Raw genomic sequence first — 144,179 nt, 5'->3', positions numbered from 1 at the left:
TGGAAAAAGTGGGGAAGAGAAGACACATGTATGTAACAATAGTTTGAAAAACTACATTCTGCTTTATATGGAGATAGTTTCAAAATAATCCAATTTAAATTATTGCAGCCAGAAATCCTAACTAGCTAAACTTTTAATGTTGCATCTTAACTTGTAAACTTTACGAAGACTTCAGGTCTCTGTGCTGGGGAGAATAACTATGGCATTACCTTTCTGAAGGGCTGTTACTCTGTATCCTGATACGAATCCTTTGCAGTTCAGTGCTGCAGCCAGAGGAGTCGGTGGTTGTTGTGGGCAGGTTTATCAGCGATGGTGTCAGGCAGTAACTGTTCGTATTGCAATCCCATTGATTTTTAGATCATGGGTGTGGAATAGTCTCTGCATAGCCCTGTTTGGAGCAGACTGATAAGGCTCCTTGTTTCCTAGCAACCACACAGTCTGCCATATCCAGAAACCTGCCCCTCTGCAGCTGGAGTGAAAATTCTGAGTGTCTCAAATTTGTACCTTTAAACAAGGTAAGTCTTTCTCCTCTGAGACGCTGAATATAAAAGCCTTTGTGTTCAGTTAAAATTAACATTTAATCAGAAGTTTGTTTTGGATGCAGACAGAGAATCTCTCTCTCTCTATCTTCTTTGTCCTTAATATAGTGTTCCATTCTCTCTCTTTTTATTTAGACATTTCTCATTCCTGGGCATGGCAATGTCATATATCCTTCTCCTAACTAGACTCATAGCTGAAGTTACAAGCAAATCCACTGAAAGTTTGGTATGTATTATGTGTCATAGCTCTGCATGAAATTTCATTCTGCTATGAATGAAATGGAGTTAAAATTGCCTGTTGATATGCTAAATTATCTTAGGAAGGAAGTGGGGGTTTCCCCCCTTAAAATGCTGTTTATAGAAGATTTTCTGATCACAAGAAAAGCAGCACATCCAGAACTTGCCTGTAAAAATTAATATCAGCTTTTCCTTCCTCCAAGCAGCGTTTGCTGCCAATGAGCAATATGGTAGGTTGGCGGAGCAAATCGTGCCCAACAGGAATGAAGATCTAGCCCCCAAAATTGCAGTATTGATTGCATGCTCTGTCTAGACAATTTGGCAACTTGTGAGGGTGAACTTGTTCTGAAGACTGCCTGTCAAAGCTTTGACTCCCCCCCCCCTCCCCCCGACACAAACCCACTGGCTAGAAGACATGCAGCTGGTCACACTCTGAAAAACATAGATAATCATGATTTTGAAAGCTTTTAATCTTTCTAGCTGCTTGGCAGTACAATAGCTACAAAAGTAGTCCAAAATATGGAAACCTAAAATCAACTTTAAAAAGCTGCCCAAGGTTACAGGAAACTGCTGCTGCCTATTACACAGTGAATGGGCAGAAATTTATAACCTGTCTCCAGGACGGTTTGACCTACAAGCCTTTGTATGTACCAAGCTGCCTATTTTCTCATTGACTGTGAGTCTTTCTGGTTCTTTAGTGTTCCCTGACTTCCCCTCCCACACTCGACTAACTGGGTGAAGTCTGCCGCAGTCATTACAAGTTTGATTATCTCAATCAGGTCAGGGATGAATGATACACTCTTCCTGATATCCTTGAACCTCATCACTTGCTTGATTAATTGATGACTGCCTGTAATAACAAATACTGTGCTGGGTTGGTTTAGACTGACTTTGACCCTTTAGCCATATGCTTGGATACTAGCCTGATGTTGTGTTACTTTCCACCAAGCTCAGTGAATCTGTGAGTTTTGAGACTTGAACACCTTGTTATTTTTGAGAAAAAAAATCAGATTTAATAAAACCGCAAACTTCCTGGCTCCCACCTCTGTGCTCAGTCCACTAGCCCATATTGTTTCAGAACATTTTTTTTTAGCTCCATGAGGAAGAGGTTGTGTAGCTTAAATGACACTCTCATGCATTGCAACATGGATATCCAGAGACAGAATGGCTTTTCTGTAAGGGAGGAGTTATGATAGTAGTATCTGTTTTGCAAAACCACACATTTTTATTTTTAAAATTTGGCATCTGGTGTTTGGCTTGTTTACATGAATATGAAGTGCTCTAATGAGTGCTTTCACTTTATAGTACTGACATCCTAACAGTGAGAGAGGTTTTTTTTTTTTATAACTGAGTTCTACTGTCGCTGCATATAAACGTCAAAAAGAGAGCAGTTTTATTCAGGGCGCTGTTTCACAGGAGATTGGTTTTTGCCATGATTCTGACATGCATTATATTTTTCACCTACAATATTAATACAAATCTCCCTTTTCTAAAGGTGCTCTATGAAATTAGGAAACTCCAATGCAAATGTGAAGTTTAATCAAAAATCAGCCTGATCCTCACTTTGGAGTATGGGGGAGGAATGAGGACCCTCAGATCTGTGCACAGAGGAGACCTAGCTTAGCTGTCTCTGCAGCAGTCCCCCCTAGAGCCCACAGAGCACTCTCTGCTAGTCTAAGATCTGTGCAGGTGAAAGCAGTGAGGACTAAGTGAGACAAGGTAGACATGCATCATCCCGCACATTTACTATGGAGTCCCCTTTCTGGTGGGGATTCTCTTTCGTAGAGGGGTTTCTGGGACAGCTATGTCCCTGGGGAGTCCCTGGGGCTACCAGGAGTTAGAGCTGCTGTGAAGCACAGACCCTCACCATGGATGATCCTGGCCTCCTGTCCCCCTGGAATCTGCAGCTTTTTGAGTGGTCCTATGGCCTGTTCTGTAAGGGCCAAAGAGAATGATTAGGGAAAATGGCAACCATGCTGAGATCTCCTCCTCCAGGGTTTTACCTCAGGAGAGAGTGATCCAGCCCATGGAGATGAACTGTACACTGTTCTAGAAAAGTTGGCAAGTGCTTTTACAAAGTGGTTCTATGAGGTCCCATCCAAAATCAACACTGACATGTACCTTCTTTTACATTTGTTCGCAAAGCCCTAATTTGGGCAGTTGCTGACTGGTCAAAATGATCTCATTGATGTAATCCAACCTGTTCTGTATCCTCTGCTGCTGATTATTAAAAATTGACAATGAAGTGTTCATTGATACAGTTTCAGCTGCCCCTGTAATTTGTTCCTTTTTCATTAGTATGTACTGGGTAAGATTGAGCTGTGTTTTTAATAAAGCCAAGAGCTGTGGGAAATGTGCTGTAATGTTTTCTTTTTAGGTTTCACAGCCAGAATGCTGTATGGATGTATTGGATGCTAACAGCACCTGCCCAGTCACTAACCAGTGCAGTCCAGGTAGTGTCTTTGTCCAAGAGAAATTCCCAGAGCATTTTTCTGTAGCCAGTGGCAAAACACAGAAGCTAATTAATTAGGGAAGGAAAGAAAAGTTACCGTACACATGCATCTTGAGGAATGTTCTCTGTATGAACACATGTAACTCTCATCAATTCTCATGGAAACTGTATGCTCACATGGGGAGGATAGTAGCCTGGCATTGCTGAACTTTTTCTTCAGTTTTCACATACCATAAAGTGGTATGATGCAAAGTGTACTATAAATTAATATTTACAAGCACATGTGATACAAAAATACAGTAATATACAGCTAAGGGGGTGGGAAGAAAGACTTAAGCCATGGCTAATATGATGCAAATGTACTATCTCTTATTACCAGGAAATGATGTGGGTTCCCTTTTGTGCCACTTAAAGCAGACTTTCAGAGAAATATTAGTTGATTTTCCACCTCCTTTTATCATTCTCCAACAATGCCAGGAGAAAAGATGATCTAATGTTTGTAAAAATCCACCTTTGTTTAAGGTGAAGTGGAAAGCTTTAAAAAATAACCAAACTCTTCTAGACTCAAGATCGGTAAGACAACATATATGCTTCAATATTACTGATTCTTTGTAGAACTAAAGAATTGAAAATCACGTTTTTTCTTTCTTATGACTAAAACCATGGGTTCCGTCTTTTCCTCATATTAAATATTAAAAGGTATCTTAAGGTTCATTATTTTTCTAAGCTAAATGCTTTGCTGCTCAGTTACTTAAACATTACATGATTACTATGCATCCGAAGAAGTGGGTTGTAGCCCACGAAAGCTTATGCTCTAATAAATTTGTTAGTCTCTAAGGTGCCACAAGTACTCCTGTTATTTTTGCGGATACAGACTAACACGGCTGCTACTCTGAAACCTATGATTACTATATTCATTTCTGTTCTTAAATGATCTGAGATGTGGCACAAGCTGTTGTCCATAAATCTTATAGATTCACATCTTCTTGCATCATGCTATAAATGTTAAACTACTGAAATCTTGGTGTCAGATAAAATACTTTGTTGCTTTCTTCTTATTTACTATAGAAAGGCTTTGCCCTTACAGTGGGTGTGTTTGTGTTTAGATTAAATGTCAGGTGTAATTTATTACTAAGGGCATCAAATGTGCAGCTTCCCTCGGAGGAAAACCTACCAGCAGAGCTGTTTTCCAATCAGTGCTTTACTAATAGTGTGCTTTATGGAATAATTGATTCCAGTTTGGCTAAAGGCTGTGGAGGACTGGATTTTAGCCTACATAGTGAGTTTTTGCTTGGCACGCGGCTCGCCAGGGTAAGCACCCTGGCGGGCCGGGACGTTTATTTACCTGCTGACGCGGCAGGTTCGGCCGATCGCGGCCCCCACTGGCCGCGGTTCGCCGTCCCGGGCCAATGGGGGTGGCGGGAAGCCGCGGCCAGCACATCCCTTGCCCGCGCCGCTTCTCGCCGCCCCCATTGGCCCGGGACGGCGAACCGCGGCGAGTGGGGGCCGCGATCGGCCGAACCTGCCGCGTCAGCAGGTAAATAAACTGGCCCGGCCCGCCAGGGTGCTTACCCTGGCGAGCCGCGTGCCAAACGTTGCCAACCCCTGATCTAGACTGTAACACGATTTAGCAGGAATATCCTTCTAATCATCCGGCTCCTGGGTCATAAGACACAGAATGAAGCCACTACTGCTTTATTCTATTAAATAAAGTTAGTGCTGAAGACGTGCCTTAACTTTTTTTCCTGTCTTATCAAAGATAGAAACTTGTGCCTTTAAACATAAATTGAGAGACACATGATATCACTGAAGACACAAATTTAATCAGTTTTCAGCCCTCATTGGTAGGATGGCTGATATAAAAGACCCCACTTACCTGTCATGGAATAGTTTAAACAGGATTGAGTCCTTGTAAACTGATGCAAACTATACAATACCAAAGAAGTTTGGGCAATAGAAAAATACTGTATTATAGGCCAACTTCATATTGTTCGTTACTAGCCCTCGAGTGACTGACAGGGTTGAGTCCAATATATCCTGATGCAGGAGCTCCTTTACTGGTTCTTAGCATCTTTATGCCTCTCTCTCTACCTTAGCTTGTGATATAATACACAGACGTGGACTTAAATCTTGTTTTAGCCGGATGGGGACCCGGAGAGGGCAGGAAAAATATAAGCAGGGAGGTTCCTTCTTTTCTGGGAGTTTTTAAGGGATGGCATGGAGGGATTGGAAAATTTTCCTGTTTTTCATAATTTAAAAAACTAAATGGTGAATGGAGCTACATGAAAATAACCTCCTAGCATGTGCTTGCTTGTAACTGATTTCTCCTTAATGTCCTTTATATGTAGGATAACACCTTGTTTCCTTGTTGCAGCAGGCACATTAGAAATTAAAGCTTTTTTTGGTGTAGTATGGTAGTAAGTAAGAGACATTTTATGCAGGAAGCCTGTGTTCTCAGATGCTTGATTCTGGAGACTAGAAGGATGTTCCTGACATTTCTCATGCCATTTCCAGCTCAGTGTACATTTTGTTCTTGTGCAGGTTGTTACAGAGAGTGGAATGAGGATGGGAGTAGCAGTTGCATTAAATGCAAGAATGAAACCACTTCTGTTGCGTCAACTTACAATCTGACCGATTGTAGAAATAGTAAGTCATCTGCCATCCCCGGTCCAGTTTTTTTTTGTTTTGTTTTTTTGCACTGGGGCCTCTTTATACACATTCAGTTCAACCAAGACTGTCCCGTAAAAGATTCTGAGGATTTCCATTCCTAGTTTTCTTCTCTGAAATTTCCATCATTCTCAGAGGCCCTACTGTACCTTTGGGTGACAAACCCTTCAAAACCCGTCAGAACTTTCCTGAAATCAACCAGCAGAGACTGCTGTAGAGCAGTGTGAGGCACAGCATCCCGTAATCGATGATCTTTTGTCTCCTAATCTTCTTTAGACACCTTTTTTTACACATTAGAACAGGGGTAGGTAACCTATGGCACGTGTGCCAAAGATGGCATGCAAGCTGATTTTCAGTGGCACTCATACTGCCCGGGTCCTGGCCACCGGTCCAGGGGGGTTCTGCATTTTAATTTAATTTTAAATGAAGCTTCTTGAACATTTTAAAAACCTTATTTACTTTAAATACAACAATAGTTTATATATTATAGATTTATAGAAAGAGCCCTTCTAAAAACGTTAAAATGTATTACTGGCACGCGAAACCTTAAATTAGAGTGACTAAATGAAGACTTGGCACACCACTTCTGAAAGGTTGCCGACCCCTGTATTAGAATATCTGATCTTTACAATCAAATGCAATATCCAACCCATATCTTTCTGTGGCTTTTAAGAACTCTCAGTATCCGTAACATGCAGAACTCAAACAAATACCAAAATGTGTTGTTGTTTTTTAAGAACAAACAAACTTGCATCAGACAAATAATTAACATTGAATTTCTTGAATGATTTAATCACTATTTTCAGAAACAGGCATTTACCATAGGCACATACTAAGGATTCCTTCAGACCTCAAATAGCTCTTTTATTCAGGAAGCTGGACTGCACTATCCCATATGTAAGAGGCCTCATTTCTCATTTTTGTTCTCCTCTGAGTAGGGTGACCAGACAGCAAAGTGAAAAATCAGGATGGGGGTGGGGGGTAATAGGAGCCTATATAAGAAAAAGACCCAAAATCGGGACCGTCCCTATAAAATCAGGACATCTGGTCACCCTACCTCTGAGCAGTCCCTTTCATTTAATTAATAAATTGTTTAGCAAAACTAGCGGAAGAGCTTGAGAGGCTTCCTGTAAGGGCAATGCAGTAATGAACACTTTTGCCAGAAGAGGGTGATCATGCGCCTCTTCTTTATTTCTCCCGGGAAGTGGTAGAGGTGCTGTTATCTCATGAGAGAAACCAGGCATCAGATATGATATGATGGCTTATGTCACTCAAAACCTTTTCTAAAGCGGCACTGAATTTAATGCTTCATAAAAATGCATTTTTCCCCATATAGCTGGTACCAGAGGAATGAATTTTCAAATGAATATAAGTACCGTAACCCCCTTTCTACAGAATATAGGTAAGTAAATGGAATTGTCTTGTATTGGGGGGTAGCCACTCTAGAGCTTTTCCTGTTGTCATCTGCACACGCTTGACAACATAGCATTTGATACAATCTCGGTGAGATGTTTTCTCCCATATTTTTAAGTGTAGCAGCCATTTTAGAGTTGTTAATTATTCCAGACTGTAGGAGTTTTTATGATTTTTTTTAAAAAGCCAAATTTTGAGATAAACTTCTTCTGCAGGATGGTGTTTGGTCATGATGCATTTTGCTCAGAGAGAAACAGTTATGCCAGTTACTTGCCAGCTGATTTTTAAATGGTGCTGCAGCAAGTGTTGTGGGATTTTTTTGGTATGCCAGTTGCCAATTCTAATTAGACCTGATGCCTGATGACTTTGACTGGCTCTTCTAGGGCTTGAAACTTTTTGTTTCTGGAGCTGGTTGTAAACTATACCAGTTACTTCAACTTGACTCCTTACATGTATTGTTTCACTTGTACTGCAAGCAAATATAAATTGAAAATAATTAGATTGCTGAAGTATGGCCCACTACTGGAGGTAAGATCCCAGACAAGGTGATTCAGTGATCTGCTCTAGAATAACTACTTAATGTGAATGCTCATGAAGTGAGAGCGTAAATGGTATAGTCATTAACAAGATTCATATATAGTTGGGTGCTATACAAGCTCCTTCCAGACAGCTCTGCCAGTGCACGTAAATCTTGACCTGCAGCACCTCTTGCTATTGTATTCCTGTACTTCTCTGGCAGAGCCCACCGGAGATGCCCTGTTGTGTTATTTTATGATCTGCACAGAAGGGGAGTGGGGGCTCTTGGATGTGAGTGAGCCTCATGATTTCTGGTTTCTCAATCAAGTTCTAATTCATTTATGAGTATAAAACAAGTGCTGCTTATTTCCTTTTATACTACGTGTGATGTAATAGAGGTAAATCGCCTTTGCATCTGGCCCTGTGAAACTTGTACCCAAATGGTAAAGAAGAAGAGCTATCCTGCCCAGGGAAACTGAGGACTAATATATAGCTTTTTAAAAAAAAGGAATTGCAAGATCTAGGGAATAGCTTTGGGAACTTAAGACAATCTATGTAGTGTTATACTAAAAATCTCACTATGCCAAGTGTTTAAAATCTCATTAAACATCTTAGGTCCCTGACCTTGAATGAAGCAAATTAAAAACAGAATGAAGCCAGAATTTGTACTGAAGTAAAATCTTTGTATTCCATTTACAGTAAATACCAGAGATGTGGTGTATCTGCTGTTTCTGTGTCCGGAACACAAGAATTTCAGCATTCCTCTGCTTCGTAAAATAAATCTATGCCACCTCATGTGATCATGACCTTAAACAAAATAAGTTAAGCAAATTGAGCAAATGTTCTGGAGAAATTTTTTTGCTAGTGTCTAACTTCCCTTTGAGGTATTACAGATTGGCCATTTTGAAGGCAGAATACCAGATTTAATGACCAATGGCCTGACACAATCCTGTATTGGGCAATTTAAATTTACCTTAAGTATTCTTATTATTTTGGTTACTAATCCACTTTTGTTCAATGCCTGGCAACCGCGGGTTTGAAAAGGATAAAGAAGGAAACACTTGGGACAAAAATCTGTGGATATCTTCAGGAAAACATAATTAAAATAGTGTAGGTAGAGGCTAAAACACAGGAAAATTAGTATTGGAGGATGTTTCCTAATAATTTTGATGAGGTTTTCTGTTTGATATTTTGATACACAAAAGAAATGTTCTTCTCTCATCTAAATGTAAGCAAGTTTACTCTGTATTCTCTATAGCAGTGATGGGAGAATAAATCCCTTTGCCCCTTGTATCTTAGTGGTTTCTAGTAAATAACCGGCTATTTCCTCTGATTTCACAGGGGGCCCAGAAGTGGCAGCCTCTCTCATTTTAGGGACATTCTTCATCAGTTTATTCCTGATACTGTCTGTGGCTTCATTCTTCTACCTCAAACGTGCCAATAAACTTCCAAATATGTTCTACAGAAGAAATAAAGGTAAAGTGTTTCTTAGTCATTCTCCGTTTCATCATTTATTTACAGTTTAGCTGGGAATTTGAGAGAAGGCCAAAACCTTTTCCATATGTTTTAGAGTTCCATGTTCTACATTATTTTTAATGTACATATTGTAATCTGTTCTGTGCACTTCTGTACTGGAACCAGTGCAGTCCTACATATGTGTAAATGAACTGGAAAAAGAGGTAAACAGTGAGGTGGCAACATTTGCAGATGATACAAAATTACTCAAAATGGTTAAGTCCAAAGCAGATTGCGAACAGTTACAAAGGGATCTCACAAAACTGGGTGACTGGGCTACAAAAATGGCAGATGCAATTCATTGTTGATAAATGCAAAGTAATGCACATTGGAAAACATAATCTCAACTATACATACAAAATAATGGTGTCTAAATTAGGTATTACCACTGAAGAAAGAGATCTTGAAGTCATTGTGGATAGTTCTCTGAAAACATCCACTCAATGTGCAGTGGCCATCAAAAAAGCTAACAATGATAGGAACCATTAGGAAAGGGATAGATAAGACCATAAATATCATCATATCACTCTATAAATCCATGGTATGCCCACACACTGAGCACTGCATGCAGTTCTGGTTGACCCTTCTCAAAAAAGATATATTAGAAATGGAAAAAGTACAGAGAAGGGCAACAAAAATGATTAAGGTATGGATTCTAGATAGACTTATGTGTCATGTGTGGGAGGAGCCGGTGGTCGTGGTACATGTAGGTACCAATGACATAGGGAAGGATAGGAGAGAGGTCCTGGAGGCCAAATTTAGCCTGCCAGGTAAGGGATTGAAGTCCAGGACCTCTATGGCAGCATTCTCTGAAATGCTTCCAGTTCCACGCGCAGGGTGAGTTAGACAGGCAGAACTGAAGGGTCTCAATGCGTGGATGAGATGATCGTGTAGGGAGGAGGGGTTACGATTTATTAGGAACTGGGGAAACTTTTGGGAAAGTGGGAGCCTATATAGGAAGGATGGGCTCCACCTAACCCAAAATGGAACCAGATTGCTGGCACTTAAAATTAAAAAGACCGCAGAGCAGTTTTTAAACTAAGGGCTGGGGGAAAGCCGACAGGTGCAGAGGAGCATGTGGTTCGAACAGACACATCCCTTAGGGGGAGGATCTATGAATGGAGATTCTCTATGTCCTAGTAAGGAGGAGAGGGTGGAAAATGATAAAATAAAGGTAGGATCTGATGAGAAACAGTCAAATGAAAAGAAAGGCCCATTCAATTACATCATGTAATGGCAGACAGCTAAAAAGTGACAGGCTTTTTAAGTGCTTATATACAAATGCTAGAAGTCTAAATAATAAGATGGATGAACTAGAGCGCCTCATATTAAATGATACTGATATAAAAGGCATCACAGAAACTTGGTGGAATGAGGATAATCAATGGGACACAATAATACTTTCCAATACTAATATTGGAAAGACAGAACAGGTCGTGCTGGTCAGGGAGAGGCACTATATGTGAAAGAAAGCATAGAATCAAATAATTTTAAAATATTAAATTAACCAAACTGTACCATAGAATCTCTGTGGATAGTAATTCCATGCTCTAATAATAAGACTATCACAGTAGGGATATATTACCGACCACCTGACCAGGATGGTGATAATGACTACGAAATGCTCAGGGAGAGTAGAGAGGCTATTAAAATAAAAAACTCAATAATAATGAGGGATTTCAACTTTCCCCCATATTGATTGGGTACATGTCACCTCAGGACGAGATGCAGAGATAAAGTTTCTTGACACCTTAAATGACTGCTTCTTGGAGCAGCTAGTTCTGGAACCCACAAGAGGAGAGGCAATTCTTGATTTAGTCCTAAGTGGAGCACAGGATCTGGTTCAAGAGGTGAATATAGCTGGACCTCTTGGTAACAGTGACCATAAATTTAATTATATTAACATCCCTGTGGTGGGGAAAACACCACAGCAGCGCAATACTGTAGCATTTAATTTCAGAGTGTGGGAGTACACAAAATTGAAGAAGTTAGAAATTAAAAGGTACAGTGCAAAAAGTGAAATCCCTGCAAGCTGCACAGTCAACCTGTGGAATTCCTTGCCAGAGGATGTTGTGAAGGCCAAGACTATAACAGCGTTCAAAAAAGAACTAGATAAGTTCATGTAGGATAGGTCCATCAATGGCTATTAGCCAGGATGGACAGGGATGGTGTCCCTAGCCTCTGTTTGCCAGAAGCTGGGAATGGGTGACAGGGGATGGATCACTTAATGCTTACCTGTTCTGTTCATTCCCTTTGGGGCACCTGGTATTGGCTACAGTCGGAAGACAGGATTCTGGGCTACATGGACCTTTGGTCTGACCCAATATGGCCATTCTTATGTTCTTATGAACAGCTTCCATATGAGGAGAGATTAAAAAGACAAGGACTGCTCAGCCTGGAAAAGGAATGACGAAGGGAGGATATGATAGAGGTCTATAAAATCATGAATGGTGTGGAAAAAGTGACTTGGGAAGTGTTATTTACCCCTTCACATAACACAAGAACCGGGGTCACCCAATGAAATTAATAGGCAGCAGGTTTAAAACAAACAAAAGGAAGTACATCTTCACACAACGCACAGTCAACCTGTGAAACTTGTTGCCAGGGGATGTTGTGAAGGCCAAAACCACAAATAGATTAAAAAAATAATTAGGTAAGTTCATCAGGAGGATAGGTCCATCAATGGTTATTAGCCAAGATGGTCAGGGATGCAACTCCTCTGGGTGTCCCTAGGCCTCTGACTGCCAGATGCTGGGAGTGGATAACGGGATGGATCACTTGATGATTGCCCTATTCTGTTAATTTCATTTGAATCATCTGACATTGTCCCCTGTCAGAAGACAGGATACTGGGCTAGAAAGGTTTTGGAATCTCCGTCATTGGAGGTTTTTAAGAGCAGGTTAGACAATCACCTGTCAGGGAAGGTCAAGATAATACTTAGTCCTGCCTTGAATGCAGGGGACTGGACTAGAAGACCTCTCAAGGTCCCTTCCAGTCCTATGATTTTATGGACCATTGTTGTGACCCAGTATGGTCATTCTTATGTTCTTATACATGGAGTAAACACTTCCTCTGCACTCTATGTATATTTTTTGTGGCAATACAGAACTTATCTATTTTCAGTTTAGTTTTTGCATGGATGCTTCTTGTGCAGCATCAGTGACTAACACCAGTTGAATTATTTTATGGTTTCAAAGGGTCCAACAATCCAGCCCTTCGCATTAGATGGTACTAAATGGTCTATATCTAGGGTACACACTAATGCTATGTGGACAGGCAGCATTTTTAGAGAATTTGACAATAATACTTTTCATCCAAGGCACTCCAAGCACTTTGGAAAGTTTTATTAAGCCCCACAACACTGTTGTTTTATACCAGCTTTACAGATAGGGAAACTGATGCACAGAAGGACAAGGGATTTACCCAAGATGCGGCAGCAGCAGCAGAATTAGGAAGAGAACCAAAGATTCCTGGTTATTCCTCTGCTCTAACCACTACACTTGCCTCTGTGTTTCACGTGGGATTATTTGGGAGCCCCAGAAACAGAGGAATGACACATTTTATGACAGGAATTCTTTCATTTTATTGCGAGCTCTCCCCTGCCCACCATTGGTTTCTGCTTTTGTAGAACAATATTGGAAAGAAATGTAAATCTGAAATGCAGCTGTGTAGCTATAATCTAATGAGCTGAATTCATCCCTGTGGTAACTCATGAAAGCCAGTAGAATTATAGCAGGTATAAATTTTGCCCAATATGTAATTTTTATGGAGTCAGCTGGATTTTTCACTCTCTCTCTTCAGTTGCAGAATCTGTGTAAAACAATTCTGTGTACATTATTGCACTCTAACCTTTCCTGGTCAGGGAGCAAGTGTGTAAATATAATGTAGCTCAACTTCTGCACAGTAAATTTTGAAATAATATAGAAATGTATCTGTATTTCTCTACTTGTCCCGACCCCTTCTCTGTCAACCCCACATGTAATAGCTGCCATTTAAGAGGTTCTAACAGTTTAACAATGAGCTACTCTTAGTCAGATCCATCCACTGATCAGCTGGGTACCCCCTCACCTCCATTTAGCTTCTAACAGAGCCAATTCAAAACAAGACAGTCTCAACAGAAATCAGTAAATAAGAGCAATACACAAGCAAGGAGGAACGTGAGATCAAAGTGACACGTAACCTTAATTGCGTAGCACAGTTCCAGTGAATTTGGTCGCACTTAATATAAAGTGTACAATAATAGACACCTAGATGCTAAGCTATTTTGTGCTAAAGAAACTGTTAGTATCATGAAAACTGACAAATTGAAACCTGTTTTTACAAGTTTCTTTCAATAGGTTTAGGTACCACAGGTCTCCCTTTGGGTGTTTATAAGTGGGTCAAGAGCTATCATGCTGTGACATCTAATCTGGCAGGTCACCAAACTTGTGCTGTTTAACAACATCTAGACTAGAATTTCCACTTTTTGTGCTGCTAGTTCCCTTTTGTGCTAACATGTCACAATGTTGAAACCGAGGTTTTTATCTGAGGGAGAAGAGTTAAGAGCCTACTGGAGGGAATCTCTTAGGATTTCTGCCAGGCTGAATTTCATTTTGCCTGGCTATTTGCTTTGTTGTCAGTAAAGGTTGGTATCTCCCAGTTTCTTCTGCTGCTTCTGACTACTATATCCTTCTATCTCCACACCATTTGCTGCCTTCACGCACTGACTGCTAGCTTCTACTGCTTTCCTTCCATGGCAGCTCCTTCAAAGCAAAGTGATGCTCCGGTGGCCTCCTCAGGGAGCAAAATAAGAACTGATTTAACCCTGTAAAAATAACTGTTTCCTGGAGAGCTTGAGAATCCTGTCCCCTTAATGCACAAAAGCATCTTCTGGGCAACGTGCTCTGATTTCCAAATACTCTTGGACTGATGTCTCCTCCAAAGCATTGGAGGGAGAATTCTCCCTCGAGTGTTGGTTGGGATATTGGGCCTATCAGATTGTTCATTGTGAAGAATTTCTACAATACATAAGCAATTGAAGCAAACAGTTCCAACCTTTTAGAACAATAACGGCCTGTCTCTTTCCCCTTTAGCATCAGTTCTGCAGCCCAGTGAAACAGTAAGTAAAATCATTCCTTCTAAGGGACATAAACACATCTTTCAAATAGTGTTAATTATTTATAGGGATACTGTCAGGTCACATTTTTGGCCCAAACTAGAATTTTGTAGAAATGAAACTGTTACAAAACCTAAACTAAAAAGAACTGTCCCTGAATTACTTTTAAAAATTCTAATCAGAACCATTTAAAACAGATATTCCCCTGCAGTTTTTATAGCCCAAACTTTGCAGCATTGTATTGGCATACAAGAAATTGGCAGCAGAATTGACTAAAAAAATTAAGCGAGTCTCACAAGTTTGTTGTCCATCCTGAGAAAAATGCAAAAGTAAACACAGCATTAATAATGAGAAAATAGATTTTTTAGAATTTATATTAGATTTGATTCTTTTAAGGAGTTGGTAGCACAAGTGAGGGCATTTTGCTTATTAAAAATAATTGTAACCTTAGTGTCCACTTCTAATTTCTGTAATATTAGAAAATGCAAAGATCTTTTATATTTGACTTGATCCTTATTCTGTTCTGCAGGCATCAATGATACCTCCACCTACTTCTTCAGGTAAGGATCTGTTCCATGTTTGAGGGATCCTTAAACTTTCCTGTGAATATTTTCACCTCTTAACAACTTGCTCTGGTAGCTTTTTTGTTTCTTTCTCCTTGTTAGCTTGTAGTTAAGAAATACAAAACTACCTAGCAATATCCCCCAAAATCTGAATCTCATTGTGGAAGTGCCAGGAATACCCAGTAAGTACAGATATATGTATATATATAAACAAACTCCAAAATTCAAACTACAAAGTCTGTTCAGGGGACAGAAGTGTGACAATGTCTGTAATATTAGCATTTGTTAATCGGGTGTCATTTCAGTAATTAACATGGACAACTACATTATCTAGTAGAAATGCTGCTTCCTTAATGGTATCTTTGGCAGCTAGGCGATAGATGACTTAGAAAGAGATGGATGAGTGTTCAGGTTTTCAGAGGTGTTCAAAAAATGAATTATTCAAAGTGGGACATGTTTTGAGGGCTGGAACATCTTGAGGATTCGTGGGTGGCTCGTTTTCAGGCTCACTGGATTGAATGTCACACCTCTTGAAGCAAATGACACTTACATGGTATTTGGAACATGAAAATTGTGCAGGAGTTGGCAGAGTTGTTTTAATAAGCATGAAAAGTTCAGGCAGTAACCTGTTCTCTGGATTGGTGCTCATCTAACCGGTCCTTTTTCGTTCTTTCTTTTTAAATGCACCTTCTTTCAAGTAGTGCTGAGTGTATGATTAAATAATCCATTCTAGGGATGCCTTTATTTATTCTTAAGAAACCTCTACTGAGAATTGCAGGAAAAAAGCAGACACAGAGGCCACCAAAAAAAGCATCAGTACGCTAACAAATATTATTCTCAAAGCTGTAGCTGTCTGTGATGCTGATGTGCAAACAAGAAAGCTTAATGAAACAGAATCATATTGGCTACTTCTCCATTCAGAACATGGGAGAAGGTGAAATCAATCACTCTTTGTCAAATAAAAAAGTAAGCAAGTTTCAAGTATTTCTGAAAACAATGCACAGTTAAAAGCAAATTCAGTGATACGTAACATTGCAAATATTACAAAATGGTATTTGCTTATTTCACACGTAGGTATCAAAGAAACTTGTACTGCCTAATAGGGTATATCCAATTATTTAATCAGGACACTACTGAAAACTAGTCTATGCTTTACAGTAGAACCTCAGAATTACGCACATCTCAGGAATGGAGGTTGTTCGTAACTCTGAACAGTTCGTAACTCTGAACAAAATGTTATGGTTGTTCTTTCAAAAGTTTACAACTGAACATTGACTTAATACAGCTTTGAAACTTTACTATGCAAAAAAAAAATGCTGCTTTTAACCATGTTCATTTAAATGAAACAAGCACAGAAACGGTTTCCTTAACTTGTCAATTTTTTTAAACTTTCCTTTATTTTTTTTTTAGTTGTTTATGTTTAGCAGTACTGTACTGTATTTGCTCTTTTTTTGTTTTTTGTTGTTGTCTGCTGCTGCCTGATTGTGTACTTCTGGTTCCAAATGAGGTGTGTGGTTGACTGGTCAGTTTGTAACTCTGGTGTTTGTAACTCTGCAATTCTACTGTATATGCCTGATCTGTGTACTCTGAAGACAATGACAAAACTCCTATTGACTTTAAAGGAAGACCAATCAAGCCTTCCAGGAACTGGATAAAATGTTGTTGGGGGAGGAGGATGTTAAACAAGCCAATTTTTTTTAAACAAGCCAAACTGTTTACTTTCATTGTGTGGGTGTATGCGGATTATTTTTAAATCTAAGATGCAAGAATTAAGATTTAAATCTTTATTACCACAATCTTAATTTTAGGCCTTCCTGCAGGCAGCATGTTGACTCTAAGGCTACGGCTACACTACGAGGCTTTTAGCGACAAGGCTGTGTTGCTACAACCATGCCGCTAAAAGGCTCGTAGCGTAGCTGCTGCCAACAAAAAGCTCTCCAGAGCTCTTCTGCTGACAAAAAAACTTCCACCGCCCCACAAGCGGCAGCAGCGTTGTTGGCAGGAGAGCGCTGTTCACACCAGCGCTTTTCGTCGGTAAAACTTTTGTCGTTTGGGGGTGTGTGTATGGTTTTTTTTTTTAACACCCCTGAACAACAAAAGTTTTGCCAATGAAGTGCCAGTGTAGACAAAGCCCTTGTCTGAATTTGTTTTGGGCTTCAGGGAGATATAATCTGATAGAGCCAGGAACTCCTGAATTCTAATCTTGGCTCTGACCCTGAGACCCTGAGTGGGGGCAAGTGTCTTAGCCTCTCTGCCTTGGTTTTTTATAGCCATAAAACATGAATAATATGTGGCTTATCTTTGTAAGGCTGAAAATGGAAATAATAATGGAAACACTGGTATCCAGTGAGCACCCAATTCAATAAGTAACTAAAGTGCTTCCTTCAGAAGAGGTGTATTAGTGGGCTTTCTTAATATTTAGTCGTCGGTCAAATTTTCTTCTCTATATTCTAGAACAACAATAGCCACTTTTGGATCATTGGCTGACTTGTTTAATTATGAATTAATTATGAAGCCGTGACTAGATAGCAGTTGCTAACTGTGTGTCTGTACCCACCCTTTCAGTTCGAAAGCCACGCTACGTCAGACGAGAGCGATCGTTAGTGATGTCTGCATCCTCCGCTATGATCCCTTCTGCAGAAACCAGGGTCAGCAATGTTTAGCCTTCAAAACTTACCTGAGGACTTAGTAAATATGCACAGTGTTGGGGAAACTTTCTGTAGCCACTGGAATGCCAGGAAAATGTCAGGAGCCGCTAACCGAAAAACAAGCCGAGCCACTGTGTCAAATGGGTTTGTGCCAAACATGGACAGAGGAGTTGAACTAATGCAAACATGATGACTATAGGATATATCCAGTTCTATGAACTGCTTTGATGGGCTTGAAAAGCCCTTTTCCAGCTCTGTGGTTTCATTTGTCTCCTAACAGAAGCTATGTTAAAATCTGCAAAGAATCTGCCTTTTTTGGAACACTTTCAGCTTTGGCAAGATCCTTTTTCCTTCATTGTGGTCAGCTGTCTGGCTGTGGAGGAGAAGCCCTCAGTGCAGCATGCCAACACGGAGTTTTGGAGGTGGGCTTGTTTAAAGGACACGTTTGTAAATGTTAACTCTAAGTGCCATGGCTTTAATGCTGCAGGAAAATACAAATGTATTTTACATGAAGTATCTCAATGCAAAAATTGATGCCTTCAGAAGCATCTTCTTCAGCTTCTTAGTCATAGAGGACCATGGTTTTTAACTGTAGGTTTAGACCCACCTGTCTCCAGATATTGTCATCCTAAGTGCTGCTGAAGACTGTGGTCAGTATGGGTCTGATCCAAAGCCCATGAAGTTGATGGAAGTTTCTCCAGTGAATTTCATGGACTTTTAGATCAGGCCCTACGTGAGGATCCATTTGCTGTGGCTTTGTGGTTGATAAGCTGCTATTTCTGCCCCACTGAGACACCCAGCCTTCCCTCATTCCAGCGTTTCATGAGGTTGGCTGTTGCGGTCTAAAGGAAAGCACACTCTCTAAGCTAGGTTGAGCCACCCTGAGCACTTACACACATTGATTTCAACTGGAGTTGTCATGGGAATTCTCACCAACACAAGTAAGGGTTTCCCCAATCTAATCCTCCATGCACATAAGGCCTACAGATCAGCACCTTAGCCTTTGAGTTCCCCCACACACCACCTGCCTTTGTTTAAACCTCACTACCACAATGGATTCTTTAGAGGAAATGACTCATGGTGGATTTTTGTCACCAGCCAGTGGTAGCCATCATGATTTCAAGAACACAACAATTGATTCTTATCTTTAAAAATGCTAAAGTAGCTGTCTCTGGCCAATGTGACGCCACTGTGGAGAGTGTAAACCTCATGATTCAGATATCCTCTCTGCCTCCCGCCAGAGGCTTGTTCAAAGCTATAGAGTAAGGTTTGGGATGGGGGCAGGGAGGAGCTACTAGTCTTTTTTATTGGATATCTATTTTATGCACATTTTAATGCAGTGTAAACTGTTTGCATTTCTTTCCTGAGAATGGAAGAATGGAGAATTTTGCAGCTTTCCTCCAGTGAGGTCAAAGACAGTGGGGCTAAAGAGGAAACTATGAAGGAGCAGGGCCTGCTAGCCACACACATTGAATCACTATATGTAAAACTTTGACGCCCCTGTTTGATTAAATCCAACCTAGTTTTAATTGCTGTTTTTTCTGTCTGCTAAAACTTAACAGCCACAGTAAGTCAGGCCGTTTGAGAGGGGAAGCTTCCATTCTTGAGTACTGTATGTGTATAGTTTGTCTATTCCCAAACCAGGAGGTAGCAGTTTTGCCAGAGTTACTTTTTATGTCTGTTCTCTATGTATCAATAGGATTTACCTCTGATACAAATGACATTTTGAGGTGGTAGGAAGACATAGGGGCTATGAACTGACAAAGTGTCGGAAACAACTTAACTTTATAGGAGAAAGAAGTAACTATGCAATGATACAATGCAAAGATATTACATCTTTAATGGGAGGGAGTTTCTGCTTATGAATCTGTCAATGAAACTGCATCCGTGCATGGCATAGCTGCTCATCAATTCTTTCCATACATAAATCATTGATGGGTCATTCTCTCCATTGCTGTGTGGGGACTGTCACTGGCCCATGTCACTGCTGCATGTCTGTATCTGTCTGTCCCTCAAGTGCATCACTGTAACAGTTTAGTGCCAAGTATCGGATGCTTCGTCCCCCTCCCCCCACCCCCAAGACAGAGTTCAGGTTTCTCAGTGCTAACGTCGCTTTCTGTCAAACTTTTCAAACACAGCGAACTTTATTCCCATGGGCTTTGTAGTTTGTTCAGATCACATTAATGCTGTCTGACCCAACTGGATCCCTCGACAGAACCTACTTAGGGTTTTTTTTGCACTGTCACGTTAAATGCATACTGTGGAGTTGTTGTTTTCTCCCCCATACAGCTAGCTTTATTGAACACTTGATGACTGAGTCTTGAGCTATAAATGGTTAATTCAAGGACAAAGGATTGATATTTAATGTACCGGGGTATTTTTAAATTGTGCCAAAATAAACACCTTTCAGCTTTTTTTAACTATTGTTGAGGTCATGAATGTATTTCCTTTCTAAGCACAGGAAGAAAGGGGCAAACTTAGCACAAGAAACTAATCACTGATCCATCTCACTTGGCGTGTTGCCTCTTCCAGAGCTCAGGTTTCAGGAGAAAGTAAAAATGTCCATAATTCTCCTGTCCAATTATGCAATATGATAGCAGGGCAATCAGAGGGGAGGGGAGCAGAATTCCTTGATGATTGCAGAGAATCTGTTGCCTCTGGAAGCACTTAAACGTGTCCCCTTTAACTTGTTTACCATTATAAATGCTCATTTACAAGGATCTAAAGCAAGGAATATATCACCCTTTATGCCTGAATTCAGAGGTGATGGGCCAAATTTTCTACTGGCAATAACTCCACTGAAGTCAGTGGAGTTATGGTAGATGAGAATTTGGTCTGAAGTAAATGGTTGTTTAAATTTCACATCACTAAGTTGACATAAGACTATGTGGATCTTGTACTAAAGAGACAGAAGAGGGTAGCGTGAAGAAATCTAACACAATGAGGCTGTAAGGTAAAGTAGACCCTTCTGCACACGAAAGTGGTGTAGTGTAACACTTGTAAATCTGAACAGTAAGTTCTCTTTAGCTATAATCAAACTCTTACAGACCTCTAATCCCTTCATAGTAAAGCGTTTCTTTCTGAAAGGAGTTTGCTGCAGTAGATAGGATGTTCTTTATTGTAAACAGAAAGCTGTGTTTTGTGTTCTTCAAATTTACTTCGTAAAATATTCAGGGTAATAGTGAGAGCTGAGCACAATCCGACAGCTGAACTACAGATGGTTAAATAAATACAAAGGTATTTGCCCTTCCAGAAAGCCAGCAAAACTAAGAGTTGAGCAGTGATCCTATACATGGGAAATATGCTATTTTCAGCAAAGTATGTGTAGGAGCAAGGACAAGCCAAAAGCTTTTGTACCTACTATATAGGCACTGGGAAAATCCCCAAATAGTGTTGTCAGAGCAAGGATAAGAGTGCAATGTATGAAAAGATACAGGCAATGCAAATGATCCCCTGGGAGAGGAAGCTTGAAAAATGTTTTGTCAGTTAACTGGACTCTGAGCCAAAGCACATGCCAAAACAGAACAACCTTCCTGAAGATGAAGTGGTCAGTGCCCGAGCTGCTAGCCACTTGATTGAATTCAAGAGATGGAACAGGAAGTGAACTGAGGAGAGTAGGCGCTAGGTAAGTGAACAGTTTGAGGCAGCGTATAGTGCCTACCTGAGAGGGGCTGTCTCTTTTCTAAGATATTCAGGCTATCAGCTGAAGGTGAGTGCACACTGTATTGAGGAGAGTACGATGGACAATCACTTTTTGGACAATAAATATAAAACATTGGATTACTAAAATCTGATACCCAATTATATACTCTTTCTAAAATGCTGGTGCTGGCATCCTGCTGCTTTAGACTGGGTAACTGATGCAGAAATGACATTGCCCTCAGCTAGACAAGTACAGCAGCAGTTCTTCACTGTATGGCTAGTGTCTGTACATTTTTCTGGACAGCTAACTGTATGGTTAGGACTCCTCCCCTTCTTGGCCCTGCCATAAATGACTTGGATTGGAGCCCAAAGTGAGGCTGGACCTAGATTATGGGAAACTACCTGTCCTGAGATTGCCTCTTGAGCCTTTCTTGCACTCATTCCTTCCAGGGAAAGTTTCCCCAGGGAGTATCTCTTGGAAATGTACACAGCGTCTTAAGGGAATTCTACAACTTCCTTATGATAAACTCAGGGACAGGAGGAAGTCATCACGAAAAAGAAATCAATAGAGTGCGAGAGAAGTGGTGTGGGTGTGCGGAGGGAGATAAGACAGTGTTTCTTTGTAGGCAAATGGCTTAGCTAAGGCTTATCTCTTGCCCATTCATTCTTCTACGCAGCTACAAGGAATGGGGTGAGGAGACACCAAGCCAATGCAGAATGGCCCAAACCCCTCCATCCCATTTAAGACCCAGGTAAGAGCTGTGCCGGGAGTTTTAACCAGCCGAGTGACCATGTGAGAGCAGGGCCGGCGCAACCCATTAGGCGACCTAGGCGGTCGCCTAGGGCACTACAATTTGGGGGGTGGCGACCGCGGCGGTATTTCAGCAGCGGGACCTTCCGCCGCCTCTGTGGGGGGTGGCATTTTGGGGCGGGACCTTCCGCTGCCTAGGGCGGCAGAAAAGCTGGCGGCGCTCCTGTGTGACAGTGCCATCTAATGCGAACCCCCAGACAGGTACACCTTTTGTGCTGCAACAAAACCGTCTCCGCAATGATACAATGTCCATTGGCTTCAGTAGGAGTCATACCTGCTTAAACCAGAGGACGATTTAGTCCTGTCTTAGCACTGCCGTGGGTAGAAGTGTATTTTAAGGAACATGCCTAGAGGCTCAATTTTGGGTTGAATTTTGCTTGCATTCCTCTTGCCACAAGACACGGTGAGGTCTATTAGCATGTATAAAAGCTACTTTGCATCTTTGTCATTTATTTTTAATGCTCCCTGGGGAAGAAGAAATGAAATGGTGTAAATCTGTACCTTGCCATATTTTTTATTGGTAACTGATTGGATGCAACAGCATTCAGATAAATCCCAGTCTCTGAAAAACCCTGAATTACCGAAATGCAATTGTGTATCTTTACCCAAAGCATGTAGAGAAAACTGTTTTAAACAATAGTTTTCAATATGATATAATGCAACTCTCAAAGTTATTTGCTACAAAGGATTAGGATTTCATCATCACCCTGGCTTTATTTTTTGGTAATAGAACTAATGTAGGAGGGTTTAGGCTGTAGACCTGTCAGTTTCATTGTATAATGAGCAATGTTTATAAATAGAGCATTGGCTTTATTGCAACTTCTCTTCCCTATACCATCATACTCATCAAATTAAAATGTTCCCCTCTGTTTCACAACCTTAGTCCGTGTAAGACTGTAATCCTTTGGATTTACTTCCTAAAGGGCTATAGCTGATCCAGAACACTGCAGTACAATCTGTCAGCTCTTCAAATTCCTATGACCTCATAGCTTGCGATCCTGGTGACATCAGTGTCGATAAAGTTTTCATTTCAATCACTTCCTCTCTAAAATATACCACTACTGCACTGTCCTTTCATGGCCATGGCCCTGTTTCTAAAGTTAATGCTACTTTCCACCACAATCAATCGCACCCCCAGCCATCATGTACATTGTTTCTTGGGCATCAGAGCACTACATACCTCAGAAATAGACTGGAGAGGACAGGAGGTGGAACCTTTTTTTGTAGAACAGGCATTCCCAGCCTTATGATGTGAAATGCAAACCCTCTACTGGGGGGAACTGTTGATTCCAACCAGTTGTATTTTCCTAAGCACTTTGTGAGCCATTTAAATGATACACAAACTATTTTAATCAGTGCCTTAAAGTGATACAAAAATGTGTCTAGTAGTGGCTATGCCAGTACCACCAAAGTTTGCGGATAAGTGTACAAAGAAAGGAATTCTTGTTTGATGGGCGTTTTACATGTTATATAATAAGCTACCAGCATGTAAAGTATTAGGAAATGAGCTGTAATTAGTAAAGCCCAGGTCACTAGTTGGCTGAAGGCAGCTAATGAGAATCAGAGCCTTGCTTAGCATCGGCGGCTGATTCAAGTCCAGCCCAAATCATTAATGACCACAAATTGTTGCCATGCCATGACTTTGGCCTGTGCGAAATGAGTTTGAGTCAGTTCCCCAATGAGTAAGTGGCCATGTCACAAACCACTATCAGAACCGGTACTAACTGGCCGGGTTGGCAGTCTTGACAGAGGCCCAAGAATGAATGAGCACACAGAGAGAACTTTCCTCCGATCGCTAAAGGTCAGAGTTGAGAAACTGGCAGAGCAACTTCTGCTCTGCCTGATACTGAGTAGATCAATTCAGGGACTGACTTTCTTTCATGTTGGTGTAAATCAGGAATAACAGAATGGAAACCAGTGAAGCTACCCCAGTGTAATAATGGGAGAGGAGGTTCTGGCCCACAGGTTCCAGAGTTGTCAATGCAGCCCCTTTCATAACCACTAAAGTTGCAAGGACACTTTAAAACAAATCCACAATCCATTATTATATCAACTTGTGCCTTTAGGTTTGTACATTTTGGGGGGTAGGAGGTCTATTTGTTCAGCACTTTTTTATGCCTTGTAAAGCTCCAATGCTTTATAAATAAAGTGCCCCAAACCAGTATAGCAACTGTGTGTGTGCATGGTTTTGTTTTGTTTTCAAGTAAGCCAGGGTCCATTTGCAGCGAGAGCATACTGAAACCTGAAACATAACTCATAGTCAGGTGACCAGCACGGCACAAGAAGGCACGGGTGTGGATTGCCAATAGCATCGCTGGCTGATGAGATAATGCATCTAAACCCATAGTAACCTATGTACTATGTGTATTCATCAGAAGCTGCATGCAATCCAAAGACTTTACATACTAGTTTTGTAACCAATTATTTTTGCATCTGTGCTCTGACCTGAGAGCTGATGTAATATTAAAAATGCTGTATCAGATGAAAATTATACAAGGGCAACATAATTTAATGACTCAACACCATAAAAGATACGGTTTGGTTATTTGTCATTTCTTGGAATTCCCATCCTTGCTTCGCTGACCTCCACGGTGCTGAAAATGATAAACAGGGACAGGGAAGGCAAACGCAAGTTAATAATGAACGGAAAGTAATACAGACTCTGAAGCTTTTACAAAACATTGGTAAGATCAACCCTAGAGTTTTAAATAATGAGTTCTCGCTAGCCAGATTGTCTTCTGGCACACAGGAAATCCAAAATGAAACTCAAGCTGACTTGTACAATGGAGTTTACTTGGGGTGTGTCCATTGGCCAAAAAAAAAAAAAAATCTCAAGGAAAAGTACCCAATGGCATTCAGGTCCAACATCCCAGCTAGATACCGGTATATTCTCCCCACTAGCAGGGCTGTTGTTCGGGTATCGCACCCCTTCTCCATTCTGAGCAGCGATTAGGCTCAGGATGAAGTATCTTGTGTGTTTTCTGTAGTTCCATTCCCAATATTTGGGGGAAAGAGGGAGAAAGTATCATAGAGGAAGGGAAGAGGAGGTGCTGAGAGGGAGAAGAGAAGAAAAAAGGACAGAAGAGAGAGGGACACTAAAGGACAAAGAGAAAAGAGATGATTTCTTCACCTATTTCCCCCCCCCCTTCTCTCTCTTTGTCTTTTTATTTTCATGGCCAAAAGAAGAGAAAAGCTAGTGCACTCTTCCTCCCCATCCATTTTGATGTGAGACATGTTGGTGAGCATGTGGTTACTAATAAATAATTGATGGCACTGTAGGATGAATTTTAGCTTACTCCAAGGAGTCAGGGAGGGACTCAATGGCAGATCATTTGTAAAGAAGCCGATGGATTGTTCCTCACCTACAGGGGGGTAGGTGGAAGGGCTGCATGTGAAAGAACTGAAACTCTGGAAGAGAGGCAGGAAGCAAACAATGTGAGCCAACTATACCGGACATTTAAGCTAGACCTCAGTCCTCCACACAGCTCAAATTCCATCTTTGTCTCCTTTATTTACTCAAACTCTGTCCAGCACACAGACAACTAGTGGTTGAATAATATACTGCAGGTAAGCCTCTAATGCAGCTCTCTCTACTAAACCCTACCCCAGCCTAAATCCTCCCAGTTCTTCCTTATTGATCTAGTGTCCAGGAAAGTTTCCTAGTTGTGATACTTCCAGCAAGAACAGGGCTAGCCCATAAAGGACTCTAAGCATCCAGGAAGGTTGCCCCATTCATTTTATTGCCTGTTATTCCACTATCATCTGTAATACTCAGTCTCAGTTGCTTCCTCTTGCCTGTCTTGAAGGAAGGTCACGTGCTTGACAATAGTGTTTATTTCTTGGGGGCCGGTAAGAGCTTGTTTTGACACACTCCACTATCGCCTTCCCCCTTCCTTTTCTGATACACCTTGTAGTTTGCATAAGTATCTTATCTGGCTGAACGGTCATAATAAAGCGTTATGTGAAGTCAAGTTCAAAGTGTCTACTATGTCATCCTGTATACTATTCCATTTTAAGGTGTGACAGACCCAGACCAGTGGGGTACAGGAGTCTGGTAGAGGGCAAATATACTGGTCACTGGATGAGTAGTTTTCTGTTCCCTGAGTGACCAGAGCAAGGGCTGCACTAGAGTAATCAGGAACCTGCTAGAAGCAGTTAAGGCAGGCTAATCAGGGCACCTGGGTTTTAAAAGGAGCTCACTTCAGTTTGTGGTGTGAGTGTGAGGAGCTGGGAGCAAGAGGCGCAAGGAGCTGAGAGTGAGAGGGTGTGCCGCTGGAGGAGCACTGAGGAGCACAAGCGTTATCAGACACCAGGAGGAAGGTCCTGTGGTGAGACTAAGGAAGGTGTTTGGAGGAGGCCATGGGGAAGTAGCCCAAGGAGTTGTAGCTGTCATGCAGCTGTTACAGGAGGGACTATAGACAGCTGCAGTCCACAGGGCCCCGGTCTGGAACCCGGAGTAGAGGGCGGGCCCGGGTTCCCCCCAAACCTCCCAATTGACCTGGGCTGTGGGTTCTTCCAGAGGGGAAGGTCTCTGGGCTGTTCCCCAACCCACATGGTGAATCTCTGAGGCAAGAAAATCCGCCAATAAGCGCAGGACCCACCAAGATAGAGGAGGAACTTAGTCACAAAGGATACCAGTAAAGAGCCGATTGATGTCAGAAATGCCAATAAACTTCGCTTGGGCTGTATGGATTTCTTCCTTGTAACCGGTTTATAAGTGGCAGCAAACTGTTTTTATCATGTAAACAGACGTCATCAGCATCCCTCCTCCCCACTTTACAGGCCTGAAGTGTGAAGTTATTATATAACAAACACCAGCGAAGAAACACTAGCTGATATGCACCAGGGAACAGGTGGAAGGTCTGTTTCAGTGTTTATGGGGAGCTATTGTAAGCAATATTTGCGCTATCCAGCCCGTGATGCACATTCCTGATGACTTCTAAATAAGCTGCATTTGGTTCTGCATGTGGATGTACTGGCTGTATTTACATTTGATTTTGGTCTGGGCACAAATCCTTGTCCAGGAACGCACTTAAATGCTCTCCTGAATTGGGGCTTATAATGCTTTGGGCCAGATCCTCTGCCTAGCTCCACTGACTTCACAGAGAATTCTCTGTGATTCTACACATTTCCAGAGCCATCCATCCTGCTCTCAAAATCTCTTATGTGGCAGGCATCTCAGTGGGGCAAATTTCCTCCTTCTCCTCAAGCAGAATCACACTCCAGCTGCTGCTTTCAGAGATGAGCGGCAGGATTTGCCTTTCTCTGTGATGGAGCTAGGAGTGTACAATTGTTTGTAAAAGCAATCCCCAAAGAGACTGAATTACTACTGTGGCTGTCTGACAAGTTCAATTTGAAGTGTGGTTACAGCCGTGACGCAGTTCTCTATTTATTCTCTCCCTGTGATTCCAGATCAAATTAGCCTAGTTTACAAGTCAGAAGATGAGATTTCAACTTGTTTATTATCCCACACCCTGGTTCGGTCTGGCCACCCAGCTACGGCTGAGGGCACCCTGGTAACAAAGACTCTGCAATTGCCGTTTAGCTGACAATTTGAACGCAGCAGCCCAGAATCGCTGTCCCACCATGATACTGGCCCTGCTGAGCCTACAGACCAGATAACAGCTTGGTTTTGTCAGCCAAACGAAATGACACAAACACCCTGGGGCAGATTTGTTGAGCAAGGAGCTGTCATTTATCTCTAGCTGCATGTGGATGATGTCTGGTTAACAAAGAGCCTTACAAAATAAAATAAAAAAAAGCCACCAGTCATGGAACGACTGAAATTCCAGATGGGAGACTTTTGGGGACCTAAAACCCACTGTCCCCACACGACACTGTTCCAGACACAAATCTCTTGGGTGCTTTATCCAGAGTTACAAAGACACAGCTTCCATTTGAAATCAGACCACTCCTGTTTTACTGTAGCGCCCATTGACCCAAAGGAGCTCCCATTGCTGAACCAGAGTAGCAGCTGTGTTAGTCTGTATCCGCAAAAAGAACAGGAGTACTTGTGGCACCTTAGAGACTAACCAATTTATTTGAGCATAAGCTTTCGTGGGCTAAAACCCACGATAAATTTGTTAGTCTCGAAGGTGCCACAAGTCCTCCTCGTTCTTACAGCTGAACCAGCGTACCCAAGCGCAAGTGAGCTGCAGTCTAATCTGCCTGGCAGGTTGAGCCTGTGTTATCTGCGTTCAGTTAGTTCTCGCCATTGCTGGCGATGGGGGGTTTGGTTGATGAGAAGTTTCATGACTGCTGTGAGTAGGAAGCAGAAGGCCGCGTGATTCGGAGAGAAGGGGGACAGCTTGTAATTGTGGCAGTGAGAATGGCTGGCAAAATTGCAAGAAGGTTAAATATTAGTGAACCTCATGCACATCAGATGACACTGCTTGTTGTTGCATATGTCTTATCTAAAGAACCAGCCAGAGCAGGAGAGCTATGGGATTCTAGCACTACTGCTATTGCTCGTGCCATAAAGGCAAACAACTTCCTTGGTATAATAAGGGTGTGACACACTGGATAGTTGGTAAGAGATTACTCTTTATATCCTGGCCCCAGTCATACGACTCCTGTCACATGGCAGTGGTCATTGTCCATTGGCCAGTGTCATCCTGTATTTTGTTTTCTCACTCATACTGCTCAATACATTTTTGGGTATCATGCAGATACCTTTTCAGCTTGGTATTAGTTGTAGTTGAAGCTTCTGAGGCTTTTGATGGCATGGGTCTGTCTTTCCCTTCCAGATTCCTGATCAGGGCTTTGGAAAAACCAGCAGTGCCGCTAGATTTTTAGACTGAGCTTGTGCATGCTTAGCTAGGACTTGAAGAGTTTAGTGTGGCTACCCGGGTTGTGTAGAGATGATCACTCAGGCTCTGGTTCTTCACTCTAAGGCTGGGATTGTCAAAAGAGCCTAAAGTAATTAGGAACCCAAGTTATTTGATTTATGGAGCTTCCAGCACCTCGGCAGATAGAAAGTCTTCAGGCTCCACCCACAGCTTAGTTCTCAAGGTTTGATAGGCTCCTCCTAGTCAGAGCTGGGCTCCACTTCTCAGAACCACAACTCTCAGTGAGTGGATGGGGGATGATTGACAGCTCAGCTCAGGAGAGGTCCAGGACTGGACGAGCAAGGCTAAGGAAGGTGTATTGGCAGATCTGCGAATAGAAAATGTGCAAAGCACTAATTTAGGTCTCATGCAAATGGTTGCTAGGCCATTGTCTGACGCAGACATGGGCTCCGCCGACCATGAAGAATCTCACACGGGGCCAGTGTTGCAAAAGCACAGTGGAAATATTTGTTGGCCAAAAACGGGACAGAAGGATTTCAACAGATAGAGAAATAAGGAAAAGTCATTCTAAACCTTAATTCTTAATAATAATCCTTAGCTCTCCTATAGCACTTTTCACCTTTAGATCTCCAAGTGCTTTATGAAGAACGTTACAACCCCTGAGTGATTGTGCACAGACTTGGTAACGATACTGACTATCAATCTGAAATGTATTCACGCACTGGCCAGTCTCCCACCACATACCCACAGGCTGTCAGTACTCTCCTGCAGCACCCAGATGATAAGATGCCTCATGCCAAACCCTGCAGGCTGTAGTCAGGCAAAACACCCCATGAGCCACGCCTGCAGCCTCTGCTCATGCTCGTCCCTATCACGGCAGTCCATTCGCAGACAGCTAGCGATGGATGTGATAAGAAGACATGATGCAGAAACCCGGTGTGCTGAATGTGGCATAGACTTGCCTAAACCCATGAAGTCACAGTACTCTAGACCTCTGTCAGGCTGTAGCCTGTCACATAGCAAATCCCACATTGTGAGGCTCTGATCAGTGCTTCTGAAAACAAACAGCCTGACCTTGATACCTACACCCATGGGCGGTTGCTGGCTAAGGTTCCTCCCCTGTCCTATACCTACACCCCATTTTAACAAGGGGCATTCAAATAAAGGGTCTGGGTCTAATATGAATTGGATGGAAAAGATTTGGTATAACCCGTGCAGCCAGAGAGCCTGAACCAAAGCCCATTGAAGTCAATGGAGCCTCAACTTCTGATTGGGTTTTTGGATCAGACCCTAAGAGACATGATAGTTGTACAGTAGCCCTATAAGTGGCCCCGAGATCCTGAGGGCCTCTTGGTGGACTGGCCTCCTTCTCAAGGTACATGAACCTGTAGTATTTTTGCATTTTTTTTTAATGATTCACATTTATTTTCTCCTAATTGCTTTTCTCTTGTAATAAGCTGGGGGGGGCTGGTTCTACTGCCCTCTGCTGCATGGAATTGGAACTGTTCAGCTGTATGTCATAGGCCATGTTCTGCTGGACAGCTTCTCCAGTGGTTTGGGCTTTTGGAACAGAAGGGCAAGCGTTCGCCCGCCATTGTTTCTGTGCAGTATCACGTAGCCACAGTGTGCGGAGTAGGGGAAAGTGTCACACTCTTGGTGAGTGTGGATTGGTTGCACTATCTGTGTGACGCTCTGGTGTCTAGATGTGTTTTTAACAACCTGATTTAAAGCCCATTGAAGTTAAGGGAAGCACACTTAGGGTTGGAGCCACAGTCCTTTGAAGACAAGGGAAGTATCTGAGTGTAGACACTTAGTATTGAATGTGCAAGTGGAGGTCCCATTGGCAGCATAGTGCTGGCTTGCTGAAAAAAGGAAAGGAGGGGGGTAAATAAAAGGAGATTCCCTGAGGGGTTGAAATACAATTTATTGCAATTGCGTGTCCAGCCTGTGGTGCGCGCAGGTGAGGTTGAAAATGTCTGAGGTAGTGTTGGTGCCAGGCTCACGACACTATCAGGCTTCCTCCAACTAATGCAGCTCGTCTCCCTAGTAGGGCATTTGGGCTGAATTATTTCTTGGCTTTAAAGCTGTTTCCAAGTGACAAAGGCTCCGGGCTCATTTCTAATCCCAGGCAGGCACACGCGGCCATTTGAAAACCCAGCCAAACCCTGTTTACTTAGAATAACCACATTGACTCTGGAAGGGTGTCCGGGCTGTCTCCACCATTCCTCTATTGCCCTAAAGCTGTAGCCTGGGGAAGATGGTCTCATTCTAGTGAAAACTTTGGATCCAGGGCCAGTGTCTGGCTCTGGATTTCCACTTTGGGGCTTCTCTCCTGAAGAAAACTCTTGGCTTAGTAGAGCTATAGCTAATAACAGTTTTGCTTCAGGTAGCCAATACGGCTGGTGTGAGTGTAGGTTTGATCCATTAAAACTGATGACAAACCTCTGTGCTTAGATGAATCTATTCAGCTGTGGAACTGACATGACTGGAGCGTGGCCAAAGGAATTGAGAGGGAAGTACTTTCCCTTGCAAAATAGACAACTATATAGTTTAGATAAGCCATTTTCCTCCACGCTGCATTGAAATGGGGGGATAGGGGGTGGGCAGAGAGGGAATATACCTCATTCTAGTCAAGTGGGAGCCTGTCTAATATCCTAGCCTCACCATGGCCATCAGTCAGTCCCTTAGATGACGGCGAGGTGCTTAATTAAAGACAAAGATAAAAATGCTCCGTAATTAAAAAGCCCTCGGCTGCCTTGTGCGGGCATCCTGGTTTTGGCCTCTGGCCAAGCGGATTCATTTTGATATAGGTGGCAGGCTCTGTGTTACTTCGGCGTTCCTCCAACCAGGCTCCTGCACCTGGGAGAATGCAGGCGCACACTGCACTGGGGGTTCTGCTGCTCTGGGAACTAGGCCTTTAGGCAGTAGGGAAATCTACAGCCTGCATCTACCCATTGTTGCGAATCATCCAAGGGGCTGGGAATGGGTGAGTGGTGCCTTTCAGCAGCTGTGAGTGCGTCTGGGGCAGGGAGCAAGGTTGTGGCCTGGAGCTAGGGTTGCCAACTTGCTAATTGCAGAAAACTGAACACCCGTGCCTGGCTTCTGCCCCGTCCCTTCCCCCCAGGCCCCCTCGCACTCCATCCCCCTCCCTCTGTAACTCACTCTTCCGCACCCTCATTTTCACTGGGAAAAGGGTTGGGGTGCAGGAGGGGGTGAGGGCTCCAGTTGGGGGTGTGGGCTTTGGGATAAGGGGCTTGGGGGGGAAAGGGGGGACTCCGAGCTGGGGGGCCGAGGGGTTTGGAGTGTGGGAGGGCGCTCTGGGCAGGCATTGGGGTAGGGGAGGTGGAACGGGCTCTGGGGTGGGGCCAGAAATGAGGGATTCAGGCTGTGGGAGGGGGCTCCGGGATTGGGGCAGGCGGTTGGGGTGCAGGATTAGGTGCAGGGTGTGGGAGCCGGGCAGCACTGACCTTAGGTGGTCCCAGCATTTCCTGGGGATGGAGGATGTGGCAGCATGCCCTTCCAGCTCCTAGGCAGAGGGGCGGCCAGAGGGCTCCACATGCCCCCCGCCCCCCCCCCCCAGCAGATGGCGGTGCCCTTGCAGCTCCCATTGGCCATGGTTCCTGGCCAATGGACACTGCGGAGCTGGAGGGACATGCCAGTCACTTCCCAGGAGCCGGGCACGGAGCCTGCTCGCCCTGCTGGAGTTGCCGCCAACCGGACTTTTAGTGGCCCGGTTAGCACAGGAGCCTCCAGGGTTGAAAACCAGACACCTGGCATCCTTACCTGGGGCCACTGTTGGGAGCGGGACAGAAGGAGAGCTGGGAGTGGGGAGGGGCTGGGTGGCATGCCCTCCCCACTCCCGTGGGGGTTGGCCCCACCGCACCTCCCCCAGACGGTCCTCCACTCCCCTTTGGGGGGGGCAGCACCCCCCACACACACTTTGGGGACCTCTGGCGTAGCCCAAAGGTGGCGTAGAAGGATAGTTTAGTGGCTAGGGTGCCAACGTGGGCTGCTCAGCCACAGGTTTCTGGTGGGACCTTGGGTAACCCATTTAGCCTCCTTGCGCCTCTGTCCCCACAATGGGGTTCATAGCACTGGCCTGGCGCCAAGGGGTGTTGTGAGGACTAACACATTCAAGAGTGCGAGGTGCTCAGCTATTACGCGGCTAGAGCCCTGCCTAGATACACGGTTTACAGCCGCGGCTGTAGCGAGCTGCGGAGTTGCTGCAGAGCGCTAGCGGGCATGAGCAAGACCAGCCGGGCCATGGCCAGTGACCGGGGCAGGAACCGCAGCATGTCCAGCCGCTACTCGTAGGAGCCAATGCCCAGCCTGTGCATCTCCTCCGGTGTGGCTATACTGCCCCCCCGCCCCTCCAGCCCTGCCTACTGGGGAGGGCCCCAGGCTGGCAGCAGTCCCTGGTCACGGTAGCATGTGCAAGCGGCTTGCCCACTACTGGACAGGAGCCGCACACCGCCACACGGAAGTTTCCGTGCCCATAATGCTGCTATTTAAATGCAAAGCACAAGATGAGCCATAAAGTACAAGCTGGTTCCCCATTGCACCGCAGTGTATAAAATGCTCGATTGTTGGTTCTTTAACCCTTTTCAATGTTTCTGCTGTTTAATTAATAGCAATAATGATAAAATTGACTTCAGTCTAGCGGCAAAGCCCAGATTCAGCTCCCTTCAATTACGAGCCACAGAAACACTGATTAATTTACACTTTACTAAGGTCATCCAGCAGGCCTGGGCAGAACCAGAAATACAAGCCAGGTCTTCTGCGTCCCAGTCCAGTGCTCTAGCCGCTGCCTCCACAACCGTCATGTCAGCGTTTTGGAAAGCTCTGAACCCTCCTGCTTCAGGCTATATGGCTAATGTAATGCCCTGTGTTATACAAGAGGTCAGACTAGATGAGCTAATCGTCCCTCTGGCCTTAAAAGAAGATTAGGCGGACTCATTTTCTCTGAGGGCAGGTTCACCCATACCCCACTGCAGGGTTTCTTGCACCTGCCCTGAAGTAGCTGGTACCAGCCATTGTTGGCCACAGGCTAATGAGCTAGCTGGCCCTCAGGGGCCTGGCAGTTCCTGCATTCCAAAAACAAGTCTCCCTTTCATCCCCCTGAACGTTGCCTGTGGTGTGCTTGGCACGTGCCTATGTATGGGTGGGGGGAAGAAGGGTGGGGGGAAATCACATGCAGCTATGTCAGGGGTTGTGGTATATTTTTTTTCCTAGTGGGCCTAGCATCTTAATAAGCCAATGACACCTCCCCTCCCGGTCACTAGGTGCAGACCACCTCTCCGCCTGTTCGTAGGAGTATCACCAGCCTTCTGCCACACACAGCAATCGCTCCCCTAGGCACAAAAAAAGAACCAACTTTAATGTCAGTGCAGCTGCTTTTAAGTGCCGATCAGCAGCTGCCTTCACCTTTCTACGGCTAGTACGGCTACAGATTTGTATTTAGAATTAACCCTCGGCCAAGCGCTAGCTGCAGCGAGATCAGGCCTGAATGTGCTTAGCGACTGTGGCATGAGCTGTCTGAGGGCCCTTTTTAATCTCTGACGGAGGGCGCACTAGGTTTCCCTGAGCTAGGCGATGCGCTGGTGCAGAGTAACCGTGTGCGCGATTTGCTGCGTGATGAGAGTTATTGTCAGAAACCAGTGATAAGGGGGCCCAGTGCTTGGGTAAATATTGCCTTATGCTGACGTTAGATAAAGGCCAGGACTCAGTTTAGCACCTCGGGAGCAGGATTGTCTGAGCTGAGTATGTATGTCAGAAAGTGTCACAGGGGTTCTTCTCTCACTGTGCACAGGGCCAAAGGTTCTGTGCTAATCCCTAGGATTCCTGCACAGTGAAAGCTCAGGGCACTACCCCCGTGACCCGTAGTACGGTATGATTGAAAGGGGTTGGGTGCAATAGATGAGATTCAAGCTAAACATTCAACAACTTCAGTGCTTCCAAAATGCCAGCTGGGGTCAGCGTCCGGGCCAGCGAATCGCCCACAAATTCAGCCGCATGCCTGGACCGAAAGAGGGGATAAAGCTGGTTCCTGACTGGGTCTTATGGAAGATGTTTAGACAAGGCAATTTTAGCTGTTGCATGGGGCTTTATCTGTAGGATGGTAAAGCACCTTCTAATCCAGCTGTTCCCTGGCGCTAAACCTCTCATTTGAAATCCCAGGGGAGTGTGACCGAATTTTGCTTGCTCCCAATCCAGCTGCAATCCGGGAGTTCTGCACACTCCAGCCGTACACACACGCACGCAGGTGGGGGAAGGAGCACAGAATGGTGGCTCCATGCTGTTGCAGACCCATTAGTTGTACCCCAAACGTGCCTCAGGGACTGCAGCGCATTTGTGTTGGCTCTCTGCACCCCTTGACCTCCATCCCCGCAGCAGACCAGCACCACTGCCAGCTGCAGCTCCCGGGCCTCCTGGCTTCGACAATCTGCCCCTTAGTAATGCCTAGCCCGGGATTACATAGGCCCTATTGTCTGTATTTCCCTATGGCTTACATTAGCATCTGCTGCCTAGAACAAGTGGCTTATTGCTTCCGCATGAGGTAAACTTTCCCATATGACTAATCAGGACCCACAATGGCTGAGGCTTATGCTGGTTTGAGGGCTTTCAACTGTCTCGGCTAGAGGCACGGTTTGCTGGCCTCTGACATGGAACGGGAGACGCATCACGCGTATGCGCTTGTGTGATACAGTTTCCCCTCCCCCCACCCCCCCCAGCATTACCTGTGGGGCCAGTGTGATTATTCTGGTATTTACCAACATCCCAGTAAAGCCTGTTGGAGGAGAAGGTAGATCCTGATACACCATGTGCTGCATGCCAGGCAGAGAGCTGAGCCATTTATGGCCCCGTGACACAAAGTCCAGGAAGCCAGCCTTGGGTAGCACCCACTCTCCCCTTAGGAATTTCACCAGTAAATCACTGATCTTTCTGTCAATAAGTCCTGCATTTTTAATAAGTCAAAGAGAGGCAGCCAGTTCCTGCTGCTTCACACACTGTCCAGCAGCATGGGGGTGGGGAGGAAGAAGGCGGGGAAGGTGGTATGAAATCCTCTGGTGGTGGCTGTTACTATTACCTCTAAAATGTATAATACCACCCAGCTCTTAGCCGTAGATCTGAAAGCACTTTACCCAGGCGATCATTAACATTGTCCCCATTTTACAGGTGGGGAAACAGAGGCACAGGGCAGGGAAGTGACTTGCCTAAGGTCACCCAGCAGGCCAGTGGCAGAGCTGTAAACAAAACCCAAGTCTCCTGTGTCTAGTGCTATTGCTCTACCCCTTAGGCCACATTGCCTCTTATAAGACAGCCTTAAAGAAATAGTGGAGTCCTGCTTTGAGACTACTTAAAGGGGCCTGATTTTCACACCGTGCTGAGCACCCACCCTCTGAAAAGGGGCCTGGTTTTAAAACATGAGGCTCCCACAAACACTGGCTAATTTAAAAACTCTTGGCTGCAGGGTCTAGTTTATGCCTGCTCTAACCGGTGTTGCCAACTCTCACAACACCTTATGTGTTACTTAAAGCCCCAGTTCCTAAAGATAAGTAATTACGTGTGTGTCTCGGCCTCAGTTTTGGAAAAGGTTTCTCGCCCTTGGGGATGCAGACAAAAGGTTGGAAATGTGACCCAAACGGTACTATAATAGCTCGGAAACCAGGAGGCAAAGGAAGAGAGTGTCAAATTCATCTTTTTTTTTTTTAATCTTTTTTAAAATAGTAGTTCATGATTTTTGAAGGGCCGGGCTCATAATTTTTGAATGTTTGGAACTGGCAATACTAAACTCCACTGAAGTCCTAGCCTAGAGATTAATGACACCTAATCTCTAACCTACCCATTATGGCTAATCGTTATATAGGCAAGAGAAGCAAACCTTGAATCTAACCCTACAACATACTGAGCACTGTCCACTCCCATTCGTGGCCCCAGGAATGAAGCGGGGGGCTGGGTGTCTGCACCCCCTAGAGGCACGTAGCAGCCTGCTTGAGCAAACCTCATTTGACTTTCCTTGAGATATAAGTTTCAGAGTGGTAGCCGTGTTAGTCTGTATCAGCAAAAACAACAAGGCGCTCAGAGTATAGGGCTACTAGCCTCAAAGCAGCTGTCACTTATGCTCCACTTCAAGAAAAACGTTCATCAATTTTGAGGATCTACATCAGTTTGCAAACAAGTTTACAGCGAACACCCAGGAATGAGCCTGTCAGAGATACTCATCGCTGGTTATATTTTAAAAATATATATATAAATTGCATCAGTTCCCGAGTCGATTTGCTTTAACAGCGAAGGTTTGAACCGATAAGCGTGTTCTTTATAACCTTTGAGTTATACAGGTAAACACAAAGCCAGCCCTTTCCAGCCCAGAAACAAGAAAATCTGCCGTGCTACAGTGAAATCCTGTTCTATCCAGAACTGAGATGCTCAGGCTATGAGGGCAACATGCCTGGAAGGTAGGAAAGAGTCCATGTGTGTTAACATGCACACTTGCATGTGTATATGTGCAAATCAGACCAAGGGAAGGGGGTAGTATGAAGGTCACGTCTTCAGTCTGCTCAGCTGCCCTATGCCACTAATAACTGGCATAGAAGAATATAATTATTACTAGCATGACACTGAAATTTGAAACTATGTCATTCTCACACTACATTTTTAGTTATTGTGCTTGATTTAAAAATGAGGTATCGCCAGGCTCTCAGCAATCATACCAAGGGAAAGACATCTAACACGGTCTGAGATGGTCCATATCCCAACATCTCCATGACTGTAGCTCAGTGAAGTAGCCTTTCTTCACATGTGCCATTGTCCCATGTCAGTACTATCCCTCTTGCTTATCTACTGCCACCGCCAACAGCTGGAGGGTTGCAGTGAAAGGGAGGGGGGCTATCAGACAACTGGTTAAAGGGAGAATAAAAACTAAACCCTGTTGCAGAGCTGCAGAATCCAGACTGGTCTCTCAGCAGAAGGGCAGGAACCAGCTACGCTCTCCTGGTAACTTGTGCCTTGCTCTCCTTTCCAGGTATTTAGGGTGGAGTGCAAGCAATACAGTGGGTCACTCCCCACTTGCACAGCTGGTAAGCAGGAAAGGGCTGGCACGTGGTTGGGTGTTTTCATTTTGCTCAAGACCTCACTCTCAATAAGGTTTCACTCCTTTTCTGTAGAGGGTTGGGGATGTGTTGATCTCTTCCAGCTCGCCTGGTTAAAAATCATCTTGGGAGAAATCCCTGTAGGTTGAGCGTAGGGGGAGTTTCCCCCCAGGGAATTATACTTTGTGCAGTTATGTTTCTGTGTTACCCAGTGCCACCCCAGCTGGAGCAATATGGAAGACGGATGGAAACAGCTTGTTCTCACGAGATCTCTACTACAGCTGCATAGACTTTAAGGGTGCATCCTCACTAGAAAAGAAGGGGCATTATTCACCTATGTGTGCAAACACATGGAAACGAACATGAGGGCAGAACATACCTTTTTTCCTAGTGAAGACAAGGCCAGTGAGGTCTGCAGAGCTCAGCCAAAGTCTGAAACTTTAACTGCCTAGCTGTAGCGAGCCTCAGGAGCCCAACCATGTCCTGTTAAGGGAAGGCCTCTTGTAATGGGATCTACTGATTGGGTGTCTTTTTAAATGCAAAAGGCAGCGGAAGCGCCGTATTCTGTAATATAGAAGGATGTGAGTGTGTGTGTTTAAAGAATGTAAAGGATGCTGTGGGGGTTTTTTTTTTTTAAAAGCTTCTGCTAATACTGTTGGCATTGGAATATATGTTATACCCAAAACACCACGTTAAAATAACGCTATTGAGGTTGCAAAGTTAAGCACTCAAACATTAGGCAATGCCAGAGATAAGGTTGCCTGTGCAACCTTAATTCAGCCCCCTTGTCGCTACGCATCATGGCGCAGTCTTTAGTTACATGATCACATACTATTATTTCTATCCCCTGGCCTTTCCAGGGTTTTGTAATGGAAAGTGGACTGTATGGCAACCTTCGTTATAGCCAGTGCTGCCTCTGATCTATATTAGAATTAGAACTCAGGGTTACTCAGTGGAATGCAGCTGGCAGGGCAGGCAGGAGGTGAAGGATTTAGGACTTCGTATGGCACCTTTCACCTTAGAATCTCACAGCCCCTTCCAAAGCTGGGTCAGTAGCATTGACAGAGAGATGAAGGGACTTGTTGCAGAGGGGAACAGAGCCCAGCCCTTGTGAATGCCTAGTCCCAGTTCAGCCATGCACTCGGGCACAGGCCGAAGTGCTTTGCCGAGCAGGCACACCTCCAGGTTCAATTCTGCGAAGTTCTGAGCACTTCTGGGAGGTGCTGAGTGCAGGCAGCGCCCACGGGCTTCAGACTGAAGTGAGAGTGTTTAACTCCTCCCTTGAGTTAATGCCGCTGGAGTCGCCCTAGAAAAGATGGGGAGCGGTGCTTTATTTCACACGCAGAGAAGTGCTGCCCAACCCTCCCGCTCTTCTAGTAAGAGGGCTGCTTTTCTAGTTCTGCAACTGGTGTCCACCCTGTGTCTGTGTTGGACACCTGCTGCAGTATTTACGTGCGGGAAGAAAAGAGCCTGTTCAGCAGGACAAAACATGCATTGTGGCGGCTGCACAAAGAGGCTTGTCAACGGCTTAAGGAATGCTGGACGCCCCAGAGCAGTTCCTCATGGCACTTCCAAGGAAACCAGAGGCGCCAGGGCTAGGGGGTGCCACTTACCCGACAATCCTTTGTTGCAGAGAAAAACCTCCTCGGAACTTAAGGTTCTAATACAAGAACAACACCCCACCTTCGTATCAAATCCTTCATACCACTGCCTCAGGGAGGCGAGTGAGATGTGCTATCACAGTCCTGCATCAGCGCTGCAGTGAGTCCAAATTTCGGGATTTCAGATGAAATGGGCAGGGCTCTCAAAAGCCACCTGTCGAAATTCAGCCAGTTGAAGTCATTTCCCGCATCCTCCGAGAGCGCCCCCACTCCCTGGCTATGGCTCAAAATGTTTTGCCAGGGACACTCTGAGGGATCATATAACACAGGGGTAGGCAACCTATGGCACGTGTGCCAAAGGTGGCATGCGAGCTGATTTTCAGTGGCACTCACACTGCCCGGGTCCTGGCCCTGCTCCGGGGGGCTCTGCATTTTAATTTAATTTTAAATGAAGCTTCTTAAACATTTTAAAAACCTTATTTACTTTACATGCAACAATAGTTTAGTTATATATTACAGATTTATAGAAAGATACCTTCTAAAAACGTTAAAATGTATTACTGGCACACAAAACCTTAAATCAGAGTGAATAAATGAAGACAGCACTTCTGAGAGGTTGCCGACCCCTGATATAACATCTACAAGCTCCTATTTTTTCCATTTGGGATGGCATTTTCCCAGGGAAGGATACACCGTCCTCTGAGGCCACCTGCCAGGTTATCACCCATCTATCGCTGCACATTGTACACTCCCGCCATACTCCAGTAGCATGGTCAAAATACAGACTTCCCCAGTAAAGGGCATTTAACATGAGTTTGCTGCAGTGTCACCTCCCTTCGCATTTATTAATATTTGCATTACAGCAGTGTCTAGGGGCAAGAAGAAGATATACATTTTTGGTTGAAATTCCTCCCAAACAACTCCAATTTTTTTCTTGCAAATTCCATCAGCTATAGCTGTGCTGTCAAAGTTTCATGGTAATTTTTACCCAATTTTGGATGATATTTAGTTTTGGACCAAACTCTCCTGTTGTGTCGATGCAACGTGATGGACTTCAATGGAGCTGCACGTGTATTTCAAAAGAATTTGTACAGTTTGCATGGCAGGTTGCTCATTACATAAGCAGTTGTAAGTGGAGCTACATAGAGCATCACCAAAAATCCTTACTCCTTATCTCTGGCACCACATTCCATTTCCCAAGCTCAGACTGTGACCACATGGGTCAGGGGTGTGAGTAACACTGAAGAAGGAAGCTGGTCTCTCAAAGAACGGCCACGAGGGCAATTGAAAATAGCACTGTGGTAATTGATTGGTCTTGTTCTAAGACTTGCTTTCGTTGTCAGCACCACCTTGCCCCATTAGTCCTGCTGTTAACCTCTGCTCATGAAAGAGACTATGACTGTAGCTGCTGCAGGGTGTATTCCGTTGCTGTCACTAATGACACTAATGTCTTGCTGGTTCATGACTGAGAACATTCTGATCATTCCTCGGTAATTATTTTGGTTCCCATGTGCCGAACAGGTGCTATGTCCCATGTTCAGTTGGAATCACTTATGAACGGTAAATCTCAACTAAAGTAACACCAACCAAAGCAGAAGTTAGTCTCTTGGCGCTTCTTAATCGCCGGTGCCCCAGTCCAGCTCTTCGTTTGGAGACGGATCAGGCCCAAGATGTCTCCAGCATCTGCAGAAGCTTTGTCCTTATCTCCTGACGCAGTTTGTTTCACAGTCTGGGACTGGCCCCTTGAGAAGCCTCTGTCTCCTGAATAGACGAGTAGAAAGAACCATTGTGCCAGAGGAGCAGAGCTGATGACCACAGTATTCGTCCTGGAGCTTTAGGTGATCTTTCAGATATCCTGAGTGTCTGGAAGAGAAAGACCATGATCTTGAACTTTTTTATAATAATTAATGGAGATATCCCATCTCCTAGAACTGGAAGGGACCTTGAAAGATCATTGAGTCCAGCCCCCTGCCTTCACTAGCAGGACCAAGTACAGATTTTGCCCCAGATCCCTAAGTGGCCCCCTCAAGGATTGAGCTCACAACCCTGGGTTTAGCAGGCCAATGCTCAAACCACTGAGCTATCCCTCCCATAGACTTGATAGTCTATGGGAAGCCAGTTTAGAAAGCAAGGATAGGGCTGATGTGTTCTGTTGATCCTGGGGGCTGATTCATTGGGGCCTTTGGGGACATCTACTAGCAGGAACAATTTCAGGTTTGCCTCTATCAAAGGTTCTGGTGCAAGTGCCGCTCCCAGAATCTGTGTTCTTCATGGCAGACATTCCAGGGAACAGCACACCCCCCCACACACACACAATCCCCCATCTTTCAGGGATCTTGGTGGCTTTGCTGAACTTTAGTAAGACTTGATCACGAAGGCCCCTTCTGACTTTAAAGTCTATGAGTCCATAAAGCCAAGCAGTGTAAGCAACTGGACAGTATAAAGGTGGACTGAAGAAGTCCAAAGCAGTAGAAATGTGGTTTGAAGCCATTTTAAGGACTGAAATCTACCAGTACATCATCAAGGGCCTAAATGGTCACCATAGCTGGAAGAGGCTTGCAGGAATGACAGAAGCCCTAGGACATTGCCTCCTGACCAGTAATTGGCTGGGAAAAAGGCTCGACATTAACTCCAGGAGAATGGTTGCTATTCCTACTATTTGTGAATGACACCATGACCGGCTGATGAGTCATGTAGCAGAGTAATAATCACATGGGTATGACACCGGATCCTCACCTCCTAGCACCTCATCATTGTTATATAATCGCCAGCCTTCCTCATTTCCTGTAGTGAGGCGTAATAGTGCAGAGTAGGCACAATAGCTGGGTGCACAGTTTGATTGTGCTAAACGCCGTAGCTGTGTGTTTCCACGGCTTTGATTTGGCCTGCCATAACTCACAGGAATTCTGAGCCGGAGTGTCAAGGGGTGGCGCATTTGGGTCTAGAACCAGCACTGTAAAGCGTAAAAGCTTCTGTCTAATTTCTGTTAGACTACACTACTGGGCATGTTCGTTCTTTGGGATATCCCTTAAAATACTGTACTGGCCTGGGCCCCGGCCCTTAGCACTATAGAGTAGCTTTCACTTTACAAAGTATTGGTTCAAAACGCCTCAACTATGGAAAAGAATAACGTCTGATTGAATCACCTCGTCTCTGCCTTGTGTATTGCTTGCTTTTATCCCCATTTCATCTCCCCTTTTAGCTGTAGTTTTTTTGTTTCTCGCTTTTTCCCTCCACCCTTTTCCTGCCATTGCTTGGATGACCATGCTGCCATCACTGGGAAGAGCCTATAGGCATGTCCTATCCCTGTACAGGTCATATTCACGAGAGCAATCCTCCTCCAGTTCTGCCCAAGCTTTCCGCACTCCACGAAGTCGCCCCATCTGTAAAATGGGCTGACAACATCCCTGCTAAACAGGGCAGTTGGGAAACTTAACTCATTGCTGCTGGCAAAGTGTTTGTCCGTTTCTAGCTCCTTCGGCCAAAGGATCTCCAAAGTGCAATTATGCTAGCAAGGACCCCCATGAGTTCCTAGCCTGTTTATCCGATGACTCACGGAACCTCTCTTTCCTGGCTGTAGATTAGATCTGAACATTTAAATTCCTCAGCAGACCTCGTCCTAGGTGCAAACTGCTGCAGCGATTATAAATCCTTACACTGAGCACATGGCCCAGGCCAGGCTCCATGAGTTAGCAAAGGAAAAACAAATCATTAGAACACCTGTTGTGTAAAGAGGATCATTAAATTGCAGACAGCATAAGGCCTCGCCACTACAAAAGGCAGCCCAGGATCAAAGAGTGACTTTAGCCTAGGGCCAAAGGAGGAGGAATTTTTGCCACAAAAACTCCCTTCCTCAGCATTGCGTCTCCATCCAGGGCAGCCTAATTAACAGAGGAGAGGGTGGCGCAGAGAGCAGGGCTGCTGATGTGGGGTCTATGCCGAAGCTCATTGAAGCCAGTGGTCGTATTTCCACTACCTTTGAATGGGATCTGGGTCAGGAACTTGAACGCTGGTGGAAAAAATATAATCTAGGCCCTCTCTCTCTCCACTGCGTGCGATTAAACGCCCTTCGGCCTTTCCGTTCTGTTTTGAGCGTGGGGGCAGGCTTGGCCAGGCTTGTTAAAAAATCAGTTCAGCTGGCCATAGCATTGAACTGATTATTCTTGGGCATGAAATAAGGTGCCACATCAGGAAGGCAGCAAAGAGGTTTGTAGAGGGCAGGCAGAGGCGTAGCGAGCGCCCTCCGTACCCTCCGACTGGAGGGGGCCCCGCAAGGAAGGGGGCCACTAAAAGTGGCAAAATAAATACCGCATTCCAGTTTCTGCATTGTAAGGGGCCCCGCCCGAACATATGTTCGGAGGGGACCACCGTTCTGAGGGGGCCACGTTCTTTGTTGCTACAGCCCTGTGGGCAGGGATAACATCCAAATGGCGTGGGGCGTTGCCCTTCAGATGCCAGGTGGGGTGGGGGAAGAGGGCTGAAGCGGTCGGGATTAATACTTTGAATTTCGATAGCATCTCCTACCTGCGGATCTCAGAGCACTTTGCAAGCATTAATGCAGGTAGGAAAGCATTCTAAAGACAGCCCAGCTTTGGCGTGACCCAGGACTGCTAGTTTCCCCATCGCTCTGGGCTGCAGCCCAACAAGCCAGAGCACAAGCTACAAAAAAGGTCCCCAAAACATAACCAAAAGATAGGCTCCCCTGTCGTGCAAACTAGCCCATGTGCCCCAGAAACCTGTGAGCATGGATGGGGGAGAGAGCAAAATAAGCCCTTTGGCCTGCTGCTTTATGTATTTATTTTCCTTGCCGTATTTTATTTCTTTGGCCGTCTCAGTTCAATTTGTGCACAATGATGGGAAAAGTGAAAGCAGCAATTTGCTGGCCCAGCCCTGGAAACCAGTCAGTTACGGCACTCCATCAAAGTTTCTCTTAGTTTTATTATTATACACTTTATTTTAGAGCAAAGGAGGTTGGCCAGATATTCGTGTTAAGTCACTGGTCACGCTTCCCCAGCCAGTTTTCGCTGGGGAACGAGGCTGCCTGGCAGCTGTTCAAAATCATTCCTGTGGCTTTTGTCATCATTGGTTTTTCAGAGCTGTGGAGCCAGTGGTCACCCAAGAAGTTAGCACTTTACCCACAGTGCTATCTGAGAGACCGCAGATAATTGAATTGGGAAATGCCCATAGTGAGGCTGGGCATTGCAGAGTAACGGGAAGATTAATTGGTGAATGAACCAATACAGATCAAGGCCCCAAGGGGCTCAGCACTTCACAACACACATAGTAATAGACAACCTCTGCCCCACCTGCCTTGGAATCTAAATAAATGAGATGGACAAAGCATGGGGGAGAAGGAAGGATAGTTCTCTCTCCCCCTTTTTTAACATATCGGGAATTGAGGCCCAGAGAGATTAAGTGATTTGTCCAAGGTCACCAAGGGAGTCTGTGGCAACGTCAGGGATTGTTCCCAGATCTCCCAAGTCCCAGTCCAGTGTTTGAAGCACATGACCACACTTCCTCAACTGCATGGCAAAAGTAATCTGACAGCAAATATATCTAGCTGGGTGTGTATGTGTGCACACAGCGGTTTCTCCAAAAACTTGTTCATTGCTTTAGACAACTGAAGTATTTGTAATGGTCTATTCTGTACCCAAATAACAAGGGAATAATGCAACTTCTGAAGTAACTGTATGTATTTAATTTAGCTGGCCAAGTTTTAAGGCACAACATCATAAAATATGTCCTACTCTAGCAGGCTTATAAAGATCTTCTGGGCTTTAAGCAAGGCAGCACCTGATCATGACATTCTCATTGTATTTCCTGTGTTTGGTGGAACGTCAGAGATAAAAATAACAGACAGACAACCTCCCACTCACCTTTGGAAGCTGAAGTCCTGATGTCAAATGCTAGAACGGTGATCAGTCTGGGCGCATTCAGTGTATTGCGGATCTAGCGTGCCCTCGCTGGGGAAGCGTGTGTGGGCATGTGAGACACAAACACAATCCCCCCAGGCAATCAGCCACTGGAGCTGAGTCAATCTGTTCCACACGTCAATCACCCTGGGGCTGGTGGGGAAACCAAGGTAAACAAAGCCATGCTTGAAAATGCCAGCAGTGCACAGCAGTTGGCAATGGCTGGGTTGGGTTAAAATCTTCCTGGTTTGTTTTCCTCTCAAAAGTCTTCATTAATTAAAGGCTTAGAACATTTGAATGTTTACTTTCCTCCAAAGATGGCAAGAGGGCCAGATCCTCACCTGGTGTAAGCTGATGTAGCTCCATTGGCTTCAGTAAAGTGATGCCAATTTACACCTGCCAAGGATTTGGCCCTGAGCTAAGCAGCATCTGTTGCTTGGGTATTTCAGGGGATGCATCATGGTGGGCCACTGGCATTAAGTTATTCATTTTGTTCCCACTTCAGCAAAGCTCTTTTGCACGTGCTTAAGCCATTCAGAGTTTTTTAAATTGACCAAAAATTACAATTGAACCTAAATACTTTTAATAAGCATCTCTGCTTTGTCTAAGATACACATCGTGTCTGCTCACTGACATGGCTGATGTCTGAAAAGTACTATGGACACACACATTATACACAAATCTCTGGCAGCTATTGTTCACGGGTCCTACTGCATAGTTCGGATGCCCCAAGGCAGGAGATGAGCTGTATATCTGTTAAGTGGCTTATCTGTTCAGTCCTCCTTCCTCCATGTCAGGTCTCCCATTTTCAGTGTGATCTGTACATTCGATAGCTCAGTGGTTTGAGCATTGGCCTGCTAAATCCAGGGTTGTGAGTTCAATCCATTTAGGGATCTGGGGCAAAAATCTGTCTAGGAATTGGTCGTGCTTTGAGCAACGGGTTGGACTAGATGACCTCCTGAGGTCCCTTCCAATCCTGATATTCTATTCTATGACATAAGAAAATCTCAAATTAAACCTTTAAGAAAAATGATCACAGGTTGACTTTAGGAGCCATATATTAGGCCAGATAAAAAACACCTGCGGAAGAATCAGGTAACTCCAGATTTAATTTAAAAAAAAAACCACAACAATTAAACATCACATTTCTTATTCCTAAAATCCACCCTTCTGGCCTTAGAGACTTATAGAATTTAACAGGGATGAGGGAAGGGGTTGATTTTCAAAGGCACAAATTGAGTTAGGTGCCCAATTCCCACTGAAAGTCAATGGGCTTTAGCCAGCTGATGTGCCCCCAAACTGAAAAAACACTATAGCGCCACAGCAATTAGTGCGAAACCCTATAATACTTAATAGAGAATGAGATTCTTTCTAAAGGATTATTTTGAGCTATCCTATAGAATTATCTAGCAAGCATATACATTTTATAGGACAGTTCACTGAACCTATGGAGAGGTTTATCATGCGCCGTTAACTTCGAGCAGGGCATTTCCGTTAAAACAAAAAAAACTTTTTCCAACCAGGATCAAGGCAGGTGAATGCCAAAATATCCCATCTCTCACTGGAAGTCTGGGGATGGTCCCTTTCTTTCTACAGATCCAAAATGATTTCAAGTAATTTGTGCTGAATGAAGAATCAGGGGGAAAAAATCATTCCCCTTCCTAAAATTTGCTGGACTTACTAACACAGAGAATATTTTTTTCATAAAGTCTATTATCCTCTCTGGTGGAATTGTAAGCCGAGATGTATTTAACATGAACTACTTAAAACCAGACTAAACCAGACCAGACAAAGTGCTAGACAAACATACTAGAGAGAGGACAGGCTTGCACAGACACAGTGGAGAAGATAAGCAAATAGGTGTTTCCCATAATCGGATTCTATAAACAGCAAAATACTACATACAGTGAACGAGCAGGTATTGCTGTAACCCTATTTCTCACCAATGACCTTCTTTGTTGGTCAAAAGAGAAACTGCCCCCTAGTGGAAATGTTCTCGCAGTCAATGGAATGATTCACTTATAATTGGAAAAGCCAGGTGATGCAGGTAAGTCACCTCCAGACAGGAAGGTATAAAAGACACCTGACTAACAAAGGCAGGACACTCACGCATACACTTGGAGCAGCGGGAGATCATTCATCCTACCAGATCAACCTCACCTGGAAACTCATCCACAAACTACCAGGGGACTTGGATATCAGAAGACAAACAGAGACAACTTCTAAATAAAAAGAGCTGAGACTAAACACATCCTCTGAGGAGGAGACACATCAGGGATAGAAATCAAGAGACAGAACATGCTTTTCACCTGCTAAACAGCACTCTGTACAGGTAATTATAGACTTGAATCTCAGTTATATAGCTCTTAACTCTGCATTCAGTTGCTTGGAGTTAAAGGTGGCACTGGGGAATCGGGTTACACAGCATTAGAGGCCACTGTGTTTTCTTTGTCTTAGTTTTATGGTCAAGAAAGAAATTAGCTTTTTGCAACAGCCTGAAATAGGCAAGTGATTTTGAATTTGATGAGTTACTGTGTCTTCTTTCATGGTTCACTTATTTACTGAAGTGGAAAAGGCGTATGGAAAACAACATTCTGGGGCAAATGGGCATTGCTTTGTTAAAGCCTATGGGTGTGATGCCAGCTTAAACCAGCAGAAGTTCTGGCTCACCGTTTGATTATTTTCAGTGTCACAGATGTGCAATACAATATTTTTAATCAGTTCTGTCCAGTGTACAACCCAGAGGTTTGCTATTGGGTCTCCTCCCTCCTCTCTCATTTTACATCTTGGGTTCTGAATATTGTCTATCATTTGTACAGAAGTAGCTCCTAGAAGCCCCAGTAGCAATCTGGGTCCTGCTGTGCTAGGTGCTGTACAAATACATAAGCAACAGTCCCTGCCCTGTCGAGCGTATATGCTAAATAGACAGACAAAGGAAGGAGAAAGGAGGGGGGAAAAGTCCAAAGATATATAGCAGGTGAGGACAGAACAAAAAATAGAAACCAGGTGTCCTGACTTCCAGTCCAGTGCCCTCCCCCATCCCATTCATCTCTCGTGCACGTCGTCCGTGATGGAGAGAGAATGTTGGTAATGGGTGAGGAGAGACTCCTCGGAGCATCCTTTATCCATCCACACGCACTGACACCTTCAGTGACAATTTGGACAACATTTCTTATTTCTAACTTTTTGTTTTAGTTTCCAACAGGGAGTCAGCGGCTCTCTAAAAAGAACAAAGATTATTATTTTCAATCAATCGAGATGAACATTAATGGTTAGATTTTTAAAGCCATCTATAGGGTTTAAACACATTTTCTGTTAAAACTAAGAAGTATCAAAATCCCTTAGGCTGATTTCAAATTCTCAACCTAAACATTTAACCCATGATTTTTTATTTATTTATTTATTTATTTTACTGTATTCTGGGGCAATCAACTGATACTAGCTTATAAATTAGATATCTTCATACGTGTATGACTTTAAATATAAAATGCTAGGTCCTGACTACATTTAGTTGGAAGGTTTCGTGTTTATGCCAAAGTAATACCATATTCTTACTAATACATGGGATTATTTTAAATATATTTATGGGCTTTGCTGTCAGATACATAGGGGTAATTCAAGAGCAACTCAAAAGAATGTCATTCCTATATCTTTGACTCAAAACTAAATTACACTCCTTTATAAAAGTAGTAATTATTTTTCTTAGGATTTTATTAACTACCAGGAGCGTCTGGGTTATTATGATTCTGCAATGACTGTTGTGGAGCACTAGTAAAAATTCTTTACCAAACGTTTTAGGCTTCAGGCCATATTAAGTCATGCAGAACTCAGTGATTTCATCACTGAGGCTGGTGCAAACACCCTTCTGCATCATCTGTCCATGTGGGTTCTCAATCCTTGTGCCCCAAACACTGAAAGTGAAACGGCCACGTTTTACTGGATGGAATTTTGAGAACCCACAAAGTTTGTGTGATTTTGATTAAAAGCCAGGAAATCTGCCCCAAGTTCTCTCCAAACTGGGCCCAGGTTTGTGAACAGTTTGAAAAGGGTTGTGATGGAACTAGAAACCATGCCAGCTTCAAGTTTTGTTGCCCCAAAAGAATTAAAATGATGGTAGGATTTGCTGAAGAGCCTTGGCAGATATTAGCAACAGCCACCAGGTGACCTGTAGAATCAAGGCTTTACTAGGTAACCCTAAGATTAAAAAGTGGTGGTGTGCACGTGTGCGGGGGGGAGAAACGGTGCCCCCACTGATGAGCTAAATTATCCTCATTAAGTGACCAGGTTTTAGCTCATAGGTGCATAATCTGGGTACCTAAAATTAGCTTCAGCTCTCGCAAGACGAGCTGTAACAGAGCAGGACTTTATTTCCTGCATGATAGCGAGAGGGAAACATGCACACACTTCCTTATGGACGTGGAGGAACAAGGCAGGATTTTCAATAGCTTAAAGTTAGCCTCTTGCAATGCTTAAGATGAGGAGATTCTTGCCCAAGGCTGGTGAACTACCCCTGGAGTGACTCAGGAGCTATTAGGGTTGTGCTTTGAACACCCCTGGCATGTCATCCATATGCCAGCCGTTTCTCAAAGCCAAGCAAACAGGCTCGCCCGGTTCAGCGACTAGTCGGAAATGAATGCTTCCCAGGCATTTACGAGGGAACCCTCCCATTAAATGTCTACTTTCCAGGACAAAAACTTTTAAATGCCCCCTAAGTCAGGGTAGCTAGCTGCCATGTTGTCACGGAGACCAGGTTTACACACTCCATCTGGAGTGACTCCATTTGAGGTTGTGAATTAACTTGCTGCCACCCTGGCAGCATTAGTACTCTGTGCCAGAGCTCCCACTCACTCGGACGTCCTTGTGGACAGAAAGCACCATGGCATCGCGTAGCTACAGGCAGGCTGGCACTTTCAGTCAGAGTGGATGACAAGACAGAAGCAGCTTCCCCATGAGGTAGCAATAGGACAACAAGGAAATAGCTCAGTGGGAAATTCTCCCCACTCTGGCGCCTGAGGGAATTTCCTTAGGCAACTTTTCTTCCGTGTCATGGTTGCAAGGCAGGTAAGCTTTCCCCCCCCCCCCCCCTGTGGGGGCGGAGGGAGCAGAGGATAGACCCGATCTTGCAAAGCACCCGGGTGCCCTCAACTCCCATGAGGGCATGCTGGAGAGGACACTCAGGCAAGCGTGAAGGCACCTGGTTGGTGGTGCTGACCATCAGCTGGAGGGGATGTTCTGTTCGCCCATTGGGGCACTGTATCAATGAATACAATTTATCTATTTATCTTAGGCTTTTTCACTGGTGCCCATCACCCGTAATACCTGAGCGCCTCCCAGGGTAATAGATTGGCATAGCAAAGTCCCTAGTTGACTTCATGGAGTCTTCTGCTCTTCTCCTCCCTTCTCAGATTATGGGAAGCGGCACTTGGGGTATGTGTTTTGGTTTTTGTTGGCAGGGGGAGGTATGCGGGGGAGACGGAAGTTGTAAACTCTCTCCCCGTGGCTGTGGTGGAAAAGTTTTGGCATGATGCTGGCTTAGGCTGTTGTCTGCTGGTGGCGTGTCTCTGTCCCAACACAAACTTTTTCTGGATGAGGATTGCGGACTTGGGGGAAGAGGTGTCTTATTTTCATATCTACCAACAGTGATTTCAGCTCTGCTAGAACTGCAGCTCTCAAGGGAGCTGTGCCCATGCCTGCATAGGACTAGTCTCTCTTTAAGGTCTTGGGAAAATGTAACAAAAGTTAAAGGGTCTTTCCCACCCTCTTTATCTAGCTTCTGACACTGCTCTGTTTGTCTCCTCAGGGTCGGTCATGTCGTGCTTCCCCCAAATGCGGCGCACCGAGACGCCAGATTCCCCCACCAGCCCCGTTCCTGCCGCTCCGGATGAAATCCCCATTCCTATTAGCCCCATCATAGTCACCTCCCCCACTGACGGCAGGAAGCTCAGCTCCCCGACGTCCAGTCTTGCCTCCCCCAAACCTACCTCCCCCATCGAGTGCTCCATTTGCTTCAACACCTATGACAACAGCTTCAAGACACCCAAGCTGCTCCGGTGCTCGCATGTCTTCTGTCTGGAATGCGTGGCCCGCTTGACCTCGGCACTGCCCCAGCCCCGCGTTGAGGACCAGCTGCCCTGCCCCCTCTGCAGACAGCTCACAGAGATCCCCCTTGAGGGCCCTCCGGCTCTCCAGACCAGCCAGGAGCTCCTGTCCACCCTGCCCGCCGAATACCAACGGGAGAAGGTGGTGTGGATGGAAGGCAGCAAGCTGTGCTGCAGGCAGTCATCCCAGGACCCAGAAGATCCCGACGCATGCATCTGCCTCGATGTGGCCATGAGCAAGCCCAATCCCCCCGTGACGCCGACAGAGGGCATGGCTGGGAGGCTGTCCCGCTGTGCCATGTGCGACGACTGGAAACGCATCGTCCTCCTCTCGGCCCTGGTCATCATTCTGCTGTGCATCATTCTGTGGCCGGTGCAGTGTGCCCTGAAAACTGGGAACCTCCGCTGCTTCACAAGGACGGTTACGTTCACCAGGCCAAACCCTGTTCCATTTACATATACAACCCCGCCAGCGCCCGGGACCAGCCCACCCTCGCGCTAGCAAGAGCTGGCATTTAAAAGGCTGCCCATGCCGAGGAGCTCTGTCAAAGCGCCTCCACCCCATTGAGCTAGATCAAGCTGCTGCCTACTGGACTTCGCCAACTTACCTCACTGCCAAACTGTAGCAGCCCGTTCTCGGCCTACACACTGCTCCGCCTATGCACTTTGAATGTCACCTGAACATCCACTGTTAATCCAGCCCCTTGCTTTCACACAACTCTGCCAACACAAAGGGGAGCGGGGTTGTGCATAGCCGTATATTAAGCCACTGCTTCACCTAAATCTCTAGCCATCCTAAACGCTACATAGATAACGGAGCCTTGAAGACTTGCACAAAGGGCATATTTCTAGGACTGCTGCTTCCCAGGAAAGGTGCATGTGCTTCAAAGTGTGGGGCTGTTGCCATAAAGACACAGCTGTGACTGGGCTTGGCCCTTTCGACTCACCGATGGAAAGGAAGTGCTAAGGGAAGGGTTATTTTCTTGGAAACTGACAATACTGTGAAAAAGAGTCTAGATGTGATTATTTCTAAGGGAGAGAAATACATCAGCCCTTGGAAAGAAGCATGCGAAAGCTGTGTCTATAAAGTGACCATATTTAATTTTATACAATGTGCTTTATTAAACATTTCAACTGTATATTTTGTTAGTATTAAACTATTGCTGGAGGTGGTGGTTACCTGCCTCTGCTTGGTATTTGGGTCTAGTACTAGCTTTTTACTCTGGTCAGCAGAACAAGACTCAGCTCAGAGAAGACCATGCTGAAGGTGCGAAAAGAAAATTGTAAATTTTCACCTCTCCCAGACAGGCACTTGTGCTGTAAAGTTGTGTCATTTTTTTGTGGAATTGCCCGCAAATGAGGTTTAGAAAAATAAGAATTTCTGCATGTTTTTGTTGCAAAGCCATCTCTGCTTAATATTTAGCTTGGCCACTTTTTTTTTTTTTAAATTCAAAAACAAACAGGGGGCAGGAGGGAGTAGTTTATTTCTAACATGCAAAAAATACAAAAAAAACCCCAGCCCTCCCAGGGATTACCATTTAACAGAGAATTTTGCACAGCTCAACTTAAAATGTAGTAGCTGACATACAAGAGAAAAGCTAGATCATTCTCCTAGACATCACAAAATGTCAGTCTAGCTCCATAACTAATACTGACACCCTTTAAAACCACTAGGGTAAGACATGGGGCAGTTGCTCCAACTATGTATTTAACGGGATGACTTCTGCATTGCTCGAACACGAGGGGCTCAGTGAACAATACGCCATTGTTAGAGTAAAGAGACCTGATAATGCAGTTTAAGAGAATAATTTAACATAGCCAGCATTAGATGCAAGTGCTGTAATAGTATTTAGATGCTTTGTACATTTTACATAGGTGGCACTGGCTGCAGAAATTAACTCCATGACTTCTCTCCTTCTAGGTGCGCTTTAGGGGTGTTAAGCTTAAAATCCAGATCAGATGCTAATTGCATTTCCCCAAATTCTGCATCAATCCAGCACTCAGTGCCCAGCTGGATACAATAAGCCAAGCTAGACCCACAGTAGTGCTCTAAAGTAATAAATGTTTACACTAATCATCAGCTTGCAACTACACTCCCCCACCCTCAGCACCCCACTGCAGTCTCTCTCTGGTCATCTTATTGCAGGCACCTGAACCGAGGGGGAAGGTTCATTTTGTGGGCTGGTCGTCCTTTGTTGTTTCCAGCTGGAGAGAGGAAAAGGCAGACCCCCCGCTCATCTCTCCTCTTGCCATCAAAGCTGTAAAGAGGGATTGGAATAGGATAGCATGCTGCAGCCAGCGGTGGCACGGGAGCTTTGCCAGGCAGGATGTCAGCAGGGTCCTGGCTGCTGCAACAGATTCAATAGGTTGCCAATTTATAGCAAGCCTTAGAAGGCTGGTATTGTCCAGCCCAGTCCCCAGGCCGCTGGACCCAGAGCTTTTAACACAGTGTTTGTCAGAACCATTTGGGTTGCCAGGGACTCTCTTGGGTGATCTTGTCCATCCCCGCAGCAGACTACCACTGAAGTCTCACCAGTAGTGGCCAGATGACGAGTGCCTGCATTGCCTCAAAGCAGAGAAGGAATCTGACGGGGGCGAGTTGTAGCTAGCTCCTTTGTCACTGTACACACATCTGACTGCCATATGCTCATTTGACTTCCCTCTACAAACAATGGCCCAGGCTGAACCTGTCCACCTGCCACCATCACATCCGTTCCCACTGATTTACCGTATCGACACTCGACACCCATCCATCCCCCTTGCAGGGTTTTAATACCTCTCACTTCCCAGCCTGCTGCCACACTGAAAGCTGGAGGGTCGGGATGGCTTTGGGAGAACTGGTAATGGGCTACAGAGGCTTGTGCTGAAGCTGCTAGTTCAGAGCTAGCCCAAAACTGTTTGGGCCACTTGAGCGGGACTCTGGTTGGGGTCTAAGAGAAGCAGGTTTTTTGGCTAGGAGAGGCCTGGCACCCGCTGGCATCCTACCCCCTTTCAAATGCCCATCGGTCACTTTCACAAGCATTTCAAACTTAAAAAGGAAAAAAAAAAACCTTTAGAATATTCAACATTTATTAAAAGTGCAATAAAAATAAACTGTTTTCTTGTCCCAGTGACAAACGACTGAAGATGCCAGCCGGTAAATACAGCCCCGTTCCATCGGTGTACTCTTTGTTCAACCCCTGCAGTGCCTGGGGAGAACAGCAACTCCAGCACTGAGAGCTAATGCCATTGCCCCGCACGTCCATTATCCCACACAGACAAGGAAGAACGTTTCTTTTCCCCCCCATTAACAGCTGCCCAAGACAAGCTCTCCTGGTTTCGGCCCTGGCATTCAGACCCTGCATAGCAAGGAGTCCGGCAGAAAGGAGATTCTTTGGCAGAGCGGTTGCAATAGCAGGAAGTGCTGCCAGTGAAAACTGAGGTGCGCGAACAAAGCTGGAATGTTAACATTCCAAAGCACTCTCTCTTCTTCTTCGCGGTGCTGTACAAATATTAATCATTGCCCACAGCTCCCCTATTTCGTATACATAGCATTAGGCTCAGCATACAAACGTGGGGGAACTAACACAGGGCATCCAGCAAGACAGCGACAGAGTCAGGAACCCAGCAGAACTCTATGCCCTAATGTGCTGATGGTACATGTGATGTTGCCCTCTGGTTGCTGAGCGCACAGATAAGTTGCCTCCCTACTGCTTTTACCATCAGCTACGGGAGATCTCTTCGCTCCCGCAGCAGAGGCCTGTGTTGGTGGAGATGAGGGTTCGAACGCAGGCTCCCCACTCATGTGCGTGTCAGAATCTAGTAAGCGTGCAGCATGGGGATTTTGCTACCAGACAGACAAGTCCACTGCACCACACTGCTTCTCTGCATGCTGCAATAGCAGGGGTTGCTCCAGGGTCAGGAGCTAGGCGCTTTGGCAGATTGCATAGGCGCCCAAGCCTAGCACAGCAGAAAGGAGGTGCATTTTCTAAAGGAATGAGGGCGGAGGGCATTTACACAGCGGTTATTTGCACCGTACCTAGGTCCAGTCCACATGCCCAGTCCATCACTTCCATGGCAGTAGAGTTAACCCAAGATTCAGTTTAAACACCTCTAGCTGAGAAACGACCAACCTCATGAAGTCGTGAAGTGCAGCAACGCCCCGGTGACTGTCCTGAGCAGGCAAAGCTCCTACACGTCATTTTATTTTAACTTTTTACAAAATCAATTTCTTTAAAAATTAAATTAATTCTTTTAAACAAAATTTTTTTTTAAAACTGAGCTTTTACGCCCTATGACCATCCAGAGGCACTTGCACATAAATATCGGCCTATGTGAAAAAGGGACCGGAAAAGGTCGCTCCCGTGAATAAGTTAGATTGAGGCGTGTTCCTGAGGCGCGCACTCTGCCCTGCTCAGATGCTTTCGGCATTTTGGTTCCTCGCTGGATCCAAGGTGCTTGAAGGGGCGTGGGGGGGCACGGGGGTAGAGGGAGGCAGCGGTGACAGAACTTGGAAAGTGTGGACGTGAACACTGTAAATCCTAAAACCCAAAACAAGAGAGGAAAGAGAAGGTGTCAGCTATTATGTATAACAGAGTGACATACACACGAGAAAGAAGACGCTCCCAGTACGCACGTGTATGTCTCTTTCACTCCGGGATCCAATCGGAGGTGTGACTGAGGCTCAAGCAGACATACCTGCGCTAGCAGAACTAAAACCAGCAGTGTAGATGCAGTGGCAGGGCTTTCAGCAACACAGGTAGGTACCCAGGGTTCTGGATGCCTACACTGAGGTCCATGCTACCGTATCTACATGGTTATTTGTAGCCATGCCAGCCTAGGTATGTCTACTCAAGCTGCAATCCCACCAGACTGCAGTGTAGACATACCCTCAGAGTCTACACTAGGAAAAAGCAACAGAGAGTCCTGTGGCACCTTTAAGACTAAGAGATGTATTGGAGCATAAGCTTTCGTGGGTGAATACCCACTTCGTCTGACCAAGTGGGTATTCACCCACGAAAGCTTATGCTCCAATACATCTGTTAGTCTTAAAGGTGCCACAGGACTCTGTTGCTTTTTACAGATCCAGACTAACACGGCTACCCCTCTGATACCGTACACTAGGAAAACAGCCTCAGTTCGCACTGTGGGTCTCATTCTAAGGCAGTTTTCAAAATAAAATAATAATAAATAATAAATAATAATAATAATAATAATAATACTTTCAAGTCCTGCCCCATTTCTCCCCACCCCATCACTAGCTGGGCACTGCCCAGGAGCTGCACAAACATTTTTAAGGTCTGTTAAACTGACCCAGGACATAGCTGGTTTTCCCTGGGTAGATGGGGCCATGCACTTCATGTATGATGCCAAACAGGGACCAGAGCCAACAGACTCCTGGCGGGGTTTAGTGCCAACCTCTGAGAACGAACGTACCTGTGCAGCCTCCATCCAGCTCCCCTTACGGCCCCTTTATCTCCCTGCATTATTCATCCCTGAAACTTTGGGGTTTTTGATGTTCAGGTTCTCGTAGACGGAGGCTGAGTCATCATCGACCCTGGAAAGATGCACAAAGCCTGCTGTGAGTAACCCTCTTACTCTGGATTCCTTCCCCAGAGCAGGTTGCCTGGGGGCCCTTGAACAGAATTCCAAGCCTCCCCCCCCCCCCCCCCAGCCTTGTAAACGGCAAGACCGGGAATTACCCCGCTGCCTATTCACACCCACACACTTCATGCCTGCTGCCCCTCAGACATTTAATATACACACAGACTGGGCCCTGAACATTCATCCAAGATGCGAGCCTTTATATATGCATGCCACACTGGGACGTGATCTGAGTGAGAATATCACCGATACTTCCTATATGTCTAAAGATAGGGCTGAGCCAAAACAATGGACTTTCTGGAGGGGGGAGGTGGATAGGAACCTGGATCCAGATCTGATTTTTGCAAACCAACCTTCTTATTCAGAATGGGTCCAACCAAAATCCCAGATCCAAGTAACCCCGAACTTCGCTTGAAATCCAGCTGAGACTTTGTGAAACAATAAGTGATATGCAATATTCAGCAAGGAGGGAATAGTTTTCTTTGGCTTTGTCCCACCTGTGATCCCTCCCTACCTTCACCTGGAGATTCATTTAGAGTTACAGATTCAAACGCAGCCAAGAACTCCAAGTGAAACCTCCACGATTTTGAACATTTAGACAGGTGCCATCAGCCCAGCAGGTCCATGTTGGATGAGTGAGTGGAGTGACTCAAACCCTGCCCCTCCCACTCAGAAATTCCAAGGCTAGAAGGGACCACCTGTGACCCTCTCGTCTGACCTTCTGTATAGCACAGGTCAGAACTGCCCCAAAGTCATTCCTTTTGAACTAGAGAATCTCTTTAAAACGGTGGTTTTCAACCTGCAGTCCACAGTCCCCTGGGGGGGGGGGTTTCCACAGATCATGTCTAAGATTTCCAAAGGGGTCCGCACCTGTGTTTGAAATTTTTTTTTTTTTTTAGGAGTCCGCAAATGAAAGCAAGGTTGAAAAACCACTGCTTTAAAACAAAAGTTACCAGGGGTGGCGAATCCATTGCTTATATGGGACATTCTCCCTGCTCATCACTCTCCTGTCTAAAACAAGAGACATCAGTGTAGAACTTCTACTGTACATGAAGGGCCCTCGGCAGAACTGGATTACGTTTATCGACCGAAACGTTTTTTTTTCTGGTGAAAAATGCAGATTCGGCGACCGGGAAGCGTTTGGTAAATTCCCATTGGTTTCGCCAAATTGCTTTGGTGGAAAAAATGCTAAACAAATAAATAAAAATCTAAATGTTTCATTTGGACATTTTCCAAACCAACGGCCTCGGTTTTTCGATTGGAACACCTGAGATTTTATTTTTAAAATTCAACGTTAAAAACACGCTTGAAATCCAGTGTTTTGTGAGCCCCCAAATGAATTTTTATTTTATTGTTCAGAGTTGCCAGTGAACTGAAAACTACATTATTCGCTCAGCCCTCTGCTTGTCCGGGCTCACGCTCACCTCTCCCCCAACTCATCCTCCCTACATGCCCGCTCTCTCTTTCTTGTGCTCTGTACTAGATTATTGCTACTCTTCTCTTCTCCCCTCCTTCCTCTCCCACGGCTCACGGGACATTTCCAAGAAAAAGGGGCTTAAGTAATTGCCGACTGAACACCCCTACGGTAGCTGCAAAAATGGGACAGACCAGCAGGCTGGGGTGTTGCTATGTTTGATAAATATTTGCATGGCCAGTTATAGCCATTCTCCTCCCGCCAGCGCGCTAGAAGTGGCCCTAGGTGGAAGGAAGCAGCTGCGTGAAAGATGGAGGCCACTGGGGGCTATGGTCATTCAGCCCCATCTGCTCCCTGTCATGTCAATAATCTCCCTCCCTCCACGCAAACTTACACAGAGACGCGTGGTGGGAGCGGCTGCCCTTTGGCTCTGGCTTTATCCATAGGAGGGTGTCGGATATTCAGGTAGTCTCGCTCTTTCCGCTTATTCCTCTGAAAGAGAGAAAGGAGATAAAACTTCCACCAGAGGCAAGAATGGAGGCACTGGCTGCCGAGCAGATCTTCTGCCCTACAGGCAGGTAGCGAGGAGGGCGAGTTAGAGGAATGGAAGACGTTTTCCCACAGACACTTCCACAGCACTGGGGAAGAGCCCAGCTTCCCAAGTCTGAGATGCTGAAGAGAAGAGTGGAGGTGCGCAGAGCTGGAAAGACATGATCCTGAGCCCCAGTCCCCTAGCCTCTCTTCGGAAGAGCATCACCTAGCATTTCCTCTTGCTTCAGAGGCAGGGGATATATGTTTGGAAGCCACAGGAGCACAGCAGAGCCCAGCCCCAACAGGGAGGGCACATGGTTCCATGGATGAGCAAACACTTGTGGCTCATGAAATCGCCATGTTTTTACAGTAAGATTCCTCCCAGTTTCGCTATTAACCGGAGATGGGCCCAAATCCATCCTCCCTGGGTTCACACCTGGGAGCTGGATTTGGATCCAAGTTCATAGCTGGGAACTATGTCAATCCACACACAAGTTCAGCAGCTTGGAGAAGGCTGGGCTCGGATCTAGATTTCTAGCGCTTGCGTTCAGTGTGTCCAGGTCCAGGATTTGGATTCGTCCCATGACAGGGAGAAGCGGCTCCATTCAGATCTGCTGTTCTGACCGGGGAGGGTTGGTTCAGACCAGATTCTGCCAGTGAACCAATTCCCACCCATATGCCTAACATCACTGGGCGGGAACGGGACCCACCTGCTCTTCTTCTAGCCTCTTCTGCTCGGTCTCAATGTACTGCTGAACAGCCATGTAAACGAACTTGTACTGCGCCTCCGTCTGCACCATGCCAGAGCGCTGCCTGCGCACCATCTGGATGGTTTTGGGGATGTCTATGTCACAGTCCAAACCTGCTCGAGGGGGAGAAGCAAAGGATCAGGAATTGAGTGAGATTTCAGCAAGGTGGGGGGAGGCAGTCCCTCCCTCTTCTCTCCCCCCCCACCCCCCATTCACCGAACACAGACCCCACCTCCTTTGAGCGGCTTGGAAGCCATTAAATTAACCCTTCTGCAAGAGTCCGGTAGGGTTTAACAGGGAAGGACGACCTATCTGCAGGTGTCTGGAACCCTCATGTAGAACATGCTGGAGAAATCTATCCTGGCTGCATTGCCCTGGAGGATGACTCACAGAGCTTCTGGAAAGGAGATCCTTCTCCACTACCTCTTAGAGGCTGGTGGAATGATTTCTGGTGAGGCTGGTGGATGTGAGCCACACCTTTCCATAAGGAAAGAGGGCTTTAAGGAGGCACTCTGGGTGAACCGGCCCCTCTGAAGTCAATGGCAGAACTTCCCAAGTGAGGCCAAGAGCTCACCCTCTGTTTCAACCAGAGCTTGCTGGGGGCATCTGGGCACGCTTGCTTGTTTCGGGAGGCAGTGGATTTCTTCCCCATAAGGCAGAGCACTATTCCCCTTTTGCCCACCAGCCCAGAAGTGGAAACTTTACATTCCAGTGGGGTAAGAGGCCTTTCCCCAGCCTTCTAGATACTTTCAGGTCAAAGCCCATACCAAGAGACGTACGGCCGAGCTGAGCCCATTGGCCAGAGATCTTCAAACTCACTGCACTTGTAGGGGGATTGGGTTAGACTATACTGCCATTCTGCAACCGAAGGGAACACCCTGGGGACAAGGGGGAAGCTAATGCAATGGGACAGATCAGTTGCCATACCTTGCCTGTGAATAATATCCACCAGGATATCAATCACTATGATAGTGCCCGTGCGTCCTATTCCAGCGCTGGGGAGAGAAGACAAGGCGGGATCAGTGTGTGAAAAGCCAAAATGCCTCCCCAGACCCTATATAACTAGCCAGTTCAGTGCACGCCCTCCATCGGCGCATCAAGACCATCGGAGCTGGTGCCTGGAATATTTGCTATAAAGACTTGCCGAAGCAGAGTCCTCAGAGAAGCGTAGTCCAGTGGTCTGGGCAGGGAACTGGGAACCCAAACCTCCCCAGTTCTAATCCTGGCTCTGCCACAGACTGCCTCGGTTATCCCATCTGTAACAGCCCTAGGGAAGTGCTCAGTATGGGCACTACACTAGGGGACAAGGGAGGTTCATTTCAAGGCTTTGATGTAACAGATTTCACCTCTGTTCGTTCTTGGCTCACGTGAGCAACAGCCCCCACTGGCCACCGACACAACCCCGCTGGCTGCCAGGTCGCTGGTGCGTACCTGCAGTGCACGACGATCGGCCCAGAGTCTGGAATGCTTCGCTGTGCTCGGTTGACTTGGTCCAGAAAGCTGAGGACCCCTCCTGGCTCGTTGGGGACCCCGTGGTCTGGCCAGCTGAAATACTGATAGTGCTTTACCTGTCTCGGGTGCTCCTCCTGTCGGACAGATAGCCCGGTCGGTTGGTTAGAACTCACCCATGTGCCACAGACAGTACCGTGCACGCACCCCCCTCCCCAAAAAGAAGATGGTCCCTGCCCCAAGGAGTTTACAATGAGAGAAAACTGGTCGATACAACCTAGAGATGGGGCAGAGAGACTATTCTGCTAGGATAGAGCCCATCTGTGTAGCCACCCAAGCGAATAGGAGCGTGCTGACAAATGCAAGGGATAGATGCTTTTACTGGGGAGGTCAGGGACGTTCTGCCCCATGCTGATTGCACCGATCCTTGTTTGGGAAACTCTCTCACAAAGCCAGCAGAACCCCAGTGCAAAGCCAAAGGCACAGTCGCACAAGAAGCATTCCCTGCAATGCAGACCTCCAGAAGCACTCCGACAACCAGAACCCAACGGGGCTAAAGGGTAAATGAACGCAAGAGCTGTAACCCCGGGGGCGATACCAGGAGGAACCGCATCGATAAGATAAATATTTCTACAACAGCGCAAAGCTATGAAGCTACAGGCCGGCTGCCTCTCCCCCGCCACGGCTCAGCGAGAGTCCCAACGCCCAGCAAAAGGAGCGGGAGAAAGGAGAGGCCTCTCACCCGGTCTGTCCGTGTGATCTCCAGCTCCCGGAGGTAGTAGCCCTGCGCCTCGCGCTCGCTCACGATCCGCACGCAGATGTAGCCGTACTCCTTGGTGCAGTTCTTATCAGGCCAGTAGCGGAAACATTTATTCTGAAGAGACAGGGGAAAATGCCGTGAAGGGCTCTGCTCATCATTCAGGACCGGGGAGCTGGACAGGAACCCCTTTAGAGCTCAGCCAACAGCCTGCTGTACTGGGACTGCGAGAGCTTGTTGAACTCAATGCCGGTGGCTGGGTCAGCAGCAGCAGGGACGTCCGATTCTAAAAGCGTGAGCTGCTGCTGTTTGAACTCGAGGACCCAGTTCTCTTAGCCAAGGCCGCAGAATATTCCTCAACCTTGGTGTGTGACCCAGCCACTGCTAGCAGAGCGCCACCCCGAGCAGGGGTGGGTTACACCAGCACTTCCACAGTGCACGACTAACATTACGGGGAACCCTCACCACAGATAAATAGCACCTTCCTCCCCCAGAAATCCCACTGACTGCAGTGGGGTTCCCCGTGCAGCAACACTGAGCAGTGCCAAGTGCTGTCCCCACTTTACAAGTGTAAAGGCAGAGAGATCCAAGGCACCGTTGGGATAAGTGACTTGCCCACGGTCACACCATGAGGCAGTGGCTGAGCCAGGAAGAGAGCCCAGGAGCACTGACCCCCACTCCCCAGCCCCTCCTGCAAGAAACCGACTGATGGTTCCAGCAAGGAGGCGGCGGCTTGCGAGAGGTTAAACAACCCAGAGTTTGATTGGGGTGGAGATACCCACCCCCTACCCACGTTGCCCCCAGGGACCCTCAATGGGAAGGCTTTTTTGGCCTGCAGGACAAATGCCTAAAGACGTCTAATCTCACAGAAGGTCACTTTCCCCCTAGATATCACACCTATTCTGTGCGCGCACAGCTCTGCCAATCCATTTCAGTCCTGCCCTGCAGCACCCCCTGCTGTCCCACGTGCAGTTACATGGGTCACTCCATGACTCCGGAGCCATCCCAATGCATGGTGCTGCTTGCCAACATCCCATCTAAAACCCCACCAATCCCCTATTTTTGTACCGTATTAAGGCCTTGCCTATACTAGAAAGGGTTTGCTGGTCTAGCTGTTGACTAATATATGCTGGGCTAGCATATATACATCAATTACATTACCAATAGGTATTATCCACACCGTACATAGAGCAGTACACATTAAGCACACAATAGCAGTTATATAGCCTAAACTGACCCATACTTTTTATACAACCCTGTTCACTTATGCTAAATATCCCATAACACCTTGCATTTGCTGAAGCAAGCATTTGGCATAAGCAGATAGGAAACTTATCAAAAATCAAGACACGTTCGTTCGAGGTCTTAGTACAATCTAGGGAAGTACTTCCATGGACCACTTTCCAAAATGCCAGGATCCAAACCAAAGGAAGGAAGGAACAGAACAACTTAGGGAAGTGGGACAAATTGAGGGGTTGGATTTTAGTGACGCGTGACTTGTAAAATCATCGGATAAATAATACCAGCTGAAAGGTGTAACTTTGGGATCACTCCTTCTGCATAAGGTGAATGTAACAATGATGCACGAGACAGCTTCTTCACTGCATAGAACCTTTTGCCTGTACTAGATTATTATTGGCTTACAGCAATAAACATGCTCGTCTCTTGAATATATTTCATTACACACCAAAGTGTGGTCAAGCAATTGACTAAACAATTTATCAACCAGTTATACTGGGAGAGTCTTCTAGTTCAGACACAGCTTACACCGGCACAAGAGTGCTTTCGCTGTCATAGTTTCTACCACTTTCCTTAATAAATTAGCTATTTTGGGACATTTTAAAACAAAACAAGACAAAAAACCCACCACCCTAAGTGGCATTGATATACCAGCAAAAGTTTCTAGTGTAGCCTTGGTAACCTCTCCTTATCGGTGGAAGCAGTTCTGGTTAGTGGCTCTATTGGTATCATAACACGTTCTCCAGACCCCCACCCCTAAACTCTGTATGAAAATATATGCAGACAGAGCATATACAAGTTGTACAATTCTAACTCACCACAGGGACATGCTGGCCGCCACTTCCCGTAGCTCCCATTAGCTGGGAACAGAGAACCGCGGCCACTGGGCACTGCGGGGGGGCCGTGCCTGCGGATGATCAACGTCAGCAAAATGTCTCGTGGCCAGCAATCAGATTACCCTGATGGGCCACAGTTTGCCCACCACTGCCTTAGCTGCACTAGGCCTGCTTTTGACTATTGCCATCAGTTGGTCATCATGGAGGCACCAGGCTGAGGCACCACAAGTCAGCAGTTTTCCCATCTAAAATTGCCTGGCCAACAGGAGGGATGAAATGCACCTGGCGGGCAAGAGGTTCCACAGACAATGCACTGCATGTTGGTCTGACGACAACCTGCAAACCAAGTACCCACCCTGCCTCTCTCCACTTCCTTCGTCGTCATGACTATGACATGGGTGTTTTCTTGGTACACCATGGCCCAGAAGTCGTTCACCGTCGTCTGCAGGCAGCCTTGGGTGGCGATGTAGACTTTGCAGTGCTCCGAGCTCCTTCCCTCTTCGGGTATGCTCTGGGTGTGGAAAGGAAACAGGAGTGAGGGACCAAGGACCGCCCCCGTGCAGCCCCGAGCTGGGAAGATGGAGGAGTCCTATAGGACATGGCTGCCTGGCACTGCATGAGCTCTCCAGTGGAACATCTGCCACCTGATGCTAACAGGCTTTCCTCTAGGGATCAAGCTACATCAGCCCCCCGGACACAGAAATCGTTCTGCTTGCAGTTTCTCGATACCCCATCACCAGTGTTAATGAGACACCCTCTGCAGGGCCTTATTGCCATTTGCTCAGTGCTAGATGCAGGTCGCAAGACAGCTGCCAAAGTTCTGGTTGAATCAGACTGGAAAATAAGCGACCCCATCACATGGCGAAGACTAGGGGCTTAAACACCTGAGCTGTTCCCGGCTGGAAATCCGGCTCCAAATTGGTTTCAGCTCCCAGGCGAAAATGAGTTTGACCCAGCTGACAACCTTGAGCAACAGAGCCACGTTGGCAGGGAAGGCTGGGGTTAGAAGAGCGGTGCCGGACATCGAGACGGAGGCGTCTCCAGAGTCGCTGTGCAGGGGCAGCCAGGACACGGCGCCCGCCAGCAATAGCAAAGCCTCAGGTCTGGAAGCACACACCCCCCCCAAAAAGCAAGGCTTCCCCCCTTTATCCCCCCCGACACACACACACTCCTGCTCTATGCACCACAGCCCTGCTGCTTTTTCTGGCCACCAGAATGACAGCGCGTCCGGGTACTAGTTTCCCGGCTCTTGGACCTCCCTTGAGCCAACCTGACAAAGCGTCAGTTCCAGAGCGGACCGCAGGGCATTAGGCAGCAGCTCCTCTTGCCAGATACAGACTGGAAGAGTCTCTCTGGCTGCAGGGAGCAGCCCACAGGGGCCTCTTACCCTGCCAAAGCGGCAGCTGTCTACAGAACTGGTGAGGGAGTATCAGGAAACTGCTTGGAGTGCAGGAGGATTCTCAGCAGAGACGGCATCTGGCCTGTGACCAGCGAAATACAGGGGTTCCTGCTGGGCTTGCCTTTGTGACGGTATCATTCTTGGAGCCACTGCACCCGCTCATGGGTAGCGAGGGGCAACCTTGCCCCTCCCCCACCCGCAAGAGCCACCTTTCCCTCCCGACGTACCTTGATGTAGTTGGCGTTGATGTAGTCTGACCCCGGTATGCTCTCATCTACGTCTCTGAGCGCAACCCGCGTGGTATCGACTGCATGGGAAGAGAAGCCACATTCGAGCCCCGCGCAGAAGCATCACCGCGCTGCACACCGGGCCCCCAACAGTTTACCCGCATCATTCACACGTGACCAGCTGGTTATTTCAGGGCTGGGGCTAATTGGGTCCCACTCCAGAGTGGAGAGAGAAAATTTCCCCTAGTGATGCATCAAGGCAGTCCATTCTGCCTGGCTCTGGGGTACGCCACAAACCCACAACTAAGCCCAGACTCCTGGGAGGCGCTTGGAGGCTACAGCAGTGAGGGGCACAATGGTACAACCCTCGAGCGGGTCTCACTTACCCGGGGGCTAGCTCTGGCTTCATGTGATTTTTGGCCGACGCCAGCGAGGCTCAACTGAGCTCTGGGCTGGTTTGATTTCACAAAGGGGAAGGAGGAAAAACCCATTTTGCCAGAGTCCCTGGGATGCGGCAGTGCGGAGTTCAGGAAAGCGAGAGAAAGGGGCTGAACTGAACGGACCCCGGCTCTGATGCGATAGGCAAATCCCACGTTCCTTAGCAGACTGGCAACGATTCACTGGTTTGTGAATATTAGGCCAGGGCCTCTAAATGCCAGACAATCCCAGCCCCCAATACCACGGGTCAACTGTCCCCAGAGATGCTCGGCGGCTAGAAAAAACGACAGCCAATGTCTCCTTACAGGGGAGGATGTTCTTGTAGCGATTCTTCGCTTTGTTCTCCACTCGCTGCCCTTCCTTCCTGGGGTAGAGGAGCTTACACTCCTGCTGCTGCAGCATCTGGGGAGAAGGGGACATGCAAGTGAACAGTGACACACAACCAAGGGGCTCTCAGATACCAGAGAGGGATGGGGGGGGGTTCCTCCAACATGGCATTGGAGAGATGGGGAGCCAGGAGGGGGCTCCTCGAGAAACAAGGAATGGAGGAGAGGAGGGTAGGACTAGGAGAGGGATCCCACAAACACGGCATGGGTGGGAGGAGAGGAGGTGCAGGGAACTCCCTCAGATAGGGCAGGGCAGACAGTTGTGAGGGGGTGGATACCTCCCTTCATGCTCAGACACTGGGCAAGCCTGATATTTCAATGCTGAGATCACATCCTCTGCGGGTGGCGGTAGGGGAGGGGTAACACAGCCGGACTCCTGTACCTCGAACTCTTCCCAGAACCCTTGCTTGGCCTTCTCGCTGTGATCCGCCATTTTGTTCAGCTCCTTCACTCGGTTTTCGATGTTGGCGGCGTTGATGCGCGTGGCGTTAAAGGGCTGAAAGGTAGGCAGGGTCAGAACGCAGAGCGACGCCCCGGGACACTGGGACTCCACTCCCACAGGGGGGCCCTGCTCTCTCCCCACCAACTCGCTAGAGGATGGGCTTCAAAGCACACACCCACCCTCCTGCGCATCTTCGGCTCGATCCTGCAGTTGTAATGCTGGGCTCATGGCAGTGTCACAGGATGTGCTCGGGTCGGGCAGTGGCCACTATCTCCGGACCTAAAAAGCAGGAATCTACTACCCAAGGCAGAGAACCAGGCACTGTAGCAGACAAAACTCTGCTTGTGGACTAGCCACTAGATGGCGACAAAAGCACAGTGTCGCCAAGGGTCACTAATGCAGCAAGGCTCAGGCCAGAGTCATGGCATGGCATAACGCAAGAGGTTCCAGGCTCAACCCCCCAAACTCTTCCACTTCCTAAAGTGTTTGTTAAGGCACCACTGTTTGAGTGGGAGAAGCCAGGCTGGGGGGCGGAAACATCTTATGGGAAGCCGCTACATGGACACCAGAGGGAATGCAAACAACGATCCCATTGTAAAACGGGATTGGACAGAGCACCCCGTGACGTGTTCTTGGGAGGGTTAGTTAGTTCATGTGTACCGAGTCCACGTTTAGTAGTAGTCACCTGTTTCAGATGAACCACAGCTCCGGATTTCTCCACCATGGGGTTTTTCTTGTAGTGCTCCACCAGGTCCGTGAGCGTGTCGAACCTCTCGCCTCCCCCAACGTCATACTTCCCATCTGGCTGCGGGAGGAAGTGGCGAGTCATTAGTGTGATCAGAGCACGCATCGTGTGCCTGATCCAACGCTCGCTGGTGTCAGTGGAATTCTTCCCACTGGACTCCACGGGGAGCTGGATGGGGCCTGAGGAGAGCAAAGAAAACCAACTCCCCATCCTAACAGCCAGTTCAGGGTTTCCCACCTGGTAGCGGATCATCACATGAGTCACCCGTGGCTTCCGGTCTCCTGTGTCCATCTTGTCTTCATTCGTCAGCACTGATAAGACAAAGTCCCCCGGTTTGCTTTGGCTCTCCCGCACCAGAAAGCTCCCTGGCTTGCCTTTCTCCGTCAAGAGCTTCTCTGCCTCTTTGCCAGTCAGGTGCCCATGGTACCACCTGGGAGAATGGAGAAGGCAATCAGGGTGGAGGTGAGACACACAGATATAGCAGCACTCAGAGAAAAGATTTGCCTCCCTATAGACAGGTGGTGATTCAGATGCCACTAAGACTGGGCCAAAAACTTTTATGATGCTACCTGGCTTCAGTTTTTATTGCAAACCCCAGGCCCGAACCAGAGAAGACAGAGCAGAGATGGGAACTTCTCAAGCTAAACCCAGAAAGAGTGCTCCCATGAGCTCCTGCAAAGCGGGCACGCCAAGTTTATACAGCTATCCTTACCACTCATGAGACACTGGTTTTACAGCTCTCATCCCCACTGCCTAACTGGGGAAAGTCCCCAGCTTGGAATATTTTAGGAGTAAAACCCCAGGGACATTGTTGGTATATGCTGCAATGGCACATCAATACTTCACCCGGCTGACAGGATGGAAACATCAGGACTTTTATTTGCCCCACCGGACAAATACAAAACGGCAGTAGCCTCAGAGAACACATTGGTTTAATATACTAATTTATCCCTCTGGGATCAGCTCCTCATTACGTTACAAGTGAAATCAGTCTAGCAGATCTCATTAGGGAACATCTATATTTAAAGAGAGACACAGCAGGACACTCATAACTAGCAGTCTTTGGTCAGCAAAAGCCCACAAGTGGAATAGCAGAGGTTGCTGCAGCTCAGGAATGAGATGCATTAGCAGACCGCACCTTGTGGGTCTGTGTAGGATTTGCACAATAACCCCACACGCTCCAGTTAGCACCATTCAGCCACTCACTTTCCTGACCACCAAATTCACCTTGAGATTTAAGAACACTGGAGACAAATCACCGATGGGCCTTCTGCTTTCTGCTGCGCTGAGAGTTTGGGAAAACAGCAGGATTTGATCTGCTCTACCAGGAAACTACAACCCCTCTCTCACCTTGCACAGAATTACCTTCCTATCTCCATGCCACCCTGCTTTTAAAATGCAAGCCACTTATTGTTCCACACCTTCTCCACTAGATGGCAGCGCTAACATGCTCTGGACAGAGGGACACATGCTTTAGTTAAGTGAGAGCTCCTACTGAAACAACACTTTTCATCTGCAGAACCCCAGCACTTTACAAAAGTGGCCATTTCCCACACAGCAGTTATGTTACTTTCTCAAAGCTACCTAGTGAATCAGAAGTAGGGCTGGCTGAGCACAGAACAGTTCCTCCTAGCCCTGCTCCACAACTGGAACATGCTGCTTTTATTCCTGGACTCGTTTGTTCACTTAGGTCCAGCAGCCTTGTTAGTTTAGCCTTGATCATGGAAGGATGGTCCAGTGGTTAGAGCACTAGCTTAGCATTTGGGAGACCCATGGTTTGTTTCCTGCTCTACCACAAACTTCCAGCGTGACTTTGGGTAAATCTGTCTGTGTGCCAGTGCTCCAGCCGTACTCCTCTTCCTTTTCTCCCAGTCTTGTCTCATCGGCTTAGATTTACTCTCTTCGGTGGGTGTGGGCACTATCTTACTGCGTGCATACAACACCCAGCACAATCAGGCCTCTCGTCACTATTGTAATACAGATGATGCTAAAGCAGAGCTTCTCTGCCTCAGGGCATCCGGTGCCCACGCTCAATCAACAACTGAACAGTGTCTCTGGGCAGATGCCACTTGGTTCCCAGTTTGATGAGGTTGGCTCCTGGCCTGCAAGCCAGGCTGCTGGGAATTCAAAGTGGCCCAAAATATCTTCCAGGGACGATGCAACGGCATCACGTCATGTCTCGGTAACTTTGTCCCAGAGGACGACGTTTATGGAGTGGGAGCCAGCAAGGCCGATCTTTCAGAGCGGGCTGTGATGACAGCGATTTCAGCCACGGGCTGTGGGGAACCTGAAGAGCAAGACACTTCACACCGATTTGAGACTGTATTAGGATTACACGTATGGGTGAATTTTATTGCTGCTGAAAGTGATGGAATGACAGCACTTTGCTAGAGCCAGCCAGGCACCGCGCACGCTTCCCACATGCTGCTCTGCAAATGCGCCTCAATCCCCGTTCCTAGCACCCTCTGCTATTCCAGAGCCAGATCCCCACACAGCTCTGCCCATCCACATCTGCAGCCCCCACCTCCTTGTATTCCTGGACCTGGGGCCCATTTTTCTTAAACACCGGAGTCACATAGTGCTGGCAATGAGCAGAAATCCTTTAAAAAAAAAAAAACCTTTCGCCATGCCAGAGTCTCTTTGGAGGGAATCAATACAAGGGGGGTTTCCACTTCTCCAGGGCTTCTGCTAGTGTTAGCTGCTTCTCATGCTGCAGGATGGAATGAGCAACTAACCCGTCTTAGCAACCAGGCAGCACATGAGCCGGAGGGACTTCCCAGCCCCTCGCAGCTCACATGATAGTGCACAGGGAGCGGAGCTGCCATTTCAGGAAGTGAGACTGTCCCGCCGACTGACTGTGGCTGCTAAAGTTAGAGTAATTAGGGGTCGTAAGTGGCATCTCCGCCTGCCTGCCCATGCATTTCCCTTTCTGGTCCAGGCAGGCCAGCTTTTTGGGGGCATGTGACACTGGGGAAATCGGAGCGCGATGGTCATGGGGGTGGGGGCGGGGGCGCTAATCTGGGACTCAGGGAAAGTCTGAGGTTACCGGAGGCAAGTTTGCAATTCAACAGAAGTCAAAGGGATCCCCAGTGTTACAGGTTCTCGGTTCTAATGACTGTCACAAGGGGTGGCGGGGGGGGCAACGCACTGCTGAACAGGACGGGAAAGGGATCACGAGGGTCTATGTGGGCAGCTCTTGGACTATAAAACCCAAACGCGCCCAGTTTTGGGCTCCATTCCAAACCCAGCCCAGGTGCATGGTTAGCTGCAGCGCAAACCTCCTTGGAGCGCCTCAGTGAGTGATGCTTGGGGATTTGCCCGGCATGTTCATTGAGAGGTCCCCCGGGCCAGGCAGGCCGAGAGCAGCAGCTCACCTCTCGGAGGTGGGGTCCTGGCAGTTCAGAGGGTATTTCAGCTCAATCACGTTGCTGTTTTTCTCCCGCAGCAGCCCCTGCTGCTCAGTGTAGTACTGTACCAGCTCGGCCAGGGTAGCAAACTTCTCCCCTCCATAGAGGTCGTAGTAGTCTCCAGTGTTCTGGATCTTAATGTGCGTCACCTCATCGTTTCTCCTGGTGTGGGAGAAGACAGACATTGTATCAGTGCGGGGGGGGGGGGGGGGAGGGAAGGGCGGGGAACACAGCACACACAGGCAGTGAGCTTCGGAGTCCAGGGCCCCCAGTAGAATTCAAACATGAGGGCATCGTAACAAACAGCTCTTATCTAGCACTCAAGCAGCAGATCTCAAGAGGCTTTTCAAAGGAGGCTGGTACCCCCATTACGCCCATTTTACAGATGGGCAAGCAACTCCCTCCCCATGCCTCAGTTTCCCAAGTCAGTCAGCAGGCCAGTGGCAGAGCTGGAAATGGAACCCAGGTCTCCTGAGTCCCAGTCCAGCATTCTGCCCACTAAGCAACACTACCTCTGCGGATACACACACATTTATAAGCATCCGCATCAACTGGAGTCATATCGCACAAACCTCACATCAGATAATTAGTATTTTTTCCCCCAGCAGTGCCCCATTTAAAAGCACCTCGGGGCCTGATTTTCAGAGGAGTTGGGCATTTGCCTCTCCCATCAACTCGGGCCCTACAGGTGCTTAAGAGCCCCAGAGGTGTCTGTACTTGGTTCAGACTATGTTTTCTCCTTTCTAACTCCAGTTCGGAGATCTACGGCTCCCTCTCCCAGTTAGAGCATCTTGGAGATCGCTGCTAAGGGTCGCTGGTGCGTGCGTGTTACCTACTAACCCCAGGTTCAGAGCCTGGAACCTCGGGACAGAGCGAGGATGATTGCTTCCTAGCACCCGATAGACATTTATTCAGGACACAAGACAGAACTTGTGCACAAATTCTGCATGCCTGCTCCAGGATTGAACTAGCAGGGTGTTCCTAGATGCAAGTGTAACCCACACACCTCCCGGGTGCGGCGTTCTGTCCCATCTAGTGGCACCTAGACCACTTAGCGTTAGATGAGTCTGCTCTACAGCCTTAGCTAACAACCAGTTTGCTTTTAGCTCATGCGGTAGAGGCTCATGCACTAAGCTCCAGAGGTCCCAGGTTCGATCCCGCCCGCTGACAACCGGGGTCTGTCGGCGTTACACAAGCAGGACAGAGTTGCAACAGCATTGTTGCACAGGACCCAGGACTGGATGCAGGTCAGGATTCAGGTCCACTGGCAGAGCTGAACAGGCTACGTCTACACAGCCCACGGCAGCAAGCAGGTGCCGAGCCCAGAGGGACGGGCTCATGCTCCAATGCTAAAAACGGCCCACCCCTCTGCCGAGGCTTCAGAGAGCAAGTTACAACTCGAAAGCATTGTCTACACCACTGTTTTCAGTGCGATAGCACAACCGAGTCTGTCGACCCAGGCTTGGAGGCTCGCCTCCATGGGTTGTGCAGAGGTCCTCGAGCCCAGCGCGGGAGGAGAAAAGCGGATGCTGCAGAATGCAGCTGGTGCCCATTTCTAGACTTGGGAGAGGAGCCTACGACAGGAAGAGCAGGATTTAGATACCGCGCACTGGCCGTGACCTGGGGAGAAAGCTTCCAGCCCACGTGTGACCTGTCTTGGAAAGGAAAGTGACAACCCGACCTTGGCTAGAGTCCAGGTCCCCACCACCCCTCAGCATTAAAAGCAAATAAGCAGTAGAACGTGGACAGAGCTGGATTATTTCATTCTCTCCCTCCATCCCACCCCAACCTCTAAAGCCATCGAGACAGTTGGCTAGGACGGACTTGCACTCGGAACTCATTTTGGTTTCCCTCCGACCCTTTCCCACAGGGGTCTGGGCGCGATGAGACGCTAGTCCAGTGCTCAGAGCATCCGAGCAAACTCCGCCCATCCCCGCTTTGCCACATGCTCTGCCCTGGTGTCTCTCGGAGCCCCAAGTACGTGCGTTTACCAGCTTCTTCCAAGGGCCCCCTCAGCCCTTGTAAAACCCAGCCAGCTCCTGCCACAGCACTTGCTAACCTTTCCGAGAGGCAGGCGAATTGCATTTTAAATGCACTTAGCGGCAGCCCTGCTGAGCTCAGCCATAGTGGCTGGGAGCCGGTCGCTGAGAAAGAGACAGACAGACAGGGAGGACAAGCAGCTCCTGGCCTCTATTTGTTGCCACAGCAACTCCTACAGCAGGACGGAGACGACCTGGGAGGTGCAAGGGGTGGGCTAGGTCATGCAGAAGAGTCACCGGCTTCGGAGAACACAGAATTAAAAGGGCCGGACGTATTCTGCGCGGGGTCAAATGGAACAAAGAGCCACATCCAAAGCCCACTGACTAAACACAAGCCCTTCCCTGGGTGTCGAACAGTCCCTGGGCAAGGCTGCTTTCAACAGGTCACCCCAGGAGCCGGCTGCGTGTCGAGGAGCAAAGCGGCAAGAGGCGTGGTTACGCCTGGACTACACTGCGGGTTGTGCACTACAGCAGCTGTATCAACGCGGATACGAGGCCAGTCTAGAAGCACCACACTGCTGCGAAATGGGGCTGGTACCAGTGCTGCTTAGCCATGTAACTCACTCGGACAGCGGCACCGGTACAAGCCCAGCTTTGCCCCACGCCTACAAGACTTTGCAGCAGTGTCTTACATCAATTTAGCTGCTTCCGTGCAAATTCCTCTAATCTAGACAAGCCCTTGCAGGCTGAGTTTTCCTCAAGGGGCTGCTTCCAGTTATTCTGAGTGAGGAAGAAAGCGCCCCTCACTGTAGAATGGGTTGGGGGAAATCAGAGGATGCCGGGTACAGACAAGTTGATCTACACTACTGCGAGCAGGTGCAAGCGTGCACGTGATGGCCTGCAGTGTCTCCAGCCAGCAATGAAATGGAATGAGCATGAATGGAGCTAAGTCAGTTTGCATCACCTGATGATCTAGCCCCGTTTTTTGGCCCAGATTTGGGTCCTCCGCTGGGTTTCCAGCCTAGAGTCACCCCATCAGTTGACAGCACAATCATTTCTGCATCTAGGGACCGTGACATCAAAAGGGAGGCTTGTGACATCACTATGGCAGGAATCAAATGAGGAAAGGAGGGCTAACTCGTTACACTAAATACATTTCATTTAATCCTCAGCAGCAATACCAGAGGGATGACGTGACTGTCAAAGCCAATGGATTTTGCGAAAGAGCATCTCTTATTCAGGTCCAGCACAGCGGGCAAGTCCCTTTCAAATGCACATAGCTGCATTATTTTAGATCAATAAAGCTATTCAAGACGTGCAGATGAGTTTTAAGTGCCATCAGGATTTCTGAACCCTCGGTGACCCAGGGCAAAAGTCTGACTTCCAGAAATGCAGCAGTAGCAACATGTTCTCTAGCCGCTCCACTTCCTCAAAGATTCATCAGCCACCCACGGTAGGCCAGATCCTCCACGGGTGTAAACCGGCATAAGCTCCACAGGCTTGTGGAGCTGTGCCCATATGCTGGGGAGCTCGGGCCGTTTACCTTTGGTTCTGCCAGAGGGAGATGTTTCTTAAGCAAATAAGGATGCTGCCATGAGCAAACCAGCCCTTCTTCACAGAAGCTCCCAGTAGAGTCAACGGAGCGGAGCTAGGACAATGCCGAGCGCTTCTGAAAAGCCACTCTACGTGCCAGTAGAATTTTTGGCCCAGCAATACATGAAACCCATCTCTGGAGGGGCCGGCACTGCACTCCTTGTCACAGTACGTCCCACGCAGTAAACAGAGGCGCACGATGCCGAGCGATGAATTTGAGTCTGACCTTTTGCCCAGAAACCCCATATACTGAGCACAAAAGCTCGAGATAGACCACAGCATTTCAGTCCTCAAGAAACGAAGCTGCCGTGCGCCAAAGGCAGAGCACGAGCGACTGTTTTGAAAGGTCTGGTGTTTTGATGGAGTTACTGGGACATGGTTAACACCCGTCTGTAACTGCGGCTTGAATCGGACCCTTTCGGAGTCTGTTCTAGTTGTAGTATAGACACAGCCTTAAAAAAGGTCTGGGAGCATCTGGATCTGGGAGGCAGATGACGAACCCTGCCACTGACCTGCTAGGGAAGGATTTCCAAGGGGATTCTGGGCCAGCTTTTCCAGAGAAAAGTGGAAAGTCTTTTCAAAGTCTGTCTCCAACTGTGGTTACTCAGCCCTTCAAAAACACCCTGACCATAGTCAGAGATGGTAATCGTCACCACACGCGCTGGAAACATCTTTAGTGAGAGAGGCAGAGAGTGAGCGTGGGTTAAAATCAGACCTTATCTACCCCTTATGCAAAGTGAGTTTGTGCTTATAAAAGCATCAAGAGGGGGAGATCTCTAGGCTCCGCTTCCCCAATGTGGCAGCCTGGCCGGGCAAAAGTTTTGTCCTAAATTGGGCAGCATCATTACTGATCCAATCACAGCTGGCAGATGACGCTCGCCAGCCGTTTCGTGCCTGAGGCTGGACGCGGCGAGCCTTTGCTCAGCACAGAACACACCGGATGGAAGCCACATCTTCGCCATTTGGCCAGACGCTCTGAAGTTTCCTTCATTCTGCTGCTCCCTCCCCACAACCCAAGCCCATTAAAAACCTACAAAGCCTCAGTTCACTGAAATGCCCCCCACTCCCCCCGATCAAAAGACTGCTAGCACTGCATGGATGCAAAGAGAAAATGGACAATTGGGGCCCTTTATCCAGGCAGCCCTCAAGGTCATGCTTAGCACAAAGGGCATTGAGGGATTTCATTTCCCCCGCCCGGTGCCCTTTTGCAACTTTAAAAGTCTCCCTGAGCAGTTTCAAACTGGGCCACAGACCCCGATCCCAGAACAACATCCTGACCCAACATCCTCATCGATGCAACGACCTAGCCTGATGAAAAAAAAGAGAGCAAAGTCGAGATATGCGGCTCACCTAGTGGCATTGCTACTGCTCGTTAACAACGTGGACATTGTTCTAGCACACGGACGCAGCACTGTTTGCTAGCAGGATCCAACTTCTCTGGAGATTTCAGTCAGCAAGTTCAAAACCCTCTGAGCCAGATGGTGCGTCCATTCCAAACTTCTCATGAGAAACCCCGAGAACCTGTATTACAATGGCATATCTGGAGGCCCCGTTAGAGATCAGGGCCCCACCATGTTAGGCATTGCATCAACACGGAGACTCTCAGTCCCTGCCCTGAAGGCTTTGCAATCTACTTAGAGGAGAGATAAAAGGAGAGAGCTATTTTGCATTTTTACTTCTATTCTATAGGTGAAGAACTGCAGCACAAGGAGATAAAGGGACTTGTGTAAGGTCACAAGAAATTGGTGACAGAGCCAGGATTCAAAACAAGATCTCCTGAATCTGGCCACCCTTCCTTTCATAACCTTCACATCAGCTTCTCATGTGCAGGAAGAGCAGCAGTGCCTGGAAGAGCCCTACCAGGGACAAGAATTCTGTCCTACATGATCTGCTAATGAAGTGGGGATGCAGCTACTCACCAGCATTCAGAACAACTAGGTAAAACTCACGATGGGTGGTCAAAATGTTTTGCATGAGCTCAGAGCTCACCCAAACCCTGCCCATGGCCCCAAAGTGAACCACAACCCTTTTTTCTTTTTTTGGATGGTTGAAAATATTTGGCATTTTCTTTATTATAACATTTCCCCCTTGGGAGAAATTGTTCTCTGTGCTGTTTCTTAACTGGGCCAATTGAGAACAGACTCAAGACTTCCAGAACAGCCTCATTAGGTTTCAAGGCAGATTTCTAGACCGAAGACGCTCAGATTGGCGGGCATCTGAATCGGATCATTTTTGGCACCAAAGGCAGAAGAACTGGTCTACGAGTCAAAACATGAGCCATGCTTGGCTGCTGTCCCCCCCAAAGTATTTTTGGTCACATGTTTCATCGGGCAGAGGCACAAAGACAGCCTAAAGCTTATCAGGCAACGTGTGACCCCACTTGCAAAACACCAAAATGTTGTCTATGCAAAACAGGAAGAGCCTCCCACGTATTTTAGAAACGTGGTTGAAAACTTGGCCCTGATCAGACAGTAGCCTGGGTTCTCACAAAATGCTGAGTTCTCTACCATTGCACCATGCCAAAGAAAGCTGAATGTTATTCTCTTGCCTTTTGGGACGTACATCCAACTGGACAGACAGAAGTCAGAACTAAATGGCTCCGGAATGGAGTCGAGTGTCATCATCCAGGTGGTTAATGGTTCAAATCCAGGTTGGGTGCGTGAAGGCTAGAACTCACCACCACCCGATGCCCCAGGGGCCTATGTGAAATCAGCCAATGTTCTCAGCCTTCTTCCCCATTGGATAGGTGACGCAGTACAGCCATTTAGCAGAGAGGCCAAGGATCAAAAGGGCGTGGAGAGCGATTGAGTCTCACCCTAGAATCGGTCTCTCCAGCTGAGGTTCAAAGCACATGTGAGCCTGTGCCGTTGCTGCACCTGTTTCTTTTCTCAGAAAGACCTTCTGGCATCTTTCACCAGCACGAGATTCCCTTGTGGGGGGCCGGAACCTTTGGTGACCCATGCTAGAGAGAAATCCCAGCGTTGAAGCACCTCCCTTCTTTACAGGTCCACGCAGACCACAGGTGCCCCTCAGCCACGCTGCATTAAGCTCCCCCTCAGCCTCGTCTGTCTCACAGTTCACCAGGCCCCAAATCAATATCCACTCATGTGGACCTGATGCCATCTCCTCCTTCCCAACAGCTAGCATGAGGCAAGGGGGGATGGCTTCACACAGCAGCCTAACTTGGATGGGCACTTCTCCTGCAATCATCACATGGGGTAATTATGGAATGGGTCAGATGGTTCAATCAATGCAGGCTTCAATGGGGGCGGCAAGAGGGTGGCAGAGAGTTCTCCCATCCCGCTACCCACCACTCCCAAGATTTCTCTGCAATGGAGAGAAGAGAGCGTCCCAGGCAGAACAAACATAAGATACCCACCTCCTATTACAAGGCAACAAGAAATGTTCCCCAATAGGAGGAGACCCATTCTCTTATCATTTGAATTCACTTGGTAGGGTGCTTAAAAAAACACCACAAAGGAGAGAGACACTTCTGGAAAAGCTAGTAGGTGTTCCCAGATCACATGCGTCCCACCTGAGATGCTGTCAGGGATTGCTTACGTGAATCAGCAGGGTAGTACCAGGCACTGCACATGCACTACCGAGCACAGGGGCACATCATGGACCCAGGATGGTGCACAGATATCAAGGATATCTAGGCCATTAGCAAGCTCATCAGTGGACAGTGGTTTCTCCGGGAGATTTGTGCTGCACAGATTCCAAGCTTTCCATACAGAACAAGTTCCCTGCCTGCTGGTCCCAGAGAAACACTTCCCCAACTTTGCTGGTCAAGCCAGATTTGGGAAGAACAAAATGTATGATTCAAAGGAGGCATTCCCAGGATGTACCAAGGTATCAGGCAAACCACAGCCCGGAGTCAAACTTGTAAAGCAAGAAATATCAGCAAACAAAGTATTTAGGCCAAATTCTCTGCTAGTGACACTCCACTGAGTTCCTTGCAGTTACATCCACAGAGAGTTTGGCCCTTTAGAAGACAAAACAGGATTTGTATTTACTTTTTGTAAGGTGAGAAACCCAGCCCTCGAGAATGATGGTCTTGCGATTAAGGCACTTGACTGACTCAGAACAGCTGGTTTCTAATCCCAGCTCTGACACAGACGTTTGTGACCTTGGGCATGTCTCTCGGTTCCCTAGCCGTTAAATGAAAATGACTCTCCGTCTGGCCTATTTAGACTGTCAACTCTTTGAAGCTGGGACTGTGTCTTACCAAGCATACATATATTGTGTTCTCCGATGGGACCTCTAGGTGCTAACATACTAAGCTGCAATGACAATTGCTTTTTTACAGACGTTTTCGCAAGATTTCTTGAATTCCTCTTTCAGCTCCTTTCCTCCTCATTGTATCTATATTCTTGCAAACAAACAATATCTCCTCAGTAACAGAGTTTGATTTGAACCCTGCAGTGTGTATATGCAATTCATAGGATAGAATCCCAAATTCTGTCTCTTTGGTTACAGATTGAAGCATCCAAATACCAGATGGAGTGTACTTTTACAACCTTTTGCAGGGAGGAAGGGGGAACAACCTATAAAATCCAATGTCTAGCTAACAATAACAGTGTCCTACAGAAGTGTTAATAGGGATATCACTAGAGAAGCACTCTAGCAAGATGTTATTACCCAGAAGCATTTTCTATTGTATGCAGCAAACCTAGATAAGATCTGTTCCCATAAAATGTGACCTATTTACCAAGTTAATAGGATCTCTATTAGGTGCTTTTAACAGATTTGTGTTACGCTATGGCCCAAGGCCAGCTGCATCTCAGGAAACTTTCAAAATACTGTTTCCCCTTGTTTAAAGTTATTTACAGAGAGCTGGCTGATTCTGTAAATGGATCCTTGCTTTTCTCAGAAGTGATTCTAAATATTTGGATGCTTCAAAAGGCCAGAGACCCAGTTAGAAGCACCCACTACAGTTCCCACATGAGAACAGAGGATGCCTAGCACAGTCCAGGGTCTCTCCCTGCTTCTCCCAAGTAACCTCCATCATATCATCCCTGGTATAAAAGGCTAGTTCTGATAAGAGCCAGTATTGAGCTTTATAAGATTGGGTATCAAAACCCTAATTAGCATCCGGTCCTTCCTTTGAACCGATAAGAGAGAGTTGTGATTAAGTGCGAAGTGAAAACAGGCCTAACGTTTACGGTATTTTTAGAACATCTTTTAATCGAGAATGCAATATGCAAATATCATCTATGCAAATCAACTCTAAGACGACTGGCTGAGCAACCTCTGATGTCACCATTCCACACCGCCCGCCCTAACATTTTCTGTAACTGGCCTTCAAACCAAATTAAGTTTTACAAACCTGTGAAAGTTTAACAAAAACAAAATCTTTCCCAAAGTGCCCCATTGTTCCCCAAGATCCTGCTCTAGACTGGCTTTGTGTGCAACTGTAATAAAACAGGAAGGATTGGCTTGTTGCCAGGTCCCTGTGAAAAGATTCTACTTCTCATAACCCACATGAGCCAGTCCCTGAAAGGGTAATTCAGCACTAAGTAACCCACTGATGTGTGCACAGTCACCTTGTTAGTGTATCTAGGTGCTACTGGAATACAGATAACAGATCAGGATCACACTGGGCTAGACACTCTACAGGCACAATAAGATAATATACAACGGTTTCTCGTGAGTTATCTCCCCCTTAATCTGAGTATTAGAGTCACGGCTGCATTTCTTCAGCTAAAGTTGCAAGACCCTTTCTGCTCTATGCTGAATCAAATATTTATGCATAGCTATTATTAAATGCGTTCTGTTAGCACTGCTGAAGTGCACAGAGCTTGAGACAGACTCCGTTAACAAAAGGCTCAGTGCTCACAGACCCATGTCAAAAATAAAGACTGCTCAAGAAAACAAACTTCTCCCGACACTAGAATATGAGGGGCTTGCAATATCCCAAGTGTGGCAACGTGTTATACTAACTAGCTGAAAACTATCCTAAGAGAGGGGCAGAAGGAAGGAAGAGAACTGAGAGATGGAGCCATGGAAGGTTGTTTTTGAATTTGTCTCCATTCAGATTTTTCACTGGTTTGGAAAGAACTAACCTGACTCACTCAGAAGTTACCTGATTTTCCAAATAAGTACAAAGAAGATAAAGAGGGTATCACTCCATTTCCAACCCTACACAGAGTAATTGCTGCAGGGACAGACGCAAATCTTCCTCTCTCTACGCAACCTGGATTCAGTGGGAAGAGGCATTCAAGGGATGCGGACAGAGGCTGCTGCATCTTTTGTCGAAGGCTTCCGAGGTTCTGCAAAACAGCTGCTAGCCTCTCGAAAGAGACTTATCTGGAGATCCATGAACATGTGGATCCCTCTGTTTGGGGTCTGGTCAGCCAGAGCTACAGCTAACATCTCTCCTGGGCCCACATCCCCTCTCTCACAAAGGGAGCTGCCTTTTCACACATTCTTGGAGAAGCTGAAGGTGGAAGGCGAGGTTGCTTTCTGAAAAGGTACTTTCTGCTCCTGACTTTTCAGACCCATTTGGTTCTTTGAAGAACATGCTGGACAACAAGATTGGTTGGAACTCAGATAATCTAATGCTACTCATTCTGTACACTGATCTATGCTTTATAGTTCCAATTCATGAAAGCACACACTTAACATGGCATCAGTTTCAATGGGACACAAGCACGTGCAGAACTGCTTTCCTGACTCATGAAAGGTGTGCAAGAGGAGATACCATACATCATGCACATGGCCCCATGTGTGTGACAAAGCCAGCATTTGAAGGCAGTCACCAGAAATGAGAAGGGAGCTAAGGTGGGAAGATTTTAGATGACAGTACGTTGTCAAAGGTAAGATAATCAGGGAGAAAGATTTTTTCCATCGCTTAAGCATCTGACACTTCAGATATGACACCTGGGTTGCAAAAATCAAATGCACAAACTTAAATGTTTCCAGGAAAGTGCCTCTAAGTGTCACAGCCATTGCTGATTTCATACTGTGTGTGCGAAGTTGGTTCAGAATTTCCATTGAATCAGAATGTGGCAGTGGGTTGTGGCCACACAATTGATAAATATTAAGACTTCAAGGTAAACTTCGTGTTTTGTGCTTGATACAGACCTTGCTGGCCGTGGGCGAGGGACATTTGATTTGGGTTGAGCTACCCACAGTTTCTTTTTTAAGTCAATATTTATCCTGTGGTAACACCTAGAGACTATCCAGCTCAAGATTCCATTGGGCTACAAATAGTAACCGAGCATCCTGGTTCCCAAAGAGTAGTGGGAAAGCACCTACACTCTTGCACATACAATAACTGACCCCTGATGTAAAATCATCATGGATCAGACTAAATGGCAACACAAGCGTCATCTTCCTCTAGAAAAATGTTCCAGGTACTCCCCTGAAATCCCAAATCACCCTCCTCTCCCCCTCTGCTGCCCCCCCTCCCCACACACCTGCAAGAACAAGGAACAGAGACTTCCTTACACAAGAGATCTGGGAAGCTTTGGCTAGCAGCAGCTATTTTGGAGGAGGTCATTGGCATTTTAACCCTTCCATCACAGCGTGCGCCAGGAGCAGAACAGAAGGGATTGCAGATTTAAGGGCAGTTTGCATCATCATCAGGGTAGTGCCGAAGGGCCAGCTAAGAACGGAGCCCCGGCAAGGCACTGGAATGGCAGGCGTGTGTGGGCAGAGTGCTGGAAAGGAAAGCTTGTGCAGGCAGATGCTGCTTCTCACACACTATACCTGACTCTACCGAGATGCCGTCAGTGGCTCACTTTGAAAACGGACAAAAACACTGACTCACAAAAAAAGAAATTAAAAGAAAAAAGGCATTAGCATCACACAGAGCCAAACCCAGTCTTACGCTTCTTCTCTCCCAGTGATCAGCTTGTTCAAGGCAGCTCTGTGTGACTAACTCTATTTTCCATTCTAATTAGAAACACTTCCTGTCTCTTATTAACCCAACAGCTTCTGATTGCAAAGATTACCTGCAGCATACGCAATTAAAGTCAGATGCTGAAACTCTCTAGCCTGCTGAAAAGTTAGCCACGTTCCTTCCCATGGCCCCCTGCATTACTGCTCTATGGTCAGAAAAGTCAGGGGCCCTGCCCAGCTTGTTAACAGATCAATTGTTGCTTCCTTAAGAGGGCAACAAAGGCAAAACCCTCTCTCACTGTGGCCAAGAAACTAGTTGCCCTTTGTAGATCAGCATGAATGGGGATATTTTGGGTTCCAGCATCAGAGAGAGGAATAAGGGGGCGAGGGGGTGGAACATGGGGAGGAGGAGCGAGATTTTATTTTGGGGCAACAGCAAAAGTGAACACTCACTTGAAATATTCAAAACACTATTAAAACCTGCAAGTGGCTACCAAAAGCCAGGGCATTGGGGGAGGGGATACAGTCCCTCCAATTAACGAGTTATGCTCACATCCTGTAACACTGCAATACCCTGCCAAATCAGGGAAAAAATAAAAATAAAACTAACCAATATATTGCTGCATGGGGTTACTTTAAACGAAGTATATGGTAATGACTTGTAAACCTAAGTTAACAGCCACTGAAAAAACAACAAACGACTAAAATAACCTCAGAAGAGGCTTGCATGGGGGCAGGGACCCTGTTTTATCATCGATAAGGCTTCAGGTAGGTATGGCACAGGAGGGGTTAAAGCTACCCCTGGAACACACCAACTTCCCCTTTTAGCCTCACGGACCCAGGGGGTCAACTTTATTCTTTGCATTATCGGATAGATAATAAGACAAAAAATATCACAATGCCACTATGTAAATCCACAGTACGGCCACACCTTGAATACTGTGTGCAGTTCTGGTCACCTCAGAGAAGGGCAACAAAAATGATTAAGGGTATGGAACAGCTTCCATATGAGCAGAGATTAAAAACACAGACTATTCAGCTTGGAAAAGAGATGACAAGGGGGGATATTATAGATGTCTATAAGATCATGCATGGTGTGGAGAATGTGAAGAAGTAGTGTTATTTACCTCTTTACATAACACAAGAAACGGGGGGTCACCGAATGATCATTAATAGGCAGCAGGTTTAAAACAAAAGGAAGTACTTCACAGAATGCAGTCAACCTGTGAAATGTTGTGAAGGTCAAAACTATAACTGGATTAAAAAAAGAATTAGATAAATTCATGCAGGATAGGTCCATCAATGGCTATTAGCCAAGATGGTAAGAGATGAAATCCCATGCTCTCAGTGTCCCTAGACTTCTGACTGACAGATGCTGGGACTGGACGACAGGGGATGGATCACTTGATTACCTGTTCTGTTCATTCCCTCTGGGGCACCTGGCATTGGCCACTGTCAGAAGACAGGAGACTGGGCTAGATGAACCTCTGGTCTGACCCAGTGGGGCCATTCTTATGTTCATCTTCATTGTAACTTTCACATCAGTGGAGTCCCACCAGGCACAAATGGAACGCGATCCACTGTTTCCTGGAAGGCCACATTCCAAAGCCAAATCACCATAATCAAGATTTGTTTCTATAATGGCTTTGGGCATTGACAATGAGACACACTGACCCAGTTTTCAAGGGCAAAGCCCTATTTTTAATGGAAGTTGCCTTGGGATCTTGTCCATGCAGAGCAGACAGGACCTGGGTTTTCACAGGTCTCGTTCAAAAAGCCTACACAACATGAATGGTACTCAAGTTTAACCTGGAACAATGAAGGGATCATTCAGTCGTGCCAGGATTTAATGCGGTGTTGCTCGGGTGCTGAGGGATTCAAAGCTGACATTCAGAGGACTAACCTGTCTCTTGCACTTAAAGCCCTCAATTATCAGCATTCGCACCTATACACAGAACCCTGCCGGTGCCCTATTATGCACGCTCAACAGAGATCAACAAGTTGGCCCAGTGTGCGCACAACCCCCTACAAGCCAAAGCTTGTGGCAGTCAGTGGAAAGACTTCCATTGACTTGAACAAGATTGGGATCAGGCCCACGTACAGGTACCTGTATGCAGCAGGCAGCTGCCCCTCCCCCTCTCCCTTCCCCTATTTGCATGAACATTTGTCAGGGATTTGCCAATTAACCAAATGTCTGCAAGAGTGCATGCCTGAAAATTTAGGCCAATGCCTATAGCTGCCCCGGTGCAACGCTCCCCTGCCCCCATTTTCATACCTGACGGAGAGAGTGAAATCTCCTGGATTGCTTTTACTAGGCCGGGCCAGAAAACTCCCATGGACGCCTCTCGTCAGGAGCAACTTCTCTGCTTCTATTCCGTTGATGTTGGGGTGAAACCACCTACAACGAAAATGTGGGGTGTGAAAAGAAATATACATTATGTACCATCCAGTCGTCAACATCTCCTCCACCGGGGTGTTCATATTGGCTTCTGTTCACTGACTAGGCCAGATGGGAGAACTTGGGACCCACTTGAAAGCGATGGGTCTTTCCATCCCACCCGGTTACAATTCTCACAGATACAAGCTTACCCCACACTGTCCTAGGGCCCAAGAACCGTCCTTTGCAGACGTTTGCATTTCAACGGCTCTGCCCCAACCCTTCTCCCCCCGATTAGTTTGGGTGGGATCTCAGAACGGCAGTTCCCATCCCTCTCTCCTCCCTGTCGGCGCAGACACAGAAGACTGGAAATATACGCGTTAGCTGGGGGAAGGGTACAGTGTTTCTTTCTAACTTCCAATTAGCAAGACCTACAAAAACTCTATCTACCATCAATAACCAGCGGGAAGCTGAAGGAAATGAACCCGAGTGCTTAGAGGAGGACAGTAGGGTTCTGAAAATTGGGGGGGGGGGGGGAATAACATACACATGCTCTATACAGGAGATGGACAAACTATGGCCAGCGGGACCATCCTGCCTGGCCCTTGAGCTCCCAGCTGGGGAGGCTAGCCCCCGGCTGTCCCCCCTCCCTCGCAGCCTGAGCTCGCTGTGCCGCCAGCGCTCTGGGTGGCGGGGCTGCGAGCTCCTGCTGGGCAGCACGGCTGTGAGAGCCAGCGGCCTGGTCTAGACTGCGCGGTGGCGTGGCTGGCTCTGGCTGGGTGGCACAGCTACCAGTCCTGGTGCTCTGAGCAGCATGGTAAGGGGGTGGGGTTGGAAAAGGGGGAGTCCCAGGGGGCCTGTCAGGGGGCGGGGGTGTGGATAGGGGGCGGGGCAGTCAGGGGACAGGGGGGGTTGGATAGGGGGTGGGAGTCCCGGGGGGGCGGTTAGGTGCAGGGGGGTCCCGGGAGGGGGTGGTCAGGGGACAAGGAGCAGGGGGGGTTGGATGGGTTGGGGATTCTGAGGGGGGCAGGAAGTGGGAGGGGGTGGGGGCCAGGCTGTTTGGGGAGGCAGAGCCACAGGCCAAAAAAAAGTTTGCCCACCCTGCTCTATACACTTACAGACCAAACAACAGCAAGTGAAAAATCAAACCACATCTCCTATGCCACTCCCCCAGCAACAACAGGGATTTTTCTTTAGCACAAGGTGGTGCAAATGGCCGGGGAAATAACAGTTCTAGGTTTAGTTCTAACTCATGGGGGCCCTATGAAAGCAGTTAAGAAGCAGGCCAAAGACGGTTGCCTTCAGTCAGTTTGGCCCAACGTATGACAGGCCCGTTTGTGGTATTCATTTAAGGGTTTGTGTGGGTGTCTTAAGACGGAAAAAAAAGGGGGGCAAAAAAACCCAAAACCAAAATAGCACAAAAACACCAAAGCTCTAATGCTACCTCGTAGCCACGGATCCTAAGCAAGAAGCAGAGGATCAGACCTTCAGAGTTTTCTACTCTGATTCTGCTGCCAGAGTGGTAGTGGTTAGAGAGAGGGTAGGGCCCTCCCCATCTGGGTCTGCTGCCAGATCAGGGAAGAAGGAGAGGGGGCTCGCCTGTGATGCACTAAGGCTGCACAGAGCCCTCATGAAAGGAGGGGATTTTTAAAGGAAAAAAAGCTAATGCTAACTAGGCCAATGAGCAGGGTTGCCCCCATTCATCCCTGTTTTGAGGGAGCCGTCCCAGATGAAATGGCTCAGAGGTCCCAGTTGTTTGCACCCCAGATTCAGCAACCCTACTCATGAGCTTAGTCGAGGCCCTGGCCAGTGAGGCGATGTGTTTAACAACAGCATTAACCACATGGTGGGTGGACACAAGTCAGGTTTAGACCTGGGTTGGCCACAAGTTTTGTTCGAGCTGCAGCGCGGCCAGTGCCCCGGAGAGAACCCAATTTTCCAGGTGGCAATAATACACCTGTTCCTAGAGAGTATCAGACTAACTCAAGAGGCACAATTTGCATTACAGCTGCTGTCAGGGACTGAACAGGCCAAGGAGACAGAGCTTCCCTTACACCTCCAGGAGAGGTGGAGACACATTGGCAGGGCATTATGGGGGAAGCTTGTTCTGCGACTGCCTGCATTAGGGAGCCCCTGAGGGCCTAATTTTAACACCCCTTTTAAAGCGTGTGAGTGACCCATTGGCCAGTATGTGTCCCGCTATGCACAAGCCACAGAGGATACGGGTCTGGTAAAGCAGCAACTTGGGAGCCTTGATTTTTAGCTCAAGCTAGAGCGACTCGTAATTTCAGCTCTGGAGTTCCCTGGATCAACCCCGGGGGTGTTGGCCAAGATGGCAGCCATCCCACGAGCACGGCTTTTAAATTTTTTTTAAAAATCATGGAGACTATTAAAAACTAGCCGAGTCCTCAGCATCAGATGATAAAGAAAGCAGGACGCGGGAAGCTGCTATGAGCGCTATTCAGCAGTGCCACTGGTGTTAGTGTATGTAGATCATAGGGAGTACCAGTGAAGAAGGGTTGGTAAAAAGGAGACTACTTATGCACAGGGGACAAGGTTTCATCATCATTTAGATTATTTTAATTTCATCTCAGGTTCAGAGTGTCAAGTCATCTACTGACCTCAATTCTCATGGTATCAATCAGTACCAAAATCCCTTGATGGAACTACAAGACACTGGTGCTTCCCCCAGCCCAGCACAAGATAAAGCCTTATCTACACTAGAGCAAAGATTTTTCCAGAAGTGACCATTTTTGGCTGCTCAGTCCGACACTCCTTAAATAGCGCTTGATTGTCTGAACGCACTGAACCTGCGTTCTGAAAAATGAGGCCCCTTTAAAAGCATCTCAAGTTGCACATCTAAAAACAAAATCATTAGTCACTAATATCTTGACCTAGCGTATTAATACGCATTAGTTAAAAGGTCTTAGCTAACAAGCTCTAATACACCTTTAAGCAGGTGAGTTGCTAGAATACTCCTTGCATTCATCTTAAACGACAGCTAACTGCACAGTAACGTGAAGTGGTGTCCTTCAAGGGTTTGCTGTCACAGTAGACGACAAGAGCAAATACAGAGTTACAAACTGACCAGTCAATCGTACACCTCATCTGGAACCAGAAGTACACAATCAGGCAGCAGAGACAAATAAAAACAAATACTATACAGCACAGTACTGTGTTAAACTAGTAAAAAAAATAAAGGAAAATTTAAAAAAAAGGATTTGACAAGTAAGGAAACTGTTTGTGTTTGTTTCGTTTACATTAAGATGGTTAAAAACAGCATTTTTCTTCTGCATAGCAACGTTTCACGCTGTATTAAGTCAATGTTCAGTTGTAAACTTTTGAAAGAACCATAATGTTTTGTTCAGAGTTACGAACAACCTCCATTCCCGAGGTGTTCGTAATTCTGAAGTTCTACTGCACTGCACTCAGACTCCCCTTCCACTGACCATGGACAATCTCGGAAGAGACCTCACTTGGGCGGAGTGATTTGCACTACTACTCTAAACAAAGTGACTCCAAAACGCAAGACCTCATTCTCAAATCAACCATTTAAAGTGAAATTGGGGTCTTCACAAGAAGGGCAAATCTGGGGTCATTTAATAAGTTAGTTTATATGTAGGGCGCTAAGCCAGATAAACCTCATAAACCTCCTGTCTGGCAGGAAATCATCATCATCATCTCCATTTCACTGATGGGGAAAGTGAAGAACAGAGAAATGTCTTGCCCCTGTGTTTGTGTGCGTGTGCAAGAGACACACACATGTGCACACAGAAAAAATTAAAATGAATGTAACATTTGCTCGACAATTAGGGCTCTCTCTCCCCTGACTGAAATGCTCTTTTGGAAAGGGGGCGGGGGGGAGTTGCATTGTAACTGGTCCAAAAACACACGTTGAAAACAAGGAGTGGAGGCCAGAATCCGAACAGTTTTAGAACCTCATACTTCTGAGACCGCAAGCAGCAACTCCCCTTTTATTATACTGCCATGTGCAGAAGCCAAGTACTTAGTATTCTATAAAGCTGCTACAGCCAGAACAACAAATGGCTCTAATGGAGTTTAATGGAGCTCGGGGACAAGGCAAAGTTGCGAAATGTCATGGATAGCGTTTTAGCTGAGTGCTAATGACAAAGATGAGCTGTGAGCGTTGGGCAGGATTTTTCTTCTCTAGCTAAATGCATCACAGGTAACTCTGGGCTACACGACTTTACATGCATATAAACAATCCCTACCAGGCCTGACACCCACGAACCTAAGTGTGTTCTGATACCATCCTAGTATCCAAGAGATCAGAACTTCAGGGAATGCAGAGGTCAGCATCGGGATATGGGTGTGATGTGTGGTCATACTGCCAGTATCTCATGTTTCACACACACACCCACACCCCTACCTACAAAGACAAGGAGTCCAGTGGCACCTTAAAGACTTACAGATTTATTTGGGCATAAGCTTTCGTGGGTAAAAAACCACTTCTGCAGAAAGCTTATGCCCAAATAAATCGGTTAATCTTTAAGGTGCCACCGGACTCCTTGTTTTTGTGGATACAGACTAACACGGCTACCCCGGATACTTGACACCTACAAAGGTCTCTGTATCCCAGGATTAATATTTAAATGCTAGCAGATTCTTGGCTAGAGCCATATTTTTGATGTCACAAACCAGGGCACCTGTATTAAGGTGGTCACTGATGGCAGGAGGAATAGAGATGCTGGGGGAGCCTGTTGAGTTAAGGGCAGGAAGGGGTCTCATTATTGTTATGGGGGAATGGCAGGATGGTGGCTCAGGGGCAGAGAGATGCCTTCCCTGGGCCTACTGCAACGTTCATTAGCATCTGTTTCTTTGGCTACTGATTCTCAGTGCACTATGGCAAAGAAATGTGGGCCTTTCACATGCACACCCAAAATTGGAACAAGGCCGTCAGGAACAGAGGACGAGGTGGCGCCTCAAGGGGTCAGGTTTGGGGCTTGTCAACTTGGGTGACATCTCTCAAAAGCTAAGCAGAACCTAAAAGCCAAGATGCTTCCCTACTGCTTGGAAAGAAGTCAATACAAACATCCATGCACACACCCCGCTGCGTTTAGTAAGCACGAAGCATGAAACCTAGGTGGTCCTCATAAACAGAGGCAGGAAAGGCCAACTTCCGAGTTCAGTAGTGGAAGAATCTCTTCCAAACATTAGTAGGTTTACAGACCCTCACTGGGTGCTAAGAGAAAAAACAAAGCCTCCCCCGCAGGTCTCTCCTTCTGAAGGCTACGTGCAGAAGGGAACGACTTGCTGAGAACTGCCTTGGGATAGTTCTCTGGCCCAGAAACGCAGCTAACTGCAGACTCGCAGCATGAAAGCGACTGTTTCAAGTACAGATGGTTATCACAAGGGTATCCCCACTCGGTAGTTCCCTTTCCTAAATGCAAAATCTTTGTGAAGGACTCTCTGCACATGTATGAATAGCTGTGCAAAAACATGAGGGCTCACTGGTTCAGTTCAAATACACATTCCAAACCAAACCTTTGACAGGGCTGAAACAAATGCAGGTGACTTAATTCCCAGCTATCCACCCAATTTTTTTTTTTTTTGGCCGGTCTTTAATTTTCGGGTTCAAGGTTGGCCCAGAAGGGAAGCTGCTCTTGCAATAACCTCTGCCCTGACAGGAAGCAAGAAGTATTTGAAAGAAGTCTTGAAAGAAAGCTGCTTCTAGGGAGATCCCCAGCTTCATCTGACAACACCAGAAGTTACCGTAGTTTCTTTTTCCCAAAAATGACCCATTATTGGCGCAGGACTGGCTAGTGAACCTTGCATGCAGCCTATGAGGGCTAAAAATGGGAAAGTCACAGCTTCCCAACAGAAGAGGACATTTGAGACAGTTGATTTAAAAAACAGAACAAAAGCTAATAACTAAAAAGGTAATTAATTCAAGCTTTCTTTAATTATGAATATAGATCTCTCTCTCTCGGAGACACACACACACACACACACTCACTCACTCCTTTGGGAAGGAAAGCACAAGATGAAAGTATGACTAGCGTAACATTCTTCAAGTAGGTCCATTGTTTTAGTGAACATGAATTGCATAAGTGACCCACTGTAAAACAAAACATGCGGTGCAACTATTCAATTGTTTTTGCTTTTGTGGAACTGGGTCAGCCTTAAGAGACTTCGATCTCGGTTTTCATTTAAAGTAACAACCATCATTTTTGTATCTGGAGCTGAAATCTTCTCTAGACAAGTCTGCTTTTCTACAAAGAAATGGAAGATTTCCTCCATGGTTCACTCGAACCAAAAATACAATTTAAAATAAAAAAATAAAAAACAAGCACTTTTCAGGAACCCAAAGATCAACAATAGAAGCTGCCCCAGGAAATTTGTAAAACAAGACAGGAAACGAGACAAGTTAAACACAGCACAAGAGCCAGACTCACAGAAGGAAGTTACTCAGGCCTTTCTGGAGGGAAGAAGGCTATGAAAGCCTGATTCAGTCTGGACAGGAATTGACAGTAATGCAGCGAGAGATGCTCTCCGTTTAAATGTAAAGCCAGGCTGACTAATGCTCCAGCCCTCAGTCAAAAGGAGAAAGAGGTTTGACAACCACAAAAATGCCAGAAAGCCCTCTGTGAAAACCTGGAATGACTAACCATCTGGTGAACACGAGACAACCCAGACAACCCACATAACACATGCAACACTTTCCCTTGAGGCAACACAGCTGAGTCTCAACTGCTCTTGTGATGTCAGGATCTTACTAGCTCTTCCCCCTGCACAGACTGCGTCTACACTAGCCTTTTTCCCGAGGCCTTGTTCGCACCTGGGACTAGCCCCAATTCAGCTAGGGGTGGACCACCACCTACGTAGCTGCACACGGGCTGACCCTAAGTCTAGACAGGGCCGGCTCCAGGCATCAGCCGACCAAGCACGTGCTTGAGGCGGCACCTTGTAAGGGGCGGCCAATCTTCGGGTGGCGGGGCAGCGCTCGGGGTTTGTTTGTTTTTTTGGTTCGGTGGGGCAGCGCTAGAGGTTTTTTGTTTTTGTTTGTTTTGGCGGGGCAGGGCGGCGCTCGGGGGGGGGGGGGAGGTTGTTTCGGCAGGGCAGGGCGGCGCGGTGCTTGGGGGAGGGGGTTGTTGTTACGGCGGGGCAGGGCGGTGCGGTGCTTGGGGGGGTTGTTGTTACGGCGGAGTGGTGCATTTAAAAAAAATTGGGGGGGACTTGGGGCAGCAAAAAAGTTAGAGCCGGCCCTGAGTCTAGACAAGGGCCAACTGGAGCTTGCAACCACTGAACTGGTTAGGGCTTACCCCAGTTACAGGTAGGAGCAAGCCTTAAATTGGTACAAACCCCAGGATTTACCCTACTCATAAATGAGGATAAACCCCAATTAGTTCAATTGCTTCAAACCCTGCCTTAGCCTCGGCTACACTGGAAATGCTACAGTGGCACCAATGCAGCGCTGCATTGAAGCCGCTGAGGCCAGGTCTACACTACAAAGTTAGATTGACAGAAGCTGCCTTGTGTTGACCTAGTTGTGCACGTGTTTGCACTTAAACGTGACTCCCACCGACACGAGTTCTCCATTATGCCAACATAGTAACGCCACCTGCCTGAGCGGTGTCGAGCCCGGTCAATGCACTGAGGTTGACGCAGCATCGATGCGGACACTGCATTCTCTCTCTCGACCCCATCAGTCCTCCAGCAGCTGCGCCATAATGCCCAGCGCTGACTCCTATGGTCACAATTGTGAACTCCACTGCCCCAGGGTGACAGAACACCCCCCCCGTGTTGCAAAGAATAGTTCGCCCCCTTTCCGAGACACCCAGCGCCGAACACTTCCTGCAGCCCTAGTGATGGGAAAGCAGAAGTGTTAAGACTAAGGCTGCCAGGAACAAAACAAAACAAAAAAATAATGAAATTTACATCTTGCTCAGAAGGGAAATCTCCCAGCTACATATGCTGACTCAGCCATGCATGCACATAGCCCTCCCTTGCACACACAATCCTCCCTCAATGCACCAGTCAGAACATCTACCCCCATGACAGCTAGGATCACAAGCAGAAAGCTGGTCATCATTGATAAGGGGTTGAGGAAAAAGCATCATGTTTTTGGCTTCATGCTCATGAGATTCACCACAATGCACAGGAACCAGCACACAGCATATGCCCCACTTAAGCCCTCCAGTTAAAGCTCTTTTCCTATCTGCAAATTTCAATTATCGACGGAAATATTTTGTCAGCTTGTGTGTGGTGAAATCCACATTTACCAGTAAAAATCTACTCCTTCCAAGCCTACCTACAGGGAAATTTGGGGTTGAACTTGAGCTGGTAACAAGTTAAAAGCAGAGTTGCCAGGTTTTCCAGTTAGTTATTTTAACTCGAGTCAGCTAACCTCCAGCGAAGACGTACTCTAACTCTGGCACTAACAAAACACCGAAAAACTTACTTTTATTGAACTATGTTGTGGCAATAATATACAAGTTCTAAGTCAGCAAGCTCTCATCTGGAGGGAGGAGAAAAAAAACCCAACAACGATCAAACCTTGTTACAAATTTTTTTTAAAAGATTGACACCAGCCATAAAAACACCTCCCTGACCATTTTCAAATTTCCTGAAACTAAAATCATCAAAAACCACATCATCCACAAACAGATTGAGGCTCAAGAATTCGTTTTCATCTCTATATTATTATAAATTGAGTGAATCTGGACATTGGCTCATCCCACAAAGTTCCAGGTCCAAAGACAAACTTCACCCCAAAATAATTGAGGGGTGGGTGTTTGGTTTGGACCCTGCTTCTAAAAATAAAAAAAATAAATAAATAAAAAATGCTGACAGAAAGCTTTTTATTTATTTATTTTTTTTTTTTATTTAAATAGCCCTGTGGAGGTCTGGAGACCATGCTGAAATAGCTGGATACTCTAAATGGTTTCCAAGAATCAATGTTATTTAAAAATCTATTTTGCAAAGAAAGGGAACTTGGAAAACAATATGTATCCAGGTTGAAGTCTTCAACGCTGCTCAAAGGGGTTTGGATGCCCATTTCCCATTAAAACGGGATTTAAAATCCCACTCTATTTTAACTTGCCTACAAATGGTGGTGTTTGCAGTTTTGTTGCAGCTGTTTTGGTCCCAGGCCCTGAGAGAAACAAGGTGGGTGAGGGAACATTTTATTGGATCAACTTATTCTGGTGGAAGCAGCAAGCTTTCGAGCTTCAAAGAGCAGTTCCTCAGGTCCAGAGAAGGTAAACAAAGTGTCCAAGCTAAACACAAGATGGGACAGATTGTTAAGCAGAAGGGAGTCACACGTGCTGTAGGAGACCACTTACAATGAAGTGGTGAATTAAGGGTTAGCAGGCAGGAGGGTGTGTTACAACAGCAATCGCCCACTTCATTTCACACGGTTTTACCTCACACTGCCTTGTTTCTCGCACAACTACACATGGCTTAGGCTCTCAGAACAGAGTTTAAGAGGGACATAAACTTTGTGTGCACCCCTCCAGACGTGATTTGCACCCAGATAAAAAGTTACACTGGGAGACCCAGAGGAAAGTGCTGTCTTGTTGGGCCTGCTCCTGTGAGGAACAAAGTGCATCCTGTAAAGGGCTGAGCATCCGCAGTTCCCGTTGACCTCAACTGGGCAACGAAGGCATTCTTTCATAGGGCTTGTCTACATCTGAAAGTGAATGTGGATTATGGTAGAGTGTGAATTTAAAGCTCTACAGCTGTTCCTAATAACTCCACGTGTGGACACTTATTCCAGAACAAAAATGCCTTGTTCCCACTGGGTTACGCTTAATGGGAACAAAGCACTCAAGCAATTCTACGTATAGAAAAGCCTTTAGGCCTTGTCTAGGCAGAGAAGTTGCACCAGTAGAGTCTCGTTTACATGCAAGTTAGGTCAACATAGCTACGTAAAAAAAAAAAAAAAAAAAAGCACACCCCGACCAAGGTAGCAATGTTGACCTAACCCCCAGTGCAGATGCAGCTATATTGACAGACAAATGCTTCTGTCAACCTAGCTACCATTGCTCAGGGAGGTGAAGCTCCCACACCAACAGAAAAACCCCTTCCATTGGCGCAGGCTGCATCTACATTACAGGGTTATGCAACACTACTAAGATGGCAGCGTCTCTGGAGTGCACACAAGGTTTAGTGTCCCCACACGTGTCTTTTTCCCCCCCAATCAACTTTCCCCCAGGTCAGTATAGTGCCCAAAATATCTGGTGCTTTCCAAATGAAAAAAAAAACAACAAACAACCCTCACAATCAGGTGGTTTTTTAAACAATAAATGCTGGATTCTTTTTATTTCCTCTGTGTTTTGAGTCTTTAGGTCACATTTTCTAGCTTTTCTCCACAACCACAAGTGCGTGAAACTCTCCCCCCTCTCCCCACACACAATGAAAGCTGAGATTCTCAAGTAATTACTTGACTCCAGCAGCTGGGGCTTTAATATCAAATATTGCAAAACAAGGGATTAAAAAAAAAAAGTCCCCATCATGTCAGGTGGCAACACTGAACCGCTAATCAGTGTGGGAGAGCAAATAAGCAAGATGTTCGGGAAACAGAAGTCATCGTGAGTACACAACACAGAGCAGCATGGAGGTCGTGTGTCATAGTTTGGGGTTTAAGACCTCTTGCACAAAGATTTGTTGATATGGAGATGGAAATAAGCAAGCAGTTTAATTCAGTATCGTTTAGGGAGGCGTGGGATGTGTGGGTGTCACATTTGTTTTAGTATATTAAAGCTTAGTGTTTTAACAAAACTGGGCATTGACTGTACCGTAAATGCTGCGTTTGCTTTGAGATGTTTCCATACATGTAGATTAGTTGTTTCTCTCTTAATAGTATGGTAATAGCGGTTCTACATAAAAGCATGCCTGCATATAAAACATTTCCTAAACCTGATAAGACAAGTCTGCCTCCTTTGCTCTTTCTAGTCTGGTTCAATTCAAACCCCTGTCAGGAGAATAATTATACCAACCCTAGCCTAAAGGGAGTGGGTTAAATAAACACATCCAGCAAATAGAGAGAGAGTCAGTTTTACATACAGATAAATATTTTCCATTTTCCCAAAGCAATCAGCATCCAGCCAGCTAAGCATTCCATTGCACAGCACTTAAAGCATCCTTTAGGGAACAAGTCTTACAGAACTTAAGGGAAACAGAACATTTGGATTGAATTTTGAAACCAGCATCTACAGTTCTATAGCAAGGATAATGCTGCTTTATAGTTCCACAGGATTTGAAAGTCATTTCTATAGAACTCTGTTTGTTCTAGACCTATCAATTCTATAGGGCTTTTCCATAAGGGATACCATATACATGTACAAAGAATAATGTATTACTTTAGGCTGGCAAGTTACGTATTGATTTGATTTCAACAAAGTCATAGGTATGCTTGGAAGGATTCGATTTTTATTGATAAATGTTGGTAAACATGGATTTCACAAACCAAGGTGACATCAATACTCAACATTTACAGATAGGCAGAATATGCAAAATGTTGCTTGAGAACTTCTTAGACTATAATTCAAGGCAATTTACTTCGTACATTTAGACACATGATGCTGCCGATGTGTTTTAACAGTTATAAACTATTAACTGTTTGAATCTCAACTTCTGTCATTAAGCCATTATGGTCTGACTCCCACCTCTCCGCAGTCTGACACATGCGCGTGCGCACACACGCTTCCTGCAACGGTGGGAGTTTAAATAGTGAAAAGACAAAAAATGCTTTAAAATATCAATATTTTCCCCTCAAAATTATTGAATTCTGACGAGCCTACTCCTAGAGATCAAGGCTAAAAGGCCCACCACCAGATCAGCCCATCCAACCTTCTACGTATCACAGGCCACTGACACCCCCCAGCACCCACACACTAAGTCCAATAACCAGAGTATTACCGCCCCCCGGAGACTAGATTATTTGCCACAGGCAGAGAATAGGCAGGAGTGAGGTGCACCAATGCTTGAGGACCCCGGAAGTAGCCGACTACTGTTGACAAAACCGTGTACTGTAGACACGGCCTTAGTCAACTCACAAGAAAACTTTTTACAAGATGATTTTGAAAAAGCAGAGTGTGGCTTGCTGCCTCCCCATAATCCCCCGGCCCTCTGGTCACTAGTACAGAGAGGCCACTTGGGTTTTTAAACGGTCTCACCTTCCTACCTTTGGCTCAGAGCTGGTCTTGATGACAAACAGGGAAGGACTCCAGTGGCAAGTCCACACTAGTGCTCCCACTGGTACTAGATCAAGGGTGGGAGAATTCGCAGCACTGATGAAGGCTGGGTGGGCAGCACAGATTATAGTCCTGTGCAACATCACTACCAAGGTCCTCTGAATCTTGCTCCAACAGACAGCAGTGAGGGGCTGATAAATGCGGAGTTAAATATGCACACGCCACAAGAAAAAACAACAACCCATGAACAACTGGTTGAGACATCTTTGGGACAGTCACTAACTCCCAAGAAAGGGCAAAAACTTTTTTTAAATTTGTTTTGCAATTCACTTGAGAATTCACAGTCTCAACCCAACCATAACACTTTGTCCTTCTACAGATCTTCCATCCCGGGATGTCAAAGTGCTCTACAATCTAATCAATTTAATCTCACAGCCCACCTGAGAGGCAGGAAAGCATTATTCCTCCCCTATCCCCGCCAATTTTGAAGATAGGTGAGCAGATGCACAGAAAAGCAAAGGGATTTGCTGAAGATCAAACAAGTCTGTGGCAAAGCCAGGGACAGAACCCAGATCTCCTCATGCCCAGTGCTGTGGTTTTACCCCAAGACAATTTTTCAGTCAATTTCCCTTTCCAGCCTAGTTTGTTAGCAGGGTCGAAGGCACATACTCCACGGTAGACAGCTAGGACATTACCTAGAGGCGAAGACTCTTATAATGACTAGCATTCTGCACTGAGCCTTTTATTTATACACAGCTAAACCTCTATAATTGCACTCATGTTAATAATCAGCCAAAAACTTTCACACAATCACCCTGTGGAACTCATTGCCACAAGAGGTAACTGAGGCCAAGAGCTTAGCAGGATGCAAAAAAAGGGATTGGATAAAAAAAGGAATATTTAAAAACACACCAGTAAGAATAAAAAGAAAAGCAAAAAGGGAATTTTAGAAGGGATATAAACGCTCATGCTTCAGGGCAGAAGTCACTTGCTCATTAACTGGGTCAGGATGGAAATTTCTCTGGGGACAAGTTATCCCCAAACTGCTTACTACACGGTTTCTTCCACCTTCCTCTGAAGCTGAAAGGACTAGCCATGGCTGGAGATGGGATACTGGTCTACCTGGACCACAGGTCTGATCAGGTATGGCAAGTCCTATATTTGTAGAAGCCAGTCTACTCTGGTACATTAGGGGGCTGCTGCAGATGCCCAGGTGTGCGCATATTTCCAATTGCTAGCTGCACCCTGTAACCAGCGGTAGACTTTCCATCAGCCCGGTGACAAGAACTGTACAGATATTTTCCATGTAGTTTTGAAGTAGCTGGTTAGAGTGTACACTCAAAGGGACTTCCCCAGAGAAACACTGCTCAGTTACATGATGAGTCACTCCTGGGCAAAATGCTTCATACTGAGCCCTCTCCTCCCTCCCCATCTATATATGGTCAAGAAAAGGTTGTGTTAAACCCTTCCCCGCTGCCAGGTCCACAATGCATTGCTTAGCAATAGTGGTGTCCAACAGAACGGCCATTCGGATGAATGGGATAAAGGAGGTTAAAACATAAGTAACATGATTTAGTCATAACAAGCATCAAATAGCATTGAAAAAGCATGAGTCCTATTTGCCTTTTGGTCCTTTAACAGCAGCTATCAGGTTCACTCCAACATTATACATTTAAATAAACAAATACCCAGCTTTTCTATAGCGCTTTTCATCAGTACATCTCAACATGCCTCTCAAAGGTGGTCAGTATCTTTATCCTCATTAGAGCCCTGCAAACCAACCCCAACCCGACTACAAGTGTCACGTCCAGGCTGGGCTGGCTTTCCTCCTCCTACCAGCGGGTTCCCACTGCTGCTCCCACTCCTGTGAGCTGCCACCATCTCGCTGCGTGCTGTCCTGAATGAACGTGCCTGCCGAGGGATGGCGGCATCTCTCATCCCGCAGCACGCAGAACATCGCATGGGGCACGCATGGCAGGAGTGGAGCACACAGCCACCAGCCATGCCAACCCCGGGCGAGGAGAGAGACGACAGTGACTCAGGGTCAGCAGGGAGCGGTCAGGCTAAAAAACTATTCAACCCTCTCAGACTTGGGTCTGGGCTTAAAAAAAACACCACACACCACAGGCCTGAGCAGACCACTTGTAAAATGAGGATTGATGGGGAAACTGAGGCACAGAGGGGTGAAGCAACTTGCCCAAGCTCACCCAACAGGCCAGTGGCAGAGCTGGGAATAGTACCCAGGTCTCCTAAACCCAGTAATCCAGTGCTCTATCCATCAGGCCATACTCCCTCCCCCTTGTTTCTAGAAGTGAATCGCATCCTTATCTTGGTGAAAAGATGAGCTTACCCACCAATCGGTTCTCTGCTTCTAATGCAACCACCACCCTGATAGCTGAGAGTCATGTTCCACAAACTTAGCTGCCAGCCTTAGATTAGTCTCTTGGTGGGTTTTTTCTCTCTCTCTTTTTTTTTTTAAATCAGGTGCTCTGTTTCCTATTGATCATTTCATGTATTTTACATGCTCCTGATCAAAGTCTAGTTGGGTGCCTAACTCCCGTAGGCTCCTTATTTTTGAAGGGGTGAACTGGGGAATGGAGAAGGGTAGGGCATGTTCCTCAAACCCCTAGTTTGGCTCAGCATGGGGTGGGAAGCGGGAGGGTTTGGCTGTGAAAACTGTGCCAGAGCCTGTCTCAGATAAGCCGCACGTCAGCTGAAAAAAAGTCACCATCCTCCTTCTTCCCAGACAGGTCCCAGAGATACAGCCAAAAGTACAGGAAAAAGGAAAAGCTGAAATGAGGGTAATATGCTGTATAAAGAATCCAACCCACTCATTTAGGGAAGTCGAGACAGCAAATAACTGAAAGGGGAGGTTGATCCCGAAGCCAGTGGCGTTCCTCTGGACTGACCGAGCATAACTGGAGTCTTGTCTGTTTGGTGGGAAGGTTTGTCCACCATGGAGCTACACTGCTGCAACTTATCCCAGTTTGAATCCAGGATAAGCCACTTCAGGTGCCCCCCTTAAAAAAAAAACAGTAGTGCAACACATCTACACTAGGGCTTTGCACGAGCGCAGTTATACCAGTGCAAACATCACCAGGGTGGAGAAGCCTTGAGAATCAAATTTGGTTCATAGTAAACAGCTTGCATAGATTTGGGCAGTTTTTTCACACTCCCTACGTAATTTGAGCACAAAAGTGTTATGGAAAGCTAATACAACTTGCTCTCTTAAGTCACTTGGGCACATATGAAAAACACCACCCTTCGCATTACATGGCAGTTACGGGAACGCAGCTCCCGACTCCAGTAATACTTCTCATTTCTCTAGCACCTTCCACAGAGGGTCTCAAAGCACTTTAGAAACCGTAACAGATTCAGGCTTACAACTTCGCTTCACAGTGGGGAAACCAAGGCACAGGTGGTTAAGGGGTTGATTTTCAGAGGTTCTGAACTCTCACAGGCTCACTAGCTTCAAAATTAAGTCGTACGTGCCCAGCACTTCTGAAAATTATCAGGTGCGTAGGTCATATCTACACACGAAACTTGCACCAAGTTCAACTAAAATTGGTTAGGATGTTGCTTTAGTTATACCAGGGCAAACCTCTCCATGGACACTTCAATCAATTTACCCCACACCAACTTCAGTGACGTTAATGTAAGTAAGAGCTTACTCAGTCCCACAGCAAGTCAGGGTCAGAGCGAGAAAAACAGAACCCAGGAGTCCTGGCTCCTAATCTCATGGTATCCACTATATAATCATTCTTGGCTTTCTGTTTCTCTTGGAAGGTCACCACCAGTTTTTACAAGAAACGTTCACATGCCTCCACTGTGACTTCACACGGTAATGGAGAGCAAGTTTATTTCACTATCAGAGTCGGGCTTCGGGGGGGAAGCAGGCAGGAGGGGAGACCCGGCAGTTCCATTCTGAGCAGTGGGTGAAGTCACACGGTGGTTGTTCTCTGGCCTCATAACACCCTCAGGGTTGCGATACTGGGCTAGATGCACAGCTGGTGTAAATTGCTGATAATAGCTCAAGATCTGGCCCAGTGTTATGTCCACTGAGATTCCCACTCACACCCCAAGGTTTTGCACCTATTCCCTCCTGCTCTCCTCATTCCCTTTGCGTTGATCATGTCCATCCTTTCTGTCCCTTGCTCCTGCTCTCACTCGCATGCCTTCTTCCACATGGAACAGCATCCCTCTGGTTATGCACCAAACCTTTTCCTTCAAATCTCTCCCCCGAAAAGCATGCTGCTGCGTTTTCCATGCAATGCCCACCTTCCTTCAAGTTAAACTGGAATCTCATGCATTATTTGTGTCTGCCCTACTTTGCATCTTAATGAGATGAGAGAAGCACATCAGGACAGGACCATGTCACCACGGGGCTGTACAACACTAAATGCCTAGATGGGACTCATAATTAGCAACTTATTAGGGTTGCACATTAGTACATGGGTTGTGTGTGTGCACACACATTCAAAATTTCAGTGCGATTCTGAACCCCAGAATTTCCACACCAAATAATGCAATCTTTTGCCATGTTTTTGTATGAAAACTGATCTGTGTCAGAATTGAATTCTGAGGGTTGAAATCTCTGCTTCAAAAAGTTAAATTAAGTTGTGAATATTTCACCCAGCCCTGCAGTGGAAATAGGAAATTAGATCAGAAATAAAGCTGCTGAGATGTAACAACTACCCAATCTATACACACAGCATTACACAAATATCTCAATAATGCTCCCTTTTAGGAAACAAGTAACACTAATATACAACTACTGCTTTATCCCACCTAAATTAAACCCTTATTTGACAGTGTCCTGCAATGACATCTGCATGGGCAGACCCACAGCTTCAATAAAGTCCATCTGTGGAGATGCCATTGCAAAGGTAGGCCTAGAGTCCATAGCATTTGCATTGCAGTAATTCCCAGAAGCCCCAGCAGAGATCAGGGCCCCCACTATGCGAGGCACTGTGGAGAGAGACAGCCCAAGAGCCCCTGATGCAAAGAATATACACTTTAAGGAGACAGAGAGAGGCACAAAGCGGTGAAGTGACATGTTCAAGGGCACACAGCAGAGCCAGGATTAGAACCACGTCTCCCAACTCCCAGTTCAGCACCGTATCCAGCAGGTCATGCTGCCTCTCTAAACCAGGCCTGGTTTCTGCTAAGACCTACCCCCAGATTGTCCAGGCTGAATGGAAGAGCACATAGGTTTAAGCGGAGGGTCCCGACTGCGTCTTGGAGGCCCAGCATGCTTGTTGCAAATGAACCCTCCTGACCACCCTCGGCCAACTTTGGGTCCACACGCACCCACGCTCAGCAGGAAAGCCACTCTGCGGGAGACAGCTGTGTGCAGAGTTCACATATCTAAAGAAGGCTCTGATCTAAGAAGAGAAGAGTCAGAATCCCATCACATGGCCACCCCTTACCTCCCTGGGGAAACCTGAGATTATTAACCAGGTCATCAGCTCAAAACTAGCGAATGGCAGAGAATAAGCTAAGGAGTGGGGAGAAACCGCAAGAACAGGCTTTCCCGACAGTATTTGGATTTAAAGTTTACTAATCAGAATGACAGCCACTCACGCTCCTGGTAAGTCTGGATGGAACTGTCAAACAAACAAAGGCCACGTGCTTATGCTTTTTAGAGGACTGCTAGTTGTACAGATGGTTGTGTGACACGGGCAAATAGGAACCGGGATATGAGTGAGCTCTCTTCTCATTGGTGACCTAAGCAAGGACTTATTTCAACTCATATCCCAAGAGATGGACGGCGAGTGCTCTGAACCACCTGGAGCATCTTTGCATTGACCAGACAGCCACACACTAGAGGGGTGGAAGGGGGGGGGGGGGAGAGAAAGGATGGTGATCACGAGGTTCAGGCACCGGAATGGGATACGGGGAATGAACTCACGTTCCCAGGTCTGCCGCAGGCTCCTTTTGCCCGGCGACCATCTGTCACTACAGCACCTAGCGCACAAGGAGGCCCTGATGCTTGCAGGCACTAGCAGCTACTCTAAGGGTACGTCTACACAAGCCGCCGGATCAGCGGGCAGCGATCGATTTATCGCGTCTAGTGTAGACGCGATAAATCAACCCCCGAGCGCTCTCCCATCAACTCCTGTACTCCCGCGGTGAGTAGGTCTAAGTATGTTGACTTCAGCTACATTGTTCACGTAGCTGAAGTTGCGCAACTTGGATCTATTCCCCCGCCCAGTGTAGACCAGGGCTAAGACATCTACCGGCACCCTTTGAAAATTCTCATTCACACTGAACAGCTGGGTGCTGCTGAGTGCTCAGCCCTTTAAAAAAACAAGTCACTTATTTCGGAGCCTAAACGTAGGCACCTGTTTTGGGAAACCCTGACTCTCCCCACTCCCCTCCCCCTCGCTCCACTTTATTAATCCTTGCGATTGTAACTCTGGAGCCAACCGCTCCAAATACATAAGGCACCATCCCATGGCTGGGGTGAACCAACCCTAAAAGCAACAGTCTTTAAAGATCACACATCTACAAGCCCGGTAACGCAGCTGACCGGAGTACGGTTATGCGCAGACACCTGCAATCTAAAAGTCATCATTGACTTTGCTAAAAATGCAGCAATTTACACATTTCCCCCTCTCCTCCCATGTTTAATTCCTGCAGCTGGTCAGAAAGCAAAGGAAGCTTTGCCCAGCCCCTCCTAAGCCCCAGGTCAGCAAAGTACTTCCGCATGCCTGTAGTCCCACTGAAGTCATTAAAGTTAGGCATGAACTTAAGTACCTTCCTGAATCGGAGCGCTTGTCACAGGTGCTGAGAGCCTACAGCTCCCATTTACTTCCACTGGAAAAGGCAAGGCTGAGCCCCTCTGGAAAAAAGAGAAATCAGACCCAAGTTCTTTTCTACCCCAAGTGTTAGAGTCCTCGTGGCTACATTGATTTCCCGAGTCCCCGTAATGGAAATCGTTTCAGCAGTAGAGATTAGACTAGGTCCTAGGCAAAGCTAAGCCCACAGCCCTCTGGAAAGCAGCTTTCCTGCTAGACTCTGCCCTGAGCTCATACCCTGAACCCGAGCGCGCTGCATATCACAGGGACTTCCTCACAGCCCATCCCACGCCAAGCCACAGCGCTGATGTGGACAGCCTCTTTCAACAGTTTTCTTCCCTCCCCCCCAGATAAAAAGCCATGAAGTGACAAGGAAGGGAAGCAGCTAAAAAAAGACGTCCTCTACGGAGGAGAAGGATGACGACCGGCTCCGGGAACGCAGCGAACTGCATGGCACACAGAGATATGCTGACGCACTGGGGCTTGCAAGACCCGCTTTGCCTCCACATGCGCGCACACACAAAAAAACCCTGAGATGTGCACACAAATGTAGGTGCACGGAGGAGGTGAAAATAATGAGATTTTCAATGCCCGCGCATTGATCTCTCCCTGCCATGGGCCAGGAAGCAGCTGTGATGCACCCCATGACCACTGCCACAGCGCCCCCTATCTGTACGGCCTCACAGGTGTACACACAGCTGGACTCAACATGCCCCTCCCAAACGGACTGGTGCCAGTGTATGAGGCTACCTGCAATGTGATGGAAAGGTGTCCATCACCCTAGTATCAAGGCAGCGTTCACAGAGAGTTTTAGCTCAAGGAATGACGAGTCACCAGCCGTCTTTAACCCCGAATGTCTAGCAGACGCCCCTGCTCTGGGCAGTAGCTCCCAGGGTAAGATTCTAATGGAGCATTACTAGTGAGCCTCTGCACACGAGCAGCTCAGACAGGCAGCCCAACGTCTGGTTCATTGTGCCTGTAAACACTGAGCTGGAAGCCTCACAAGCGGCGGCTACAGTTTCCAGCAATGTAGCGAGAACAGCCTGTCCGACAGGACGGCAGAGCTTCTATTTCCAGGCCCCCATGAAAGTTGGAAATGGAAAGGCTGCCACAAAAACGGCAGCTGACGTGGCAGGGGAGGGAGATGCTAGGACTTCCGTGGAGAGCCGTTCTAGAAACGGGCAGAGGTTTAGTGGCACAGGCACGAAACGGTACGTGTGCGCCGACATGCTTGTGGTTACGTGTACCTATGCGCATGCCCGCTCAACGGTCACATTAAACTGGGCCACGATGACCAACGCAACAGCCCGTCAGTACTGCGCTTAGCATCACAACTACAACCTGCAACAGGTAATTCAGGGACAGTGCTAAGCTGCACCGTAAGGGGTCCCAGCTGGTCTCTGGCCAGAAAGGGAGGATGGCTCAAGATAGGGCAGGAGGAGGAGAGTGGTCAGATTCCCAGTATCCCAAAAGAGAAGCTTTCCCCTACCACATGCAGAAAACACACCCCATCTTTGAAATGAAATGTTATGGCCGCTTCTGCATTCAGATACAAAGGCCCCACACTATAGTGCCTATAGAAATCTAGCAGAGCCCATTCCATTCTCTCCCCCCCCCCCCACACACACACACACACTGCACATTAGCATGCATTTCTAACAGTACCTGCTTGACCAGATGTTGATTCATGTCGGGGTGTACATGCTAGAAGTCTGATTATTACTAACTCATGATATGGTGAAGGAAACTATCCATACAGTGCTGTCAAAAGCACACAGCAAACAGCCTTCTTGTTAACTTCCCCCAGTTCTAATGATCTCTGGTGGTATCTGTAACTAGGGGAGGTGCAGCATTTGCGGACAGACATCTTCTCTTCACAAGCTGTCTCTTTAATTTCCTGGGGACACGGTGAAGCGTCCTCAGGGTGGGCTTTGAAGGCACTGCTTTGAGTCACACAACGCACTTTATCGGTTAGCCGGAAACTGGCTCTGAACATACCTTGATGTGTCTGTTTTGCCCACTCCCTTTCAGGTGTCACCTGCTTCCACAAGGGATGTTTTGGAGATGGAGGCTGGGGTATAGTATCCAACAGCAACTAACAAGGACTTTTGCTCTGCATTTGATGAACACAATCTCTCCAACTGTACCTGCTGTTACTGATCAGATCACACCATGACAAGTCTCACTTGGGAGTTCGGTTTACACGGCAAGCAGGCAACCGATGTGTCAAGCGGGGAAGAAATTGTAAATGGTTTCCCAAGCCCCTGGACTCAAATGGGGAAAGGGGAAAGCTCTTCAATGGCAGGTTTAGTTTCCCCCCTTCCAAGCCACTAGAGCAGCACCTCACGGCATTCAGCTGCAAGGAAGGGCTATAGCACTGGGGTTCATGGTGTTGTTCTCCCCGATGCATTCTCACAGACAAGTGCACTTATTCGTGACACCTGCCTGGAGAAAAGTATCAGTGTCCTGGGCCACACAAGACCTGGTGTGTTAACAGCCACTGCATGTAAATCCGGCAGCGACGTTTCCCATCTCAAGCTCTAAAATTAGAATCTGTGTTTCCACCCATTCGCCACATTTGATTAACCCGAAACCTGGGTCAGCCGCTTAGCGAGTCACTTGTGTGAACATCACAACATCTCCTTCACATCACAGGCTTGCACTCAGACTTGAGCTTTCGTTTGGTGCCTCGCTAGATCATAGCAGCTGGATTTTTGCACTCAGCACTGGTGTAAAAACCATGGATATGTCCACCTCAAATTTGGTGAAGTCTTAGAACTCTGACATTAGAGGGATTAAAGGTCAGGGAGTGCCGCTCGGCCAGATGGGTTGTTTGGCTGAAGTGTCCCATCTGTGCCTTCACCTACAATGCCAACTCCTAACTCATTAGATGAAATCTTGGAGTCTGGTTCTTAGCTGGTGCTAGTCAGCATAGCTCCACTGAAGTCCTCTACACCAGCCAACGATCTAGCCTGCAGCAGATACGTCTAGTGAGTGCAGTCATGCTATGAAATGTTTGAGAAAGGTGTGGAGGGGGAAGTGGGGAGGCCCACCAAGCATTCAGACTAAGCAAACAGTTTATTGGGGGTGGGAGATGGGGAGAGAGAAAGAACAGCTCCCTGTGAGCAAGCATCCACATCACTGAACCCACTAAGAGTTGGCACTAATTGGCAACCCTATTGTTAGTCTCTGCAGAGAAGACCCAATGGGCTATGGAGACAGAGCTCATTCTTGTCCCCTAGAGATGGCCAGTCTAGGTCAGGGTTGAGATGCATCAATGGGGCAGCCCATGCTGTCCCTGTGCTCAAGGTGAGATGAGGGCTTTAGTCCCTATGACCAGCCATCCGGTACTTTTCACATCAGGAACTCACACAGAACAGGCCACAGGTGGGACAGCAATGAGCACAACTGGACCTTTCATTGGTACTGGAGCAAGTTTTCTCCACTTCTAGAGAGGCTATTCGGACCCCCAGACTGCATGTACATAAAGCAATGTCCATGTCCGCAGGCCATCAGCTAGCCAGGGCGGGGTTCTCAGGAGAAGGACCAGCTTCCATCTCTGACAGCCAACTGTCACTGCGACTCTTCCCATGGGATTAGGGCAGAACGCTCCAGAAACGTGGGGGTGGATTATACTGCTGCAGAAGTGTGTGTCTCTCTCTCTTTAAAAGACACCGCTTTAAGAACGTGCATCTTATTTCTCCCCTGCCAGACACAATGTAGCCCACTCCACCCATTTAGCTAGTTAGCATACAAAGGAGATATTTTTAGTGTGAACCCAGGTTCTTATCCATGCCTGTGTTCCCAAGCACTGTACGGCTACGTGCAAAGATGGATGGAAAGTGACCTAGGAGAGGAAGGATAGGTCCGTTGTTATGGTGATAGCTTGGAGGCATGGGAGACCTGGGTTTGTTCCCTTGCTCTGACACAGGCTCCCTGCTGTGACTTCAGACAGACTAGAAGCGACTTGCCCCAGTTAATAATAGCAATTATTAATAATAGGGCTGTTGTGAGAGAAAAAACAAGGACTGTGAGGTGCTTAGTTCAAGTGTAATGTAAATACCCAAGATAAATAGATCGAGAGGCATATAAGTGGATGGCGAGCCAGGTGTCTATTTGTAGACAACTTTTGCAAGTGGAAAAAGATGTCAGATTCATACCGGGATTTTGATACCCTGCTTCCTTCCTCTCCTCACCCAACACACAGAAAGCCTGGACCTCTATAGGCAATATGTGAACTAAGGAGACTACAAGCTTCCTGCAGCCTATAGGAGATCACATTAAATGTGTTTTAAGGATGGATTTCAGAGCTTAGATGACTTGCACACTGCATACCACCAAGAGAGGCTGCTTGCTAGACTACAGTCCAGACTTTGTATGTCAATTGTGCAATGGATAGACCGTGACCGACAGGAGCAAAAAAGCAAGAGGGAAAAAAAGCTCAACCCAAGGGAGTTTCGGAGAGATCATAGGAAGAAGCCATGGCTTTGTTTGACTCTAGACTGGGTCCCCTATGAAGGGGAGAAACTGGTCTAATGTAGCCCGGCCCAAATGTATAAAAGAACACTGTCAGTAGAACAGCGTAGCATCATACGCCACTGTATTAGTAGGAAAAGAATTACAGCTGAGATTTTCAAAGCAGCCTAGAGGATTTAGACCCATCATCCTTTAAAATTAATGGAGGGGCAACTAAATCCTCAAAGCCACTTTAAACAGATCAACCCCCCATAAAAAAGCTGAGGGAATAATTTAGCTGATAACTTTTACCTCTTCCTGTTTGCAAGTTGTCCACAAGTATTTTGTAATTTAAAATTAGATATTCAAAATTACTGGCCAAATAAAACCTATCAACTCTCCAATCTGCAAGTTTCTGTATTATTATATTATATTACATTATACACCAAGTAAACTTCATATCCCCAATAGAACTGCATTTTAATCTCAAGGTAAGGTGGAACTACACAGCTGAGAGACTAAAACAAGCATCTCATTTAATTACTGGGATATTTACCAGCCTGTATGTTACAGATGCTCTTGTTCCCATTGTAATTAAGTTGTGTACACACCTGGCAGAAAGTTGGGGCATTAAAAAAAAGTGTGTCACCAGCCACCTACGAAACTGCTTGGTTGCCACCCGAGTGACACGTCCCATTGTGGAGCAGCAAGTTATTTGTTTAGCTGCTTTGCTATGACCCGATGCTGCATTCTGCTTCAAGGTAGGAGCCGAGACTCCGGGAGGCAGGTGGTGAGAGGGAACAAAGTGGCTTTCGCAAGGCACTAAACAATAGATTTTAGGATGAGCTAATGAGAACCTTGGGTCGCTCTTATGGCAGAATGGACAGCAGGTTAACTTACTGAAAAGTAACCACAGTCCAGACCTCTAAAGAGAGGGTTCTAATCCATCCACACCCAGATCATACCAGTAATTTTGGAGTAAAATCTAAGCATGCTCAGTGTTCTGTTCTGAGGCGAGGGTCTATGCCTGAAAAGCTCAATTTCACAACGATCCGGCTGCATTTAGCAGATTCAAAATGTGGCTTCAGGAACACTCAAATTTCTTATCCCAGCCCACCTCTCCCCCAAGTAAATTTAGTGTGCGTAGTATAGACTTGATACACACACTTCATCCACCTGCTCTGATGGAGAGAGTTTCCCCCTTTCCATTCGATTTCGCTCACTCGCAGCTGCTTTCACAGTTTAAGTTGCTTTGGGTCTCGACTAACTTTTTTCTAAACTGCCCTTGTGAGGACTCTTGAGTTTCTTCTGATGCATTTTATGAGTATTTGAAAAATTCAGTCATACACATTCAGCCCTTTGAAGTGGCAAAGCCCATACGCAGGCACTGTGGTTCATCATTAAGGAAAATGAAACTTGACTACAGTGCATCGCTAAGCGTTCTAAACAAAGGAACAATAAATGCAATATTGCTACAAAGTAATAATACATATGCCATTACATACGTTAGATCACACACACCGCAAGCGCCTCAGGGCAGGGACCACCTCTCCCACGTGCTGTACACCAGTGGTTCTCAACCAGGGGTATGTGTACCAGTGGGGCTACACAGGGGGCTTCCAGGGGGGACATCAACTCATCTAGATATTTGCCTAGTTTTACAACAGGCTACACAGAAAGCACTACCGAAGTCAGTACAAACTACAATTTCATACAGACAATGACTTGTTTTTACAGCTCTATATACTATACATGGAAATGCAAGTACAATATTAATATTCCATTGATTAATTTTATAATTATATCGTAAAAATGAGAAAGGGGGCAATTTTTCAGTACTAGTGTGGCTGTGACACTTTTGTATTTTTAGGTCTGATTTTGTAAGCAAGTAGTTTTTAAGTGAGATGAAACCTGGGGGTACGCAGGACAAATCAGACTCCTGAAAAGGGGACCGTTATCTGGAAACGTTGAGAGCCACTGGCGTACAGCACCATGCACCCCATCTGTGCCAATCATACAAATAAAGTTGCTCACGCACTTTCCTAACACTAGTTAAAAAAACCACAGGGAAAGCCAAGCATCTGAGACACTGTTTCCACTGCAGAAATCTTATACCTCCAAGGAAACGAGAACCTGCTCATGGACAATAGTAACAATTATTTGCATTGCAATAGTGCACACACCACGCTAACTGCTGGTCCATCTGCACAAGTGGAGGAGGTTATAGGACCTGAGCTACATATAATTTAAACAGTCTTCTCCCTTTTGCTTTGCTCTGACTCAAGAGCATCTTCTTTGTTGAAACACAGACGCGTAGAGCATTTCTCCTACCTCACCATAGCGGTCAAGGCTCACCAGCCCCAGGAGCGTACGAAGTCCTTAGTCCACAAACCACAGGGCAGCTCAGAAAGGAGGCAGGGTTGTAAGGCGCAAGAGGTGGGACTGTTCAGTAGAGTGTGCTGTTCAATAGAGCTCCAGCCTCTGAGGATACTAGAGGTTTGGCCAAGGTGACGGAACTGGAGGAGTTTCGAATGAAGAGGGGACAGCTGAAGTTATTTACTAAAAACCAAACACCACCCAGCTTATTCTGGACAGGAGAGGGGGTGGAGAGAAGAAAAAGGAAGTCATCTCGTTCTCTTATCAGCGCAGCGCTGGCAGCTGTGAATGTAATGTTTAGAAGGGGCGGGAGGGTGTGAACACCACAAACAACACTTATCTGTCTAGTTCAAGGGCAATCGATGAGCGGCCTCCCGGCCAAACGTGGAGTGTGGCACTCCTGCATCAGGATGGAATTTCCCAGCGTACCCTCCTCTCTTCTCCTTTATAGAGCCGGGGCTACAGAATTTAACAGCGATTCCGCTCCTGCTAGGGGACCCGACAGGGTAGGTCCAAAAGAACCAGCAAAACTCATACAGGACAGGCAATGGAGGGGAAAGATGGGCTTGTGGTTCAAGCACTTGTGCCAGGACTTAGGGAACCTGGATTTACTTCCTGCCTGTGCCAGAGACTCCCTGCGGGACATCGGGAGAGCCGCTCCCTCTGCGACCCCGTTCCCCCATCTGTAAAACAAAGATAATAATCCTTCCTTTGTCTGCCTTGTCCTCTTACACTGCAGCTGTATGGAGCAGCGAGCGCCTCTTACTGTGCGTTTAGACACAAAAGGGGGCTTCACTGGGCTCCTACAATCCACAGAGCCACAACCCAGCTGCTTCCGTCTCTCCCGAACTATATAGGACTCTTGCTCATGGGCTGACACCGCAAAGCTCCCTTTTTAAGTGCTATAACCCTACGAGGCAGGTGGAGAGCTGGTGCGAAGAGAGGCTGGATGCTGAGAGATTAGCCAAGCAAGAATTTTGGTCCCTTTAAAATTCTTGCTGCAGGACTGAACTGCAGTCAAGACAGGCACAACACAACGCTGGCTGGCTCCAACCGGGCCTGGGCAGCCGCTTCTAATCAGAGTAACTGCGTAGGCACCAGGGTAATTCCTATTTTGACCAAGTAGCGAGCAGGGCACGATCCTGCCAAAGAAGCGAAACACCCAGACCTCCCCCCGGGCACCTGGCCACCGGTTGGCAGTCCCAGCAACGCATCAATGGATTCAGAGCCACTGAGAGCGATGCGATGGGAGAACTAAATCGCCGACAAGTGAGACAGCTAGCAAAGGACAAAGCCCTGCCCCCATTGTTCATCTCCTCCACCCCAAGGGTTGACACAGTGAAGGAAAACAAGCCGCCCTGGAACGCAGGGTTGGAGGACGGCTAAATATACATCAATCAGGGTATTAAATATCCAGGCATGTGGCAGCCTCCGCATGTGCGAGTGTTTAGTCCATTACCCAACAGACACTTAGCGCAATTATGGTCGCTCTGTGGCAAGCCTTTAATGTGCCAACAGAGCAGTTAAGGCATAGGAGGGATTAGAGGGCAGCAGTATCCCAACCACAGAACAGCTCTCCGGCATGGAGTGAGGGCTTCCAAGAAGGGTGTGGATAAGCTGGGAAATGCCCTGCAGCAGGGGGTGGAGGGGGGTTACACACGATCAGCTTGCATGGGGAGAGAGCGGACGTGGATTGGAGTCGGGTTCCTGCACGGTGCGTCTGGCCAACAGCGCTTGGCATGGAAACCGCCCTTTGCAGCCTGCGGAGCAACCTTAACTCAAGCAGCCTGGGCCATCAGAACAGAGGGGAGAAGGGATGGACAGAACGAAACTTCGCCCGCATGCGGCGTTAGACTCAGGGATGACTTTCAGGCGGGACGATTGGAATCGGACCCCAAACCCCACAGACTAAAGCCCAGCCCCCACTTCTGTCCACCCACAAATCTGTCTGACTTGGGTCACCAAGCGCTCAGGACCCAGGTCCTAGGACCCTGTTGGTGGGGGTGAGTCCCACTGGGGCTTGGGTCCAAGTCGTGTCATTCTGTAGGGTGGACATAGCTCCTGCTGCCGATCTGCGTCAGAAAGTCTGAGCAGTGCGGTGTGGACGTGAGAGACCCAAGGCCAGCCATTGTAAACCCAGGTTTTACAATGCAGTGTGGATGCTAAAGCATGGGCTTGGAACACCAAGTCCATAAACCCAGGTCCTATAGGTCTGGGCTTAGTATGCCATGCAGACATGATATCCCTTCGAGGCCCTTTTCAGCAGAGGATCTCCAAGCACTTCACAAAAGAAGGTTGCTGTCTCATTTTACATTTTGGGAAATTGAGGCACAAAAGAGGGGACGTGCCTCACAGGGAGTCAGTGACGGGGCTGGGAATAGATTCCAGGACTCCCTACCCTAATCACTACAGCTGATCAGAAATGTTGAGAAAGGTGTGCGGGGGGTGGTTCTCTCTTTCTGTGAAATGCCGATTCGTTGAAACTGGGACTTACAGTGAAAACATACCATTATTGCTAAAGCTTTGGTTGGGAACGTCTCAGGTCCAGGATGGAACTTCAGATCAAAATGAGAGCAAGGGAGACCCACCCCCGAATAGCCAATAGCCCAGTGGTTAGACCACTCAACTGGGATATGGGAAATCCAGATTCAAGTACCTGGTCTGATGTGGGAAGAGCAGGGGCTTGGAGCGGTCTCTAATACCCCAGGTGTACGCTCTAAGCACTGGACTGTTGGCTATTGCGGCATGGGTGAGCATCTGTCTTAAGTTTTCACAAACCCCACACACAGAAAAGTTTTGGTTTCATTCTGCACTGGAATGGAAATGTGCTGAAATCTCAGAACTCTTCGTGAAATGGAATTGTCGTCTGCCACCAGCCCGGCTATTCACACTGTCCGCTCATTCCATCTCCCTCTCTCAGCTGGAATCAAAGCAAAGGAGCCAGCACTCAGGGATTTTAACAGGAGTACTTGTGGCACCCTAGAGACTAACAAATTTATTAGGGATTTTAGATTCAGAGACCACCAGCCCACAGACCACAGCTTGGGAACCCTCTGCTATAGCAGATTGCATGGGCTACCCCTGACAGCAGATCAGCCTCCACGTTTCCCCCTCACCCTGTAACCCCTGCCTCCCCTACATGCCAGAGCGTGGTTGTGCCAAACGCCAACCGAACTATCCAGCAGCCACCCACCTGTACCATGCCTGGGCCAGAACAAAGGGCAGGTTTGTGCCGTCATCAGACCTGGTGGGGACTTTTGCTGATGTTTCGTCATTCAGAAACAAGGCGCTTTTACACAAAAAGCTTTTAAAAAAAGAAAAGTCTCCTGTCAGAGAATCTTCCAAAGCTTGGACTAAGCACATTCGGCGTCTGATTCAGGCAAGATATTCAGAGTCTACAAAGTGTCCAAACTTGGTAAATTCAGGGTTACCCTGAACGTGCAGCAATTACACGAATAACCTGTCATTACACCGCAAAAGGCCAGACAGGTACTTTTCAGCAAAGGGAATTTGTGCTGCCAGACGCATAGAAAGAATGGCAGAAACATGAGCTAACACCACCGGAGCAGGTAAGGCTAACCGGCAGCGGAGCATTGACTGCCCCCTGTAGTTCTCCGCCCACTATTCGGCTGCTTGAGCTATCCCTTCATGAACAATGGGCCGAGACTGCTCTTACTTATGCTAGTTTTGTACCAGCGTATCTCCAGTAGTGCCCAAAGCGTTACCCCTGATTCACACCCACATAAGGGAGACCAGAATGAGGCCCAATATTCATTATGATTTTAGCCCTTTTTCCTGGTCGCAAGCTGTCTGTGCATCTATCCCGATTTTCGTTCCATGTCTTTGTTCCTTTCGCCAAGGAGCATCTCCAGACCCTGGACTGGGCAGAAAGGGCAAAGCACGCCTCTGCAGACAGCCTGCACAATGTCTATGCACCGCTTAAGTCTCTTAATCCCCACTAAAGCCACTGGGGATTAAGTGGCATATACACTTTGGATGGGACCTCTACACCAGGGTCAATTTCACCCAAACTGCTGGCGTCGACTAGTCGTTGTTTGCATCCACGTGATTGGTCACCTCCATCACATAAAATGGGGTTTGCTCCCTGCCTGGATGACTGAAATATTTCAAAAAGACAAACCTTTCCGTATCTCACGACAAACTCTGGAGGAGCCACCCCTCTCACTGCCTTCAGGATTCCCAGGCCTTTCCACAAGTACCTTTGCAGAGAGCCCAGGCGCAGCGCTGCCAAGCCCGAGCATTTAAAACAAGTCAAGAGTAAGGGCCCCTAAAAATCATGATTTAAAACCGGAGTTCTGTTTGTTTGCCTTTGGTTTGAGCCGGGGCGCGTGTGCGTGTCACATTTTCCAGATTTTCTCCACAACCATAAAGGCTAGAAATATTAATATTCTCACATAATGGCAGGATTCTAGGAGTTGTTTGGGGTTGACCTTAAATCCCCAAGCATCATGGAACTCAACAAAACCCTCTAGAGATGGCAACACTGCAATAGAAACATAGGAACTGCCCTATGGGATCAGACCCATGGTCCATCTTGACCAGCTCGCCTGACGGACAGCGGCCAGCACCTCATGCTCCATAGGCCAGGGCATTGCTCACAAATAGAGGAGAATAGGACCACACAAACATCTGCATGTTACTTATGGATCCATGCGGTTTCAATCCCCTTTCTTCCCCAGGCATTTCTGTATCCCCCCCCCCACCCCCATGCAGTTTTATTATACAGTCAATGCCGTATGGGGGAAGGGGGTGAGCTCTCCCTAGAAAAGAGTCAAGCTCCAGAGACCTCGCTTCTCCCTTGCTGGAGGATGGTGCTTGAGGCTGGCATGTTATCTTCTCCTGTACCTTAAGATACACATACAAGACGGAGGTACTCCACTGAGATCAGCCCTGCCGCCTGCAACCCAACAGCACACAAGTCATTAAATACAATTTATGAAGAGTTGGGGGTGGGGGGGGTGGGAAACCCACCCTCCCTCCCCACAATCATTCCAAGAGTGAATACAGCAACCAAGCGAGCTCTGCTGTGCCAAGGGAGACTCAAAACCCTGCCTCTCCAGCAATTAACTGCATCAGCAACTTTACAGCCAGAACATGACTTTCCTTTGTTTACTACCAACGCTTCCGTGCAAACCTGTGCTTTAAAATAGAGACCAATTTCCTATTTGACACTCAAGCACTTTTCCTCTCGGCTCAATGCCGTGTATGGGCAGATAGCGCTGCCAGTTAATGGTCAGAGATAGTAGATGTACGAGATAGTAGCTGTGATGATACTGGAAAGAAAAAAGTAGGTTACATCCTGGGCTGAAATAGGACTCCGCTGGACCTGCATTTTCCTTCTTGCTATGACTGAGACATACTAATGTGTGTTTACACACCCACACCACGTTTTGGGTATAGGTTTTATACACCCACAAATTATAGCACAGGGAAAAAGCCCATTGTAAAGCCATGAAGTTCAGAGTTAGAGGTAAACTTACAAGGAACCTAAACATTTTAAATTATGAAACTCAGTCAAGGAACCTCAAACGACCTTAACTCTGCCCCTTTTGTCTGAGATCTAACCTATCCATTTTTAGGCAGATAATCCTTTGTTTGTGGATTTTAGAGGGTGGTTCAATAACGGTAAAAAATAAAAGTCTTACAATAGAAACTGGCTTCCAAACTTAGCTATGGAGTGGTTACCAGTATTCCATAAGAGACAGAGACACACACTCTCTCTCAGAGCCTAATGAGTTAGGTGCCCAAATCCCATTGAAGGTCAAGGAGAGTTGGATGCTTAACTCCCTTACATTACACTTCAAAAATCTCAATCTGTATTTTATAGAAAAGAAATGCCAGCCAAAAAACAAAACAAAAAAACCCACACAAACAAAAAACCCACCAGGGTTGGGCACGAGGGGGATGAGGGGCGGGGAGGGGGGGGGAGGAGGAGACGGCAGCGGAGGAAGAGCTTAAGGATAAATTATGTTCCGATTGCTATAGAAAATGTTTTTTCCTTAGGCACTTGCCAGAAATCTTCCCACATGAGCCTCAGAACTTCGGAACAACTGCGGCGAGAACTTTCTCCTGTAGTAAATATTTGTTTAAGCTCAACAGGAGGTGGAGGAGAGGAAATTGCTGTGTGCTTCCATGCTAGATAAGCACACTACCCAAACCAAACTGCAATGCTGGTAGCCCAAATTACAAAAGGAAAGGACAGTGAGGCCGATCCCGCAGAGACAGATGCATGAACTTAATGTTGATGTGCATCCGAAGAAGTGGGTTGTAGCCCACGAAAGCTTATGCTCTAATAAATTTGTTAGTCTCTAAGGTGCCACAAGTACTCCTGTTCTTTTTGCGGATACAGACTAACACGGCTGCTACTCTGAAACCTGTCATTAATGTTGATGGGACTGCACACTTGTGTAAGGGCTTGTCCGCATGCAAACTTGCTTCGAAATAACAAAAGAGAGAATCAAAACTGATTTAGTTATTTCAGTGCAAATGTCCACAATCGGATCTGCAATGAAGCAACCAAAGTGACTCTCAAACCATTTAGCTATTTTGGTGCAAGTTGGCACGTAGCCCAGTTGGAAAACTCTGCAGGATTGGGGACTGAGTGATCACAAGGAACAGGCAGCAACAGGATTAGGAAATTTCCTGTTCTTCTTTTCCCAGATACCCTCCCTTTTTATACCAGAGCTTATGCAACCAGAACTGCACAGCATTTTTAAGTAGCACAAGTCCCTGCTCTTTTAGAAGACCAATAAAAACCACAAAGTGCCAGCAATTGCCCCACCCAGCCACATTCCCTACCCCCAAATCATGAGTTCTGTGAGCATCTCCTGGTCTATTTCACACTGGGGTGAGGCAGGATGGATAAAGCAGGCACCAATAGCTGCCGGTCTACACATTGCATGCAGCACACAGGGGAGAGGGGGGGGAAAAAAAAAAAAAAAAAAAAAGCACATTTGCCCCCACTTCGCCCTTTCTCCTCTCAAAATGAGATCCTGCCAAAAGTCCGGATGCTGGAATTATAAACGCACAAAGCAGAGATTGCAGCCAAGAGACAGGGCTTTTCCTCAAGAATTAATCTTGCAAGGGGGAGTTAACTTTATGCAGATGCAAAAACTAGCCCTTTTGATTAAGTTGAAATAACTGGAGAGGCCTAGACCAGTACATGTCCCCCGCATCCTCCCTACTCAGAGGGGTTTCAAATCCAAATCCAGGTACTGCAAACAACTCCAATGGGCAAAACCAAAAAGCCAGCTCTACACAGCAGTATTTGGGGGGAGAAAAATTCCAGCTCCTCGTGTGTCTTACGTCCAACCTTATCAAGAGCCAACCTGACACTTCAAAGTTTGAGAAATTCGTTTAACTCCTGCTTTCATTATTTTAGTCTCTGCATTTCCTGGCTCTGGACAGGGCCACAATTACTAGAAGCCCACAAGAAAGGGCCCCATTCTTGCCAGCTTTCCAACCAAGTTCTGCCGACGCAAGAGATTAAGAGACGCACATGAAGGTGGAACTTTCTGAAGTTCTTGTAGGTTGCGTTTCCACTTACCAAATCTGAATAGTTACTGAATTCAGGATGTCAGGGCTAGGAGTGAAGCTGCTTTTAGCTGTAGTAGCAACAAGCAAGACCCTTTGGGTTAGTGAGAGCCTGGCTTGGGGGCAGACGTGAAATTAGCTTGGTTGGCTCAGTTTAGTTAACAAATGGCTCTCTGAGCACTGCAAGATCACCCCACACTATTCAGAACAGATGTCTAGAGAGATTCCACGAGGCTGGGGCTGGAACAGCGAATGTCCTATAGAAGGCTGGGATTTGAGGGAAGCTCCCAAAGCACATACCGACAGCTCACCAAACTGCAGCCAGTCTTCAGCTCCTACAGGATTCTTTGAGCAACCAGTTCACAGACAATTGAAGAGCACTAGATCGCAAGGAGCGAGGAACAGGAAAAAGTCCTGCAGGAACACTGCTTTAGCTGCCTGGCTGAAACACCTACTCAATGGCTCAGAGCTAGCATCCTTTGGAGGTCCTTAGCCAAAACATTGGTGATGGGTTTTGGGGTTTTTTTTGTTTTTGTTTTTAAAGTTCCTTTGCTCCATCTGGTGGTTAGAAAGTTTTAAACTTCGCTGAGCTGCCCACAAGCAGCTTCTTCCTACGAGTGAAACGTTAACTAAGCATCTTTAAAACCACAAACATTCTGACAAGTCACATGCTAGCAAAACTATAGAGAGAGGCTATTAGAATAGCTCACCCCAAAGACTCACTTATGTCCACGACTCCTGTGAGGTAGACAGAGAGGTGAACTCACACTTTGAAAGGTGAGAATACGAGCGTGGGGGGAGCAAAGGATGTCGGGACACCATTGAGCATCTAGGGAGTGACAAAGGCCTAGGAGGCCACAAGATGGAATTTGTATTCATGTGTTTGCGCAGCCCCTAGCATAATGGGGTCTGTGACAGGCTCCTAGGTGCTACTGCAATACTAAAACAATAGAATTCCATGTGAAAGAGCGATGGGCTGCTCTGAGCAGGTTGGGGGAGACAAGGAGGCTCTGTAAAAAGAGACAGTGGCAGCAAAACAAATCATCGGTCATGGAGTCATGAATCCAGCAGTTCCCACCACTCAATTAGTCCCTCTGTCTTCCCCACTGTGTCTCACAATGCACCCCAACCAACCCTTCGGCTTCCTCTGGGTTCCCTGCCCACTCGTGCATGGCCGAGCAGAGGTGGCCAGCACACATGGCTGTCTGAATGGCAGCTGACAAACCCTCAAAAGATACGGACACCTGCCCAAAGGGGCGTCAGACACCTCGGCAGATCCCATAGTCCTCTTTGTGCTGCTCCAGCGGTACAGAGCATCACTAAATGGGCAAGGGAGGCTTCCACCTCAGCAGAGAGGCCAAGGGCTGGATGGACCCTGGAGGCCCCAACATACCTTCTCACTCCACAGAGGCAGCCCCTTCAGGCCAGGCGTCAGGCAGGTTGGTTGGTCAGTGACCCTGTCCGTGCTCTGCCAGTTCAGGGGAGCAGACAGCTCTTTCTTCAGGGCTAACAATCCAGCACCGCTCCCTCAGTAATAAATTCACACAAACCAACTTGAGCAAGAACAGCTATTGCTATCGTCAAGAGAGGAGCCCAAACCTTTGCTAGGCCTTTACCCAGAGACACTTCTTTATCAAAATACAACACTCCCTGGACATAGCCCACAGATCCCATTGCTTTAGGCAGAGCAGAAACAGGGAGCTGTCGGCATAGTTACTGTGCTAAAGGAGATCTGCTGCTTCAGAGGAGTTTTCTAGTTGCAAATGCAGCATTCCGAGGAGACACAGCAGGACATCCACATGGAAGCGACACGGACACCCCTCCTTAAAGGACAGGGAACCTCTGGCATTTAGGAGACAATTTAAGCCATGAGAGGCATAGGGCTGATGTCAGTGTAGCTAAGGAGATGCAGTGTCTGTGTAGACATGGGGTAGGCAACCTATGGCACGTGTGCCGAAGGCGGCACATGAGCTGATTTTCAGTGGCACTCACACTGCCCGGGTCCTGGCCACCGGTCCGGGGGGCTCTGCATTTTAATTTAATTTTAAATGAAGCTTCTTAAACATTTTAAAAACCTTGTTTACTTTACATACAACAATAGTTTAGTTATATATTATAGACTTATAGAAAGAGACCTTCTAAAAATGTTAAAATGTATGACTGGCACGCGAAACCTTAAATCAGAGTGAATAAATGAAGACTTGGCACACCACTTCTGAAAGGTTGCCGACCCCTGGTGTAGACACTGCGGTACTTACATGGGTTGTCTTGTCAATGTCATGGCTCCAGAGGAGGAGGACACACCCCACCGACAGAAGGAAGGTAGCAGGATCATGCACCACTGAAGTAGTTACTGCGGTGGCTGTAAGTTGACCTAACATAGGTTGACTTACGACTGTAGCGTAGTCATGCCCCTCAGCCTGTACTCGGACAAATAAAATGAAGCTGTACTGTTTTCTGACTCATAACCCCCTCTTCCCCACCCACCCACGGAGTAACGGGGATCTCGTGGCCAGGAGTTAGCCATCTATTTGGCAACAACAGAAAAAGGAATTCAACCCACCCCCCGTAGCGCTACCCAGCTAAACAGGGTTACCCCAAGGGGCAGACCTATCAGGCAAGGAGGTGCCATTCTTAAAGAGGCCCTTCTCTCGGTTACAGCCACACATCTGAAGCCCAGCTAACAAGATTTAAAAAACCAGGGCAGGAGCAGACACTGGAAGATGAAGGCAGCCTGACACAGCCGCTACCTACACCCAGGGACCAGGCAAGGCGGTACTAAGCAATGGAGCACAAGCTCCCTCCACCTCGGCACTAGAGTGAAAAGAAGGAGAGGGGATTCCTGCCACATCCCGCCCCCAGGACACCTTCCCCCGTTTGCTGTTTGCCAGAGACCAGGCGATCACGTGCATTCCTGCCAGGGCCAAGCTCGCCTTTCAGAATTATACAACACAACGAGCTAATTCAATGATGGGTTTATTTTGGACCTCGGCAGGGTGACAAGGCAAAATATAGCCCGTAACAGGCCCGTGTCGCCTTTGAAGAGCTGCCAGGGTTATTTTTTACCTAGATGCATCATGAAGAATCGGAGAGGATAAAAAAAAATAAATAAATAACACGGTTATATTTAGAATTTCATCAGTGGCAGGGTGGGTTACGCTTCTTAGGGAGGAGACTAATATTTAGGGAAGGGGGCCAGGATAATAGCAGCTGTGGCAACTACCAAACATGGAATGGACAATGCTTGGATCCGTTGTGAGTCTTGTTATTACCCCCCCCCCCCCGTCTCTTTCACACCCTCTGACACTATAACAGCCTGTTGTCACTCCCCAACCTCTTCTGTGGTTGGGTCCTCTTCCCCCTGCTCCATTGACCCTGTCCAGTAGGAGGCGCTGTACTGATTTTGCACAGCTGCATATGCCAATCATGGAGCATTCTGGAAATCAAGACACCAACCAACAGTCGTGCCTACTAAACGACTGCTGAAGGAGGGGCTACGTCCTCCATTATTCCTCCCTAAAGAAGATGCAACACAGGCTCCCCCATCAGAACTACCTTGAAACTAGAGAGCTTTCAGTTTATTAAAGAACCACCCGTGGATAGCCCAGCTCAACAGGACGGACAACTCCATGCCCGATCCATTGTTCCACATCCTCCCACGTGCCCAATCCACAGAGGACAGGCAGACGTTCCAGCCCAAGCTAGCCAGAGCTGGCTCTTGAGCTCAAGCTGAAGCAGCTCATTCCTTTTGCTCCGGAGGCCCCCAGTGCGATCCCCCCCATATAGGTGGCCAGCTCACATGTACTCAGCAATCATGAGACCGGCCCCCTCCAGAATCATGAATGAATTCGTTCGGGGGTTGTTTGTTTTTGTGTCTGTCTCCTGGTTTCTGAGCCCCATATCACAGGGATTCTACTAGACACAGTTCACTGGATCCAAGCACCTCAGGGGGGAAAGGAGACGTAGCAGCACCGGGTGGGCTACAGGAAAACACAAGCCAACAGTCAGACTGGTCCTATAGTAACTCAGAAGTCTGACCATTGACTTCCATGGGAGAAGGCCCAGGGCCATGAATTTGGAACTGGTGTCCAGGCTGCAGCTCCTACCCGAGGAGGGAGGTTGACTCCCCCTCCCAAATCAGGGAATACACAGAATCCCATTGGAATGGGGCCTTCCTGGGAAAGGTGTAATGTGAAGGGAACGGTTGGGGGGGGATTCCCCTTGTCTGAACCCCTCATTGCTCAGTTTCCAGCACCCTCTCCCCACACCCTTGCCTCTGGCTTCTAAGCAGCCAGTCTCACTCTCCTGCCTTTCACTCTAGCAGGAGGCAGATTTCTTCTTTAGCATCTGTCCGTCAAAGCTGTCAGGAGGGAGCGGGACATCTTTTTAGATCTAGCTGCTCTGGTGCTGGCTATAGCAAGCCCGAATTTATTTAAGTGCAGCCTCTTATGTAAAGCAGAGGAGATTAGTAGGCAGCTAGTTATAGAGTCATGACACAATCCCCATTTAATAGCCAGAGAATTTCGACAGGTCGGAGATGGGGATGATTTCCATACCTTGTTATTATCGTGCAGCCGGAGCCGGCTCCGATTCAGCGGGGGGAAGGAAGCGGATGGATTTAAGAGGGACTTCATGCAACTCCCCCAGCTCTTGTCAAGCCACAAAAAGGGAGGGGACCGTGCTGCTCTGGGCCCATCTGGGCTGTTCTTTGCTAGAAGATGGAGAGAATGCCTTCTGTCCTGATCCCGAGACACGAGAGCCAAACTCTCTGCTGCTCACAGCGAGGATCCTGGACCAGACTAGCCCACAAGGTTGAAAAGGGTTTAAGGCCGGCCACAAGGGGGTGTGCAACAATCCCAAAGCGCAGCCCTTCGCCCAGTGGGGTCCTGGTCTCTGACTAGGACTCAGAAGTGCTATGTCAGGGGTGGCCAACCTGAGCCTGAGAAGGAGCCAGAATTTACCAAAGGACATTGCCAAAGAGCCACATTAATACATCAGCACCCCCCGCCCCTCTCCCAGCACCTCCTGCCCACAGACAGAACCCTCCCCCTCCCTGCACCTCCCGATCAGCTGTTTTGTGGCATGCAGGAGGCTCTGGGGGGGAGGAGCAAGGGCATGGCAGGCTATGGGGAGGAGGTGGGAAGGGCTGGAGTAGGGACAGGGCCTGGGGCAGAGCCAGGGGATGAGCAGTGAGCACCCCCCGGCCTATTGGAAAGTTGGCACCTGTAGCTCCAGCCCCGGAGTTGGTGCCTGTACAAGGAGCCGCATATTAACTTCTGAAGAGCCGCATGTAGCTCCGGAGCCACAGGTTGGCCACCCCTGCGCTACGGCAATACAAATTATAGCAGCCAACATGGCAGCGCCACTTCAATTGGCCTGGCACAAGATTCTATGTGCCGTAACACCACATCCCTAGGTGGGTACTGGGGATTGAACCCAGGGCTTCGGGATTTAAAAGCATGATCCCATACGCCAGCCACTAGAGGGGAACAGAGCTACACTGGGGTTACAGGCAGAAAGCGGAGGTCATTTCCCCCACCCCTTTTCCTGAGAAGGGAAACATCACCTACATACTGCCTTCCCATGTCCCCCCCCAAAAAACAAACACCACGGTAAATGATGGGTGAATAGATTTTGTGCCCAGGCTGGCAAGTTTTCCCATGGCCTTTTGGGAAAGCTGGTCTAAACAACCAGCACCTGCATGTAAAGAGCGGGCTATTGCGTGGCACTGCCCTCCCCAGGGGCAGGGAAAGGGGGACCAGAACTGCAAGGCGTGCGCGAGCGAGACCCCCGGTACTTTTGGCGCAGGAGGAAAAGAATTCCATGGGACGTTCCGACTGGGCCTGGGATGCATCGTCATGACCACAGGGAAGCGCTAGGTAGCTCCAGGCTTGCTGCAATTGAAGGGCTACGCTGCCATTCCCAAAGGTGCTGTGCACCCACAGCCACCCAGGGTGCCGGCTGAGGGTTACACTCACATCCTTCCCTAAAGCCTTGAGCAGATGTGCTCACCCTTCCTCCCAAAGTCAGCAAGCAGTCACAGGTGCACGCATTCGTTTTTCCCGGGGGGGTGGGAGGGTGGCACGGTGGCGCACATGAAGAGCAGGCTGGGAACCGCACCCTGACCATCTCTTCCTGCGCAGGAAGCTTTGGAGCAGATGCTTGCTAAGAGATGGGCCTGAACCTGATCTATCAGGTCAGTTACAACCACCAGCAGCTTGTCTAGAGAACCCTGCTGGGGTTTCCCAGCCCCCAACCCCATGGCTGCTTTCAACCCCAAGAACCTGCAACAGGACAAATTAAGTTCCTCGCTCCTTGCTGCAGCAAGCTCGCCAGCACCATCCACAGGGGAGCGGTGCCGTGATTCACCCGGATGCACAGGAGGTACCAGGAACGGCAGCCGCACCAGGTGACCTCAAAATCCATTTACCAGGGTGTCCGCTGTTCCCAGCATGAAGCTGTAACAGCGACAGGGGCCAAGGAAGTTAATCTGTATCCCAAACATGCGGGGAAATGAATACAAAACATCTCCAAAGAAACGGAGAAGCTTCTGCTGACCTTTGCTTTGCATTACACACCGGGGGCCAAATGGTGGAGGGCCGCATGGAACAGATGGACTTGCCCAAGGGATGAGTTTAGATCCTCACTTCTAAAGGGATCAGCACTCCAGACGCAGAATAACCGTCTGTTAAGGGAAAACCAGATTCCTACTGCCCCCTCCCCCCACGATGTCAATGTTTAAGAGACCAGACAGCAAACAAATGGAAAACATTTGGAAATCGCACTAATGCTGCCTGTCAAGAATCAGGAGAGAGAGGTAAAAAAACGCGGAGGGGGAGAGGGAGCTACATATTTCTATTGTCCACACATGTATGGACAGTAATCGAACAAAGTACCCTTCCCAGCAAACAGCAGAGCAAAACGCCAAGATCCAGCTGTTCTTGGTCATCCCCTAAATTCTGAAAGGGAAGTTTGGATTGCAGGTTATCCATAGATGCAACCACTGGAGGGGTTGGGGGATATCCCACCGCTGGGCAGCCCAGGATTATGCATCATCATTCTTACTGACACTCTTTTTAAATGGGATCCCATCTTTTCATTGCCCTGGATAGGAAAGATGAGACCAGCTCCTGCAGAGGAGGGGGAGCGAAAGGGGTACAGACTTTGGGAGATTTTCACCCCAGAATATCTATGGCAAGACTGGAATGGGCAAGTCTTGTGCACAATTTCCAGCTTACTTCCTGATTTTTAAACGGCAGAAGAAACTGACAATTTTCTGCCACTCCCACCCCCAAACAACAAGAAGGGAATTTTCAAAGAACGGCCAAGTAGCCTGTTCCTGGCTTCCAGCAAAGCCAGTGAGAGCTTTGCCAGCAATTTTGATAGAAGCAGGATTCTAGCCACAGCCTTCCCCCAAAGCCCTCTTCATTTTAACATCAGGCTTGCCGAAGCTATGAAATAAATCTGGTGGAATAGCAAAACTCTCTGCTTTTCCACCCCACGGGAAGTGGGGCGAGGGAAAGCAGGAGGAGACATTAAATCTCTCTCTCTTCCATACATGTCCCTCAGTCGCTGTGGTCAGACAAAGCGCAGGTCTTTGGAGAGCACCGTAGATAGCAGCAGCAGTTTGAGCTATTTGCAAAAAAAAAAAAAAAAACAACACACACACCAAAAATGCATCTATACAGGAAGAGCCCAGTTCCTGATTTCCAGTTTGGTTTAATAAGAAGAATTTCCTTCTTCCCTTCAGACTCATGCAGGAAGCCTGCAAACAGACCAGCTCCATAATCTGATTAGGTTCCATCCTACGCACGTTTCCTGAAACAAACGATTTGCGGGAGTTACTTTCCATTCCGACTCCTGCCCCCAAAAGTGCGATTCCAGCCAGGGGATCAGTCTTGGGGTCTAGAGAGCAACTGAAAGGAGGACGCAGTTATCCGATTCATGCCTACGAAGATGGCACCCTACTGGCACTTCCCCCCACACCCCGGTAGGACAGGGACTGATGTTTGGACAGTAAGTACCTACTCAGACTGCCAGTCCCTGAGGGCAGGGATGGCGTCGGAGTTAGAACCAAGCACAGTGCTCAATCACGTGCAGTGAGCCATTTAGAGAGGCTAAGACAGGCAAAGGCAGAGCATGTGCTTAGACACAAGCTGTATTTCAAGGGCAGCGGTGCAGCCTGGGTGGTAAGGTAAGAAAAGAAGAGCCACAGAGAATTTCACAGGTACTTCTATGACGTTCATCACTCCAGCACCCACATGACTCAACGCCCACGTGGGCAAGGGAAGTGCTATCTCCATTTCGCAGATGAAGCAATTGAGACAGAGGGGAAGTGACTTGCCCAGGTCAGAGTGAGTCAGTGGCAGAGACGGAACCAGGAACAAGGTCTCCCAGCTCTCAGGCCGTGCCCTCCCTACCAGGCCACCCTGAACAAAAAAAGGAGGTTCCTGGTTCAGAAAGGAGCTGGCCAGCACTGGCCAGGCCATGGCTCAGCGGGTGGAAAGAAGAGATCTTGAGAGGTCAGTGAGAGTCAAGGCCTTCATCAGGGATGGAAGAGCACCAGATGGGTACAGAAGGCCAGCAGGATCCGGGCTCGCCACATGCAGTGCATTAAAGGCATGAAGCTGAGGCCAATACACAGCAGTCACCAATGCTTAAAACGAGGGGAGAGCTCAGCCCCCACCCCACCCCACCCCCTGCTTGGGAGAGGAATCAACTGGAGAGATACCCACTGTGTGGGAACAGCTGCTAGACACCAGCTTTTTAATAGCGATCACTGTGCAGGAGAGGGCTTATCTCTCCCCCTCCCCCCCCCCCCCCCACACACACACACACCAGTCTGCAGAGAGGTTACTACTACAGACAGCAAACAGAGCCACTGCTTCAGCTCACAGCACAGAGGGTCATGCTTTTAGCACGGAACATCTGGGTTCAAACCCTGCCGGTGATAAGCTGGGGCAGGTCATGAGACCTGCCCTAACACTGTTACCGCTCAAAGGATGGGAAACAGCAATACAGCCCTGGGAGGAGGCCAGTTAATACAGGCTCAGCGGCAGCTCTGTAATCAACCCTGACTGGGAGGACTGCTGCTCAGCTACCCATCTGCGTCTAGCTGCCGGCATGTTCTGTATTTGGGGCGGGGGGAGATTGAAAGTTTCTGTCCTCTGTTAGCAACTTTGTAGCTTTATTAGAACATAAAGGGACAAGTCACTTGGTTTTGCTAGGTTTGGGGAAAAGACCCTCCTAGAAGGTAGATTAGAATAATCGTACTGGAAGAGGGTGGCTCAGTTACTCACGGCCTGCAGAAAACTGGGGGGGGGGGAAGTAAGAGAGGGGGGGCTAAGTTCCTTTTCAGTGCACCGGCAGCTCTTCCAGTTAAACCGGCGAGGAATTCTCGTTGGCACTATGGGGGACAGATACAGCTGCATCGAGGGAAACCCCGTTCTGGGGCGAGCGCATGGTTTCTCTTGCTTTCAGCCCGCGACTGAAAATGCCCTCACTGCAGCCAGCCTGACAGATGCAGGCACATGCTGGGCTGGCAACCAGCTGTAGAGAAGACGCCGGGTCAGGAGCCAAGAAGAGAGGCGACGCTGCTGCCGAATTCGCTGTGATGTTCTCTAGCTGCTACAATACCAGAGACCAGACAAGCCGGGGCATCAAGGAGATACAGTGACCCGCACAGCAAGGGACTCCTTGGTATTGGGACTGACCCCAGATCTAAAGCTAGGCAAGCACTGGTCAGGGAAGTGCCCGTGTGCAGAAAACAGGAAGAGGAGGGTTATTCAGAGGACATCCTAATCAGGCTCTTTCCCTATTGCACCAAACTAAAGCTACGGTCCTTGACTAGGAGCCTAGAGACACTGCTGCTCTGGGACACACAGCTGCCAAGCAAAAGGGATCCGCCGTGACATTTTGATTTCAAGGAATGCTGCCCGAGTTCTATCTGTAATATTGTTAAAGAGCCTCTGGAGGAGGCAAAAACATCACAGGTTTTAATCTCCCCAGTCCAGTCCCCCTCTCTCCCCCAGCTGCCAAAGCAAGCAGCTACTGCAAATACTTATGGCTAATATTTACATTCAGACTCAGTTCAGGAAATACGTGTGTTCTCGCCGGTGAAGGAGTGGGGCACTTCCACTACAGGCCCTTTGAGGGAGGGCAGGTTTTTGGCATGATGTTTCCTATTGCAACAACGGGTCAGGGTTAAAAACCAAACAGGGAGATTGGCAATTCAAGGCATTTGCAGAGCCATTTTATAGCTCCAACAGCTCAGGTCCCTGGTAACGCCAGCTCTTCGGCACGTTGTGTAGCGTAACCGGTCGCCTCGTGGAAGACACATCCGCGTGGAAAACACACTCAGAAATGGCTCCAACGCGGATTTATTTGCCGAGCTACAGCAGCGCCTGCTTCACACTCAAGCACTTGAAGCACTGACGACTTACCCACCAGTTACAGGTGAGCAGGGCCCTGAAAACGGACCCTCGGTTGCAGGCTGCAAAGTGAAAACGGACCAAGCTTTGGATAAACGAGGAAGCAGCTCTGACTTTCACCCACAGCTCAAACTGAACCTTTTCTCTAAACAGAGGCACAAGTTGCAGAGTCCAGGACAGATCTCGATTCCGTACACCCCAAAGCTCAGGATCGTTTGGATTGAGGGGTTTTGGTTCAGCTCATTATAAAATTAGAAGCACTTTGCAAACTTCAGATCCATATTTTGAACTCTGTTCAAACTCCTGCCTCCTAGTTGAGTCCCTCCTCGCGCCCCCCCCCCCCCCCCCGCAGCCAAGTTCTGATCATTTTCTCCCTTTGTTTTTCATTGTTGGATATGCCGCGTTGGAAGATTTTCTGCCAAGATTTCCAGCCCGTTTCTTTTTAAGACCAAGAGATGTGACAAAGCTTAAAGTATTACAAACATTTAAACTTTGCCTTTGGCCCTTGGCTAGTCGGGAAGCATGAAGCAAGGCCACCTGGAGAGTAGGGCCATCCAGTCACACATAGTTAACGTGGGGTACCTATATGTGTATTCCAGGGTTAAGCCTTCTACACAGCGCAAGACCTGTTCTCAACATGCTAATGCAGCAAATCAACCAGGGCGGGTAGTTTGGAAGACTATATATTTTATATTACAGCAAAAATAGGTTTGCTGGAACGCTGGATGGCAACAACGTATAAGGAGACAAACTGGGGGAGAGATTTTCAGAGACCCTTGGGGACTTGTGCTGGGATTTTCAAAGTTAAGTCGTCTTATTTAAAATACCCATCCTCCTTGAAGGTCCCTGTGACTGTCCAGAATACAGAGGTGCACTGCATACGAGCATCGATTTCTGCCAGGGGTTGTAATGGGAAAGTTGGGTCATTAATTCCCTAACTGCTGGCAGTTCTGCCGATATAATGGCTATTAAAGACTCAGCAGCTTAATGTTTATTCTACATTTTCATGTACTAAAGCCAGTTTCGGGGTCAAACCCCGGCCCTACTGAAGCAAATGGCAAAGTTCCCATTGACTTCAATAGGGCCAGAATTTCAGCCTTAAATTCGCTGTAAACTCACTTCTAGATGCTTGCCAAGCTGCAAATTTAACTCCCTCACTCCTTTGAGAGTTAAATCTGCTGTCTCTGGAATAAAACGAATACAAAGACTGCTTTTTGTCATTGGGGCCTGACTGGAAGAAGGGAGCCCAAAACCTAAAACCGAAAGTGAAGTAGCACCTAGACAGGCTGTTTTAGCAGGGTTTCTCAAATGCGGCCACCTTGGCCGCACGCAACCACCAGGAGCTTTTCTTGTGGCCACAGCGTCCTAGGCTGTGATGGGGGAGAGGGGGAAGTAGTAAATTAACGGCCCCTCCCTGTTACTCCTGGATACACCACCTTGGTGTTGGTTGCTGGAGCTGCCAGCAGGGGTTGGACCCAGCCCCCCTCCGGAAACACCTGGGGCACAATGCTGGAGGAGGAGACAGATGGTGAGTTCCCCACCTTCCCAGGGACAGTGGGGCTCAGGCGTTGGCCTTCAGCTCTGGGGTGACAGGGCAGCAGGCTCTGGCCACTGGGCTTCGGGCTCCAGCCCTGGGTGGGTGGCAGCAGGCCTTAGGCTCCAGCCGCACGGCTTCAGGTTCCATCCCCAGGCCATGGGGCTTCGGGATCTGGACACAGGGCTTCAGGCTCCAGCCCCCAAGTATTTTAATATCACCAGCCAGAGCTGGTGGCCGCATTCTGAGGCCACCAAAAAATTTGTCCTAAGGACCCCTGGCTCAGGGTAGGTCTACACTACACACAAAGCCTGGACTCTGACTCTGCTACCCTTCCGTTCACACACACCAATCAGTCTGACTCGGGTCAGCAAGCACTCAGGACCTGGGTGGGCCAGAGCCCAAGTCCCGCTGTGACTCGGGTCCACGCCCTGTCATTCTGGACGCAGCTCAAGCCAGACTTGAGTCAGAAGGTCTGTGTAGGGCACTACAGACATGCTAGCACAGCGGTGGGACTCAGGCCCAGCAACTGTAAAGCCAGGTGTCCAATGCTGCACACACTCAAGTGCAGGTGTGCAAACACCAAGTCCACAAGCCTGGATCTCACAGACCCAGGTTTACAATGCACTATAGACTTACCCTTAGAGGGTGGTAACATTAGTGAGCAGGATGTGTTGTGTTGATTGTGAACAGTCACGGCCACTGTATATGCATACAGAACCCACTAAAGGCTTGGCGTTAGCAGCACAGTTTCAGATGCAACATGCCCTTAAGAAGAAAGGTTTACATTTACACACAAACAGGAAGAAAAGGAGGAAGCCCCCCTCCGCCCTTTATTGGGGACTGTGAAGACAGCAACACAGAATAGTCAGGGACTGTGCACCATTTGAGTCTGCAAGCACAAGTGCGGGTACAGCCTACTGCCTTTAGCCATATCAACCTGGTTCTGGTCACTCCCGTCTCAAAAAGGATAGAGTGGAACTGGAAAAGGTTCGGAGAAGGGCAACAAAGATGATCAAGGGTATGGAACGGCTTCCATACGAGGAGAGAGGAAAAAAAAAAGATTAGGACTATTCAGCTTAGAAAAGAGATGACTATGGGGGACTAGGATAGAGGTCTAAAAAATCATGAATGGTGTGGAGAAAGTGAATAGGAAAGTGTTATTTACCCCCTTTGCATAACACAAGAGCTAGGGGTTACCCAATGAAATCAATAGGTAGCAGGTTTAACCAAACATAAGGAAGTACTTCTTCACACACCACACAGTCAACCTGTGGAACTCATTGCCACAGGATGTTGTGAAAGCCAAAAGTATAACTGGGTTCAAAAAAGAATTAAATAAGCCCATGGGTCCATCAATGGCTATTAGCCAAGATGGTCAGGGACGCAACTACATGCTCTAGGTGTCCCTAAACCTCTGACTGCAAGAGACTGGGACTGTATAACGGGATGGACCATCAAAATTGCCCTTTTCTGTTCATTCCCTCTGAAGGATCTGGCATGGACCACTGTTAGAAGACAGAGTACTAGGCTAGATGGACCATTGGTCTGACTCAGTAAGGCCATTCTTATGTTCTCTTTCCACTCTGTTCATAAGACCCTTTGTTTTCAGTTTAAACTGATTTTTACCGAAAAATTCCCAGGTTTTACAAAAAGTATTCTTCAGTATTTTCTGATTTTCACCCTACTTTTGTATCATTCAAATATATAAAAAATAACTTGTTTTCCTAATAAAACAAAATATTGCATGAGATGAATGTATTATGATAATACATTAGTCTGTGTGTATATGCAAAGCTGCCCGTGAAAGTAAGGCTATGTATTAATCTAGAAGATACACACAATAAACAAACGGGCACGCACGCAAGCTCTGAAGTGCGTGTACATCTGAACATACTGATGAATCTCACGCCCACCACGTACACATTTCAAGCTGTAGCAGATAATGATTTAAAGATTTGACACACTAAAATGGGAAGAAAATGAAAATCTGTATCAGAATATATTTCAGAACACAAGTAAGTATTCAAAAGTTTAACAACAACAAGAGCAGGAGAAAGGGACGAAGCTGAGTGTATCCGCTGTAAATGTTTATAAGCTAATAGTTCTAAATCTACAACAGTAAACTGTTTATTCAAATCAAAAGTTTTATTTTGGGATTAGGGATGTATTGTTTTCTTAAACTCACAGGTGGCAGTGTGTTTTGAGTTCTGTTTTAGTTCTACAGCAAACCACATTGATGAACGGAATTCAAAGCATTAATCTACTGAATACTTGCCCCCTCCCCCCATCTTTCCGTCCACCAAAATAAACCCTGATATTTACCCAGAAAAATTACTACTAGTTTTTTGCACTGATTTTCACCTGTTTTTGTTGTGGTGGTAACAAACACTGATAAATTCCTGGGGGAAATTTAATAAAATAAAAACTGAAAACGAAGGGCCCTAACTATTCATGAGATGTCATGATGGCCAAAACGTACAACTTGAAGCTCTGGCACTGTCCGAGAAAGGATACTGGGCTACATGGACCATTGGTCTGACCCAACATGGCAGTTCTTATATATGAGGGCCTGGATTCTGAGCTCAGGTTAGTGTCACTCAACTGAAGACAATGGGGATAAGTAAGTCCAATGGCATTTGCTACCAAATTGGTTTCTAGAGCTAGTGAGGAATTTTTCAACGAACTATTTTAACTGAAAAATGCTGCTTCATCAAAACTGTTTGAGAAACTGGGTTGGTTTTGACGAATCTCCCGACACAAAATGTTTTTGGAAAAAATGTTTGAAATTCCTGAAATTTTAACATTTTCGACCAGAAAGGTTTTTTTTTTTTTTTTAATATGCAAAAAAACTTTGTTTTGAAATTTTAGTAAATGTAGGTTAAAAAAACTAAACAAAAAAGGCAAAATTGAAATGAAATGTTTTGTTTGACACAATCTGGGGGGGTGGGGGGGGAGATTTCTTGTTCTGGAAAATTTGAGATTGACTTTGTCCAGATTTGGGCCAAAACATTTTTTCGTTCACGCAAAAATTCTCCTGGGAGGGGAAGACCATTTCCCACCCAGCTCTGCTTGTTTCCTCCACCCCTTCTTTCTTCCTAAACCCTGCAGTCCCAGGGAACTGATGGAAGTTAAAGCCTTGCCCTGCACATACCTGGGTCCTGCAGGAGCAATAGTACGAGTGCTGTGCGTCTCCTTTCTAGGAACAGGACGCAGGGCACACAGGAGCTAGTAGCAGCCGGTCACGGCTGGGAGGCAAGATTTATCTATTCCGATCTCTACATCCCAGCAAAAGACCTCTAATCTCACCGGAGTGGACTTAAGCACGAGGCTGGGGGGGAGCTATTCTTAGATGCCTGACTTCTCAGCAAGCCAGCTGGGGTGTTTCAGCAGAACCCTGCTGCTTGCCCTCTCTAACCTTGCAGATTTGGGTGTTTTTCAGACAAAGTCTTGAGGCCTGAACTGGAGCAGATGCTATTAAAGGGTGAATGAAGGGGTGGAAGGAAGAAATGACTATTCTTTCATCAGGCTGCCTTTGAGAACCAATACAACAAAGCTTTGGCAGAAGACTAAAGTTAGGAGCCAGGGACAGCTTTAGGTTACAGTTTTAAGACAACAAACCCATTTCCCTCTACTGCAGAGCTGTGAACACGCGTCATTTTACACACACACACACACACACACACACTCACGCCCTTATACAGCCCCCCCTGCTCCTAGTATCCAAGTGCCTTCAAGAAGCGTAATGAGGCAGTGAGATTAGCATCTGTCACCTGCAGTTCTCTCAAGGATGGGGGAGGGAGGGAGGAATATTTAATTTTAATGTGATTTGATTAAATACAAGTATATAGGTTCCTTTTCTTATTGCACATATCTTGACCCTATGCCTTCCTTTAAAGGAAGAGCAGTTTTAGCATGTAGCGTTATCTTCCCAAAACAGATACACACAAGCAGGAGGTGTGTCAAATGCAGACTACCAGCAAGGCCAGTCCCAATGCTGAATTCAGCTCTGCCCCTCCTCACCACCGCTCCTTCCCCCGCCACACACTTCATGGCAGATCATTCGTTCCGGTTTTGCATATGGGGGCAGGGAATCACACAAATAAAGGGCTTAATTGTCCGGCTCACACTATTATTACAGTCCCATTCTGTGCATCGGGAAAGCAGGATTCAACCCTTTTTAAAAAGGGTGTCGATTCTTTGTAACAAATCTGTCCAGAGAGATGCTTTCCTTTCCCCTCCTTTTTAAAAATAATTTGGACAGATAATACCAATGTTCCTTTTTCAATCAATTTAATTTTCACACTTGCACAGAATTCAGGGTTTTCTTTTAATTTTCGTCAATTTAAATGTTCACGGTTGTGCAAAATTTGGGGGGGGGGCATGGATCAGACCATAATGTAATACCAGTAGAGGCACCGAGATTCAAAAAGAGTTAAAGCTTTAACCATTAAAACACAAAATGTCACCGTCACACATCAATATACCATGCAAATATCCTTAGACCAAATTCTAATAAGTTCTCAAGCAGCATTTTTCTTACTTTGCCTAGCTGTTAATTTCCATCATTAGGGGAAATATTCTTTCCTCGGTTTGCGAGTGCTTATGCCGAAATCGATGTGGACTGACAAAAAACCTCATCCTTCCAAGCCTAGTTATATATCTAAAGCTGTAAGCTCATCGGGGCACAGAACTTGCTCTCTGGTTTGTACACGATGTGCCCTTTGATATCCCTGTATAATGGCCAATCAGGTACGATTTCCATCAGCTTGTTTTAGGACTATCCACATGCCGAAGCCTTCTTGTAAGCAGTAGCCATCTGATCTTTGAAGTTCAGTGTCAATTCACAGCTTGCACCCTCTTTCCATAAAACCTGAGGCCCCATCCCCAACCCACGAGACAACTGACCTAGAGTTTGAAGTGGAAAGGGCCAAAAATAGCCACCATATAACCAAGCACAGAAGCTTCTTATTTCAGCAACATTACAAGCTGAAGGGCCGTTTGTGCTGATGCTTTGCGCTGGCAACCGAGCCCAACAGCAAATGCTTCCGAAGCGGCCTCAGTTCACGTAACGACGTAACCACCTTACGTTGCCCCTAGGCTGAAAGCCGTAACGACGCAGCACGCAACCGGTTCGTGACATCAGGCAGGGCCTACTTTGAAGCATTAAATACACACACAGTGAAGCTAATATCAGGGGATCTGGTCTTGCCTTCCACTAGGACAGGAGACCCCCACGAGGGTTTAAAACCAAGTCTGTCTGACACACACACAGGAGTGATGACCCACAGTTACACTCCTGTTCATACTTGCCTCCAGCTTTTTAAGCTGGCAAGCACCTCATTGCAATCTTTCGATGCAGAGGGTAGCTATAGCCACAGAGGTGGTACTTGAAGCAGCAGATCAGCACACCTCGGCCCGGGCAGGAACCACTGGAGCATCACTTGATGGAGGAGAACCCTCCCTTGCAGTAGCCTCTTACAGTAGGATAGGAAGATACTTCAGAGCCCTGCACTCACTTTCCAAGCACGCCGCACTGCCATCCGGTAATAATGCAGCCAGTAAGCCTATTCATTCCAGAGCACCTCTTAGCACCACGGGCTGCCGTGCAAGTCTGAAATATGCACGAACAAGAAAGCAGGTGCACGGTGTGAGAGAACACTTTGCACAGCTATTGCCCTTTGCACCTACGCATCTCAATGTGGTTTTACAGACATTCATGATACGGCTTGCACTCTTGCTAAGCAGGTGTGACAGCCACGGTCTTGGAAGAAACACTGAGGATTGAACTAGGGATGTCCAAAGCTAAACATGCAAGTCTTTACAGCCTGAACCAAAGAGCCAGGCTCTGCAGCTGTGGCTTGAAACAGAACCACATCATCTCTGTATCAGGCACAGAGGAGGATGCAGGAATGGGATCCCTAGCTTCCGTTTGCCAGAGGCTGGGAATGGGCGACAGGGGATGGGTCACTTGATTACCTGCTCTGTTTATTCCCTCTGGGGCACCTGGCATTGGCCACTGTCGGAAGACAGGATACTGGGCTAGATGTACCCTTGGTTTGACCCAGTATGGCCGTTCTTATGTTCATAATACATACCAAGCCGGTGGGTTACACCGGCTCTAGGATGAATTCTCATCTGGTATAAAACTTTCACAGCTCCATTGACTTCACTGAAGTTCCTCATCTGCTACGAGTCACGTCACTACACTGAAGTCACTAGTGCTGGGAGAGTTTACACCAGAGGAGGATCTGGCCCATTATCTCTCTCTTACAGACAGAGAAACTGAGGCACAGAGACCTTAAAGCAACTGGCTCAAGCTCAGAGCGCTGGGGCCGGAGCTGAGAATAGAACCCAAGCGTTTAGACTCCCACACCTCTGCTCCAACGCCGTTGCCTGTCAGCAGAGGTGTGCTTCATAACCGAACAAGGCACCCACCAGTGTAGTGCGGCACCTCTGTTTTTTACTCCCCCGTTATACTTTGGGTCAAACAGTCACGCGATTCCCCCTGCAGGAAAGAGTCTAAGGCAAACTTCAAACCTTTTGCTTTAAGAAAAAAATGTTAAGTTCCCAAATCATGAACACATACTTACTGCCCAGTACTATTTGGAGTGAAGCAAAAACAGATTCCTTCAATTACCACCCAAGTCCAGAGACATTCGTTATATCACTGTAGTGTCTAGGAGCACCATTTATTGACAAGGATTCCACTGTGCTAAGGGCTAGACAAACACAGAACAAAAAGATCGTCCCTGTCCTATAGCTAGCCACATCACAGAGTTTAAAGTGTCAGTCATTTGCGGGATTGCTTTCCACCACCATCTCAACCCTCCCAGCAGAAGAGACACCCTCCACCCCATCTTTAATATGGACAAAAGCTTTGAAAGTTACTTCTCCTGACAGACGCCAAGGGCAAAGTCACTTGGGGGTATACAGAACTATGCAGGTGTTTTGGTTTCATAGGATCACAAGAGAAAGCAGCTTGCATGTCAAAAAGAAATCCTTTGCAATGTCTGTTTACCCATTTTAGACCTACTGCTCAGGAAGCCAGTTACTAGAAAGTTTTAAAGGTAGGTAACATCTTTCACCTCCCCTCCTTAAAACCCCTGCATAAATAAGGAGCAACCCTTGGTTCACTCCAAGTCCCTGATGATGATGCTATCAGAACCCTATTCCCGGGAAGAGCCCCAATAAAGGGAATGGGGCTGCTCCACGGAACTACTTCCAGACAGAGGCTTAAATCAGGAACAATTTTGCAACTGACTGATTATGACAGTGGCAGATTTAGGCCTCAAGTATTTAGGAAAGACATTCAGAGTCAGCCACCCTCTCTCTCCCTCCCCTATCGGGAAAAAGGAAAGCTTTGCAGAGTTTGAGTTAAGACACTTTGTCGAGAAAAACTGAAGCCAAACTGCTAATTTATTAGAGGGAGCCCAGTTAATCCCGCCTTCGCTGAAAAGCTCAGTGCAACTTTAACCCTGGAGCAGCTCTGCACATTAAAAGCGTTGATCTGAAACGACCACATGCATTCATATTTACACACATTAGATATGGAAATCAGAACTCAGTTTTAACCACATTTGGCTGCTACCCATGGCCAGTAGAATGGGTTTAAATCAAGTCCTACTGGTAAAGGAGAGCAGACTTTGGAGAACACTCACTTTTTGAAGGAAGGACGGACCAAGGGGCAGGAGGAGTGGAGAGGTATGTGACAGATGGACGATGCCCCATTTGCTTTGTTTTCAAAGGCCACCTCTTAAACTGCATTTACCTTGCCAACTAGCAAAAGAACTGCAGTAGAAATCAGAACTCCGCTACCAAGCTCCTCCTTTTCCCTGGCCGAAACAGCAACATCTTTAACACAATTCTGGATCAACTTTTCCCCCCGGCTTCAAATCCCTGGCTTTAGCAACGCAGGCAGGAAAGTACTTTTGAGAGTTCCTTTCTGTGTACCAGCTATGGCCAATATCAGCTCAAATGCTACTTTGCACCTTCCGCTTCCTTTAACACAATATGGCCCAAGAGGTTGGTTAGATTATTAAACGTAACTACAATGCAATATGCACTAGAGTCAGCTTTGAAAACAAAAAAAACCCCACAAGGCCAAAACTTTCCAAGCCTTCAGGAGCCGCTCTCATGATTTCCTCTGTGTTACTTATTTGATACCTCACTGCGGAAAGGTTTCAGTCTCTTTCTACCAACTCAGCAACTTCTTTTAAAAAAAAGGAAATAAGGGCCCCGGCGATGGTACCAACGAAATAAAAAGCAGGTCCTTAAAAGCAAGCCCACAGCGCCCTGTTTTCCCCACATGTGGAGGGCGCACGCGAACAAAGCCCAAGCCATGCCCTCACGCCCAGGGCTGGGGAGGGGCTGTCTGCTGGCCCCTGCCCCGCCAGGGAGTGGGCTCAGTTGGGTGCTTTGTCCAGGGCAGGTTTAAAGCCGCTGCTGCTGGGGGCGAGCTCGCCCAGACGGAAGGGCGCGCACACACCTGCCCCGCAGCGCACCCCAGCTTGGGACCGAGCCTGCGGGAGCAGAAAGCCGGGTGCGAAGGGATCGCAGACCCGGGAGAGCTCAGGGGAGGGAGCCGGGTCCGGGGCAGGGAGGCGAGGAAGGGCAGAGCCGGAGGGCGCAAGGCGAGGGCCCGGCAGGAAGGATCCGAGGCGGCTGCTCCCGGGCAGCCCTTACCTGCGGGAAGTCATGGCGACGCGGGACGGGGAGAGCCGCGGACGCCGGCGTTCAGGCTGCTCCGCAAAGTGCGGGGTGCCTACCGGCGAGGCGCAGCTGCACAGGTCAGAGAAGGGGGCGGTGCTCATCCCCAGCCACGCCCACTCCCGGGCCATATATAGACTGGGCACGCCCCCGCCCTCATCCCTCAGGCCGCTCATTGGTCAAGCCTGCCAGGGTAGCCCCGCCTCCTCCAGCTGGCAGGTTAAACCACGTGTCAGCAGGGGGAAAGCCCTCCCTGTGACGAGGAGGGACCCCCGCCCTCTGCTCCTCTGCCCCCTCCCTCCCCGCTTGGCAACTGGCACCGCCTAGCAACAGAGGCAGGGCAGCCGCTGCGGCTCTTAAAGGGGCAGCGCACGTCCTGGGGAGGGGATGGCTTAGGCCAGTGGTTTTCAAACTTTTTTTCTGGGGACCCAGTTGAAGAAAATTGTTGATGCCCGCGACCCCAAGGGAGCTGGGGATGAGGGGTTTGGGGTGTAGGAGGCGGTCAGGGCTCTGGGCTGGGGATGAGGGGTTTGGGGTGCAGGAGGGGCTCCAGGTTTGTGGGGGCTCAGGGCTGGGGGTGGGATGCAGGAGGGGGTCAGGTCTATGGGCTGGGGATGAGGGGTTTGGGGTGCAGGAGGGGCTCCAGGTTTGTGGGGGCTCAGGGCTGGGGGTGGGATGCAGGAGGGGGTCAGGTCTATGGGCTGGGGATGAGGGGTTTGGGGTGCAGGAGGGGCTCTGGGTTTGTGAGGGCTCAGGGCTGGGGCAGGGGTTGGGGCGTGGGCACGGACTTACCTCTGGCGGCTCAGTGGCGCAGCCAGGGTGCACCGTGGACTGTGCTGCGCCCCGGAAGCGGCCAGCAGCAGGTCTGGCTCCTAGGCAGAGGCGCACAAGCGGCTCCGCGTGACTCTTGCCCACAGGCACCGCCTCCCCCAGTTCCCATTGGCCAGGAACCAATGCTCAGGGAGTGCGGAGCCAGTGCTCGGGGCGGGGGCAGCGCACGGAGCCCCGTCTGCCCTGCCTAGAAGCCGGACCGCTGCTGGCCGCTTCCGGGGCACAGCGCGGTGTTGGGAAAGGTAGGCACTAGCCTGCCTTAGCCAGGCAGCACTGCCGACGGGACTTTTAACCTCCCTGTCAGCGGTGCTGACCAGAGCAAGGCGACCCACCCAGCGCCTTTCATGCCGCGACCCAGTAGTGGGTTGCGACCCACGGATTGAAAAACACTGGCTTAGGCAGCTGGGCATCAGGTTGGAAAGGCCGAGCCTGATTGAAGAGGCAGGGAAGGAGCCTGGCTGCGGCAGGGTGCACACCCCAGCAAGGGGATCACAGCCCGTGGTCCCCCTAGCGCTGGGGCTGGGTCAGCGTGAGGTAGGCCCAGGGAAGTGGGGATGGATGGTAGCTCTGTGGCTGTTCCCTAGAGCCCATGGACAGGCCTGCTGGAGTCTGTACGCTCAGCAGGGAGCAGCTCAGCCCGTTGTCCTTAGTCCCTCTGCCAGCGGATGATGTGAGCTTTAGCCAGACCCCAGGGCAGGTAGCCACCCTAGTCTGCTGCTGCGTAAATAAAATTCCTGGGGCAGGGCGCGTGGCGTTTGTTCAGGCAACAGCCTGGATTTGGTGCCGGGCCCTCTGGCTCAGTCATCCGAGGCTGTGCTTTGTCCTGTGGCTCTGGCCGCACCAGGCAGAAGATCAGAGATCACATGTTGAGATGCCAGTGTGTGGTCTTGTGATAGGCCTTCCTTTAAAATAAGCTTTGTCCTGTAATTTTCATACAATTGTCCTTTGTTTTCTTGACACATTTAGGCGGGCGCTAGGAACACAAGTTGACCTGCTGTTCAGGAGGAGAAAGAGAGAGACGGATCCTCTCTGTTCTGCTGCCCACTACAGGTACTAGGGCACTTCTTGTTACCCTGTTGCCCAGGAACACATTTTTCCACCTCCCTCCTATACACCAGACTGCTGCTTTCCCAGAGGTGTCTGCATGGTTTTCTCTACATGACGCCCCATTGGAGTGGGACTACTCCCACCACTAAGGGAAGTAGGATGTGGTCCATATTTAGAAAAGGCTTCGAGATCCTTTTGGATGAACTAATATGTTTAAGACATTAATAAAAAAATAAAGCACTGCCTCTATTGAAAAACCAAGGAAATCTTCCTCCTCCTCCAACCCAGTCTACACGATCACGCCCCTGGTTTCTAAACTTTTATAATACATGTGTAATTGGTATTTACAACCTCTTATCACAGGTTCTTGAAGTGCTTCCTACACATTAATTATGGCTCAATAATTTCCCAGCCAGGGAAAGCATTCCCCCTGCTCTCTATAGCTTTCTGTGGCTTGCATTATCAATTGCTTAATGTATTCTGATGTGCTGTTTACCTTTCTCCACAGTTCAATACCTTTGTATGTTTTCTTCCCCCCCACCATTGGATGAAGCTAACCTCATCTGCTCCCTGAAACAATACCACTTAATTAAGAGGTCAGGACCGCCACCTCACCTTTCCTTTCTATGTTATCATCTGATCTGCTTTAATTGCCCAGCACGAAAGTTAACAGAAGGTTGCCACCTTTCAAAATAAATAAATAAAATAAAATGCAGCACATAATTATTACATGGAACAGCAAACGTTTTGATTATAGAATGACAGTAGCTACAACTGGAGGATGGTATCTTTGGCTTTCGTGGTCAAATGCCACAGTAATTCAATCCACTACATTAAGCACTTAAATCAGGCTGCCAGTAAAGAAAATTCTCTTTCCGTTAATCAACTTATGGTAAAGCAGCCCACCGTGCCAGTACAATACTAGGTAGGAAGAAAAAACCTGCTAGCTATGCTAGTACAAAACCAAATAGGTGGCATAAAGCTGCCAGCCATGCCAACATAATATCAGACATTGTTAGGGGATGCTGTGAAGGCCAAAACTATAACGGGGTTCGAAAAAGAATTAGACAAGTTCCTGGAGGATAGGTCCCTCAATGGCTATTAGTCAAGATGGTCAGGGAGGCAGCCCCCTGATCTAGGTGTCCCTAGCCTCTGTTTGCCAGAAGCTGGGAGTGGAAGACAGGGGATGGATTGCTCACTGATTGTCTGTTCTGTTCATTGCTTCTGAAGCACCTGGCATCAGCCACTGTCGGAAGACAGGATCCTGGGCTAGATGGATCATTGGTCTGACCCAGTATGGCCGTTCTTATGTTCTTAAGAGGTAAGCCTATGAGCACTGGCCCACTTGGTCTTTAAGGCTGGTTATATTCCTTGTTTTGCCTTCTCTTTTGGAGAGAGAGTGAGTCCTTAAATATGAAGGGACACATTGTGATCATCCCTGTGCCTATGCAATGATATTAGAGAGAGGATCAGGCTTAGGTTTCAGAGAAGCAACAACAATGACCACGCTGCATTGGTACATCTCTTAAATCTGCAGCCCCTCACCCTAGGTTCCCCCTTTGGGTTTCTGATGAAAGGAGCAAGCTGGTAATCAGGCTGGTTAGAAAAAGCAAAGGTCACTGGAGGCCCATTCTGCCAGCCAACTGCTTTACAAACCAGCCACTAGACGGCAAGACAGTTACAAACCAATAACCCCTGAGTAGGTCTGGGAGAAGCTAATCCACAGCAGAGCTGCTGTCACTTTGGTTAAATGAGGAACGCCTGGTACTATAGACCTGAAGGATGCAGGCTGGAGCATGTTTACGTTGCATCTTTCATCAGAAGGATCACACAGCATTCCGTGAAAGGTGGTAGGACAGCCAACCATTGCTTCAGAGCTGGGGCGGGGACAGACACGGGCAAACAGGGAAATAACGCGCGAGAACAGAGAAGGAGAAAAGAAAAGGCCGAAGTGATGAAATATACAGGCCAACGTCCTTGCAGTCTAGTCAGAGAGAAGAATAGAAGGAATAGCCCCAAGAACTTAGGTGCCATGTGTGTGGGGAAGAGGACAGAGCTTTAAAAAATGTGAAGGACAATAGAAAGCGATCTATGTTGTGTTATTGTTTGAATTCTGCCCTAAGACACTGGATACGATCTACAGCCACGTCTCTTCCACCTGACAGCCTTCGGGTCTGGCCCCAGTGTCACGCTGAAGTCAATAGAATTGAATGGGTGTAAACGAGAGAAGAATCAGACTCACTCTCTCTTTCATGCAGGTCTGGCCATGTCAGCTTCAAGTAAAACCAATTGTGCCCCTGGAAAAGCAAAGCCAAGCCCTTGTAGCCTATAATTACCACGTGAAGGAAGGCTGATTGGTGAGCTGTATGCAGTGAGTTGGGTGGAGCTCTGCAGTTTCTAGTTGTCCCCATCAGAAGCACCACCAGCCCAACTGGTGCTCCAGCTAGCCTCAGCCAAATGGGCAAGGATTGAGTGGGCCATGGAGGCCGAATGTCCCCTTAACTCTATCCTCTTTCCCAGGGCAAAGGTGAAGTCCAATGAGTGGGACATTGGGCCAGATCCTCAGCTGGTGTCAATCAGCATCAGTGGAGCTAGGCTCCAGCTGGCCGATTGTGAGGAAGCTTGTACAAATATTTGGCCATCTGTGGTGTAAATCCAGAGGACTTTAATGATTTACACCGCTTTATATGAGGGCAGGGTTTAGCCCAAAGAAAGTCCTGGCCTCCGGCCCCTTTCCCGAGCACTGCATGAAAACAAAGCCAGCTGTCTACGGCAGAAAAAGCCAGAACATGACTGACCAACTCCCCTTCCCCCAGCCGTGTACCCACTTGCAGTAGCGCAAATAGCAGTTTTCTAACTATAATAAGCCACACCGAATTCCACTTCTATTCGGGGAATACCCAGGGCCCTGGCAGCAGCAGCAGGATGGCTTCTTTGCTCCCTCCTTTTTCATTTGCCACTGCTAATTCCAGGCTGGTCTCTTGAGGCAACTGCTCTGACGCATGCCAGGGAGGGCTATCGAGCCTCCACAGAGGGGGGAGCGGCTGTGATGATGCATGCCCAACATAACTGTATGGGAAGGGGGATTCAGCTCCTTACTCAGAAGCTGTGGAATCCATCATTCATGCCCAAGCCCCAAGGCATTTCCCGCTGCAGGCTCGGGACATGGTATATTTAGCTATAATACATACGTTCTGCTAGGCATTCGTATTGGGGCAGGGAGGCAGACTGGTAAATGCCAACGTGCTAAAGGGCTGGGGCGCACATGCAGCAGGCATTGTGTTTATTAACAATCTAACACCC

General features: G+C 47.4%; 3 protein-coding genes across 3 annotated transcripts; 2 read left to right on the top strand and 1 right to left on the bottom strand.

The window, feature by feature from the left end:
- Window positions 1-1,921: 1,921 nt before the first annotated feature.
- C22H1orf159 (chromosome 22 C1orf159 homolog) lies at window positions 1,922-17,660 on the top strand. Its single transcript, XM_065421139.1, has 8 exons — window positions 1,922-1,951; window positions 3,154-3,229; window positions 5,770-5,874; window positions 7,232-7,297; window positions 9,166-9,300; window positions 14,412-14,437; window positions 14,964-14,994; window positions 17,563-17,660. Exons 1-8 carry the CDS (start codon window positions 1,922-1,924, stop codon window positions 17,658-17,660), a joined length of 567 nt encoding a protein of 188 aa, XP_065277211.1.
- A 33,200-nt stretch (window positions 17,661-50,860) lies between these two features.
- Window positions 50,861-52,088, top strand: RNF223 (ring finger protein 223). Its single transcript, XM_065421167.1, has 2 exons — window positions 50,861-50,915; window positions 51,289-52,088. The coding sequence occupies exons 1-2, from the start codon at window positions 50,861-50,863 to the stop codon at window positions 52,086-52,088; spliced, it is 855 nt and encodes a 284-aa protein (XP_065277239.1).
- A 2,553-nt stretch (window positions 52,089-54,641) lies between these two features.
- Window positions 54,642-139,016, bottom strand: LOC135893424 (tyrosine-protein phosphatase non-receptor type 11-like). The gene is made up of 16 exons (XM_065421238.1): window positions 138,975-139,016; window positions 84,881-85,003; window positions 71,156-71,350; window positions 68,019-68,211; window positions 67,722-67,841; window positions 66,977-67,090; window positions 66,514-66,610; window positions 65,771-65,850; window positions 64,500-64,655; window positions 62,055-62,186; window positions 61,295-61,449; window positions 60,791-60,858; window positions 59,825-59,976; window positions 58,978-59,075; window positions 57,002-57,122; window positions 54,642-56,106 (listed from the first exon to the last, which is right to left on the bottom strand). Exons 1-15 carry the CDS (start codon window positions 138,986-138,988, stop codon window positions 57,038-57,040), a joined length of 1,782 nt encoding a protein of 593 aa, XP_065277310.1. The 5' UTR covers window positions 138,989-139,016; the 3' UTR covers window positions 54,642-56,106; window positions 57,002-57,037.
- Window positions 139,017-144,179: the final 5,163 nt, after the last annotated feature.

The sequence above is a fragment of the Emys orbicularis genome, chromosome 22 (assembly GCF_028017835.1).
Source record: "Emys orbicularis isolate rEmyOrb1 chromosome 22, rEmyOrb1.hap1, whole genome shotgun sequence".
NCBI classification, from domain to species: Eukaryota; Metazoa; Chordata; order Testudines; family Emydidae; genus Emys; species Emys orbicularis.
This window is presented reverse-complemented; position numbering and strand designations above follow the sequence as displayed.

What these genes read in the sequence shown, in the direction of transcription:
- C22H1orf159 (XM_065421139.1), top strand. Translation starts at nt 1,922, where the DNA reads ATGGATATCCAGAGACAGAATGGCTTTTCT. An exon ending in AGAGACAGAATGGCTTTTCT is followed by an intron (nt 1,952 to 3,153) that starts GTAAGGGAGGAG and finishes TTTTCTTTTTAG; the next exon opens with GTTTCACAGCCAGAATGCTG. An exon ending in ACCTCCACCTACTTCTTCAG is followed by an intron (nt 14,995 to 17,562) that starts GTAAGGATCTGT and finishes CCACCCTTTCAG; the next exon opens with TTCGAAAGCCACGCTACGTC.
- RNF223 (XM_065421167.1), top strand. Translation starts at nt 50,861, where the DNA reads ATGGAGTCTTCTGCTCTTCTCCTCCCTTCTCAGATTATGGGAAGCGGC. An exon ending in TATGGGAAGCGGCACTTGGG is followed by an intron (nt 50,916 to 51,288) that starts GTATGTGTTTTG and finishes TTGTCTCCTCAG; the next exon opens with GGTCGGTCATGTCGTGCTTC.
- LOC135893424 (XM_065421238.1), bottom strand. An exon ending in ATGTGATGATCCGCTACCAG is followed by an intron (nt 67,842 to 68,018) that starts GTGGGAAACCCT and finishes TTCCTCCCGCAG; the next exon opens with CCAGATGGGAAGTATGACGT. An exon ending in CTACAAGAACATCCTCCCCT is followed by an intron (nt 65,851 to 66,513) that starts GTAAGGAGACAT and finishes CTTCCCATGCAG; the next exon opens with TCGATACCACGCGGGTTGCG.